We start from the raw sequence: 144179 nt of genomic DNA on the forward strand, positions 1-144179 counted from the left end.
TGAGACTCCACATTTATAATAGTTAATTTTCAGTGCCAGATTAGCAGTAATTAACATTTATCACATCATTAGAAGGGTACATAGACTGGAATGACAAGACTTAACTTTCTGTGGCGAGTTTAGTTCATATCTATCACGCAAATATAGGAATTTCACATGAAGTGTGGACGTGAGGAAAAACTTTTTTTACGCAGCGAGTGATTATGGTCTGGAATGCGCTGCCTGAAAGGGTGGGGGAGGCAGATTCAATCGTGGCTTTCAAAAGGGAATCGGATAAGTACTTGATGGAAAAATATTTAAGGGCTACCGGGAAAGGGCAGGGGAGTGGGACTAGCTGGATTGCTCTTGCAGAGAGCCGGCACGGACTCGACGGGCCAAATGGCCTCCTCCTGTGCTGTAACCACTCTATGATTCTATGATTCACGCCCTTCAATGTGTGTTAATGGTGGGTCAGACAGCGAGATGCCGTTTGTGCGAAGCTAACGGTGGAGCTGCGCATCTCGGACAGCAACTTTTGGATATTTGAGTCTAACCATGCATCCGCCCCTTGCCTTAAGTTGTCGTATCATTTGTGCAGAAATAGCCTCATCGTTACTTTGACAGCAAATTCTGGCCCATTGTTGCAAGGTACTAACAATTGGGTCAATTTGTTGGCCAGCTTTGGACCAGAGTAACACAAAGATAAAGCAGGGAGTCCAAAATTCCTCCTTTAACGAATGCCCCACGGATGATATCGCATGAGCACGTTGTTCTGAAACATACAATTTCTGGGAATGCAATTCCATCAGTGGATCATTAACTGTGGAGCGATTCAGGCATTCTCCCAGTTATCACTTGAAGAGGAATTGCAACAATTCCTTTTGGGGGGAGGGATCTTCTCGATGGCAAAAACAATGGCCTAGAAATTCGGCGGTGCCAATTTTTGGGCGCGGGGGGTGGAGGAGTGGCGGGGAGTGGGGGGTTTGCAGGGAACGATCTCTGAGCCTGAATGGGGAAGCCTGAAGTACCCCCGATATTGGGCCTATCCATTTCCATCAAGACGGCGAGGCGTGAAGAGCCCACCAGTGAAGAGTGGACAACGATCGGGCTAATCCCACTCCTCCCGATTCCACATTCAAAACCTTCCCTTATTGGTAACGGGGAAGCATAGACAGAGACAATGGTGATTTTCCCGTGTATTTATTGTTTTGTTATTTTTTTCCATGGTCTTTTTAATAAAATCTCTTCTCTCATCATGTGCTTTGAATTGGTTGAACCTGTTTTATGTTGTGACTGGCCCGTCATTGGTCAGTCAATGCATTTTGCTCCATTGGTTGAATGTTTGGGCCTTCTGCTTTTCTCCTTTCTAATTGGTGATTTTCTACTTTTGTTATTCACCAATAATATTACACAAATTAGTTGCAGCCAATTTCAATTTTCTCCCCAGTCAAATTCCAACAAAAATCTTCTACCTAATCACGTCTCAACAAATAAAATGTCCCTGAGATTCAGCTACCATGACAGCCTCCCACCTCCCCAATATATCAGTAATGATAAAATATACATCATAAACATATGCTATTCAACTATTCAGAAGAAAAATCATAAACTTACCCATCCAATTGCTCCAACTGCTCCCCCCGCTGTGCATTCATACAGTCTATTAAACTCTGCCAGGCTTCATGAGCATCCACAGCCCCACTTACATCTTCCCCAGGCAGGGGAAGTCAAAGCCAGTCAGCCCAGCCAGAGCCCGATGTTCTGAACCAAATAATGATATTGAAGCCCCTACAAGGCATCGCACGACCAGCTTCCAAAGCAGTACATGTGCAAAGAGGCCAACTGTGCTGTGAGATTGATGCATCGTAACGAAGCAAACATCCTACAACTCCTGGAGCCTATTTAGCAGTCCCATGCTCTAAACCACCCTGACCCATTCCAGGTCCAAACTCTCCCCTGATGCTCCCTCCTAGCCTCAACGTTCTCCATGATTTCCTCTGGCCCATTACCCCAATTTTCAAATTTGCAGGCTCTGCTCCACCTCCTCCTCACTTCCCTTATAGGACCCTTTTCCACTGTTTTCCCATCCAATATGAGTCTCCTTCCCACAGCTGTTTCTCCAGATTTTAGCAATGCTTTTGACAAGGTCCCACATGGCAGACTGGTCAGAAAAGTAAAAGCCCATGGGATCCAAGGGAAAGTGGCTAGTTGGATCCAAAATTGGCTTAGTGGCAGAAAGCAAAGGGTAATGGTTGATGGACGCACAAGTTGCTAATTCCAATGTAATGTTGCACAAGTAAATATATTTTAAAGAAATAGAAGGAATCACAAAAAGAAATAATTACATTCAGTGCAAAGATAAATTGAGAATTTCAAGCCAAATGTTGAAGAGGAAGAAAGAAGAAAAAATTATAACAATAAATTGATTTAGAAAATACAAATAACTGGGGGATAACAAGCAGATTATTTTGTAATATTCTATTTAATATTTTTAAATTACGTTTAGATTTTTCTGTCCATCAGTAATGTCCTGGAAGATCAACTAGTCTTAATTAAAAAGTCTTTGCTATGGAGAAAAATAATTAGTGCCATTGAATTATAGCAATGCTACCAAAGGCTCTGCTTTAATCAATTCAGGACATAATCCCTTTCATAAAAACTCAAATAGCAATTTTGATGCAAGGACCACTTAAGGCATCTCTACCAGAATTAATAAAAAATGCCTTTTTTGTCACTGCAATATTTGACACAAAAAGAAATTATTTCTGCCAGTATCTGATACAAAAAGAAACGAGGAAAAAGAATTAGGATGAGCTTTTTATGAGTTGCTGGGTAAATATGCTGATTGTGCTACTGAGAGCACTGGGATCCTAAATTCCATCTCTGGTATGCATTGTACTGAGTCGGCTGATCTTAGCTGATTTGCACGGATCTGCCATAAGCATCAACATTTAAACTTCCTGTGCTCCGCCAAAAGTTTTGTACCAACTCTGCTGCCGATATCCTAAATCGCTCCAACTCCTGTTCCCCCATCGCCCCTGAGCTCGCTGACCTACATTGGCTCCCGGTCCGGCAACGCCTCGAGTTTAAAATTCTCATCCTTGTTTTCAAATCCCTCCATGGCCTCGCCCTTCCCTATCTCTGTAACCTCCTCCAGCCCTACAACCCTCCGAGATCTCTGCGCTCCTCCAATTCTGGCCTCTTGCGCATCCCTGATTTTCATCACTTCAACGTTTGGCAGTCGTGCCTTCATCTGCCTGGGCCCTAAGCTCTGGGACCTGCCTAAACCTCTGCACCTCTCTACCTCTGTCTCTTCCTTTAAGATGCTCATTAAAACCTACCTCTTTGACCAAGCCTTTGATCACCTGGCCTAATATCTCTTTATGTGACTCGATGTCAGATTTTGTCTGATAACACTCCTGTGGGACATTTTACTACATTAAAGATGCTATATAAATGCAAGTTGTGTTGTTGTACCTTTATAGGACTGGTAGGCAGCAGGTGGCATCTGGGGCTAAACTCGTTGTGCCAGATAGGTGTTTGTTCTAAATTCATTTTGATCTCAAATGCTGGTTGTAATGGTGATGGTGGTGTAGTAGGAGTGCGATATCTTACTCCTGGCAATATTAGGGGTCTCATCCCTGTCGTTCTAGTGACTTTGATTTTGGATCTAGTGAGAGCTGAAGGCCTGGGCTAGCGATGTATGCTGTATTTCTAACATGGCGTGTGCTTACAGCTGCATATAGCTCTAACATCCTGGGTGTAATCTACTGTCTACGCAATGCGCAACTTTTTAGAACTACACATACATAAAAGACATTTACATTCATGATGGAGGCATTGTCCTCCACGTTCTTTTTCCCAATCAATAAATTCATTGTCTAAAATGGATATCATATCACAACCAACCACCACAGAAGATAAAAATGGTACATGGTGATTATTCTTGTTATTCCCTGTCAGGTCATTTCAAAGAAAGCCTTAAATCTTTCCTCAGTGGATCTATACACTGAATCTGTCACTGGGGAGAGGTATGCAAAAAAAAATCAAGCAATCGTCGGAAAATAGTATCAGATCACGGGGGGACGGTGAGGATGGATGGGAGGGAACTTCTGAGGACTTGTGGAGAAAGATGTACTGAAAAATACCTTTACCAGGTATGAAAATATTTCCCTCTCATTCGTATTCTAGCTTCATAAATCCACAAATCATTACATAAAATGAATTTAACAGAGCAGTAATCTCTTGTGGGAAGTAATCTCTTGTGGGGCTAGAAACGTGGTTATTTAATCTACTCCCTGCAGATTGTTACAGTTCTGTGGGAGTCCTGACTGACAACCAAGGCTCGGTTAATGTGTGAGGACAATCTACGGGAGTGGCTTTCATAGGAACGAAGGAATAGGAGTAGGCCATTCAGCCCCTCCAGACTGTTCTGTCATTCAATTAGATCATGACTGATCTGTATCTTAACTCCCATCTACACGCCTTGGCTCCCTAACCCTTAGTACCCTTGCCTAACAAAAACGTATCAATCTCAGTTTTGAAATTTTCAATTGACCCCCAGCCTCAACGGCTTTTTGGGGGAGAGAGTTCCAGATTTCCACTCCCCTTTGTGTGAAGAAGTGCTTCCTGACATCACCTCTGAACGGCCTAGCTCTAATTTTAAGATTATGCCCCCTTGTTCTGGACTCCCCCACCAGTGGAAATAGTTTCTCTCTATCTACCCTATCAACTTCTTTAATTGTCTTAAACACCTCAATTAGATCAGCGCTTAATCAAGGGAATACAATCCTAGACTGTGCAATCTGTCCTCATAATTTAATGCTTTTAGCCCCGGTATCATTCTGGTGAGTCTGCACTGCGACTCCTCGAAGGCCAATATATGCTTCCTGAGGTGCGGTGCCCAGAACTGTGCACAGTAATCCAAATGGGGTCTAACCAGAGCTTTATATAACTGTAACATAACTTCCACCCCTTTGCATTCCAGGCCTGTTGAGATAAAGGATGACCTAGTTAAATTTGCCAATGCCCCACATTGGGCAGCCCATGGTGCTGCTACACCTTGGGTATACTCAGGGATCTCACTGGGCAAAAGTAGGAATGAGATTTATGACCAAAAATATGAGACGGACTGAAAACACATTTAAACAGATGGAGTTGTGTTTCTTTTTCAGCGTCAAGTGCATCAGAATGGATTATATTTTTTAAACCAAATGAGCGAGTCTCACTCCAATTGAATGAGAGTTGACAGGTCTGGGATTTCCCCATTTGCTAGCAGTGGAGTTGGTTTTCCACTAAATAAATAGTTCAATACAATCCCCCCCACCCCCACCCCAGTCCATTTCAAGATTGTGGTATTGGAAGCTCTGCAACTATACCTTTCTTCAGCTTAACCAAGACAAATTACCTTATAATCTTCTAAAAAGGCTGTAACAAACAAATTGTTCCAAGCTCGAGCAAAATCCCCCGGTGAGCAAATCTGTGTCAGAATCGTCCTCAGGGATCACCAATGGCATCATCACTCAGTGAGGAAGCAGTAAAAGACGGCGCCTGCTGTGGAACAGTGCCCATGAGAGGTCAAAACATCACTCAGTTTAGTCCAAAAGTTAAAAATAATCTGCCTAAATATATCCAGCACAAAACAGGACAATCTAGATGAGAAAGAAACATTACAAGGAAACTAAGAAAAAAAATGTGGACTCCCTTTGAGAACAAGTCACAGGTGTGGCTAACCAGACAACCAACCCTCAAGAACAGAAAGCGCATTTAGGTTCCCAGGAGGTTTACAAGGAAATTAACTCGGGAGGGGATTGCCATGAATAACCAGAATTGAGAGCTGAAGTGATGGTATTTACAATGATACAGATGGGAAACTGAAAGAAGTTTGAAGAAATACAGAAGGTGAATTCTCAGGTGGGGAGGTACAGAGGAAAGAATCAGTGCCAGTGATGATTGGATCACTGGAATGGATACCAGAATAACCTACCTAATGAAAGGCATCAGAAAAAATAAATAGTGCTAAATCTTGATAAGGTCACAGACGTAATATCAGGATTTTCAGGTTCCTGGAGGGGATGGCACACAGGGACCTGATTGCCTTTCGTCCAAAAGACACTGCAGAGTTTATTAAATCTCAATCTTAAAAAGAAAGGCTTATTTTGGAGTGGGAGCTTTATGGGGTAGCAATTGATATGCGGCGTGCCTGCTTTTTTGGGTGTAGAATGGGCGTAGAGCATATAATGAAGCAGCGGGGCCTCCCTGTCCCATTCCAGAGACTTCAGCACATAATGTAGGCTGACACTTCTGGGAATACTGCACTGCTGGATGAGCTGTCTTTCGGATGAGATGTTAAACTGATCTCCTAGGTGGAAACAAAAGATCCTGTGGCATTATTTCGATGAAGAGCAATGGAGTTCTCCCGGTGTCCTGTTCAATATTTATCCCCCAACCAACATCACTAAAAAACGGATGATGTGGTCATTTATCTCATTGCTGTTTGTGGAATCTCACTGTGTGCTAATTGGCTGCCAAAATTCCCGACAGTGACTACACAGCAAAAAAAAAAGTACTTAATTGGCTGTAAAGTGCTTTGGGACATCCTGAGATCATGAAATGTGCCATATAAAAGCACATTCCTTTCTATTATTTTTGCAGGAGAACTGAGCCCAATCTATATGAGGGTACATCTGTTGATTGACGATGATAAATATCAATATTACATTTGGTTCCCTCATCCATATCAATGATTTGGATGAGGGAACCAAATGTAGTATTTCCAAGTTTGCTGACGACACAAAACTAGGTGGGATCGTGAGTTGTGAGGAGGATGCAAAGAGACTTCAAGGCGATTTAGACAAGTTGAGTGAGTGGGCAAATACATGGCAGATGCAGTATAATGTGGATAAATGTGAAGTTATCCACTTCGGAAGGAAAAACAGAAAGGCAGAGTATTATTTAAATGGTGATGTTGGTTGGGGGATAAATATTGAACAGGACACCGGGAGAACTCCATTGCTCTTCATCGAAATAGTGCCACAGGATCTTTTGTATCCACCTAGGAGATCAGTTTAACATCTCATCCGAAAGACAGCTCATCCAGCAGTGCAGTATTCCCAGAAGTGTCAGCCTACATTATGTGCTGAAGTCTCTGGAATGGGACCTTCGCCTCCACAGATTGGGCGCAGGGAGGCCCCGCTGCTACATTATATGCTCTACGCCCATTCTACACCCAAAAAAGATTTCCCAATCTATCACCATTTAAATAATATGCTGCCTTTCTGTTTTTCCTTCTGAAGTGGATAACTTCACATTAAGGGACCTGGGTGTCCTTGTACACCAGTCACTGAAAACAAACATGCAGGTTCAGCAAGCAGTTAGGAAGGCAAATGGTATGTTGGCCTTCACTGCAAGAGGATTTGAGTACAGGAGCAAAGATGTCTTACTGCAGTTATACAGGGCTTTGGTGAGACCACACCTGGAGGATTGTGTGCAGTTTTGGTCTCCTTACCTAAGAAAGGATATACTTGCCATAGAGGGAGTGCAGCGAAGGTTCACCAGACTGACTCCTGGGATGGCAGGACTGTCGTATGAGGAGAGATTGGGTCGACTCAGCCTGTATTCACTCGAGTTTAGAAGAATGAGAGGGGATCTCATTGAAACATATAAAATTCTGACAGGGCTAGACAGATTGGTTGCAGGGAGGGTGTTTCCCCTGGCTGGGGTATCCAGAACGATGGGTCACAGTCTCAGGATATGGGGTAGGACATTTAGGACTGAGATGAGGAGAAATTTCTTCACTCAGAGGGTGGTGAACCTGTGGAATTCTCTATCACAGAAGGCTGTGGAGGCAAAGTCACTGAATATATTTAAGAAGGAGCTAGATAGATTTCTAGACACAAAAGGCATAAGGGGTATGGGGAGAGAGCAGGAATATTGAGATAGAGGATCAGCCATGATCATATCGAATGGCGGAGCAGGCTCGAAGGGCCGAATGGACTACTCCTGCTCCTATTTTCTATGTTTCTATGTTTCTATGTTAGTATGAGTCACAATGCACCAACATCGGCTGAGAATTCAGTTCTCTATTGGCATGTTGAAAAGCCTCTCTTGGAGGTTCCTGCATGTGAAAAATACTATAGATGTGCAAATTGTTTGTTTTTATCTCATGCCTATACACTGTACTTGCTCGCCAGGCACTTGGTTGCTTTACTTATCTCTGTAAGATTTGGGGACAATTTTCAAAGTAGCAGCGAATGCCAAACTTTGCTGGCATTCTTTAATGAAAATATATCTTTTCTGGGTCTAGTCTGACACCTCCCTCATGAGCCATATTCCACATATGTTGCCATTTCTTCTATTTTTGACTTCTTCTCACTTTGTTCCGTTATTGCCATGCTCATCCTGAGTTTTACTATCAATACGAATATCATCTATCTGGCAGAGAACTTCGCGCAGATCCTTAAAAAACTTGTGACATTTTTCTTTGGCAAAGTTCTGGCACAGATGAAATTCTGAATTGAAATGACTTGACCCAATGTTGGCCAATTTGAGTAGTAAAACAAAGCCTTTAGGCAGCTGCAATCATGTCAACTTTGAGACAACGTTGGCACCAAAAAAAAGGTGTCCTATCGTTTGATCAACTTTAGACAGTGGGTGGGTTTCTCAACAAACAGTTTTGGTGACAAATAAAGACTTGTCTGTTTTGCTTATGCACCACCACCATTTTAGTGTAACATTCTGCCTCCTCATCTGCCCGTTCTATTCGCATACAGCTCAGTTCACCCTTTGCGTCAGATGTTAATGATATCTGACTTGAGCTTTTTAATGTTCTCGCATTACATTTTCCCCAGACTTTGAATAGTTTTGGAAATTGCTGTTCGGGTTCCGTCTTTCAGAGTTCATTGTATAGATTGGTTTTGCACAGGGCCGAATCCAATCTTATCCATTAAGGACCCACAGTGCCATCTGCTCCAGTTCAATGTTGAACTCTACTGGATGGCTATTAAGTAACAGGTTCACCGTTCGTGTTCTGTTTTGTTTTCCCGGTATTTGCGACTGCAAAGAAAAAATTTCTTCAAACACATTTCTCGCAACATAACCTTAATTTGCAAACGTTTCTGTATCATCCTTCCTTTGAACATCTCCAACATGTGGCTTGTCTAATTAAGCATTTATCCCTGAGATGGCTAGGCAGTTTGTCATGCTGTGTAAATGCTTTTGGCCCACTTTGTTAAGGAGCTTTTGGTTTTGTTCTTGGCATCATTGATAGGGGATTTGTCTGCTTTCTCTTAGTATGTGTCCACATTCGATCCTGTGGAGTCCGCTAGGGGATCTCTCCTTTGCTTCTTAAATGTTTCTTTTTGTTGTATCTGATTAACAGCTTTCTCAACATTCAATTCAGAACCATTTGGAGCCTTTCACAGAGCAACACCTAGCCGGTTATGGATCATTTCATCATGTGTATCGCTATGTCTCCACAAAGCATACAAGGACGTGATAAATGAATCAACTGGTTAAACTTGGCTCATTTGAATATTATATTTCCATATGCCAGAAAGTGTTTCTCAAATATCTCTTTTTACAACTTTGTATTTTGCCAAAATGAAGGATTGTATGATTTCCTCTGCTTTATCATCCCTTCTGTACTAACTTCTGCCTGAATCTTTTAAAAATATCTTATCCATTTTGTCCTCTGGTTTGGGTGCGTGAAATTGAATTTTTCTGTTCAATTTAATTAAAATGATGCCATTTTTACGTGTGTAGTTTGACAATACACTATCGTACATACTGTAGTTATATGCAGTAATACTATTATGTACAGTTAATTTTTTGTCTGTAAGGGTTAGATTATGAGGAGAGATTACATAAACTGGGCTTGTGTTCCCTGGAATATAGATTGTTAAGGGGTGATTTGGTTGAGGTTTTTAGAATTTTGAAAGGAATTGATAGAGAGGAACTTTTTCCGCTGGTGGGGGAGTCCAGGACAAGGAGTCGTAACCTTAAAATCAGAGCCAGGCCATTCAGGAGCGAAGTTAGGAAACACGTCTTCATGCATTGGGTGGTAGAATTGTGAAAATTTCTCCCACAATAAGCAGTAGATGCTAGCCCAATTAATAATTTTAAATCTGAGTTTGATAGATTTTTGTTAGCCAAGGGTATTAAGGGATATGGAGCTAAGGCAGGTGGATGGAGTTAGGATACAGATCAGCCATGATCTCATTGAATAGCAGTACAGGCTCGAGGGGCTGAATGGCCTACTCCTGTTCCTATGTTCCTATCTCAAAATTCTTCACTTTTTACTGCAGTGTATTTACGAGCTTGCTATTTTGTGTAACTTCTCATACCCTTTCTCTTGCTGAAAGTTTTTTTCTCCTTTTTTCGGGGATGTTACTGTTCTTGCAGTGGGAAACAGTAGCGTTTCTTGCAGTGGCGTTTTTTTTCGCAGATCCATTTCTGACACCAGTACATAAAGCAATCCAGAAATACAAAGTTCAACGAATCGGTCAATAAAGAATGCCAGGACAAGGAAATTAAAAAGGTGGCAGGCATGTTTATAAAGCAATGTTATTGGGTGGCATTATCCGAGAAGAGCAAAGAAAAAGAAAGACTTTGCACTTATATAGCGCCTTTCATGTCCGCAGGTCTCTCCCAAAGCCAATGAAGTGCTTTTGAAGTGTAATCACTGTTATACTGTAGGAAATGTCAATTTGCGTACAGCAAGATCCCACAAACAGCAATAGAGAACTCCAAGTGTCCTGGCCAACATTCTGTCCCCAGTCAACAGCACCAAACAAAAACCTAGATTAACCGATTGCTCATCTCTTGGCTGTCTGTGAGACCTTGCTGATGCATTTGCCAACATAATTCCAAAAGTAATTGGGGGCAATTTTGACTTTGTGTGATAGTGTAAAATGGCTGATGGTGAATTGGCAGCCCGTTTTACATCTCTCCCGATTTCTATTTCCATTGAAGTCCGTTATACTATCGCACAAAGTCAAAATTACCCCCATTGTGTGAGCTTCTTTGAGACGTGTTGATGAAATGATAAGGAATTATATGCATGCAAGTATTTTATTTATGAAATGAATCCCCAACTGAGATCTTCTGAATCAATTAGAAGATAATTCTTGATGGCTCAGTGAGCTTATCCAGCGATTAGATGAACCATAGAATTACGTAGAATTTAAAAGCACAGGAACAGGCCATTCGGTCCAACAGGTCTATACTGGTGTTTATGCTCCACATGAGCCTCTTCCCATCATATATACTAGCAAGTACCTATTCTCAAATATATCCATCGGTCAATATCCAGTGCCATCTACACCCCAAACTTTATGAATCTTTAAACATGGTCCTCTAGTAATTATTATAAATGATTTGTATCAAGGCCCCTATTAGAAAGGATAGAGTGGGGTCCTGTCTTTTTCTTTAGGTGCTTACAAAATTATCTCCTATAAATGGACAGCGATTACACTTGTTAGGATAGTTCTATCAGGAGGATGTCATTCAAAGGGAATGACCCTTATTGGAAGTACACATAAGATAATAGGATCAGAATAGCTTGCTCTACCACCTACATAGGGATACCAACCCTCCAGGATTCTCCTGGAGTCTCCAGTCATTAAAGATTAATCTCCAGGACACTGCTGGGAGCAACCCTGGAGAAAAATCACAGGGGCATTTAAACAAAATAAGTTTCTTTCAACACTTCTGTTCATTAGTTCCAAAAATGTTGGAGATGGGAAAGGAAAGGGTGTTTGACTGACAGTCAGGAATCATCCAATCGGGTAATGAAGAGCCCGTTTGCTTTCCAATTGGCTGTGGAAAGACGATGCACCGCGAGAATGGACGTGTTGGGTGACGAATGGGGGAGGGCGTGGGGGCGGAGCAATTGGAGGGAGGAGGTCGTGTGGTGAAACCTCCAGGAATACATCCTGTCAGAGTTGGCAACCCTATACCTACACTACCCTCTCCCCATTCTCCCCAACACTCACTCTCTGGGCTCATACATGGAGAATGGCCAGTAAGACAAGACCAGTTGGTGACCAATGCCTGCGGAACTGTAGCCCAACATTAGTCCCTGCCTTCAGGAGAACAGGGAAGATTTTTAAATTTGTCCAAATTACACATCCATGAATGTATATATCCTGTGAATAGATTTTCCCTGTCTGAGAATCAGCCTGTCTTTAGCACGGTTGAGCAGGTTAAAATATGGTGGTGTAATTATATAAGGGAGAAGGGAGAGTAAACTATATTGTTGTAATTATATACCACTAACACCACGATGCCTACTGCTGATGTTATTCAGTGGTGAAGTAATGGGAATAAACTCTGCTTACATTGTAACATTTTTCAATATAGATCCACAGATAGCCCAGAAAAGAGGGGACTGCAATCCTAATTGTTTCCCACCAAGTAATAATAGTGAGTGTAACTGCAGTAACACAGCACAGCAGCACTGCGTGCGGGCGATCACCTTGAGTGCTGCTGTTGAAGCAGAATCTATTTGCATTCTGAAGGTAAAAGGCTATTTAGAAGCAGAGCCATGAATCAATTCGATCCTGTTTACTTGTGTGGATGCCAGTGGACACACCGTTTCAGTCTATGAGACAGTTCTTCCATGAGCAGCACTTCTCTAAATGAAAGGGCAGCAGCTTGGGCCATCGTTTAATAATACCATTATCATCGGTTCACTGTTTATGATCTAATCTGTATAAACTATCATTTAAAAAAAAAAGATTGGACAGCATCATTCTGGCTTCTGGAATAATGGCACTTTCATTTTTGTCGTTTTTCTCGTTGGCCAGATGATCCAGGTGTCCTGTCGCCTTTCTTTCGCAGACTCTATTTCAGCCCTTGATTCAGTTTCAAAGGACGGGTGACAGCTAAGTGCTATCTCTGAATCAAGGTTGCAAAAAGCGCGTGTCAATACTGAGGGATCCACAATGGCCCCATTCTGACAACACACGACTTGCGCAAATAAAGCATTTAATTGCTTGAGAGAAGCTAGTGGGATAGACAGGTAAGTGGGCCAGTGGCAGGGAAGTGAGACCAATAATATTATACCGGGGCAAAGAATAAGTCTTGAGACGGAGTGCTTTTCTGTCAGATTGACAGTGTATTGATTCTAACAATATAGAAGTCACTCACAGACCAAAGATAATACATTTAAATCCTTTGAAAAGTTTTGCTCACAAAAGGACAATTTGTGCCATCAATTAAAACTGACAGGAGGAGAAGGAAGCTTTTCAGGCAGTATTTTCCCTTGTCTATTTTAAAAAACATTGAATCGCGAAGGGCACAGATTCAGATGAGCCAGTTAATTCCTACTGACTCGAAAGCAGAAGAGTGCAGCTGTTTTTGCAGGGCTATTTCCTTCGCTGTGTGGCACTTGGCTTTTAAAGTCAGTCGGCTGCCTGCTGGGAGAAGTAAGGAGATGGAGGAGGAAATGTATTCTGTACTCATTCTTTACAACAGATTCAATGGGACCACCAACATGTCTTCTATTCCACAGGCACATTCAAACCACTGACAAATTATATGTATCCAAATACCTATTTTTTTGGCTTTAATACATTCAAATCACAGTTGCACCATTTACAGGAAAAAATATTTATCTGCAATAGAACCAAAAGCTATTTATTTCTTTTCTGCCCAGGGGAAACTGTCACCAGGCACGTTCCTACCTTTATATTGTATCATTTCCAGCTGTTTCTTTGCCTAATGAAACATAGATCTTGTTATTTTTATGAAAGAAATGAACTTCTATTCCTCGTCCTTTCTACTTTGTTCTGGAATGAAATACATTTTTATATGAGTTGCCATTCAAAAAACAACATTGTTTATTCGATCTCGAATTGTCAGCAACGAAATGACTACAACGGTACAGCACCTTTAATGTAGTAAAACGTCCCAAGGCGCTTCACAGGAGCGTTATCAAACAAGATGTGACTAATAGAGAAACAAACTGAAAATTTATGACTACTGACTTTTCTCTGGAAGATACAGATGTTTAATCCTTGCTCATATGAAAAGATAAACAGCTCAGTTATCACCTTGCTGTCCTTTTCATGAGGTAGTTTTCTTATCTCGCTGGAGAACATTAGGTCACCGATTATAGAATCATAAAATGATACATTACAGAAGGAGGCCTTTCAGCCCTTCGTGCCTGTGCCGGCTCTTTGAAAGAGCTATCCAATTAGTCCCATTCCCCTGCTCTTTCCCCATAGCCCTGTAATTTTTTTCCCTTCAAGTATTTATCCAATTCCCTTTTGAAAGTTATTATTGAATCTGTTTCCACCATCCTTTCAGACAGTGTATTCCAGATCATAACAACTCATTGCATAAAAAAAAATATCCTCATGTTGCCTCTGATTCTTTTGCCAATCACCTTAAATCTGTGTCCTCTGGTTACCGACCCTTCTGCCACTGGAAACAGTCTCTCGTTATTTACCCTTCATGATTTTGAGCACCTCCATCAAATCTCCTCTTAACTTTCTCTGCTCTAAGGCGAACAAACCCAGCTTCTCCAGTCTATCCACATAACTGAAGTCCCTCATCCCTGTACAAAAGAAGACATCACTTTATAACGCAGCAGTCTGTTAGCTAAGGTACAGACTTTTGCCTGACTGGCTGAGTGTTTCCAACATTTTCTGTTTTTATTATTTTATAATTTTGCTTTGCTAATGCAGTAGCTAACAATCTTTCAGATGAGACGTTAAACTGAGGCCCCACCTGCCCTGTCAGTTGGGTGTAAAAGATCCCATGGCACTATTTCAAAAACGAGCAGAGGAGTTCTCCCCAGCGTCCTGGCCAATATTTATCCCTCAACCAAGATCACTAAAAAATAGATTATCTGTCACATTGCTGTTAGTGGGAACGTGCTGTGTGCAAATTGGCTGCCACTTTTCCTACATTACAACAGTGACTACACTTCAAAAGTACTTCATTGGCTGTAAATCGCTTTGGGACACCTTGAGGTTGTGAAAGGCGCTATATAAATGCAAGTTCTTTCTTTAACAGTATATGTTCAGGACACAAATCCAGAACATTACAGAATTCAAATTAGACTTTGGTTGAATTGAAGGTGAATTGGATTCAGACAGCCCTAATTCAGTTCAGGAAGGTCCTAAACTGTCAGTAGGGAGAGAAGACTTTCAGCCGCATTGGCCTTGGCCCTATCAGAGTTGAGGGATAATAGGCCAGTTTTTGCTGTGAGAGCTAGCCCTTCGTTAGACTTTCAATGAGCTTTTGCACGGCAAGTTCCCGTTAATTCAAGATCCATTCAGCGCAGCATCCTTTACAGGGCATCTGGGACCTGTGTGAGTAGGACAAGCAACTGTGTGTCTCCTTAACCAATCAGATTAAAGCATCGTTAATGAGCCGCGCAGAGTCTGAACCAGGAAGTGTAAGTTAGAATAGTGAATTCAATGTCAAATCAGAAAGAAAAATAGAGAGAGGGAAAGAAAGATTGGATTTTTTAAAAATTCGTTCATGGGATGTGGGCGTCGCTGGCGAGGCCAGCATTTATTGCCCATCCCTAATTGCCCTTGAGAAGGTGGTGGTGAGCCGCCTTCTTGAACCACTGCAGTCCGTGTGGTGAAGGTTCTCCCGCAGTGCTGTTACGAAGGGAGTTCCAGGATTTTGACCAGCGACGATGAAGGAACGGCGATATATTTCCAAGTCGGGATGGTGTGTGACTTGGAGGGGAATGTGCAGGTGGTGTTGTTCCCATGTGCCTGCTGCTCTTGTCCTTCTAGGTGGTAGAGGTCGCAGGTTTGGGAGGTGCTGTTGAAGAAGACTTGGCGAGTTGCTGCAGTGCATCCTGTGGATGGTACACACTGCAGCTACTGTGTGCCGGTGGTGGAGGGAGTGAATGTTTAGGGTGGTGGATGGGGTGCCAATCAAGCCGGCTGCTTTGTCTGAATGGTGTCTTGAGTGTTGTTGGAGCTGCAATCATCCAGGCAAGTGGAGAGTATTCCATCACACTCCTGACTTGTGCCTTGTAGATGGTGGAAAGGCTTTGGGGAGTCAGGAGGTGAGTCACTCGCCGCAGAATACCCAGCCTCTGACCTGCTCTTGTAGCCACAGTATTTATATGGCTGGTCCAGTTAAAGTTTCTGGTCAATGGTGACCCCCAGGATACTGATGGTGGGGGATTCGGCGATGGTAATGCCGTTCAATGTCAAGGGGAGGTGGTTAGACTCTCTCTTGTTGGAGATGGTCATTGCCTGGCACTTGTCTGGCGCGAATGTTACTTGCCACTTATCAGCCCAAGCCTGCATGTTGTCCAGGTCTTGCTGCATGCGGGCTCGGACTGCTTCATTATTTCAGGGGTTGTGAATAGAACTGAACACTGGGCAATCATCAGCGAACATCCCCATTTCTGACCTTATAATGGAGGGAAGGTCATTGATGAAGCAGCTGAAGATGGTTGGGCCTAGGACACTGCCCTGAGGAACTCCTGCAGCAATGTTCTGGAGCTGAGATGATTGGCCTCCAACAACCACTACTATCTTCCTTTGTGCTAGGTATGACTCCAGCCACTGGAGAGTTTTCCCCCTGATTCCCATTGACTTCAATTTTACTAGGACTCCTTGGTGCTACACTCGGTCAAATGCTGCCTTGATGTCAAGGGCAGTCACTCTCACCTCACCTCTGGAATTCAGCTCTTTTGTCCATGTTTGGACCAAGGCTGTAATGAGGTCTGGAGCCGAGTGGTCCTGGCGGAACCCAAACTGAGCATCAGTGAGCAGGTTATTGGTGAGTAAGTGCCGCTTGATAGCACTGTCGACGACACCTTCCATCACTTTGCTGATGATTGAGTGTAGACTGATGGGGTGGTAATTGGCTGGATTGGATTTGTCCTGCTTTTTGTGGACAGGACATACCTGGGCAATTTTCCACATTGTCGGGTAGATGCCAGTGTAGCTGTACTGGAACAGCTTGGCTAGAGGCGCAACTAGTTCTGGAGCACAAGTCTTCAGCACTACAGCCGGGATGTTGTCAGGGCCCATAGCCTTTGCTGTATCCAGTGCACTCAGCCATTTCTTGATATGTGGAGTGAATCGATTTGGCTGAAGACTGGCTTCTATGATGGTGGGGATATCGGGAGGAGGCCGCAATGGATCATCCACTTGGCACTTCTGGCTAAAGATGGTTGCAAATGCTTCAGCCTTATCTTTTGCACTCAAGTGCTGTAATCCACCATCATTGAGGATGGGGATGTTTACAGAGCCTCCTTTTCCCGTTAGTTGTTTAATTGTCCACCACCATTCACGACTGGATGTGGCAGGACTGCAGAGCTTTGATCTGATCCATTGGTTGTGGAATCGCTTAGCTCTGTCTATAGCATGTTGCTTCCGCTGTTTACCATGCACGTAGTCCTGAGTCGTAGCTTCACCAGGTTGGCAGCTCATTTTTAGGTACGCTGCTCCTGGCATGCTCTTCTACACTCCTCATTGAACCAGGGTTGATCCCCTGGCTTGTTGGTAATTTAGAGTGAGGAATATGCCAGGCCATGAGGTTACAGATTGTGCTGGAATACAAAGGATTGGATTAAGAAAGTGAGATAAAAGGAGCAGAAAGGAAAAGATAAGAAAAAAAATGTTATTTAGCTTTTTAATTAAAGGTCTAACAATAATTAAAAGCTGAAAGTATGAGACTCCACGCTTGTAAAAGTTAATTTTCAGTGCCAGACAGGTTGTTTGGCAGTAATTAAGACTTATCATGCCGTTAATGGGTGCTTACACTGGAATGGTCAAGGCCATGCATTCTGTGGCGAGTTTAGTCCGTATCTATGACATCAGTACAGGAATTTCATGCCATTCAATACATTTGAATGGGGAGCCAGATGGCGAGATACCATTTTTGCGGAGCTTACAGAGGGATGATGCATCTCTGGCAGCAACTTCCCGATTTCTTCGTTTAACTGCGCATGTGCAGTGGCCAGAAGTTAATGTTTGACTTGCAGAAAAATAACGGTAAGCACTGTTAGTGTCACCATTATCTTTACAGCAAAATCCGCCCCATAGTGTAAGAGCTCATTGTGACAAATAGTCCTTCAGTGAAGAAAATCGACAGAAAACTGCTTCAGCTCGTTCATGTTCCCAGATCAAGATGATAGCATGAATAAATCTTATATCAACCTAATGCATATTCCAAACTACATTGCAGCTCATGTTTAATTTCTAATAATGCATTAATTTTGTGTTAATTTGCTTATCAGACGCATATTGATATTTTCTCATTTTCAGCGGTGTTAATATGTGGAGTATTCCATTTCTAGACAGTGAAGTAAAAAGAAAAGCTGCCAGCGAGCTTGGCTCAGAGCCTGGAAGAGTCCAGCTCCAACTTGTGCCAAGGCTTGGCGCAGACCATGGAGACCATTCTGTCCAACATGGCCCGAGCGGTCAGCTCTGTGAATACTACAGTGGCACCCACCATGATGGAGCCTCTGCTGACAGCTTGCATGGCAGTTCACACTGCTGCCACGGAAACTCAGGCAACTGCCATCTTCGATCTGGGAACCAATGTTGACAGAGGCTTCCAGGGCATCGCATCGCTCCTGCACTCTATTCTCACGCAGAGCCCGTAGGAGTGCGGGTGCTCAGTCCCAGGAGAATGGCCTTGGCTCCATGGGAGAGGCACCTGCTGTCCACTGTCAGGACGATAGCATGCCTGCTCCCCCGCAACCCACTCTGCCAGTGCCCTTGTTAGTGCCATACTACCAGCTGGCCCAGACTCCTGAGAGGCTGCAGTTTACATGGCCGGTTTCCCTTATAAATGTGGACTTTAAAATGGAGAATGAATTATGTCTGCATGCCCTGATCTAATTATTCCTTGCCCTCTAACTCTGCTTCAACTGAATACCATACTTCCTCTGGACACCCTGGGGGTAATTTTGACTTTGGGTGATAATGTAAAATGGGTGATAGCGATTCAATGGGAATGAAAATCAGGAGAGATGTATGACGGGCGGCTGAATCAATATCGACCGTTTTACACTCTAGCCCAAAGTCATAATTACCCTCGCATATTGACTAGTAGTTGAATAAAATTGTGTACAAACAGAGATTTCTCTTCCTATGTTTAGTATCTCACTTAGCGGCTAACATAAAAGGGAACCCAAAAGTCCTTTATAAATATATAAACTATAATGTATACTTTAGGTCACTAAATCATGGGAAGGAGATAGAGGAGCAAATTCGCAGGCGAATTACAGAAAGGTGCAAGAACTATAGAATAGTGATAATGGGGGGCTTCAATTATTCCAAAATAGACTGGGATGGTAATAGTGTAAAGGACAAAGAGGGGGAGGAATTCCTGAAATGTATACAAGAGAACTTTCTTGATCAGTGTGTTCCCTGACCAATGAGGAAGGTAGCAGTGCGGGATCTAGTTCTGGAAGTGGGGCAAGTGGAGCATGTTTCAGTGGGGGGAGCATTTGGGGAACAGTGATCATAATATCATTAGGTTTAGAATAGTTATGGAAAAGGACAAGGAACAATCAAGCGTAAAAATGCTTAAATGGAGGAGGGCTAATTTCAGTGAGTTAAAAAGGGATCTTGTTCTGGTGGATTGGAATCAAAAATTGTTAGGCAAAACAGTAATTTAACATTGGGAGGCCTTCAAGAAGGAGATGGTTTCGGGTACAGAGTAGACACAGTCCCATGAGGGGGAAAGGAAGGGCATCCAAAGCTAGAGCTCCCTGGATGACTAAAGATATAGAGATTAAAATGAAACAAAAAAAGGAGGCTTATGACAAGTGTAAGGTTCAAAATACATTAGAGAACCAGGCTGAATACAGAAAGTATAGAGGAAATCTAAAAAAGGGAATAAGAGGGGCAACGAGAGAATATAAGAATAGATTAGCGGCTAACATAAAAGGGAACGCAAAAGTCTTTTATAAACATAGAAATAGTAAACGGATAGTCAAAGGAAGGGTTTGGCTGATTAGCGACAGGCAAGGAGATCTTCTTGTGGAGGCAGAGTTCATGGCTAAATGAATACTTTGCATCGATCTTCACCAGAGAAGAAGATGCTACCAATGTAGCAGTAAAGGAGGAGAGGGAGTGATATTGGATAGGATAAAAATAGATAAAGAGGAGGTACTTTAAAGATTGGCAGTACTCAAAGTAGAAAACTCACCTGGTCCAGGTGGGATGCATCCTAGGTTACTGAGGGAAGTAAGGGTGGAAATTGCGGAGACTCTGGCCACAATCTTCCAATCCTCCTTAGATATGGGGATGGTGCCAGAGGACTGGAGGATTGGAAATGTTATTGTCCTGTTCAAAAAAGGGGAGAGGGATAAACCCGACCATTACAGGCCAGTCAGTCAGTGGTGGGGAAACTTTTAGAGACAATAATCCAGGACAAAATTGATTGTCACTTAGATAATTAATGAAAATCAGCATGAATTTGTTAATGGAAAATCATGTTTGACTAACTTGATTGAGTTCTTTGATGAAGTAACGGAGAGGGTTGATGAGGGTAGTACGGTTGATGTGTAAATGGACTTTCGAAAGGTATTCGATAAAGTACCACATAATAGACTTGTTGGCAAAATTAAAGCCCATGGGATTAAAGGGACAATGGCAGCGTGGAAACAAAAGTGGCAAAGGGACAGAAAGCAGAGAGTAGTGGTGAACGGTTGTTTTTCAGACTGGAGGGAAGTATACAGTGGTGTTCCCCAGGGGTCAGTATTAGGACCACTGCTCTTTTTGATCTTTATTAACGACCTGGATTTGGGTATACAGAGAATAATTTCAAAGTTTGCAGATGAAAATAACTTGGAAATGTAATAAGCAGTCAGGAGGCTAGTAACAGACTTCATGAGGACACAGACAGACTAGTGAAATGGGCAGACACATGGCAGATGAAAATTAACACAGAGAAATGTGAAGTGATATTTTGGTAGGAAGAACGAGGAGAGGCAATATAAACTAAATGGTACAATTTTAAAGTGGGTGCAGGAACAGAGAGACCTGGGGGTATATGTGCACAAATCTTTGAAGGTGGCAGGACTGGTTGAGAAGGCTGTTAAAAAAGCATATGGGATCCTGGGCTTTATGAATAGAGGCATAGAGTACAAAAGCAAGGATGCTATGCTAAACCTTTATAAATCACTGGTTAGGACTCACCTGGAGTATTGTGTTCAATTCTGGGCACCACACTTTAGGAAGGATGTGAAGGCCTTAGAGAGGGTGCAGAAGAGATTTACTGGAATGGTACCAGGGATGAGGGACTTCAGTTATTCGGAGAGGCTGGAGAAGCTGGGGTTGTTCTCCTTACAGCAGAGAAGGTTAAGGGGAGATTTGATAGAGGTGTTCAAAATCATGAAGGGTTTTGATAGAGTAAATAAGGAGAAACTGTTTCCAGTGGCAGAAGGGTCGGTAACCAGAGGACACAGATTTAAGGTGATTGGCAAAGGAACCAGAGGCGACATGAGGAAACATTTTTTTACGCAGCGAGTTGTAATGATTTGGAACGCACTGCCTGAAAGGGTGGTGGAAGCAGATTCAATAATAACTTTCAAAAGGAAATTGGATAAATACTTGAAGGGAAAAGATTTACAGGGCTATGGGGAAAGAGCAGAGGGAGTGGGACTAATTGGATAACTCTTTCAAAAAGCTGGTACAGGCATGATGGGCCGAATGGCCTCCTTCTGTGCTGCAACATTCTATAATTCTATGATATGGCAATAATAAGTGCAGCTGAAAGTAATACCCCTGTTCTTTACTTCCAGGAATATGAAGAGTTGAACCGATTTTTATGCTTCATCTCCAAAAGGAGAAAATTATTCCTGAGCCTCCAAATTATTCAGTACTTTATCAGTGTTTTGTACATTGCCATTTGGAAAATAGCCCCTTTCCCTCAAGAAATCTACCCTGATAACTCAATTTGCCAGAATACTCCCTGATCACCAAGAATGTTAACCTGTTACAAATGGTGGTCCACCCTGATGGGATTTGTTATGGCAGAATATTGCCTGATGACACCGGTTCACTCAGAGCAGAACCAAGTGGAAAAACAATCTCACTCTCATCATCGCGTCAAACGGAAGTGGGTGTGGAACCAGTTCTTTGTATTAGAAGAACACCTCGGACCAGAACCGCTCTACATTGGCAAGGTAGGCCACTGGCTTCGAGATGCAATGTGCCTACCAGTGTGTTAACATCTATTACAGTCAGCAATATGTCCCAGGTTGGTTGTGATGAATCCCTGTACCACCTAATGTACATGCTATCACCTGGGAACCTCACTCCCACTGTGCGCAGTCAAACATCTTGATTTTAGATCACATCATTATTTTAGAGCATTATTTCTCTGCCTAAACCTCTCTACCTCTCTCTCTCCTCCTTTTAAGATGCGGCTTAAAACCTACCTCTTTGACCAACCTGTCCTAACATCTCCTTATGTGGCTCGGTGTCAAATTTTGTCTGATAATGCTTTGGGACGTTTTACTACGTTAAAGGCGCTATATAAATGCAAGTTGTTGTTGTTGTAGAGCTGATAAAGCATTGAATTTTATTCTACTTTGTTGTGGTTTGAACTCCTGTTCTGAGTATAATACGGTTTCGTCTTGAACCAGGAAGAAATTCGTCAGAACATGCGCGGTTATATCGTGCCAGTTTATACTCCTGGGCAAAGCTCTGTGCCAGGAATGGAAATTCATAACATATGTCCTCTCGTGTGTGAAATAACTTGGGGCTGATTTTCAAATCCTGTCGTAATATTACACTTTGCAATATAAGAGTACGTACCTACCTGAGCACTGTCACTAGGGAGGGGCGGGGGGGTTCTTTGTGAAGCTGACAGATTGCCAACACCGCATGTTGGAGATCTAAAGGAAGAAGTTTTGCAGCAACTCGCCAAGGCTTCTTCGACAGCACCTCTCAAACCCGTGACCTCTACCACCTAGAAGGACAAGAGCAGCAGGCACATGGGAACAACACCACCTGCACGTTCCCCTCCAAGTCACACACCATCCCGACTTGGAAATATATCGCCGTTCCTTCATCGTCGCTGGGTCAAAATCCTGGAACTCCCTTCCTAACAGCACGGTGGGAGAACCGTCACCACACGGACTGCACCACCACCTTCTCAAGGGCAATTAGGGATGGGTAATAAATGCCAGCCTCGCCAGCGACGCCCACATCCCATGAACAAATTATTTACCCCTGCGGGTTGGTGACTGCACACTCAGTGGGACCACCGTACGGTGCAGCTCAAGGAAACGCACTGGGAATTGGTAGGAAGAAATGGAGAGAAAAAAAAAATCACACACATCCTCCTTCCGGAAAGGTTCCCGCGGCTCGAGGGGAATTACTGGAAATATTACCGCAAGATCAGAAAGAATGTAGAAACATTTGGCGTTACCCTGGGTTCTTATCGAGGTGGTTGGCAAAAGAGCCAGAGGTGAAATGAGGAGAAATGTGCAGGAGGGTCGGTAACCAGAGGACACAGATCTAAGATAACTGGCAAAAAATCCAGGGGGGAAATGAGAATTTTTTTACGCAGCGAGTTGTTACGATCTGGAAAGCACTGCCTGAAAAGGAGACGGAAGCAGATTCAATAGTAACTTCCAAAAGGGAATTGGATAAATACTTGAAAAGAAGAAACTTGCTGGTCTATGGGGAAACAGTAGGAGAGTGGGACTAATTGGATAGCTCTTTCTAAGAGCTGGCACAGGTTCGATGGGCCTAATGGCCTCATTCTGCGCTGTAAGGTTCTACGATTCTATATAACGCAAGGAAAAGGGAAGCAGTTTTTTGTAGTTAAGCAATGGGGTAAAATTCATTTGGCGGGGGCACAAAACAGGTGGTAGTGAATCAGCCGCCCATTATACATACCCTGCCCAATTCTTCTTTCCATTGACCCCCTCCCCCCCACCCAAATCTCTCTTATGTAAATTTCCCATAGTTTGTTACATAGAATGAACAGACAGGAGGGGCCGAATGGCCTCCTTCTGCGTCGTAAATTTCAATGATTCTATGAATTACATAGAATTTAAAGCACAGAAACAGGCCAGTTGGCTCAACTGGTCTAATCCGGTGTTTATGCTCCACACAAGCCTCCTCCCACCCATACCATATCTAACACTATCAGCATAACCTTCTTGTTATACCAAGGTTTGATTGTACATCCTGGAGTTCACAACATAATAAAAAGAACGATTGAAGTCAATGGAAATGAAATCGCGAGAGATGTACAACGGGCAGTGGATCGGATATCGTCTGTTTACCACTATCGCCCAAAGTCAAGATAACCCCTGTAGACTCTTAACATCCTGAGGGCAACGAGCAATGGGCAATAAATTCTGCCACATCCCAAGAACAAGTAGAAAAAGGTTTTCTTTTTTTTTTCATTTTTGGTGAAGTGAAGCTATTACAATGAAGATAGTAAATGTTTCAGAAAATGACCCCCAGCAAAAGTTCCCTGGAGCCAGAGGACGGCTGCACCAGCTTTACTAACTGACAATATGACACAATAGAGAAGGTAGAACATTCAACTTGAGTTGCAGTAAAGTATCAGCTCAACCTGAAACTGGTGAACCCCGTCACTGATTCAAACTCGGAACGTCCCACGTCGAGGTGACAGCCTGACTTGAAACACACCCCACATCGAGGGACAAGGGTGATCTTAAGAGTGATTATTTCCCGTCACTGAACTGGAATAAATGTGTTTCAGAAACATACTTAATAATCTATTAAGGGTGCAGTTATACTGCACTTTCACACTGATGTAAAGTGATTTTGACTTTACATCGACCAATTATGTACCACACATCAAAATCAACTCCAAAATACACAAAACTAAGCGTCGAGCTACATCGAGTCTACAGCACAGAAACAGGCCTTTCAGCCCAACTGGTCTATGCCAGCATTTATGCTCCACATGAGCCTCCTCCCTCCCCTCTTCACCTACACCTATCAGCATACCCTTCTATTTCTTTCGCCTTCATGTGTTTATCTAGCTTCCCCTTAAATCCATCTGTGCTAGTCGCCTCAACTACTCCTTGTGATGGCAAGTTCCACATTTTTATCACTCTTTGGGTAAAGAAGTTTCTCCTGAATTCCCCATTGGATTTATTAGTGACGATCTTATATTTATGACCCCTAGTTTTGGACTCCCCCATCAGTGGAAACATTTTCTCTACGTCTACCCTATCAAACCCTGTCATTATCTTAAAGACCTCTATTAGGTCACCCCTCAGTCTTCTCTTTTCTAGAGAAAAGAGCCCCAGCCTATCTTTCCTGATAGGTATAACCTCTCAGTTCTGCTATCATCCTAATAAATCTTTTTTGCACCCTCTCCAATGCCTCTATATCCCTTCTATAATATGGAGACCAGAACTGTTCACAGTACTGCAAGTGTGGTCTAACCAAGGTTCTATACAAGTTTAACAGAACTTCTCTGCTTTTCAATTCTATCCCTCTAGAAATGAACTCCAGTACTTGGTTTGCTTTTTTTATCGCCTTGTTAACCTGTGTTGCTACATTTAGTGATTTGTGTATCTGTACCCCTGGATCCCTTTGCTCCTCTGCCCCATTTAGACTCTTATTATTAAAGCAGTATGTGGCCTCCTTATTCTTCCTACCAAAATGCACCACCTCACACTTATCTATATTGAAATTCATTTGCCAATTACACACCTATTCTGGAAGTTTATTAATGTCGTCTTGCATTTTAATGCATTCTTCCATTGTATTAACTATACCCCCCCAATTTTTTGTCGTCTGCAAATTTTGAAATTGTGCTTCCGATTCCCGAGACCAAATCGTTGATGTAAATTGTGAACAACAATGGCCCCAGCACGATCCCTGTGAACAGCACTTCCCACAGTGTTAGACCCCCCCAGAGAAAGCCATCACACACCACCTGGGCTTGGCACATGTGGAGTATGATTAGGGTTGCCAACCCTCCAGGATTGACCTGGAGTCTCCAGGAATTGAAGATTAATCTCCAGGATGCTGCTGCGAGCAACACCCCGGAGAAAAATCATAGGGGCATTTAAAAAATGTGATTTTTCTTTCCATTTTCTTTGAACGCTTCTATTTATTAGTTATAAAAATATTGGAGATGGGAAAAAAGGCTGTTTGACTGATAGTCAAGAATCATCCAATTGGGTAATGAAGAGTCTTTTTATTTTCCAATTGGCTTGGGAAGGCAATGTGCTGTGAGGATGGACGTGTCGGGCAACCATTGGGGGAGGGGGGGGGGAACGTGGGGGCGGGATAGTTGGTGGCAGGAGGTCATGTGATGAAACCTCCAGGAATACATTCAACCAGAGTTGGCAACCCTGAGCATAATTCCAGTGCAGCGTCCTTTGGACATCTTCATTCTACTGCGGAGTCCTTTTTTAATGTCTTGGGAAAACACACACTTCCGCCTTCACTTTTGAAACAATTCAAAATTCACCAGCTGGAGAGTGGAGGTGGGCACATATTTGCAAGTATCTATGCGCACAGCTCTTCTGGCAGGCACAGCCCATAATATAACATGGCTGCACTGAGCAATGTAGGCCTGAGACCAGCTGTGTAGTTTAGGATCGAAATAGGAAGCAAAAAACAACAAAAATGCGATTCTCCTGAAGACCCTCAGCTCCCAAGATTCCTCTCAGTTAAGGAAAACCATGAGAAGAAGCTTCAGAACTCAGCGAATGTAGAGAGACCATAGGCTGATACTATGGCCAACATTTCAGTGCCACATCAACACAGGTCAATACCTCAGTGTACACTCCCTGGTCGTAACTTGCTTACCCATCCCATGACTTACCTGAGGTACTGTGTCTGCTCCCTCCATTCTAAATTATAAACAAGGTTAAATGAATAAATGACAAATGCAACATACAGATTTGCTAATTACCAAGACAGAGGGTCTGAAAGACTGGTAAGAAGACACAGGCCTAGAAGTTCGATGGCACCCGTTCATTTTTCAAGTGCTAAATGGGAGCCTAATCCTCCAACATGGCGGGCAGGAAGCGCTTGCTCATTACGAGCCAGAGGAGCGCCACCCGCCATATTGGCTTCGGCAAAAAAAATAGGTGTCCAGGTCCCGTGCCTGAAACAGGCCTTAGTCCATTTGCATATATAAATAAGGGGCCTTCCGCCTATTTAAGGACTCCCTCTGCAATACTGGTTTGTCCCAAGGCGGCCAGAGGCGGTTGCATTCAGGAAAACATGGTCTACATGTGGTCTAACGGGCGGACCTTAAAGGGACCACTGCAGGCCACCACCAAAAAGATAACTTTGTTCAAAATACTTACCTGAATGTGGAGCCAGGCTGCATCTTCAAACCACTGGCTGCCACAAGCCACTAATTGCCCCCATTCCGACCATGACCTCGACTCACCCCCTCATGATTGTCGCCGCTACCCTTCTCTATTCCAGCCACCGGTACCCTTCCTGATCGCCCCCCCTCCTGATCACTCCCTTCCTGATCGCCCGCCTTCCGATCGCCCCCTCTCCTGGTCACACCCCCTCCCGATCGCCTCCTCTCCTGGTCACAGCCCCTCCCGATCGCCCCCTCTCCTGGTCACACCCCCTCCCGATCGCCCCCTCTCCTGGTCACACTCCCTCCCGATCGCCCCATCTCCTGGTCACACCCCCTCCCGATCGCCCCCGCTCCTGGTCACACCCCCTCCCGATCGCCCCCTCTCCTGGTCACACCCCCTCCCGATCGTCCCCGCTCCTGGTCACAGCCCCTCCCGATCGCCCCCTCTCCTGGTCACACCCACTCCCGATCGCCCCCTCTCCTGGTCACACCCCCTCCCAATCGCCCCCTCTCCTGGTCACACCCCCTCCCGATCGCCCCCTCTCCTGGTCACACCCCCTCCCGATCGCCCCCTCTCCTGGTCACACCCCCTCCCGATCACCCCCTCTCCTGGTCACACCCCCTCCCGATCGCCCCCTCTCCTGGTCACAGCCCCTCCCGATCGCCCCCTCTCCTGGTCACACCCCCTCCCGATCGCCCCCTCTCCTGGTCACACTCCCTCCCGATCGCCCCATCTCCTGGTCACACCCCCTCCCGATTGCCCCCTCTCCTGGTCACACTCCCTCTCCCGATCGCCCCCTCTCCTGGTCACACCCCCTCCTGATTGCCCCCTCTCCTGGTCACACCCCCTCCCGATCACCCCCTCTCCTGGTCACACCCCCTCCCGATCGCCCCCTCTCCTGGTCACACCCCCTCCCGATCGCCCCCTCTCCTGGTCACACTCCCTCTCCCAGTCCCCTTTAAGCACTTACCTGAGGGCCACTGCCCCTGACCCAACAACCCGATCTTCGAGGCCTCTTCTACAGCGAGTTGCCTGGGGGACACCCATCAGGTGTCGCCAGCTCGCCGGTTCGAAGATGATGAGGCGCGAGGCCCAATATTAGGTGTGTCCCGGGCCTATCCATTCAGCTGCAGGGAGCGAACCCTGCGTAACCTGCTCGCCTGATTTTAGCCGCGTCTGAATTTTTGCCCCCTAGTTCCTAACGTAGTTCAGAATATCATTCCCTTAAAGTGACATTTCACCGGCTAAGGTGAAATTATTGCTACATTAATGATGTGACTGCTTCTGATGCTGTGGTTTCCTTACATTATCAGACACCTTCTGACTATTTTAAATAGTATTCGTTTAACTTCATGCATGAATTTATATCCATAGCTCCACTCTGATTCGGACAATGGCAATGGTTCTTTGAGGTACAACCTAACAGGTGATGGGGCTGGCACTATATTTACCATCGATGAGGATAAAGGTGACATTTATCTGATAAAGAAGTTGGACCGAGAGGAAAAGTCCTACTACACCCTGCGGGCACAAGTGGTGGACAGGGCAACCAACCAACACGTGGAGCCAGAGTCAGAGTTCAATATTAAAGTCCAGGACATCAATGATAATGAACCCCAGTTTCTGGATGAGCCATATGTTGCCACCGTTCCTGAAATGTCACCTGATGGTAAGCAAGAGAATTTGTCACCTCGTGAAGGGACGTTCACTCTCGCAGGTGGGGGAAGGGATGCAGGGAGGATGTTTCCCCCCGCCTGGGGCGTCTAGAACCAGGGGGGTCACAGTCTCAGGGTAAAGGGGTAGGCCATTTAGGATGAGGAGAAATTTCTTCACTCAGAGGGTGGAGAATCTTTGGAATCCTCTACCCCAGAGGGCTGTGGAGGCTCAGTCATTGAGTACATTCAAAACAGAGATCGATAGATTTCTAGATATTAAAGGCTCAACGGATATGGGGATGGTGCAGGAAAATGGCGTTGAGGTAGAAGATCAGCCATGGTCTTGTTGAATGGCAGAGCAGGCTCGAGGGGCCGGATGGCCTACTCCTGCTCCTATTTCTATGTTCTTATCAATGGCCATCAACTAGCCAAGCCTCCATTGTATATATTCAAAGAGGCCTCATAAAAATTTGTATCCTAAATTCGGGATGCGCAACAGGCCAAAATTGGAGGAGCGCAGAGATCTCGGAGGGGCTTGTAGGGCTGGAGGAGGTTACACAGATAGGAAGGGGTGAGACCATGGAGAGATTTGAACACGAGGATGAGAATTTTAAAATGGAGGCATTGCTGGACTGGGAGCCAATGTAGGTTAGTGAGCACAGGGGTGATGGGTGAACGGGACTTGGTGCGAGTTAGGATACGGACAGCAGAGCTTTGGATGAGCTCAAGTTTACGGAGGCTGGCCAGGAGAGCATTGGAATAGTCAACTATCTCAATTCTCCATTTTTGTTCCAACCTTGACTTTGGAGGTAACCTTTAAAATTTAAAAAAACCTTTGGGGTGAATTATGGTCTGGCCTGCTTTCTGATATAAAAAATAATCTACCTTTTTGGTGGCGGACTCTTGCTAGGCCGCATCCACGCCTGAAAGACCCGACACCTGCTCTGCTCAGGACGGCACAATTTCCCTGAGGGGTCCTGAAACAGTCATTAGGCCCCTTAATAATCACATGCAAGGAGCTGAACATCTTTAGGCGGCCGCTCCAGACACCTGGAAAATAGCCTGACCCAATATTGGGTTCGACGTCTTTCAGGCATCCTTGGAGTGCAAGACTTTGGTCCCTGAAACTAGCCCTCATTGCGCCTGTAAAACAGGAACAATGATGTCCAATTTATACCTCTTCATTCCTCTGACTTCGGGCCTTTCCTTCTCCCCACCCCTGGCAGCTGTGCCTTCAGCTGCCGAGGCCCCATATTCTATAATTCCCTTCCTAAACCCCTCTACTTCTCCATCTCCCTCTCCTCTTTTAAGATGCTCCTTAAAACCCGTATCTTTGACCAGCGCTCCTAATATCTCCTTCTTTAGCTCGGTGTTCATTTTTTTGATTGTGCCTCTGTGAAGCACCACGAGATGTCCCTTTCACGCCGAAGAACTATATGAATGCAAGTGGTTGTTGCTGTTCTGCGTTCACCCTGTTTACACCCCTTGTCGGAGCACCAACAAGAGCACCAGAACATAAGTGTGCGTGCACCAGATTTGTACATGTGCGACTGCTCAAAAGTTGCAAGTGTGAGGCAACTGCGTACTAGTGCAATTGCTCGATCATTACATTCGTGCTTGTCTGTTGCTGGCCGTGTACTGTTCCCAGTGGAGCAGAGTGATGGGTTTGGTGCCCATTCCCACCGACGGTTTAAACAACATCACCTGTAATATACAGTCTTCAGAGGCAGCGGGCAAAAAATTCCCATGAGATGGAACTCTGTTCCTCTGGAAGTCTGTGCACCATTTCATTGTGTTATAGTGGCCGGGAATTTTCACGGAGCTCTGTTGCCATATTTGCGAGAAAGCCGGTTTATACGTGCTACCTCCAAAGTCAAGGTTGGAACAAAAATGGGCATTTGAGATAGTAAACTATTCCAATGCTCTCCTGGCCGGCCTCCCATCTCCCACCCTCTGTAAACTTGAGCTCATCCAAAGCTCTTCTGCACGTATCCCAACTCGCACCAAGTCCCATTCACCCATCACCCCTCGCTGACCTACATTGGCTCCCGGTCCGGCAACGCTTTGATTTTAAAATTGTCATCCTCGTGTTCAAATTCCTCCATGGCCTCGCCCCTCCCTATCTGTGTAACCTCCTACAACCCTCGGAGATCTCTGCCCTCCTCCAATTCTGGCCTCTTGTGCATCCCCGATTTTAATCGCTCCACCATTGTCGGCCGTGCCTTCAGCGGCCTAGGCCCTAAGCTCTGTAATTCCCTCCCTAAACCTCTCCACTTCTCTATCTCTTTCTCATTCTTTAAGACGCTCCTTAAAACCTACTTCTTTGGCCAAGCTTTTGGTCACCTATCCTAATATCTCTTTGTGTGGCTTGATGTCAAATATCTATTTGATAATCGCTCCCGTGAAGCGCCTTGGAACGCTTTACTATGTAAAAGGTGCTGTATAAGTGCGAGTTGTTGTTGTTGTTGTTGTTGTTGTTGTTGTTGTAGTAGTAGTAGTAGTAGTAGTAGTAGTAGTGGTAGTAGTAGTAGTAAGTGTTTGATGGTGTATTTTACCGTTCTGCCTATTTAGACTGGTTCCCTCTTTCTGGTATAAAATTCTCTGCAACGTGCATCTTTGTGAAGACGCACACATTCAGTTTAATAGAACGGAAAAAAGTTAAACACTTTCTGGCGAATCAAAAAAACAAAGTTTAATGAGCGAATTACTTCTTCTCTGTACAGGAACCTCAGTAACCCAAGTGACAGCTACAGACGCTGATGATCCTTCCTACGGGAGCCACGCCAGGATAGTGTACCGCATCGTTCAGGGTCAACCGTATTTTTTGGTGGAGCCAACGACGGGTAAGACAACTGTCTTGGAGCTCGCAATAAAGGAAGACACGATAGGCTAGTCAGAGCAATAATTGGCACCGAACACTGAAGGTGTGCGGGAGGCGGACACAGATGAACGTAAGAACGTAAGAAATAGGAGCAGGAGAAGGCCGTCTGGCCCCTCGAGCCTGCTCCGCCGTTCAACAAGATCATGGCTGATCTTCCACCTCAACGCCATTTTCCTGCACTATCCCCATATCCCTTGATGACTTTAATGTCTAGAAATCTATCGATCTCTGTTTTGAATGTACTCAATGACTGAGCCTCCACAGCCCTCTGGGGTAGAGAATTCCAAAGATTCACCACCCTCTGAGTGAAGAAATTTCTCCTCATCTCAGTCCTGAATGGCCGACACTTTATTCTGAGACTGTGACCCCTGGTTCTAGACTCCCCAGCCAGGGGAAACATCCTCTTTGCATCTACCCTATCGAGCCCTGTAAGAATTTTGTATGTTTCAATGAGATCACCTCTCATTCTTCTAAACTCTAGAGAATATCGGCCTAGTCTACTCAATCTCTCCTCATATGACAATCCCGCCATCCCAGGAATCAGTCTGGTGAACCTTCGTTGCACTCCCTCTATGGCAAGTATATCCTTTCTTATGTAAGGAGACCAAAATTGTACACAATACTCCAGGTGCGGTCTCACCGAGGCCCTGTAAATAAAGGCCAACATACCATTTGCCTTCTGAATTGCTTGCTGCACCTGCATGTTAGCTCTCAGTGACTCATGTACAAGGACACCCAGGTCCCTTTGAACATCAACATTTCCCAATCTATCACCATTTAAAAAACACTCTGCATTTCTGCTTTTCCTACCAAAGTGGATAACTTCACATTTTTCCACATTATATTCCATCTAACCCACAGATTAGCATCAAACTGAAATTGGATGTCATTATTGGTGACAGCTCACAGAACCAGAAGCAGGGTAAAGAGAGGAGAAAGAATGAGAGTAAATCAGTGCTTTTTATGCTTTGATTTGTAAGATCTACCCCATGCTTTGAAACATCTTTGTTAAAATCAAATTTATTAATATTAATAAGTCAAGGTTTCTCCAATGTTAATTTCAAATTTATAACCTGAAAAAAAATTAAAATTCTGAAATAAGAATAGTAGGTTGTACCTGAAAGAGAAAGAAAAGATCATGTTTCAGGTACAATTCAAGCTTTCAGCCCAAATTCTTTATTTCTGGTCACTTTCAGTGACATCCTGCACTTCCAATGAACCCAAAGTTAATCTTATGTGTGAAGTGAATGGAATAGCTTCCTCCAAGGGTATCAATCTACAGGTTTTGCAATGCAGGGTTTCACGCCATTTACTCCTGACCCCTACAATATGAAAAATATACTCCACCCACAGACCATAAACATCAGGCTAAGCTACAAACTGTATTTATTGTAAGATAATTCAATTCACTCCACGTGATATCAAGAAACGGCTGAGTGCACTGGATACAGCAAAGGCTATGGGCCCCGACAACATCTCAGCTGTAGTGCTGAAGACTTGTGCTCCAGAACTAGCTGTGCCTCTAGCCAAGCTGTTCCAGTACAGCTACAACACTGGCATCTGCCCGACAATGTGGAAAATTGCCCAGGTATGTCCTGTCCACAAAAAGCAGGACAAATCCAATCTGGCCAATTACCGCCCCATCAGTCTACTCTCAATCATCAGCAAAGTGATGGAAGGTGTCGTCGACAGTGCTATCAAGTGGCACTTACTCACCAATAACCTGCTCACCGATGCTCAGTTTGGGTTCCGCCAGGACCATTCTGCTCCAGACCTCATTACAGCCTTGGTCCAAACATGGACAAAAGAGCTGAATTCCAGAGGTGAGGTGAGAGTGACTGCCCTTGACATCAAGGCAGCATTTGACTGAGTGTAGCACCAAGGAGCCACAGTAAAATTGAAGTCAATGGGAATCAGGGGGAAAACTCTCCAGTGGCTGGAGTCATACCTAGCGCAAAGGAAGATGGTAGTGGTTGTTGGAGGCCAATCATCTCAACCCCAGGACATTGCTGCAGGAGTTCCTCAAGGCAGTGTCCTAGGCCCAACCATCTTCAGCTGCTTCATCAATGACCTTCCCTCCATCATAAGGTCAGAAATGGGGATGTTCGCTGATGATTGCACAGTGTTCAGTTCCATTCACAACCCCTCAAATAATGAAGCAGTCCGAGCCCGCATGCAGCAAGACCTGGACAACATCCAGGCTCGGGCTGATAAGTGCCAAGCAATGACCATCTCCAACAAGAGAGAGTCTATCCACCTCCCCTTGACATTCAACGGCATTACCATCGCCGAATCCCCCACCATCAACATCCTGGGGGTCACCATTGACCAGAAACTTAACTGGACCAGCCATATAAATACTATGGCTACGAGAGCAGGTCAGAGGCCTACTCCTGCTCCTATTTCTTATGTTCTTATGTTCTTATGTTCAAAAGCAAAGTAAATCATCCAATAAAGAACAAGTACACTAATACCTTAAACTTGTTTCTGAAGCTTAAAATAACAAAGTATTCATAGAAACATATAGCACAGAAGGAGGCCATTCAGGCCATCATGTCTATGCTGACTCTTTGAAAGAGCTATCCAATTCATCCCACTCCCCCTCTTTCCCCATAGATCTGCAAATTTCTCCTTTTCAAGTATATATTCAGTTCCCCTTTGAAAGTTATAATTGAATCTGCTTCCACCACCCTTTCAGGCACTGCATTCCAGATCATAATAACTTGCTGCATAAAAAAATCTCTTCATTTCCCCCCCTGGATTTTTTTGCCAATACTCTTAAATCTGTATCCTCTGGTTACCGACCCTCCTACCAGTAGAAACAGTTTCTCCTTACTTACTTTGTCAAATCCCCTAATAATTTTGAACACCTCTATTAAATCACCCCCTAACCTTCTCTGCTCTAAGGAGAACAATCCCAGCTTCTCTAGTCTCTCCACATAACTGAAGTCCTTCATCCTTGGTACCATTCTAGTAAATCTCCTCTGCACCCTCTCCAAGGTCCCAGAATTGGACACAATAATCCAGCTGAGATATAACCAGTCAATTAATAAAGGTTTACAATAACTTCCTTGCTTTTGTACTTTTTGCCTCTATTTATAAAGCCCAGGATCTCCAGTTCTGGTCTCCCCCACAAGTGGAAACATCTTCTCTCCATCTACCCTATCAAACTCTTTCATAAACTTAAAGACCACTGTCAGGTCACCCCTCAGTCATCTGTTTTCTAGAGAAAAGAGCCCCAGCCTGCTCTTAAGAGTCTTTTAACTTATTTGATAATTCTCATGTGAGTCACACCTTGTCATCCACGAAGTTCTGTCTCAGTGATGTGGAAATATACTGGTACTGAATCCCACCAAGGGGGTTCCGCTGGACTCCAACTGAAAATCTGTCCGAGTCTGAGATGATTCCAGGAACCTCCAACCCTCCCACCCCCTTCCCCCATCCGCGCCCTCTCCCCCACAAAGTCCATGACACAAAGAGGGTGGAGCCAGGGCACAGATGAATTGATGATACCGAATGCTGGGAATTCCCACATTCTTGGTTCAGTAGGGACTCAACTTATTACTGGAGGCCAAGAAATAGAGAGACGAGGTGTGTTGGGCTCTAGATGGGCACAAGTGGGCACCACCGAGCCTGGGGTGGGCAGTGGGCTCAATCCAGGAGAGTGGCCTGGGCTGACAGAGGTAGGGCCATTTAAAATAAAACTGGATCGGATCTCCCTTGCATCGGATATTGATGGGGGAATGATTGGATATCAGGGAGGGGGAGGGGTCCAGACAACCTATCCCCCGGCGGTGGGCAATGCCCTATTTTCCAACCGCAAGGAGCAAGCGAGCTGTGGCTGCAGTGGTGCGGATGCCCGCTGGCCCCATGCAAATTAGGTGCCCTCTTGCTGACCCCGCAAATTCCAGTGGGCTCAGCGCTGGAGAGACATCCGTGGGCACGGTCACTTTTGTTATGGAAGGGCATTGAGGGTTACGAAACCAAGGCAGGTAGATGGAGTTAAGAAACAGATCAGCCTTGATCTAATTGAATGGTGTAAGGAATCTTACAACACCAGGTTATAGTCCAACTGTTTTATTTGAAAATCACAAGCTTTCGGAGGCTTTCTCCTTCGTCAGGTGAGTCACGTCAGGTGAGTGACACTCACATGACGAAGGAGAAAGCCTCCGAAAGCTTGTGATTTTCAAATAAAACAGTTGGACTATAACCTGGTGTTGTAAGATTCCTTACATTTGTCAACCCCAGTCCATCACCGGCATCTCCACATCATAATTGAATGGTGGAACAGACTCGAGGGGCTGAATGGCCTACTCCTGTTCCTAATGTTGCCATGGATTTCCAGGCCTAATGAAACAAGGGAACAAAAACATGGTTAAAGGCTGCAGTCAATATATTTGGTCTAGCCAGCTTCCTACACCTCAAAGCAAATAAAGCATGTCCTGCACAATAGAACAATCTTTCCGTGGAAATCCTCAGTCCCTTCTCCACAGCCCTGAGGTCAATATTAATACTTAAAGTGTCATTTCTCCCTCTGAATCAGAAGGTTGTGGGTACAAGCCCCACTCCAGAGATGTGAGCACAAAACCTAGGCTGACATTTCTGTGCAGTACTGAGGTAGTGCTGCACTGTCGGAGGTGCCGTCTTTTAAACTGAGGCCCTGTAAAAGATCCCACAGCACAGATTCAAGGAAGAGCAGCAGAATTCTCCCGGTGTCCTGCCTAATATTTATCCCTCAATCAACACCACTAAAACAGAATATCTCATCATTTATCTCTTTGCTGCTTGTGGGACCTTGTTGTACACAAATTAGCTGCTCCATTTGTCTACAGTGATTACACTTCAAAAATACTTCTTTGACTGTGAAGCGCTTTGGGACATCCCAAGATTGTGAAAGGCACTATCTAAATGAAAGTTCTTTCTTTCTTTAACTATTATCTGTTACCTGGGAGGATGGGAAGTGGAAGCTGACTGATGAGTCGTCTACAGTCCAGAACTGAAGCAAATCCTATTTGTCTGGCGTGACATCCCCTTTACTGGCCATGGAGCTGACAAGCAGCGAGTCACATCAGTATTATATCCTTAATCTACTGAAAGGCTCTCAACACAAAAGACAGAGGGAATCCTAGCAGCCATATCTCCAAATTCGTAACCACAGTGCATTGGCCAGCTAAAATTCCTTTGAAAAGATGCAAATATTTTACAATATGCTGCAGAACTGAGCCTGCACCCGTAACACAGTCCTGATAGAAGGTCCTACCCAATATCCTATCCCTAATTCTTACTTGCTGTCCTGTCCTCATGGTCTCCCAGCCCCACTTTAATGCTTTTGTTACACTAAAAGGAATTAGCACCTCTGATGGCTTGCTGGCTAATAGTACTCGATGGTGGAGAGCGTTAAGTTCAAGGGTCAATTTCCGGGTCGTCCTGAGTTAGCTGATCTCAGCTGGGACTGCAGTTCGAGTACAACAATTGTCCTCAGTGACCACCCCCTTGGCTTTGTATTGTTCGAGTTCCTGATCACTGACAAATGACCCCTGCTGTAAAGTGTCTGTACGAGGGCGTTGGAAGAGAAAAAGGGATTGGGTTCAGCTTTGTTGCTCTCCACAGCCCAATAACCTGCCGACACTTAGGGGTTAATTTAATATTTTGCACAAACTCGTCAAATTGCCCCTTTACTGTCCATTCTCAGAAATGAAATAAAGAGCTCGTATTTACAAAGCACCTTATCACATCTCTCAGGATGTCCCAAAGTGTTTTGCACGTGATAAAGTTGCGTTTGCGATGCAGTAACTATTAAATAGAATTTACAGCACAGAAACAGGCCATTCGGCCCAACTAGTCTATGCCAGCGTTTATGCTCCACAAGCGCCTCCTGCCTCCCACTCCAGAGACTTGAACACATAATCAGATTCAATCATGGCTTTCAAAAAGGAATTGGATAAATATTTGAAGGGAAAAACTTTGCAGGGCTATGGGGAAAGAGCGGGGGAATGGGACTAATTGGATTGCTCTTACAATGAGCTGGCATGGGCACGATGGGCCGAATGGCCTCCTCCTGTGCTGTCACCATTCTATGATTCTATGATACTCCAGACTGGCACTGTAGTACAGTACTGATGGAGTGCTGCACTGTCAGAGGTGCCATCTTTCGGATGAAATGTTAAACCAAGGCCCCGTCTGCCCTCTCAAGTGGACGTAAAAGATCCCACGGCCACTATTTTGAAGAATAAAAATTTGCAGGTCTATGGGGAAAGGGCAGCAGGTAGTGGGACTAATTAGATAACACTTTCTAAAGAGCCAGCACAGGCACAACGGGCCAAATGGCCTCCTTCTGTGCTTTATGACTCGGTGATTTTAAGAGACGAAAGCTGGCAAGAGACTAGAAACAACTTGAGAGCCGGCTGCTTGTTCTGTTGGAGACTGAGTTGTGAAGGTGTTCGTCTTTCCCCATTGGCAGGGACCATGACACCAGCTGTCTGTAGCCCTCCTGATGCTAGTCCCAACTGTGTTCCAAGTGCATCAAATCCAGACTTAATCACATCTTGTACTTTGGATTCCCTAAAACCTCATCGGGGGGGGGGGGGCATTTCCTGAAAGATGATTCAATCACATTTGCTGCCCTCCACTGGCAGATTTCCCTGGCCAGATACCACTGATGTTACTTACTGCCCAATGGCAGCCTGCAGAGCAGACAACTGTTACTCTACGACCACGGACAACTGGTTGGTAGAATTGGCAATACTACTCAGACCAGTTTGCTTCAAATTCTGCGAAGAGACAGGTGACTGGTTCACTCATTCATGCTCATTAAATACCCTCCAATTCATGGCTGACCCTGATTTGTTAGGGTCGCAGCGAGTTGTTATGGTCTGGAACGCACTGCCTGAAAGGGAAGCAGGTTCAAGGGTAACTTTCAAAAGGTAATTGGATAAATACTAAGGCGGAAGGGTTATGGGGAAAGAGCAGGGGAGTGGGACTAATTGGGTGGCTCTTTCAAGGATCCATCACAGGCATGATGGGCCGAATGGCCTCCTTCTGTGCTGTATCATTCGATGATTCTATAACCCCCATGAGGTCAGAAGCAAGAAGTGGATCGACTGATTTTCTGTCAAGGCACAGTTTGCGAACCTCTAAGTCTGTCCTTTCCTCAACTATAATCAACAGTTCACCCTCTGTGCCCCTCTCAAACTAACTAACATCCTCAGGAGTGTTTATCTCTGAGCTGGTGCTGGTTTGGCGTGTGCAGGTATTGCAGAGAGCAAAGTTGAATACTGCGGGCGCGAGGGAACTGATTCCTCTCCTTTGGTTAGTGACTTCTATGTGAAATGCGAAGATGGCACGCGATAAGCAGATGGGCATTTTTGTGCGTATTGCCATTGCAGTGAGAGTACCGGGGTACTTTTACACGTTGCTGGCGTGCAGCCTTACTTGCTGGCAGTGCCAATCAGAGATTTGGGCCCACGTTGCCCACAATCTTTCGCCGATTAATTTTAATGGTTGGAAGACCGTGGGCAATGCATTCCCGGTATGTGCTGCCGACCGGCGTGGCCATCTATTGACACGACAGATTTGCAAAGTTACTGCTGGCCTGCTGTGTTCCTGGCGGAGTTGGATCGCAAGTGCACTTAAAAAGGGCACAAAAATTGCACTCTTATTTATTGCACTCTCGGGGGTAGATCTTGACTTCGTGCGATAGCGTAAAACGGGTGTTAGTGAGTCGGGAAAGATGTAAAACAGGCTGCCGACTGGTTATCACCCATATTACACGAAGACTAGATCAAGCCCTCAGTGCACTAAGAGGGAGTTAGCTTCCTAAAGTTTCCTGTGTGAACCACCTACCTGCATGGGTAAAACAACGGAGAGGGGAATCGGGCACAGTTTGCCCACAAGGCATCCTCTTACCTTTGCAATATGATGGGGCAAAAAGTGGCCCGATGCAAACATGCCTACTCACTGGGACAAACATTTTCACCACACTATGCGACAGAGGTAATTATTTTGCGCATTACTTTGAGGAAGAATGGAGTCAAAATATTTCACTGCTCTCTGTTCCCTCAAGAAAAGACAAAGGAGGTTTCTTTAAACTGTTTCTTTCCATTTCCAAAAACAAGCACCAAAAGATATTGCAGGGAAGTACGAAACCGTTACAGTGCCTTTGAAGGAATGTGACGAACAGTAATGATAGCAGCGTCTGCACATATACGGAAAGCTGAGTTAAACTGACGTAAACTTGAGATAGTGTTGCAGCTTTGGCAAACTTTTACAAATTGAGATCAAAATTTAGCTCTCTGAATCAATAATATTTTAATTCGCAGCACGGACACATCAACAACAAAGTAGTCATCGAACAAGCGGGTAGTAACAGTAATGGTCACAATCTTCCAGCCAGGCAGCTTTCCCCCCTTCCTGACAAATGAGGCGATAGAGGAGGTAACAGAGGCAGGGAATACATAGCCCCCTACTTCCTCGTGGCACCCCACTGGGCCCTGGCATCTAAATGAGCCCTTCAGTCGGTCTCTCCCTTCAGCAGTCTCTGAGTAAACCCAGGGCCGGAGAGGTGGGACTTGGTGGAAAGATGGCGGGCTGATGGTGGGTCCACACTAAGGGCCGTGTGCTCCTGGACCAGGGCTGCTGCTGTCTGCGTCTCAGGAGGGAGATCCTGAGCTGCCTCGTGCATCCTGCCATATGCCGGCGGCACTGTGGAAGCCCGGAGAGGTGGCAGCAGCTGGCCCTCGGACCGAACCAATTGCCCTTCCGCCCGTCAGATCCCACAAGGCCTCAGTAAGAGAGTGGAAGCCACGACTCATCGCGCCCTTCAAGAGCAGAAGCCTGAGCTTCCATCAAGGTGGAAGTCCCAAATGCTCCCTCACCGTCCCCTGCCGACGGGGGGACCTGCTGGGTGTCTCGGTGCAGCAGCCACCCGAGCATTGGTTGTCACGGCTCTAACATCACCTGTTGGTGCTGAGCATTATAGCAGACACGGAGGCCATGCCCGCAAGAAGCTCTGTGTTACTGCTGATGGAGCCCAGAGTCCTCATGCCCCACTGATGCCCCACCATCAGGAGCCTCTTCAGGCCTGTAGCCATCAAGTCAAACTCCAGTGACTCACCAGTCCGTGGCTGCCCACTAGTCGCGAGAGGTGATGGCAATCTCCACCGCCTCAGAGTCTCTCCGTTCCCCGAATCTGGATTGTGTCTCTGAGTGAGCTCACCAGGCATAGCGGCGCTTACTCGCACCTGTTGAGGAGAGCTGGATGATTCTGACTCTGCTTGGGGGTGTCGTGAAGTTGGAGGGGTGGGTTCAGGATGCACTCCCAGGGAAGGGCGGAGGTGTGCTGCCCTGGCTTAGCTTCGACCCCTCATCTGGCAGCTCAATGGGCACAGGTTGTGCGGATACACAGTGTGAACTGAGTTAGGTGAGTGTGGGAGCTTGAGGGTTAATCTCTTGTGGGAGTTTAAGGGTTAATCTCTTTAAAATCTAGTGCCTATTGCTTCCAACTGTTTAAGTTCAATTGCTATTAACTGTTTAAGTTCAATTTTAAAGTTTAAATTTTTAAGTTTCTGTCAGGCTTCAGCAGAGAGAGCTGATGTAGCAAGTTAATTGGTTAGCTAGATTCAACTGGTACTTGAAGGTGGGGCAGGCCTGATTCATCTGAGTCTCAACTGTAGAAATACAGGGGCCTGTCAGTGCGAACAGCACAGTGTGCGGATACACAGTGTGAACTGAGTTTGGTGAGTGTGGGAGTTCGGTGAAGTGGGGGAAGGAGGTGCTGCTTTTCCTTGCTTTTCCTAACTTTTGCCCCAGAGCGGCAGTGAACCTGAGAGTAGAAGTCTGAGATTGGGGAATAAAAAGCAGCAGCAGACCTGCAACAAGAGACAACTACTGTGCGACGTCACAGGTGAGGCAGGAGAGTCCGAGAGGTGAGCACAGTATAAAAGGAGAGACCTAGAGTGGGAGGAGAGTCGGACAGTCTAAGGGCAAGTCATGGCAGCAGACCTCGCACCCGTGATATGCTCCTCCTGCACTATGTGGGAAGTCATGGACACTACCAGTGTCCCTGGCGACCATGTGTGCAGGAAGTGTGTCCAGCTGCAGCTACTGGCTAACCGTCTTTCGGAGCTGGAGCTGCGGGTGGACTCACTGTGGAGCATCCGCGATGCTGAGATTATCGTGAATAGCACGTTCAGTGAGGTGGTCACGCCGCAGGTAAAGATTACGCAGGAAGAAAGGAAATGGATGACCGCCAGGCAGAGTAAAAGGACCAGGCAGGTAGAGCAGGAGTTCCCTGGGGCCATCTCCCTCTCAAACAGATATTCTGTTTTGGATACTGTTGGGGGAGATGGCTTATCAGGGGAATGCAGCAAGAGCCAGGTTCGGGGCACCACGGGTGGCTCTGCTGCACAGGAGGGGAGGAAGAAGAGTGGCAGGGCGATAGTGATAGGGGATTCAATTGTAAGGGGAACAGATAGGCGTATCTGTGGCCGCAAACGTGACTCCAGGATGGTATGTTGCCTCCCTGGTGCTTGGGTCAAGGATGTCACGGAGCGGCTGCAGGGCATTCTGGAGGGGGAGGGTGAACAGCCAGTAGTCGTGGTCCATATTGGTACCAACGACATATGTAAGAAAAGGGATGAGGTCCTGCAAGGTGAATTTAAGGAGTTAGGAGATAAATTAAAAAGCAGGACTTCAAAGGTAGTGATCTCAGGATTACTATCGGTGCCACGTGCTAGTGAGTATAGGAACAGGAGAATAGACAGGATGAATGCGTGGCTGCAGGGATGGTGTAGGAGGGAGGGATTTAGATTCCTGGGACATTGGGACCGGTTCTGGGGAAGGTGGGACCTGTACAAGCGTGACGGGTTACACCCGAGCAGGACCGGGACCAATGTCCTCGCGGGGGTGTTTGCTAGTGCTGTTGGGGAAGGTTTAAACTAGAGTGGCAGGGGGATGGGAACCTGAGCGGGGAGTCAGAAGGGAATAAAATTGAGAGCAGCAAGAGAGGGGAAGACCCAGGGGAAATCTACAATACAAATAGTACAAACAGTTGTTCAAGAACAAGTGAAAGGGAAAAGCGTAGAGCAGCGGAAAGAAAGTGTACTTTAGGCACGACAGAAAAAATAAAAACTAGAAGGCGTAAGGCGATTAACCCAGCATCAAAGCTGTGGCAGGGGGTTGGGAACCTGAGCAGGGAGACAGAGGAAAGCGTGTCAGGAAGGGACAGAAGGTATGGAGTAAAAGGTAAAGTGTGAAAAAAGGAAAAAGCAGGAACTAAGTGTCACAAAACATATTTGAAAGTTCTTTATCTGAATGCACGTAGCATTCGTAACAAAATGGACGAGTTAACGGCACAAATAACTCGTATGGGTATGATCTTGTGGCCATTACAGAAACATGGCTGCAGGGTGACAACGACTGGGAATTAAATATGCCAGGGTATTTAATAATCAGGAAGGACAGGCAGGAAGGAAGGGGAGGTGGGGTGGCTATGTTAGTAAAGGAAGGAATCACTTTAATACAGAGAAATTATATTGGGACAAAGGATCAGGATAATGAAACAGTTTGGGTAGAGATAAGGAATAATAAGGGGAAAAAAACTAGTGGGTGTAGTATATAGGCCTCCTAATAGTTGCAACTCTTCTGGAAGAAGTATTAATCAGGAAATAGTCAGGGCATGTAATAAGGGAACAGCTATAATTATGGGGGATTTTAACTATCATATTAACTGGACAAATCAAATTGGGCAGGGCAGCCTTGAGGAAGAGTTTATTGAGTGTATTAGGGATGGATTTCTTGAGCAGTATGTAATTGAACCTACAAGGGGGAAAGCAACCTTGGAATGAGCCAGGATTAATTAATAATGTCCTAGTTAAGGATCCCCTTGGAATGAGTGACCATAACATGGTTACATTCCATATCCAATTAGAGGGTGAGAAGGTTGGTTCTCAAACAAGCGTACTGAGCTTGAATAAAGGAGACTATGATGGTATGAGAGCGGAATTGATTAAAGTGGACTGGGAAAATAGATTAAAGGGTAAGACGGTACATGAGCAGCGGTGTTCATTTAAGGAGTTATTTTACAACTTTCAAAAAATATATATTCCACTGAGGAAAAAAGGATGTAAAAGAAATGACAGCCATCCATGGCGAAGTAAAGAAATTAAGGACAGTATCCGACTAAAAACAAGGACATATAAGGTAGCCAAAGTTAGTGGGAGGATAGAAGATTGGGAAGTCTTCAAAAGACAGCAAAAAGTAACGAAAGGATTGATTAAGAAAGGGAAGATAGATTCTGAAAAGAAATTAGCAAAAAATATAAAAACAGATAGCAAGAGTTTCTATAGTTATATAAAAAGAAAAAGGGTGGCTAAGGCAAACGTAGGTCCCTTAGAGGATGAGACCGGGAAATTAATGGTGGGAAACATGGAAATGGCAAAAATGCTGAACAAATATTTTATTTCAGTCTTTACGGTAGTGGAGACTAAGAATATCCCAACACTGGACAAACAGGGGGCTCGAGGGGGGGGAGGAGCTAAATACGATTAAAATCACTAAGGAATTGGTACTCAGTAAAATAATGGGACTCAAGGCGGATAAATCCCCTGGACCTGATGGCTTACATCCCAGGGTCTAAAGGGAAGTGGCAGTCGGGATTGTGGATGCTTTGGTAATAATTTTCCAAAATTCTCTTGACTCGGCAAAGGTCCCGGCAGATTGGAAAACTGCTAATGTAACACCCTTATTTAAAAAGGGTAGTAGGCAAAAGGCTGGAAATTATAGACCAGTTAGCCTAACAACTGTGGTGCGTAAAATTTTGGAATCTATTATCAAGGAGACAGTAGCGGAACATTTGGATAAACATAATTTAATAGGACAAAGTCAGCATGGCTTTACGAAGGGGAAGTCATGTCTGACAAATTTGCTTGAGTTCTTTGAGGACATAACGTGCAGGGTGGATAAAGGGGAACCAGTGGACGTAGTGTATTTAGACTTCCAGAAGGCATTCGACAAGGTGCCACATAAACGATTATTGCTCAAGATAAAGAATCACTGGAATGGGGGTAATATTCTGGCATGGGTGGAGGATTGGTTATCTAACAGGAAGCAGAGAGTTGGGATAAACGGTTCATTCTCGGACTGGCAACCAGTAGCCAGTGGTGTTCCGCAGTGCTGGGTCCCCAACTCTTTACAATCTATATTAACGATTTGGAGGATGGGACCAAGTGTAACATATCAAAGTTTGCAGATGATACAAAGATGGGAGGGAAAGTGGAGAGTGAGGAGGACATAAAAAACCTGCAGGGGGATATAGACAGGCTGGGTGAGTGGGCGGAGATTTGGCAGATACAATACAATATTGGAAAATGTGAGGTTATGCACTTTGGCAGGAAAAATCAGAGAGCAAGTTATTATCTTAAAGGCGAGAAACTGGAAAGTACTGCAGTACAAAGGGATCTGGGGGTCCTATTGCAAGAAGATCAAAAAGTTAGGATGCAGGTGCAGCAGGTGATCAAGAAGGCCAACGGAATGTTGGCTTTTATTGCTCGGGGGATAGAATATAAAAACAAGGAAGTATAGCTGCAGTTATATAAGGTATTGGTGAGACCGCACCTGGAATACTGCATACAGTTTTGGTCTCCATACTTAAGAAAAGACATACTTGTTCTCGAGGCAGTACAAAGAAGGTTCACTCGGTTAATCCCGGGGATGAGGGGGCAGACATATGAGGAGAGGTTGAGTAGATTGGGACTCTACTCATTGGAGTTCAGAAGAATGAGAGGCGATCTTATTGAAACATATAAGATTGTGAAGGGGCTTGATCGGGTGGATGCAGTAAGGATGTTCCCAAGGATGGGTGAAACTAGAACTAGGGGGCATAATCTTAGAATAAGGGGCTGCTCTTTCAAAACTGAGATGAGGAGAAACTTCTTCACTCAGAGGGTAGTAGGTCTGTGGAATTTGCTGCCCCATGAAGCTGTGGAAGCTACATCATTAAATAAATTTAAAACAGAAATCGACAGTTTCCTAGAAGTAAAGGGAATTAGGGGTTACAGGGAGCGGGCAGGAAATTGGACATGAATTTAGATTTGTGGTTAGGATCAGATCAGCCATGATCTTATTGAATGGCGGAGCAGGCTTGAGGGGCCGATTGGCCTACTCCTGCTCCTATTTCTTATGTTCTTATGTAGGTTGCACGACCAAACCAGAGTTTGTGTTCTCCAGCTTCTCCGAAAGCTGCTTCCCCTACACTTGACCCTTCCTCTACCTCCTCTTCCACCTCCTCCTTATCCCATTCCTCCTCTGCAGCGACTGCCTTCCGACGTCCTGGATGACCTGCGAGATGTTAAAACAAAGGGTTCGAATGGCTGCCCTTGCCAGTGCTGAGATGCCCCATGGAGGTAGTGAGGGGGGGCTATGGTTAGGGGTAACCTAGGCCCCAGCCCTGGAGAATTGGGAGTTAGCAAGCGGACAGGTACTCACATGGCTCTGGACTCTTCCCCACCACCCCCCCACCCCTTCACCCTCCAGAGGAGAAGGTGTGGTAGCCCTGCGACTCCATCACCTTCTCCTCGTGGGGGTCAGAGAACGGAGGTTTGGGAGCCCCCTTTGCTCTCTCCCAGCCACTGAGCACCATCCTGCCCTGCAAAGACAAAAATAGAGAAAAATTAATTTTGTCTGTAAGGTCATCGATCAACTAATTCTGCCTCTGAGACTGGAGTGTGGTGCCCACAGTGAACGAGGAAGAAAGGGAGATAATGGTGAGTGTCTTACCTTCCCTGCTCTGGTCAGGTCATTGAATTTTTTTTTCACCACTGCTCCGCCATTCCGGGCACTATGGATGCAGCACTCAGTGCCTCTGCCACCTCTGACCGTGCCTGCCTCCTGACCGCACGTGAGGTCTGGGGACGCCCCGATGAGTGGAGGAGCCGATCCCACCTTCCTTTTACCTCGCCCAGGAGGTCCTGCAGGTTGCCCTCCGTGAAGTCGAAAGCCCTCTTCCTGGCAGCCTTCTCCTCCGAATCAGTCATCTGGGAGAAGGAAAAGATTTGAGACAATGGAGATTTTCCACGGAGCAATTTAAATGGATGAATTAAAACACCTTTATGACAGGGAGCTGTGTGCTGAGTACCTTGCACTCCCCACCCTCACTCTGAAGGAGATTTTCCCCCTCACCCCCACTATTATATTCCTACACAATAGCACCTTGAAGCCCCATTAGTTCTGTTACACTTACCATCAAACCACGCTGGACAATTACGAAGGTTTACGACCAATGTACGTCCGGGCGTATATGAATGAGATTGGCACAAACTTGACCGTAACTCGACCTCGGAAGAATGGAAGTTGGAATTGGGGGCAGCTTTTGTGCCTACCGTTCGTTTTGCGCCCATTCGGTTTATTCCAGGCCAAGGTTTTTAATTGTTCCCTCTCGCAGCCATTCCGTTTTACTGAGTGAACTTAACCATGCGAGAGATAATCGGAGATTATCTAACTTTTGATCTCATTAAAAAGACCCGAAGCTGACACATACCTCAGCTGTAAACAATTTTACAACACCAAGTTATAGTCCAGCAATTTTATTTTAAATTCACAAGCTTTCGGAGCTTGTACTCACCAAGCATTGTTCTGTGAATTATAAATGCGATTTCATCTCGAGGATTTCATTTTCACATCGTTCACCTGAGGAAGGAGGAAGCCTCCGAAAGCTTGTGAATTTAAAATAAAATTGCTGGACTATAACTTGGTGTTGTAAAATTGTTTACAATTGTCAACCCCAGTCCATCACCGGCATCTCCACATCCTGACATACCTCAGCGTAAAAGGAAATACTCAGCTTATGAAACAAAAAAAAGGATACTAATATTCCAGCTACAACTGACACAGATTCTCTCCACTCTTTAAGTGTCCTAGATAGAAGTATTCAATGAAATAGGTCTGACCTGATTTAGATAGCTGAAATGTCATTTCATGGAAAAGAATGAACTTTAAATTACTTACACCAGCAGAAATTGCCTTTTAGCCATTCTCACATTATTATCCTATGGGGAAATCCTTTGGAATTATGACTATGGTTTATATGACATAATAGAACGGACTGGAATTTATTTTTTTGTCAAGTGCGTTCTTATGTGTGTTTTTTTTTTAACCAAGTGGGAAATATATTCCACAGGAATTATTCGCGTCGCTTTGCCTAATATGGACAGGGAAGCCAAAGAGCAGCATGTGATTATTATAGAGGCTAAGGACATGGCTGGGCTAAAGGGAGGCCTCTCAGGAACAACAACTGTCACCATCACCTTGTCTGATGTTAATGACAACGGACCGAAATTCCAGCACAGTAAGTAACTTCCAGCTCCACGGGAATTCTCATTATCATAATAGTTATAAATATTGAAGAAAGGGCATAATGGCTTCCTGTAACCATTAGCATACACTTGTAACCACAACTACTTTCTCAAACATACAGTGAAGCTTGTCCTCAAAGGCTGCCTGGAGTGGCAATCTGCCGACCTAAAAATAAAAGAGATAAATAATTCAGGATTTCAGGACCACCCCTGAGTCCCTTCAGTCTTGACTATTGTACACTGATCCGATCGTTTCCCTATAACGCTCGAGTTCAGGGTTCTGGTTTTATTGTTCAATCAGCACCGAGTATCGATCGTCCTTTTTAGATGTCCCGCTGGGTTGGTTGATTGATTCTCACTGTGCCACTGAGGCGCGCAGACCCAGGAGACCCCTGGTGCAATCTCTGTTCTGCGTTGGGTTAGCTGGGACTTGGGGCTGTTACAATTAGCCCGGGTGAACTTGGACGAAAATAAAAATCAACCAGTGTTCCCTCCGTTGATCACTATCCAGCGGCTCGTGTAGGATGTTGGGTCAGGATTCCGGTTGACTGTTATGCCTTGCATGATGGAATAGGTTGTCAACTCTTACTCTTTAAGCTGACACATGATGGAATAATCAATTAAAAATGATAGCAGGGGGCACTGAGCGCTCATGCACGGGTGCAGTGGTGTGGTGGTTATGTTACTGGACTAATAATTCAGAAGCCTGGACTAATAATCCAGAGAACGTGGGTTCACATTGCACAGTGGCAGTTTGAGAATTTGAATTCAGTTTGAAAAAAAAATTAGAAATAAAAAGACTGGTATCTGTAAAAGTGACCACAAAGCTGTCAGATTGTTGTAAAAGCCCAACTGCTTTAATAATGTCCTTGAGGGAAGGAAACCTGCCGTCCTTACCCGGTCTGGTACACCAATGCGGTTGACGCTGAACTGTCCTCTGAAGTGGCCTAGCAAGCCACTCTGTTGTGTCAAACCGATTCAAAGGATAATTGTCAGCATAGTCAGCAAAAGTATTCAATAATCAGCTGATTCAAAGTGTGCCAGGAAGAGTTCTTCTCCCAAATCCATTATGAAGATTACAAATTGTTACCAGTTTTCTAAAATGTGCTGGACACGAGCATGGAGTGTTGGGAGATTAAAGGGTGATCTAATTGAGGTGTTTAAGATGATTAAAGGATTGATAGGTAAGATAGAGAGAAAATAATCTCCGGATTACTCCCACTGCCACGTGCTAGTGAGTATAGAAATAGGAGGATAGAGCAGATGAATGCGTGGCTGGAGAGATGGTGCAGGAGGGAGGGCTTTAGATTCCTGGGGCATTGGGACCAGTTCTGGGTGAGGTGCGACCTGTACGGTTTGCACCTCAACAGGGCCGGGACCAATATCCTCGTGGGGAGGTTTGCTAGTGCTCTTGGGGGGGGGGGGGCGGGGTTTAAACTAGCTTGGCAGGGGGATGGGAACCTGAGTGTAGATTCAGATTTAGCAAAAGTGGACTGGAAACAGCTATTTGAAGGTAAATTAGTGTCAGAGCAGCAGGAGGCACTTAAGGAAGAGACAGTAAGGGTTCAGAACAAACATGTTCCCACAAAGAAAAAGGGTGGGACTGCTAAATTAAAAGCCCCTGAATGACAAGGAGCATACAGGGTATAATACAGGGAGAGAAGCAGAACTGGAAATGGAAGATAAAAAATTAGTAAGCGAGTTTGGAAGGCAGAGGAAACAAAAGTTAGAAAATGGACAACAAAAGAGTTCAGCAGTGCTTAATGGTATATACCTCAATGCAATGACTCTAGTGAATAAGGCAGATGAGCTAAGGGCACAGATAGACACGTGGGAGCATGATATCTTAGCTAACACTAAAACATGGTTTAAAAAGGGGCAGGAATGGCAGCTCAATGTTCCTGGATACAGGGTTTTCAGTCAAGATAGAGAGGGGGGTGGAAAAGGAGGGGGGTGGCAATATTGGTTAAAGAAACAATTACAGCTGTGAGGAGGGATGAAATGTTAGAAGGGTCATCAAATGAGGTCATATGGGTTGAGCTAAAGAACCAAAAAGGGGCAATCACACAACTGGGAATGTACAATAGACCCCCAAACTGTCAGAGGTAGATAGAACAGCAAATATGTCGGCAAATTTCGGAGAAGTGCGATAACAATAGGGCAAAATAGTAGGGGATTTCAATTACCCTAATATTAACTGGGATGCAATCAGTGTAAAAGGTATAGAGAGCGCAGAATTCTTAAATTGCATTCAGGAGAACTTTCTTAGCCAGTACGTAGCAAGCCCAACAAGAGAGGGGGCAGTTCTGGATTTAGTTTTAGGGAATGAAGCTGGGCAGGTGGAAGGAGTATCAGTGGGAGAGCATTTTGCTGGTAGATTTAGCATAGTTATGGAAAAGGACAAAGATAGAACAGGAGTAAAAGTTCTCAACTGGGGAAAGGCTAATTTTACTACGCTAAGAAGTGATTTAGCAAAAGTGGACCCGAAACAGCTACTTGAAGGTAAATGTATCAGAGCAGTGGGAGGCATTCAAGGGGGAGATAGTGAGGGTTCAGAGTAAACATGTACCCACAAAGAAAAAGGGTGGGACTGCCAAATCTAGAGCCCCCTGAATGACAAGGAGCATACAGGGTAAGAAAAGGCAAAAAAGAGAAGCTTATTTCAGACACCAAGAGCTCAATACTGCGGAAAGCCTAGAGGAGTATAGAAAGTGCAGGGGTGAAATTAAAAAGGAAATTAGGAAAACAAAGAGAGGGCATGAAAAAATATTGGCAAGTAAAATTAAGGAAAACTCAAAAATGTTTTATAAATACATAAAGAGCAAGAGGATAACTAGGGATAGAGTAGGGCCCATTAAAAACCAAAAAGGTAACCTATGTGTGGAGGCGGAAGATGTGGATATGGTTCTTAATGAATACTTTGCAAAAGAGGGGGACGATGCAGAGATTGTAGTTAAGGAGGAGGAGTGTGAAATATTGGATGGGATAAACATAGTGAGAGAGGAAGTATTAAAGGGTTTAGCATCTTTGAAAGTAGATAAATTGCCAGGCCTGGATGAAATGTATCTCAGGCTGCTCAGAGAAGCAAAAGAGGAAATAGCAGAGGCTCTGACCATCATTCTCCAATCCTCCCTAGCTACAGACATGGTGCCGGAGGATTGGAGGACTGCGAACGTTGTACCGTTGTTTAAAAAGGGAGAAAGGGATAGACCGAGTAATTATTGGCCAGTCAGTCTCACCTCGCTGGTGGGCAAATTATTGGAATCAATTCTGAGAGACAGCATAAATCATCATTTAGAAAGATACGGGTTAATCAAGGACAGTCAGCATGGATTTGTTAAGGGAAGGTCGTGTCTGACTAATTTGAGTGAATGTTTTGCGGAGGTAATAAGGAGAGTAGATGAGGGTAACGCATTTGATGTAGCGTATGTGGATTTTAGCTAGGCTTTTGACAAGGTCCCACATGGCAGACTGATCAAAAAAATAAATGTCCACGGGATCCAAGGGCAATTGGCAAGTTGGATCCGAAATTGGCTCAGTGTCAGGAAGCAATGGTCGACGGGTGTTTTTGTGACTGGAAGGCTGTTTCCAGTGGGGTTCCGCAGTACTCAGTAGTAGCTCCCTTGCTTTTTGTGATATATATCAATGATATGGACTTGAATGTAGGGGGCATGATTAAGAAGTTTGCAGATGATACAAAAATTGGTTGTGTGGTTGATAGTGAGGAGGAAAGCTGTAGACTCAAGGAAGATATCAATGGACTAGTCAGGTGGACAGATAAGTGGCAAATGGAATTCAATCCGGAGAAATGTGAAGTGATGCAATTGGGGAGGGCAAACAAGACAAGGGAATATACAATAAATGGGAGGATACTGAGAGATGTAGAGGAACAAAGGGACCTTGGAATGTATGTCCACAGATCCCTAAAGGTAGAGGGACAGGTAGAAAAGGTGGTTAAGAAGGCATATGGAATACTTTCCTTTATTAGCTGAGGCATAGAATATAAGAGCTGGGAGGATATGCTGGAACTGTATAAAACACTAGTTAGGCCACAGCTTGAGTATGTGTACAGTTCTGGTCATCACATTACAGGAAAGATGTGATTGCACTAGAGAGGGTACAGAGGAGATTTACAAGGATGTTGCCAGGGCTGGAGAATTTTAGCTATGAAGAAAGATTGGATAGGCTGGGGTTGTTTTCTTTGGGGCAAAGGAGGCTGAGGGGAGATTTAATTGATGTGTAAAAAATTATGAGGGGTCTAGATAGTGTGGATAGGGAGGACCTAGTTCCCTGAGCAGAGGGGTCAGTGACCAGGGGGCATAGATTTAAAGTAATTGGTAGAAGGATTAGAGAGAAGCTGAGGAGAATTTTTTTCACCCAGAGGGCGGTGGGGGTTTGGAACTCACTGCCTGAAAGGGTGGTAGAGGCAGAAACCCTCAATACATTTAAAAATTACCTGGATGTTCCCTGGAAGTGCCGTAATCTACAGGGCTACGGACCAAGTGCTAGAAAGTGGGATTAAGCTGGATAGCTCTTTTCGACCGGCACGGACACGATGGGCCGAATGGCCTGTAACTTCCTATGATTCTATGAAACTATTTCTTCTGGTGGGGGAGTCCAGAATAAGAGGGCATAACCTTAAAACTAGAGCTCGGCCGTTCAAGGGTGATGTCAGGAAGCACTTCTTCACACAAAATGTATTGGAAATCTAGAACTTTCTCACCTGGGGGTCAATTGAAAATTTCAAAATTGAGATTGATAGATTTTTGTTAGGCAAGGGTATTAAGGGTTACGAAACCAAGGTGGGTAGGTGGAGTTAAGATACAGATCAGCCATGATCTAACTGAATGGTAGAACAGGCTCAAGGGGTTGAATGACCTTCTCCTGTTCCTATGTTTCTATGTTCTTCCTTTGAGCACTAATATTTCTTTAAAGGAACATAGGAACAGGAGTAGGCCGTTTAGCCCCTCCAGCCTGTTCCGCAGAGCTTTGTACACTCATTTAATCACGCAAGTTGCCCGAGAGCAAAAGGGATTAATAAATAAAATGAATAATATACACCTGTAATGGGTTGAGTGAAACAGAGTGACAATCAGGGTGAGGCACAGGTAACACCGGAAACCTGTCACGTAGAGAGAATATAAACACTAGTAAATTCGTTAAATATTCAGTACACTGAACAAATGCCCAGTTGTTTAGTGGGGTATTTTTGCATCAACGTGACACCAAACGTACATTATAACTGGGGATGTGGGAGAATATTTTACTCGGACAAAGGGGGTGAAACCACTTCAAGCCCCAGTACTTCAGCTTCACCCTGGCTTCAGTATTATTGCGACTCTAAATTAAAAAAACATCCTGTTGGACCATCGTTACATTGTTAGAGGTGACAGGACAGTTACACAGAATTTACAGCACAGAAACAGGCCATTCGGCCCAACAGGTCCATGCCGGTGTTTATGCTCCACACGAGTCTCCTCCCTCCCCTCTTCATCTAACCCTATCAACTTTCATTCTATTCCTTTCTCCTTCATATGTTTATCTAGCTTCCCCTTAAATGCATCTATGCTATTATCATAGAATGTTTACAGCACGATAGGGGTCCATTCGGCCCATCGAGTCCGTGCCGGACTCAACTACTCCTTGTGGTAGTGAGTTCCACATTGTAACCACTGTCTGGGTAAAGAAGCTTCTCCTGAAATCCCTATTGGATTTATTAGTGACTATCTTATATTTATAGCCCCTTGTTTTGCATTCCTCCACAAGCAGAATATTTTCTCTTCCTCTACCCAATCAAACCCTTTCACAATCTTAAAGGCCTCTGTCAGGTCACCCCTCAGCCTTCTCTTTTCTAGAGAAAAGAGCCTCAGCCTGTTCAATCTTTCTGGATAGTTATAACCTCTCGGTTCTGGTATTATCCTTATAAATCTTTTTTGCACTGTCTCCAGTGCTTCTATATCTTTTTTATAATATGGAGACCAGAGCAGTACTCCATGTGTTGGTTAGTTGCCTCTTCACTAATTTGAAACCATTTCGCAAAAGCAACGTGAGCAGAGCTTTGTACACTCATTTAATCACGCAAGTTGCCCGAGAGCAGAATGATGCAGCGCTGGCACTGTTGGCGATGACTTGCAATGACTCTGAAGCAGCCATTAGTCACAACCCAGTACCTGCATATTAGAGGGCCATAAGATTCCTTAATCAATCAAAGTGTAATATTTTCCCAGCTTGGTGCTTCTTCACCCACTCCTAAAAGTTATAGAATCATAGAATCTTACAGCACAGACAGAAGCCATTCGGCTCATTGCACCTGTGCTGGCTCTTTGAAAGAGCTATCCAATCCTCTGCTCTTTCCCCATTGCTGTGCAAATTTCTCTGTTTCAGGTATTTATCCAATTCCCTTTTGAAAGTTACTATTGAATCTGCTTCCACCACCCTTTCGGGCAGTGCATTCCAGATCATAACAACTCGCTGCGTAAAAAGGTTTCTCCTCATCTCCCCCTTTGGCTCTTTAGCCAATTGTTTTAACTCTGTGTCCTCTGGTTACTGACCCTCCTGCCAGTAGAAACAGTTTCTCCCTATCTACTCTGTCAAAATCCCTCATAATTATCTATATTACGTTTCTGCTAATGATTCATTTCATAGGTTTATTATCTCGGTGAAGCGTCCTGCAGAGCAGCTCAACTAAAAATTGGTCAGATTTGGTACATTTGTGGCCAATTGAATCAATTATCAACCATTGCTGGCACATGAATCCTTGATCACAGAATAAGACAAACTGAATATATCTCCATCTCACTGGAACTAATCAAGGAAGTAACTTACAGAAGGTCTTAAAAAAACATCCAATTGATAGAGTACCATTTAAAGCTCGCGGTGATGACTGCTGCAGTTCAACAATTGGCCTCAGGCGGCTGGAGGAGGGAATGGGAAGAAAACAAGAACGCTCGTGTTCCCACCCTGTGGTGTTGCTGGAAAGTGTATGTGCTTGAGTGTTAGACGAGCAAAGGATTGGTTCATCTGTAATGGCCCACATGATCAAATAGGCTGTCAGCACTCCCTGGCAAGGCTCACACATGAAGATTTTTAAAAAAATTTGTTCATGGGATGTGGACGACGCTGGCGAGGCCGGCATTTATTGGGTAAGGTACCTGTGGACCTGTATCTCCAGCATCAGCCAGCACTTCCAAGATTGAAGGGTAGAAAAAAGGACAGTAAAAGCAAACCAAAGAAAGTGTATTTTTTGCTCAGCCTCAGAACGATTTACTGTTTTTTTTTGCACCAAAGTTCTGTTACAGTGAATTCAGGGAAAGTCATGGAGAAAGATGGTAAAAGGTACTCAATAATTAAACATCACGGAGGTAGAGGCTCCGCTCATTTCCGCCAGAAATATCAGTGCAACCTGGCCGGAATCGGCCGAACCAGTGCAAAAGATCGGGGAATTTCAAATGTAAGTGAGTCACGTTCGAATCCACTTCCATTCGTGTGTCCTGTGATCTTTTACGCTGGTTCAAGATTCAATTCGCCCGGATCAGGCCCCGCCCACAAAACTGGCCACGCCCCCAATTGCAAGATTGTGCTGGTTCGGGAAGGCTCTTCAAAATTGGGCTCATATTCTTAGGCACCCAGGCACCAGAAGGCACGTTTTAAAAGTCTTTTCATATCAAAAAATATTTAATTTACTAAGAAACTGACTAGTGTACACCAGTGAAACTATTAAATGGTTCAATATAGTTTTTTAAAGTCATTTTCAGTGATTTTAAATCTGGTTATTCACAGGTGGAGGACCGGACACCCTTATTAAAAATGCTTATTTTTGGTGATAAACCCGTTTTCAGCTGTATTAATAAAACTGCGGCAGGTTACCGCTCCAAAATACATCAAGGAATACTTTTTAATGGAAAGAAAAAAAAGAAATGATTCCATTCTATTACGCTGCCCGATTGTACTGGTTCGGGGAAGATTTTACGTTTGTGATCATGCAAATGAATTTTAGAGGACACTTGAACTGTAACCTAACCAACAATTTCAAGCGCACTGTGGCCACAATTTCTCGATTGTACCCAAAGCAGGAACTCCACCTCCTATTGTCAAACGGAATGCTGACCTGTGTTTTTATTTGTGCCAGGAGCTATTTGCTTTGCCTTGCACCACGGCTATCATTTGTGCCCTGAAAGTGATTCCAAATCTATTATTTACCTACCTTCTTTCTTATTGCCTAATTAGTGCATGCTAAGAACCTAATTAAATTTAATTTGCTTGTGTTTGCTTATTTATTTGATACATAATACATTCCTAGTAGCGTGCACTGTGGAATATGGATCAGAGGCTGATGGAGACACACTTTCCTTAATCGCCTTCCTTTATTTTCAGAGCTGTACCATTTGGCTGTGCCAGAATCGGCCAGTATTGACTCTACTGTTGGGAGGATAATGGCTACAGATGTTGATACTGGACAAAATGCAGAAATGAACTACGCAGTCGAAGCTGGGGATGGTTCTGATTCGTTTGCCGTATTTACAGACAGTGAGACCCAGGAAGGTGTCATCATATTGAAGAAGGTTCAGTTTAACAGGCGTTTTTTTCTTTTTCTGAATCTACACTTTTGGAACTAAGAATTTCACGAATTCAGCTTCGCCGTTGCTCTTTGAACAAATGCATGTCTCTGGCCTAATGTCATAATTTGTTGTATGTAGAATCATAGAATGGTTACGGCACAGAAGGAGGCCATTCAGCCTGTCGAGCCCATGCCGGCTCTCTGCAAGGGCAATCCAGCTGGTCCCAATCCCCCGCCCTATCCCCATAGCCCTGCAAATTTTTTTCCTTCAAGTACTTATCCAATTCCCTTTTGAAAGCCATGATTGAATCTGCTTCCTCCACCCTTCCAGGCGGTGCATTCCAGCATTCCTGCATAAAAAAGTTTTTCCTCATGTCGCCTTTGGTTCTTTTGCCAATTACCTTAAATCTATGTCCTCTGGTTCTTGACCCTTCTTCCAGTGGGAACAGTTTCTCTCTGTCTACTCTGTCTGGACCCCTCATGATTTTGAACACCTCTATCAAATCTCCTCTCAACCTTCTCTGCTCTAAGGCGAACAACTCTAGCTTCTCCAGTCTATCCATGTAACTATAAGATAAATGCTCAGAACCAAAACTTACCACAGAGAAAACCAAAGCAGCCTAATAGCTCAAGCATTGATTAGTTGATTTCTGACCAGTCGGCTTGAGTTCTTGTCAAGGCTTTAGGTCACTTAAAATAAATATAAAATAACGTATGGTGCAAGATAAAACTAACACAGGCCAAGTACAGTTTGGCCAGCCAGGGACTTCCCCTCACTGATTCATATATTTCTGATGCATTATATATTTCCATGATCCCAGTGATTCCAGAACCATTGTGTTATCATAGAAATTGTACAATTGAGTGCAATTAAATTGAGGGCATATGTAAGTGGGGAAAGATAAGATTTTATTGTATATTTGAGTGTTCACTGGGCATGGACGCAGCAAGAAACTGATATCATCTAACTCCCCCACTGCAAAGGCACTTCTTACCTGGTATTCATTAAGAGGAAAATGATGCTAGTTGTGGATATCCTTCTTATTAAAACCTGAGAGAGCATGGGATAAGAAAATGAACACGATTCAGTCTAGTAGTCCAGCAATTATATGCCTGGCTTCCTAGGCAGGTAATAGCCTTGGAGTATGTGGTGTCCATCGTTCAAATCTGCGGGCACTGTTGTGATGAATTTTATTAATTTTCAACTGCATCACGTGGTGGAAGAGCTCTGGAATTTGAATTCAGTTTATAAAAAAAATTGAAAGTGGAAAGGTGGTATCAGTAAATGTGACCATGAAGCTGTCAGATTGTCATAAAAAAAACAACTAGTTCATTAATGCCTTTTAGGGAAGGAAACCTGCCATTCTTACCCGATGTGGTCTACATGTGACTCCAGGCCCACACTAATGTGGTTGGCTCATAACTGCCCTCTGAAATGGCCTAGCGAGCCACTCAGCTCTATCAAGCTCAGGGCAGCTCGGGATGATCAATAAATGCCGGCCTTACCAGCGACGCCCACACCCCGAGAATGAATTTTTAAAAAAAGGCCAGAACTAGTTAAAAGTCCAAATATGCACCAAGTGATTAATCAGGTAGCGCGATTATTGGCAAGTGATCTGTCTTTGAGTATAAGGCTGATCGATAACCTAATGATTTTAAACCAGTGATGAATAATGTATAGCGGACTTTGTCTGTGCTTTTCTGCAGCCATTGGACTATGAGAGCAAAAGGAGATTTAGCATCAGAGTGGAGGCAATCAACAGATACATTGATCCCCAACTTCTCAGCCTCGGACCATTTAAAGATCGCACAAATGTCAAAATCAACGTGCACGATGTTGATGAGCCACCGATCTTTATCTCTCCTGAATACATTTTCGAGGTTCAAGAAAATAGAGAAACTGGTGCCTTTGTTGGAGCAGTTATTGCAAGGGACCCAGACATAGCAAACAATCCAATCAGGTACGTGGCGTTTACATGACAGAGTTGATTCCGTTAAACAGTGCAGAGACTTCTCCTCCACCCAGTACTGATTACTATACCTGCCGTGGTTCTGACAACTGAAGAAATTGCATACTTAAGCCATGCTATTATATATTAGGTTCCTTTAAACAATATAAAAAATTCAAAGCCGGTGAAAATGGTTGGTAAGAACAGGTAGATGGTTAAAGTGGCCGACCATTCTGAGTTTCATTACGTTTTCACGTTGTGTTTAATGGGCTTTCAAGTTTTCGCTAAAAATGATTGACTTTCAAGTGCCTCATTACTTATTCATTACTGGTTTGATTGCACTGCTGTTACTCTTCATAGTTCACTTCTGCTGACATTATCTGCTGCTTCTGTGGGCATATTCAGATGTAATGTGTCAAACATATCTCTCCAAATCAATAGAATTCTGGTGCCAATATGACAGCAAACAAGACAGAAATATTAGAAGTTGTTTTCCCGAGTGTTAAACAGCTTTCTGGTGATTACTGTGCACACACATCTCGAGCCGAGCCAAATGTACGCCATTTTCAGTTCCACCCAGTGTTAATTTACCGCTGATGGAAATTTAAGCAAGCAGTAATACCACAGGCAGAATTGATTGTAAAATGGACCATGTGACTCAAAAATAAACACTAAGCAGGAAGTGGATTTGATGGCTCGAAGTAAAGAGTATTTAGTGCTAAATAAGTCCATCAAGCCCACACGTCAGCAGGGAGGCACAGGCCTGAGAGACATCTGCCAAAATAAAAGAACTTGTCACAAAGGGCATGAATGGTTCATCAATGATCTGTAACACCAAGGAAAAGACGATGTGCAAGAGCCAACTGAGGAGTGATTGACGAGACCCAGTTACAGTGAAGCGTCTGAACTGAAGGTAACTGAATTGTTCAGTCTTAACAGCCCAGACAGTGTAAATGCAAACATGGGAGACATTGCTAATGTCACTGATAAGTTTCATCTAAGTATATGGCATCTTTACGCACACATGTTTCTGACATTATAGATTAAATACATTAAACCCTACAAATGCACACACCATTCCCTACTTGATGGAGTAACCTTGATTGAGCACTTCTTCACACAAAGCGTAGTGGAAATCTGGAACTCTCTTCCCCAAAAAGCTGTTGAGGCTGGGGGTCAATTGGAAATTTCAAAACTGAGATTGATGGGTTTTTGTTAGGCAAGAATATTAAGGGTTATGGAACCAACGCGTGTAGACGGAGTTAAGATACAGATCACCCATGATCTAATTGAATGGCGGAAAAGGCTCGAGGGGCTGAATGGCCTACTCCTGTTCCTATGTTGCGAGGATGGATTAATCATACTCCTCATTTTATTATAGATCAAAAGTCAACAATGTGCCATGAGTCAGCTGGGCTGGGGAACGTTTGTAAAGGGGGGGTCATCTCAAGACAAGCCAGAAATTCAAACTGTTCCAGGAGCAAATCCACACGTTCTTGCAACTCAGTGGACTGTTACAGAACAACTTACATTGAATTACATACGGGGTGAAATTGGTCTATAGTAGTAGTGATAGGAGATAGTGAATCGATGGGCTGGTTTACACCCTGCCTGATTTCCTTCACCCCACCAGATTTTCTTTTCCATTGACTTCAATGGAAAAGGGCAATTGGGTGGAGTTTAAAACAGGCTGCCGATTTGATAGAAAGAAAGAACTTGCATTTATATCGCGCCTTTCATGACCGCAGGACATCCCAAAGTGTTTACAGCCAATGAAGTACTTTTGAAGTGTAGTCACTGTTGTCGTGTTTTTTTTAGTAATATTGGTTGAGGAATAAATATTGGCCAGGACGCCATGAGAACTCCGCTACTCTTCTAAATAGTGCCATGGGATCCTTTATGTCCACCTGAGAGGGAAGACAAGGTCTTGCTTTAACGTTTCATCCAAAAGACATCACCTCCAACAGTGCAGTACTCCCTCAGCACTGCACCATGGTTCCAGCCTAAATTATGTGCCCAAGTCTCTGGAGTGGGACTTGAACCCACAACCTTCTGACTCAATAGGCAAGAGTACCACCTCTGAGCCACAGTTGACACCATGCTATTGCCAGTTTTGAACTACTGCCCAATTTTGCCACCATAGAATCTACAGCACAGAAACAGGCAATTCGGCCCAACTGGTCTGTGCCGGTGTTTATACTCCACATGAGCCTCCTCCCACCCTAATTACTTGTTTCCACCCTGTCCCCATATCCCTTTATTCCCTTCTCCCTTCTGCCATTTATCTCTCTGTTAATGCCTTCCTGTATTTTGGCGCAGTCCTCCATGCCTCAATTTAACATCATCTGCAAATTTCAACATGGTATTGTTTGCAAACTTCCAAGATGGTGCTCAGTTTTTGAATTTCTCAGAGCTTCATCAGTCAGTAAGCCAACAAATCTCACTCTGTGGCCAAAGATTACAAATGTGGGAAATTGTATCATTAACAAAGTACAAAAGCTCCGGGAAAAGGATTACGGGGTTGGATTAGTGCACTTCAATTTATTAACAATTTGGTCAAAAGCATACATTGCACCTAGGAATGTACAGGGGTTGATTCAGTCGGAAACCCTGTCCATTGACCAAAATCCTAAGATGGAAGGATAGGTGAGAGGTCACCAGATGAATTCAACAATCCACAGTAGAATGTAGGAGAAAGTAAAAGCAAAGTACTTTTGCTTCTACTTGCCAAAAAGTGGGTATTGGTGCATGACTTAGACTAGAATACCCTCCTTCATGCTCTATCAGAAAGCTGTAGTCAAAACTGTCTTTGAAGCACATAGGCATCCAACGAAAACGATATTGATATATTTATTGGGGGTTGTTGGGTTTATTGTAGGCAGCTAAAGCTCCACAGTGTTTACGTGGAATGATTCTGTCATTTTTCTTTAATTTTTCTTGATCATATTAAGATTCACAGGCACAAAGGTTGCATAACTATCAGTGCAGCGGGGTGGACTGAATAAACCTGTGTCAGATTGCCAAAGTCACAGAACTCATACGCATGTGGAGAAAGAAAGAAAGAACTTGCATTTATATAGCGCCTTTCACAACCTCAGGACATCCCAAAGCGCTTTACAGCCAATGAAGTACTTTTGAAGTGTAGTCATTGTTGTAATGTAGGAAATGCAGCAGCCAATTTGCGCACAGCAAGATTCCACAGACAGCAATGTGATAATGACAAGATAATCTGTTTTATTCATAGAAACGTAGAAACATAGAAAATAGGAGCAAGATTAGGCCATTCGGCCCTTCGGGCCTGCTCCGCCATTCAAAATGATCATGGCTGATTGTCTAACTCAGTACCCTGTTCCCGCTTTTTTCCCATATCCCTCGATCCCTTAACCATTAAGAAATATATCTATCTCCTTCTTGAATATATCTAATGACTTGGCCTCCACTGCCATCTGCGGTAAAGAATTCCACAGGTTCACCGCCCTCTGAGTGAAGAAATTTCTCCTCATCTCTGTTCTAAATGGCATACCCCGTATCCTGAGACTGTGACCCCTGGTTCTGGACTCCCCAGCCATTGGGAACATCCTCCCTGCATCTAGTCTGTCTAGTCCTGTTAGAATTTTATATGTTTCGATGAGATCACTTCGCATTCTTCTAAACTCTAGTGAATATAGGCCCAGTTGACCCAATCTCTCCTCATACGTCAGTCCTGCCATCCCAGGAATCAGTCTGGTAAACCTTCGTTGCACTCTCTCCATGGCAAGGACATCCTTCCTCAGGTAAGGAGACCAAAACTGCACACATTACTCCAGATGTGGTCTCACCAAGGCCCTGTATAACTGCAGTAAGACATCCCTGTTCCTGTACTCAAATCCTCTTGCAATGAACGCCAACATACCATTCACCTTCCTAAATGCTTGCTGAACCTGAATGCTCGCTTTCAGCGACTGGTGTACAAGGACACCCAGGTCTCGTTGCACCTCCCCTTTTCCCAATCTATCACCATTCAGATAATAATCTGCCTTTCAATTTTTACAACCAAAGTGGATAACCTCACATTTATCCACGTTATACTGCATCTGCCATGTTCTTGCCCACTCACCCAACTTGTCTAAATCACATTGGAGCCTCTTTGCATCCTCCTCACAGCTCACATTCCACCCCAGCTTTGTGTTGGCTGAAGGATAGAGATTGGTCAGGACATCAAGGAGAACTCCCCTGCTCTTCTTCGAAATAGTGCCATGGGATCTTTTACATCCATCTGAGAGGGCAGGCGGGGCCTCGGTTTAACGTCTCATCTGAAAGGCAGCACCTCCGACAGTGCAGTGCTCCCTCAGTACTGCACTGTGAGAGCCAGCCTAGATCATGTGCTCAAGTCTCTGGAGTGGGACTTGAACCCACGATCGTCTGACTCAGAGGCGAGAGCGCTACCATTCTGAGCCACGGCTGACGAGAGAAGAAGAAGATGTAGAAATCAGTGAGCATATCTTGAGGGCATTTGAGCAGCACAACATGTATAATGCAAAGATCCATTTTCACTGCAGAAGAGGTCAGGAACTTGGACGTTCTCCAAGACTCAACCTCTTGAAATGTATATTGAGCTAAACAACAGGTTGCAGTAGTGCACAGCACAGGTACTGCTGTCCAACATAGCAGCAGCAATAATGATTTGCTGATTCGGTGACACAAGGGCAGAGTTGCATTTTGCCCTAACTGAACCTATATCAGATGTAAGGTTATCCCTCCAAGCATCTTTAAGAGCAGAGATAGCTGATATTGGAGAAAGACTGCAGTCATTACTAAATTTGAACAGAGGTGAGGTATATAATTTAGTCTGGTTCCAAACAAATGAATTCTGGCTTCCAGTTTCTGAAAAACATTATGTTATAACTCTACCAGCATAACACACAGAACATTGACTATTTTTTAATTCATTCTCGGGATGTGGGCGTCACTGGCTAGGCCAGCATTTATTGCCCATCTCTAGTTGCCCTTGAGAAGGTGGTGGCGAGCCCTCTTCTTGAACCGCTGCAGTCCGTGTGGTGAAGGTTCTCCTAAAATGCTTTTAGGTAGGGAGTTCCAAGACTTTGACCCAGTGATGATGAAGGAATGGCCAATATAGGTCCAAGTCAGGATGGTGTATGTGACTTGGAGGGGATCTTGGAGGTGATGGAGTTCCCATGCACCTGCTTCCGTTGTGGGGGAGGTCACGGATTTTGGGGATGGGGCTGCTATCGAAGGAGGTATCTCCAATATTTTTATAACTAATCAACAAAAGTGTTTAAAAAATTTTATTTTAAAAAGCAACATTTTTTTAATGCTCCTATGATTTTTTTTTGCTCCCGGGTTTCACTCGCAGTGTTGTCCAAGTGATTAACCTTTCATCCCTGGGGACTCCAGGACAATCCTGGAGGGTTTGGCAAACCCTAGCTGCAGCGGGGGGGGGAGTTACCCATTTATCGCCCGCAGCCTGTCGGTCGTTCGGTGGTGAGGCCTGGTCATCATAATGGACCTGACCTCCCTTTGGCACTATACACAGAATTACATACAATGTACAGCACAGAAACAGGCCGTTCGGCCCAAATGGTCCATGCCGGTGTTTATGCTCCACACGAGCCTCCTCCCACCCTTCTTCATCTATTCCCATGAACATATCCTTCTATTCCTTTCTCCCTCATGTGTTTATCTAGGTTTCATTACTGGGTGTAGTCTACAGGCCGCCAACTAGTGGGAAGGATGTCGAGGAACAAATTTGCAGGGAAATTACAGAGAGGTGCAAGAACTATAGAGTAGTGATAATGGGGGACTTCAACTATCCTAATATAGACTGGGATAGTAATAGTGTAAAGGTCAAAGAGGGGGAGGAATTTCTGAAGTGTGTTCAGGAGAATTTTCTTGATCAGAATGCTTTCGGCTCAACGAGGAAGGAGGCATTGCTGGATCTTGTTCTGGGGAATGAAGTGGGTCAAGTGGAGCAAGTGTCAGTGGGAGAATATTTAGGGAACAGTGATCATAGTATCATAAGATTTAGATTAGTTGTGGAAAAGGACAAGGAGCAATCTAGAGTAAAAATACTTAATTGGGAGAGCTCCAATTTCAGTGGTTTGAGAACGGATCTGGCCCGGGTAAATTAGAATCAAAGATTGGCAGGCAAAACTGTAATCGGACAATGGGTGGTCTTCAAAGAGGATATGGGTGGTCTTTAAAGAAGTTCGTGAACAGTCTAGGTACATTCCCATGAGGGGGAAAGGTAGGGCAACCAAAGTCAGAGCTCCCTGGATGACAAAAGAGATAGAGAGTAAGATGAAGCAGAAAAAGGGGGTGTATGACAGATGTCAGATTGATAATACAAGTGAGAACCAGGCCAAATATAGAAAGTACAGAGGAGAAGTGAAAAAGGAAATAAAAGGGGCAAAGAGAGAGTACGAGAATAGCTCTGACTTTGGTTGCCCCTACCATTCCCCCTCATGGGAATGTACCTAGACTGTTCACGAACTTCTTTAAAGACCACCCATATCCTCTTTAAAGACCACCCATTGTCCGGGTAACATAAAAGGGAATCCAAAAATCTTCTATTGGCATATAAATAGTAAACAGGTAGTAAGAGGAGGGGTGGGGCCAATTGGGGACAAAAAAGGAGATCTACACATGGAGGAAGAGGGTGTGGCTGAGGTACTAAATGAGTACTTTGCATCTGTCTTTACCAAGGAAGAAGTTGCTGCCAAAACCACCATAGAAGAGGTAGTTGAGATACTGGATGGGCTAAAAATTGATAAAGAAACGATAATCCGAGACAAAATTAATAGTCACGTGGACAAGTGTAGATTAATAAAGGAAACCCAGCATGGATTCGTTAAAGGCAAATCATGCTTAACTAAATTGATTGAGTTTTTTGATGAGGTAACAGAGAGGGTTGATGAGGGCAATACGGTTGATGTGTATATGGACTTTCAAAAGGCATTTGATAAAGTGCCACATAATAGGTTTGTCAGCAAAATTGAAGCCCCTTGAATAAAAGGGGCAGTGGTAGCATGGATACAAAATTTACTAAGTGACAGTAAACACAGAGTAGTGGTGAACGGTTGTTTTTCAGACTGGAGGAAGGTATACAGTGGTGTTCCCCAGGGGTCAGTGCTGGGACCACTGCTTTTTTTGATATATATTAATGACTTGGACTTGGGCGCAATTTCAAAATTTGCAGATGACATACAACATGGAAGTGTAGTAAACAGTGAGGAGGATAGTGATAGACTTCAAGAGGACATAGACAGGCTGGTGGAATGAAATTTAACGCAGATGAAATTTAACGCAGAGAAGTGCGAAGTGATACATTTTGGCAGGAAGAATGAGAAGAGGCAATATAAACTAAACGGTGCAAATCTAAAGGGGGTGCAGGAACAGAGAGATATGGAGGGTATATGTGCATAAATCTTAGCAGGACAGGTTGAGAAAGCAGTTAAAAAAGCATGCAGGATCCTGGGCTTTATAAATAGAGGCATAGAGTTCAAAAGCAAGGAAGTTAATATGACCCTTTATAAAATACTGGTTCAGCCACAACTGGAGTATTGTGTCCAATTCTGAGCACCGCACTTTAGGAAGGATGTGAAGGCCTTAAAGAGGGTGCAGAAAAGATTTACTAGTGTGGTTCCAGGGATGAGGGACTTCAGTTACGTGGATAGACTGGAGAATCTGGGATTGTTCTCCTATGAGCAGAGAAAGTTGAGAGGAGATTTGATAGAAGTGTTCAAAATCATTAATGGTTTAAATAAAGTAAATAAGGAGAAACTGTTCCCATTGACGGAAGGGTCAAGAACCAGAGGGCACAGATTTCAGGTGATTGGCAAAAGAACCAAAGGCGACACGTGGAAAAACGTTTTTACACAGCGAGTAGTTATGATCTGGAATGCGCTGCCTGAAAGGGTGGTGGAAGCAGATTCAGTCGTGGCTTTCAAAAAGGAATTGGGTAAATACTTGAAGGGAAAAAATTTGCAGGGCTATGGGGAAAGAGCAGAGGAATGGGACAAACTGGATTGCTCTTACAAAGAGCCGGCACAGTCTCAATGGGCTGAATGGCCTCCTTCTGAGCTATAACCATTCTATGATTCCATGAATCTATTCCCCTTAAAGGCATCTATGCTATTCGCCTCAACTACTCCTTGTGGTAGCGAGTTCCACATTCTAACCACTCTCTGGGTAGAGAAGTTTCTCCTGAATTCCCTACTGGATTTAGTGGTGACTATCTTATATTTATGGCCCCTAGTTCTGTTCTCCCCTGCATCTCTTGTGATGAAAAAAGTAGGAATTGGAAATGCCAGATTCAGAAAAGCAGCCTGAAGGATAATTAGGAGGAATGCCCCATCTATCTTGCTAAAATTAGCACAGACTTTGAATTGCTTATAATGTAGGCCACCTATAGCTTATTACCCAACACATGGAAAATTACAGCAGTGACTACACTACAAGAGTACTTCATTGGCTGTAAAGTGCTTTGGGACATCCTGAGGTCATGAAGGGCACTGCAAGTTCTTTCTTTTCTTTCTGTACTGTGATTTAGGTGGGATGAAATGTTCTGTGCAATGGATCACTGTAATGTAATAAATTTACAGCTTTAAGATAACAAAGCTGCAGAAAGCCAAATTCCGTTTATTTAAACTTTGTGCTAAAGGTTGAAACTGTATCTGCAGTAAGTCCGGCCATTTTTCAAATAAACTTTTTCATATTCATTTGAACGTGAAAATTGCAGAATGTATTTGACAGTGAAAACTTCGGGTAAATCTTCACACGGTATGGGGTACAAATTCAACCTTGGGAGGTAGCACAGAACGAACGGTAATGTATTGGCCTCCTGTTATACACCCAGCTCACTATTCAGCTTCATGGCCATCAATGTGTCAGCCGTGGCTCACTGCACAGCACTCTTGCGTCCGAATCAGTGGGTTTGAGCTGTGGGTTTCAAAACCCCTTTAACAAAAGACATTTAAAGGAAAGGGTTAACTGTACCTCTTTTAAGCAAAGATATTTGAAAACCTGCAAACACAAAAATGGAGTAAACTGTGTTTTTGCAAATCCTGTTTTTCCCTCAATGACGCTGATGGCATTGGAAAAGTCTGAGTTTCGGCATCGAAGACACTGTACTGCGGATAGATATCTAGATTATTAAATAAATTAGCTAGATACATCGGGCTTTTGGAAACACAAGCTTTTCAACACAGCAGGGGGTAATGTAAGAGAAGGCAATAAGGGCATACGTCAAAGGCTTCGGATCGGGAAAGCAATGATAGGTGTGAAAAGGCACGGGCCTCTCATTCCTATCTGGTAATCTGTTCAAAGAACTGGGATTTGTAAAACATCAATTAATGTTGCATCCAGCATATGATCAAATAGTTTAAGGAGTGGATTTGAAACCACTGAAGCAATTAAAATTGAAGACATCAGGACCGTTAGGAATGTCTGTGTATAGAAATGAAAGGGGCTATTTCTACATGAAAGGCCATAAACAGAGATAGTAAAGGGGCCTTTTACATGGTTCGAGCACATGGTCTTTTCTACATCAATGGGTCTCCAGTCACATGATGAAAGCCTAAACTGTCAATCATTGGGGCGTGTGAATGATTTGAGGCATAGCAACAGGGAGCAATTGGACAAAAAAGAATGACACTCCCCAATCCTATGTCCTGTTGGTAAAAACAATATAAAAGAAGACTTTGAGAGAAGAACAGTCTCTTCACCACACAACAGTCACAAGGAACGCACACTGCAGTCGAACATCACGCAAGAAGAAGAGGACCTCATGGACTGAAGAGTTGATCACTTTCAGGCCTCGATGAGCAAAATCATTGGTTTAAAGGTTGTATATGTATTAATGATTTGCCTGATGTGTGTATGAATTGGTAAGTCATTACATAATAATGTTGCAAATTATTAGGTATATAGAATCGTAGGATCGTTACAGCACAGAAGGAGGCTATTCGGCCCATTAAGCCTGTGCTGGCTCTTTGTAAGAGCAATCCAGTTAGTCTCATTCCCCTGCTCTTTACTGGTAGCCCTGCAAATTTTTTCCCTTCAAAAAATATTTATCCAATTCCATTTGAAAGCCATGATTGAATCTACCTCCACCACCCTTTCAGGCAGCACATTCCAGATCATAACTACTCGCTGCGTAAAAAAGTTTTTCCTCATGTCGCCTTTGGTTCTTTTGCCAATCACCTTAAATCTGTGTCCCATGGTTCTCGACCCTTCCGCCGTTGCAACATTATTACGTAATGACTTACCAATTCATACACACATCAGGCAAATCATTAATACATATACAACCTTTAAACCAATGATTTTGCTCATCGAGGCCTGAAAGTGATCAATTTGCTTTATCTAGACCCCTCATGATTTTGAACACCTCTATTACCAATTCATACAGATTCTATCAAATCTCCTCTCGACCTTCTCTGCTGTAAGGAGAACAATCCCAACTTCTCCAGTCTATCCACATAACTAAAATAGAACTGAAGTGTAATGGGATTTTATAGAGGAAAGTCATACGTGTGTGGTTTGATTTTGTTTCATGAATGCTTATATGAATTATAACATCATTAAGTAATTACTTTTGATTAACAAAACTACCGTGAGTGAGGGTGACTTTCTTTGTTTGACTATTTGTCCAGTTCCAAGAATTACAGGAATTAGGAAATACCCTAAATAATCCCACTCCACAGACTTGAGCACATAATCTAGATTGACACTCACAATGCAGTACTGAGGGAGTGCTGCACTGTTGGAGGTGCCGCCTTTCAGATGAGACATTAAACCGAGGCTCCATCTGCCCTCTCAGGTGGACGTAAAAGATCTCACGGCACTTTGTCGAAGAAGAGCAGGGGAGTTGGTCCTGGCCAATGTTTATCCCTAAACTAACATCACTAAAAACAGATTATCTGGTCATTATCACATTGCTGCTTGTGGGACCTTGTTGTGCATAAATTGGCTGCCGTATGTCCTATATTACAACAGTGACTACACTTCTAAAGTACTTCAATGGCTGTAAAGCGCTTTGAGATATCCTGAGGTCGTGACAGGTACTATATAAATGCAAGTCTTTTTTTTCTCTCTTTCTTTTCATTGGAGCTGAATACTGGGCAGGCATATAACAGGTGGCCAATGCCACACTGCCCATGGCAAATTTCTACCTTTGAATTCAAGTTGAAACTTGTGCCCTCGGCTGTTCACACTAATGCTATTGCAGAGAGCTGTTGGTTTTGGAGCTACAGAAGGCAATTGATTTGTCATCACTTAGTTCGCCTCAGAAAACAGCATTTCATTGCCAGTGGGCATTTTTATGCGAACTCACGCTATCTACAGTAAGTGGGAAAATTCACAGAATTTGTTGCGGGATGTCGGGCAGCAACATATCACTTGCCCCTGTTGGTGATGTGTAATTGCTTGTGAAAGAGCATGTCCATCTTTTCAGATGAACTCTCTGTATTAATGGGGACAGGTCACTTGAATACCACCTCGAATCTTCTAAACCTTGGGTTTCCGCGCTCTTGAAAGTAGACGCAAAATGCAGAGCTAACGTTATGTGAAATATCGGGGGATTCTGCTGAGGAAGTGTCAAAATTGTAACGTTTGAAAATAGCTTCTGCTGCTGAAAAGTTCATCCATAGGAAGACATTTGATGGACTCGTGTGAAACAAATGTGTCTCGGCAAATTGATTTTACAGGAGATTTCTGGTACGCTGGAACGGCACTAAATATTCTTTGCACCGGTATTTATCCATTTGCAGTACATGTGGCATTTTTCTGGATTCATATTATGGAGATCAAGGTTTTGCGTAATAAAAATCAAACGATACGCTTCTGTTGTGCAGATATTCCATTGACCGTCAAACTGATTTGGACAGAATTTTCGACATTGATGCAAATAATGGAACCATAACCACTTCCCATTCCCTTGACCGAGAGGAAGTTCCTTGGTACAATTTTTCAGTCTCAGCTTCAGAAGCAAGTAAGTCCTTCTTAATCTTGAAGTCTTTGTGATTCTTGACACAAATGCTGGACAATGTCTATGCATCCAGCTGAGGTTCATCAACTAACTTTTTTTCCCCGTTTTCCTAGTAACCTATTAAATATTTTTATAATAATATTTCTTGTGTATGTCAGGTACTTCTAGCCCATTGTCCACGTTATCACCATTAAGCCTGTCATCTATGTTGAGCAGCTGATCGATTCTCTTCTTCCTGATTTTTATTAGGCAAGGGTATTAAGGGTTATGGAACCACGGCAGGTAGATGGAGTTAAGGTACAGATAAGCCATGATCTAATTGAATGGCGGAACAGGCTCAAGGGGCTGAATGGCCTACTCCTGTTGCAATGTTCCTAGGTCAAGCATTTAAGTCTCTGTTTGTTTGCTCTTTTCTGATTGGTGAATAACAGAAGTAGAAAATAAACAATCAATTGAAGAAAAATCTTAATTTTTCCAATTTCAGTTTTTTTCATAACTACATTCTAGCAAAAAAAATTCTCTGGGATCAATCTGTCAGGACAGTTCCATATTCACCCCACTATATAGCTTATGAATAAAATTTATTGCACAATGAACTGATCTATGGCTCCAACCATTACCCCTCCCCAAAACAACACACCCCAACAGGCTATTGAACATGCTGGTCTTTTGGTACACCCTGTGCTCCCCATCTTATGCATTATTAATTCTCATCCAGATAGTTAACTCCTCACATTTCGAAGCCTCCCAATATACTCTGAAGCACATTTCCTAATGAGACGGCAGTCGCCAGGACTGCTATATAGTCAATGCTCCAATGCGTGTGGAAGCTGTCCAGCTGATGTTTGACAGTCAAAGGCTTCCCAACATCTCCAACATATTCTCAAATCAACCAAATGAATTCCTGACTTTATTTATTAAACTTATGAACCACGTGGAAAAATTATTGCAGGGCAGCAACCAGGCCAGAAGGACCATTATACAACTCAACAAGGCAAGTCATAGAATCATAGAATGATGCGGCACAAAAGGAGGCCATTCAGCCCATCATGCCTGTGCTGGCTCTTTGGTAGAGCTATCCAATTAGTCCCACTCCCTTGCTCTTTTCCTATAACCCTGGAAATTTTTCCTTTTCAAGTATTGATCCAATTCCCTTTTGAAAGTTATTATTGAATCTGCTTCCACCACCCTTTTAGGCAGCGCATTCCAGATCATAACAACTCACTGCATAAAAAAAATTCTCCTCACCTCCCCCCTAGCTTTTTGGCTGATTATCTTAAATCTGTGTCCTCCTGCCAGTGGAAACAGTTTCTCCCTATCTACTCTATCGAAACCCCTCATAATTTGGAACACCTCTACTAAATCTCCTCTTAACCTTCTTTGCTCTAAGGAAGACAACCCCAGCTTCACAATCCCGGCTTTGACTTGGTTGAAGCAAACTGGTCTGAGTAGTATTGCCAATTCTACCAACCAGTTGTCCTTGGTCGTAGAGTAACAGTTGTCTGCTCTGCAGGCTGCCATTGAGCAGTAAGTAACATCAGTGGTATCTGGCCAGGGAAATCTGCCAGTGGAGGGCAGCAAATGTGATTGAATCATCTTTCAGGAAATGCCCCCCCCCGATGAGATTTTAGGGAAGCCAAAGTACAAGATGTGATTAAGTCTGGATTTGATGCACTTGGAACAGAGTTGGGACTAGCATCAGGAGGGCTACAGACAGCTGGTGTCATGGTCCCTGCTAATGGGGAAAGATGAACACCTTCACAACTCAGTCTCCAACAGCAGCACACTTGCAAAAGCACAGAACAAGCAGTCGGCTCTCAAGTTGTTTCTGGTCCCTTGCCAGCTTTTGCTTCTTAGAATCATCATACAGCACAGAAGGAGACCATTCAGCCCATCATGCCTGTGCTGGCTCTTTTGAAAGAGCTATCTAATTTGCCCTAATTTGTGATCAAGAAGGCCAACGGAATGTTGGCTTTTATTGCTAGGGGGATTGAATATAAAAACAGGGAGGTATTGCTGCAGTTATATAAGGTATTGGTGAGACCGCACCTGGAATACTGCATACAGTTTTGGTCTCCGTACTTAAGAAAAGACATACTTGCTCTCGAGGCAGTACAAAGAAGGTTCACTCGGTTAATCCCGGGGATGAGGGGGCGGACATATGAGGAGAGGTTGAGTAGATTGGGACTCTACTCATTGGAGTTCAGAAGAATGAGAGGCGATCTTATTGAAACATATAAGACTGTGAAGGGGCTTGATCGGGTGGATGCGGTAAGGATGTTCCCAAGGATGGGTGAAACTAGAACGAGGGGGCATAATCTTAGAATAAGGGGCTGCTCTTTCAAAACTGAGATGAGGAGAAACTTCTTCACTCAGAGGGTAGTAGGTCTGTGGAATTTGCTGCCCCAGGAAGCTGTGGAAGCTACATCATTAAATAAATTTAAAACAGAAATCGACAGTTTCCTAGAAGTAAAGGGAATTAGGGGTTACGGGGAGCGGGCAGGAAATTGGACATGAATTTAGATTTTGGGTTAGGATCAGATCAGCCATGACCTTATTGAATGGCGGAGCAGGCTCGAGGGGCCGATTGGCCTACTCCTGCTCCTATTTCTTATGTTCTTATGTTATGCCCCACTCCCCCCCTGCTCTTTTCCCATAGACCTGTAAATTTTATTCTTTGAAATAGTGCCGTGGGATCTTTTACGTCCACCTGAGGTGGCAGGCGGGGCCTTGGTATAATATCTCATCCAAAAGACAGCACGTTTGACAGTGTAACACTCCCTCAGTACTGCACTGGAGCGTCAGTCTAGATTATGTGCTCAAGTCTCTGGAGTGGGTGGGAGGAGGTTCGTGTGGAGCATAAACACTGGCATAGACCAGTTGGGCCGAATGGCCTGTTTCTGTGCTGTAAATTCTATTTAATAGTTACTGCATCTCAAAGGCAACATATCACATGCAAAACACTTTGGGACACCCTGAGAGATGTGATAAGGTGCTTTGTAAATATGAGCTCTTTATTTCATTTCTGAGAATGGACAGTAAAGGGGCAATTTGATGAGTTTGTGCAAACTATTAAATTAACCCCTAAGTGTCGGCAGGTTATTGGGCTGTGGAGAGCAACAAAGCTGAACCCAATCCCTTTTCTTCATCCAATGCCCTCGTACAGACACTTTACAGCAGGGGTCATTTGTCAGTGATCAGGAACTCGAACAATACAAAGCCAAGGGGGTGGTCACTGATGACAATTGTTGTACTCGAACTGCAGTCCCAGCTGAGATCAGCTAACTCAGGACGACCCGGAAATTGACCCTTGAACTTAACGCCCTCTACTGTCTAGTACTATTACCCAGCAAGCCATCAGAGGTGCTAATTCCTTTTAGTGTAACAAAAGCATTCAAGTGGGGCTGGGAGACCATGAGGACAGGACAGCAAGCAAGAATTAGGGATAGGATATTGGGTAGGACCTTCTATCAGGACTGTGTTACGGGTGCAGGCTCAGTTCTGCAGCATGTTATAAAATAATTGTATCTTTTCAAAGGAATTTTAGCTGGCCCTTGCACTGTGGTTACGAATTTGGAGATATGGCTGCTAGGATTCCCTCTGTCTTTTGTGTTGAGAGCCGCTCGGTAGATTAAAGATAGAATAGAGTTGTGACTTGTTGCTTGTCAGCTCCATGGCCATTAAAGGGGATGTCATGCCAGACGAATTGGATTTGCTTCAATTCTGGACTGTAGAGATCTCAACATAGGAACAGCAGTGGGCCATTTAGCCACTTGAGCCTGTTCCACCATTCAATGAGATCATGGCTGATCTGTGACCTAACTCCATGTTGGGGCTTTAGCCCATTATCCCTTAATACCTTTGGTTAACAAAAATCTATCAATCTCAGATTTAAAATTCACAATTGAGCTAGCATCAACTGCCGTTTGGGGAAGAGAGTTCCAAACTTCTACCATTCTTTGCGTGTAGAAGTGTTTCCTAACTTCACTCCTGAAAGTCCTGGCTCTAATTTTTAGGCTGTGTTCCCTAGTCCTAGACTCCTCAACCAGTGGAAATAGTTTCTCTCTATCTAACCTACCAGTTCCCCTTAATACCTGGAAATGGAAGGCAGAAACTTATTAAGTGAGTTTGGAAGGCAGAGGAAACAAAGGTTAGAAACTGGACAACAAAGGAGTTTGGCAGTGCTTAACGGTATATACCTCATGCAAGAAGTATAGTGAATAAGGCAGATGAGCTAAGGGCACAGATAGACACGTGGAAGTACGATATCTTAGCTATTACAGAAACACGGCTTAAACAGAGGCAGGAATGACAGCTCAATGTTCCTGGTTACAGGGTTTTCAGACGAGATAGAGAGGGGGATAATAAAGGAGGGGGGGTGGCAATATTGGTTAAAGAAACAATTATGGCTGTGAGGAGGGCTGATATGTTAGAAGGATCATCAAATGAGGCCATATGGGTTGAGCTAAAGAACAAAAAAGGGGCAGCCACAATACTGTGAGTGTACAATAGACCCCCAAACAGTCAGAGGGAGATAGAAGAGCAAATATGTTGGCAAATTTCTGAGAAGTGCAAAAACAATAGGGCAGTAATAGTAGGGGATTTCAACTACCCTAATATTAACTGAGATAGAATCAGTGCAAAAGGTATAGAGGGCTCAGAATTCTTAAATTGCATTCAGGAGAACTTTTTTAGCCAGTGTCTAGCAAGCCCAACAAGAGTGGGGGCAGTTCTGGATTTAGTTTTTGGGAATGAAGCTGGGCAGGTGGAAGGCGTATCAGTGGGGGAGCATTTTGGTGGCAGTGATCATAATTCAGTTAGATTTAGCATAGTTATGGAAAAGGACAAAGATAGAATAGGAGTCAAATTTCTAAATTGGGGAAAAGCCAATTTTACTAAGCTGAGAAGTGACTTAGCAGAAGTGGACTGAAAACAACTACTTGAAGGTAAATCAGTGTCAGAGCAGTGGGAGGCATTCAAGGGGGAGATTCAAGGGGTTCAGAATAAACATGTTCCCACAAAAAAAAGGGAGGGACTGCCAAATCTAGAGCCCCCTGGATGACAAGGAGCATACAGGGTAAAATAAGGCAAAAAAGGGAAGCTTATGTCAGACACCAAGAGCTCAATACTGCAGAAAGCCTAGAGGACTATCGAAAGTGCAGGGTTGAAATTAAAAAAGAAATTAGGAAAGCAAAGAGAGGGCATGAAAAAATACTGGCAAGTAAAATTAAGGAAAACCCAAAAATGTTTTATGAATACATAATGACCAAGAGGATAACTAAGGAAAGAGTTGGGCCTATTAGAGACCAAAACGGTAACCTATGTGTGGAGGCTGAAGATGTGGGTATGGTTCTTAATAAATATTTTGCATCTGTCTTCACAAAAGAGAGGGACGATGCAGAGATTAAGGAGGAGTGTGAAATATTGGATGGGATAACCTAGTGAGAGAGGAAGTATTAAGGGATTTAGCATCTTTGAAAGTAGATAAATTGCCAGGCCCGGATGAAATGTATCCCAGGCTACTAAGAGAAGCAAGGGAGGAAATAACAGAGGTTCTGATCATCATTTTCAAATCCTCTCTGGTTACCGGCATGGTGCCAGAGGATTGGAGGACTGCTAATGTTGTACCGTTGTTTAAGAAGGGAGAAAGAGATAGACCGAGTAATTATAGGCCAGTCAGTCTAACCTCGATGGTAAATTATTGGAATCAATTCTGAGGGACAGCATAAATCGTCATTTAGAAAGGCACGGGTTAATCAAGGACAGGCAGCACGGATTTGTTAAGGGAAGGTCGTGTCTGACTAAATTGATTGAATTTTTTGAGGAAGTAACAAGGAGGGTTGATGAGGGTAACACGTTTGGTGTAATGTACATGGATTTTAGCAATGCTTTTGACAAGGTCCCACATGGCAGACAGGTCAAAAAAGTAAAAGCCCATGGGATCCAAGGGAAAGTTGCTAGTTGGATCCAAAATTGGTTGAGTGATGAAAGCAAAAAGTAATGGTTGACGGGTGTTTTTGCAACTAGATGGCTGTTTCCAGCGGGGTCCTGCAAGACTCAGTACTAGATCCCTTTCTTTTTGTGATATATATTAATGATTTGGACTTGAATGTGGTGGGCTTTATCAAAAAGTTTGCAGATGATCCAATAATTGGCCGTGTGGTTGATAGAGAGGAGGAAAGCTGTAGACTGTAGGAAGATATCAGTGGACTGGTCAGTTGGGCAGAAAAGTGGCAAATGGAACTCAGTCCAGAGAACTGTGAGGTAATGCATTTGGGGAGGGCAAACAAGGCAAGAGAGTACATAATAAATGGGAGGACACTGAGAGGTGTAGAGGAACAAAGGTGGTTAAAAAGGCATACAGGATACTTTCCTTTATTAGCCGAGGCATAGAATATAAGAGCAGGGAGGTTATGTTAGAACTGTATAAAACATTGGTTAGGCAACAACTTGAGTACTGTGTACAGTTCTGGTCACCACATTACAGGAAAAATGTGATTGCACTAGAGAGGGTACAGAGGAGATTTACGAGGATGTTAACAGGACGAAAGAATTTTAGCTATGAGAAAAGATTGGATAGGCTGGGGTTGTTTTCTTTGGAACAAAGAAGGCTGAGGGGAGATTTAATTGAGGTATATAAAATTATGACGGGACTAGATAGAGTGGATAGGGAGGACCTATTTCCCTTAGCAGAGGGGTCAGAGACCAGGGGATGTAGATTTAGAGTAATTAGTAGAAGGATTAGAGGGGAGCTGAGGAGAAATGTTTTCACCCAGAGGGTGGTGGGTGGTCTGGAACTCACTGCCTGAAAGGGTGGTAGAGGCAGAAACCCTCAGCTTATTTAACAATTACTTGGATGTGCACTTGAAGTGCCGTTACATATAGGGCTGCGGACCAAGTATTGGAAAGTGGGATTAAGCTGGATAGCTCTTTCTCGGCCGGCACGAACATGAGTGGCCGGATGGCCTCCTTCAGTGCTGTAACCTTCTATGATTCTATGAACTTTGATCAAAATCATCCTTTAATCTTCTAAATTCCAGGGACTACAATCCTTTGTTGTGTAGTCTCGCCTCGTAATTTAACCCTTGGAGTCCAGGTAACATTCTAGTAAATCTACGCTGCACTCCCTCCAAGGCCAATATATCCCTCCTAAGGTGTGGTGCACAGAGCTCAACACAGTACTCCAGATGTAGTCTAACCAGAGCTTTGTGTAGCTGTAGCATAACTTCTACCCCCTTGTATTCTAATCCTCTAGATATAAAGGCCAGCATTCCATTAGCCTTTTTGATTATTGTCTGTACCTGTCCATGACATTTTAATGATCTATTTCATGGATTCCTAAGTCTCTTTGGACCCCCACTGTTTCGAGCTTTTCACCATTTAGAAAGTGCTCTGATCTATCCTTTTTAGATCCAAAGTGGATGAGCTCACACTTGCCTACATTGAAATCCATTTGCCACAGTTTTGCCCATTCACTTAATCTATTATCTCTCTGTAATTTTATGCTTCCATCTACACTGCTTACAATGCTGCCTATTGACAAACTTGGATATGTGGCTCTCTATCCCATCATCTAAGTTATTAATAAATACAGTGAATAGTTGAGGCCCCAACACAGATCCCTGTGGGACACCACTAGTTACATCCTGACAATTTGAGTACCTGCCCATTATCCCTACTCTCTGTCTCCTGCTGCTCAGCTGATTTCCTAACCTGGTCAATAATTTGCCCTCAATACCATGAGCTTTGACTTTAGCTTAAAGTCTCTTTTCAGGGACTTTATCAAATGTCTCCTGGAAGTCCATATAAACAACATCCATAGACATTCCCCTGTCCACTACTTTAGTCACCTCTTCAAAAAATTCAATCAGGTTCGTCAGGCATGACCTACCCTTTACAAATCCATGCTGGCTCTCTCTGATTAGCTGAAAATTTTCAAGGTGTTCAGTCACTCTGTCCTTAATTATATACTCTAGTGATTTCCCAACAACAGATGTTAGGCTAACTGGTCTATAAATTCCTTGATTTTCCTCTCTCACCTTTCTTAAATAGCGGAGTCACATGTGCAATTTTCCAATCCAAAGGAATGATTCCTGAATCAAGAGAACTTTGGAAGATTACAGTTAGGGCATCTGCAATGTTCTCACTTACTTCATCAGTTAGCTTCCACTCCCCATCCTCCCAGGTGACAGATAATAGTTAAAGAAAGAAAGAACTTTCATTTAGATAGCGCCTTTCACAATCTTAGGATGTCCCAAAGCGCTTCACAGTCAAAGAAGTATTTTTGAAGTGTAATCATCGTAGCTAATTTGTGTACAACAAGGTCTCACAAGCAGCAAAGAGATAAATGATGAGATATTCTGTTTTAGTGGTGTTGATTGAGGGATAAATATTGGGCAGGACATTGGAAGAATTCTGCTGCTCTTCCTAGAATCTGTGCTGTGGGATCTTTTACAGGGCCTCAGTTTAGTGTCCGATCCAAAAGACGGCACCTCCGACAGTGCAGCACTACCTCAGTACTGCACAGAAATGTCAACCTAGGTTTTGTGCTCACATCTCTGGAGTGGGGCTTGTACCCACAACCTTCTGATTCAGAGGCGAGATATGCTACTGTGGCAAAGGCTGACACTTTAAGTGTTAATATTGATCTCAGGGCTGTGGAGAAGGGACTGAGGATTTCCATGGAAGGATTGCTCTATTGAGCAAGATATGCTTTATTTGCTTTGAGGTGTAGGAAGCTGGCTAGACCAAATATATTGACTGCAGCCTCTAACCATATTTTAGCTCACTTGTTTCATTGGGCCTGGAAATCCATGGCAACGTTAGGAACAGGAGTAGGCCATTCAGCCCCTCAAGTCTGTTCCGCCATTCAATTAGATCAAGGCTGATCTGTTTCTTAACTCCATCTACCTGCCTTGGTTCCATAACCCTCAATGCCCTTCCATAACCAAAGTGACCGTGCCCACGGATGTCTCTCCAGCGCTGAGCCCACTGGACTTTGCAGGGTCAGCAAGAGGGCACCTAATTTGCATGGGGCCAGCGGGCATCCGCACCACTGCAGCCACAGCTCGCTTGCTCCTTGCGGCTGGAAAATAGCGCATTGCCCACCGCCGGGGGAAAGGTTGTCTGGACCCCTCCCCCTCCCTGAGATCCAATCACGCCCCCATCAATACCCGATGCAAAGGAGAGCCAATCCAATTTTATTTTAAATGACTCCGTCAGCCCAGGCCACTCTCCTGGATTAAGCCCACGTCCCACCCCAGGCTCGGTGGTGCCCACTTGTGCCATCTAGAGCCCAATGCAACTCATCTCTCTATCTATCGCTTGGCCTCCAATAATAAGCTGAGTCCCTACTGAACCGAGATTGTGGGAATTCCCAGCATTCGGTATCTCTAATCCATCTCTGCCCTGGCTCCACCCTCTTCGTGCCTTAGACCTTATGGGGGTGTGGGTGGCGGCGGAAGGTGGGTGTGGGGAGGGGGGGAGGTTGGAGGTTCCTGGAATCATCAGGTACTTGGCATAACCTGCTTCCTGCCTCAACTCATGGCATGGCCACACGTGCCTCATTAACACACAGCAGGATCTGGCCCAATGTCAATAAGCAAGAGTTTTCAGCAAACAATGCCAGCAAATAACAAAGATTGCGTAAGGCCATAAAATTAAATGAATGGTTTCACTTTAAAAAGAAACATGCAGACATAAGTAAACAAAGTGCTGTTCATCTTCTTGACGATCCCACTGTTCCATCCAGGTGATCCTAAGAAAGTTACTTCAATGTCGGTGCATATTCGAGTTCTCGATAACAATGACCACGCTCCTGTATTCCCAATTCCGTACGAAACATTTGTGTGTGAAAACGCAAAGCACGGACAGGTAATAACTTTCGGGAAATATTGGACTGTCTCAATTCCAATTTCTTCATATTTACTACAGAGTGGAAATGTGTATTGGCTTGTGTGCCTGCCAGGAGTTTGGTTATTGCTTTGATCAGGTGACGCACGCTCCTGCTGAAACAATCGTTATTTAAAATGAAAACATCGGTGTTTTTACCAATAGCAGATCTAATACTGAAAGTGCGATTCAAGTTTGCTCTATTGCTTTATATTGTCTCATGTGGGATTATTGAAAAGAAACCACAGAGAGACATTAGGCCATATAAACCCATCAACTGAAATGCTGCGTCGGAAGTAAAATTCCAATTTCTAGCTTGAGATGACATATGTATTTGTAAAACTTTTGCATCTGGTCTGTCTCTGTTACACTTCAGATGTCACACTTTCTATCTTTTAAAAAAGCATTTCAAAAAATGTTTCAGAATAATTGGCAAAATAGCCAGAGGGGAAATGAGGAGAATATTTTTTTTTACTCAGCGAGTTGTTATGATCTGGAATGGTGGCGGCGGCAGAATCAATAGTAACTTTCAAAAGGGAACTGGATATATACTAAAAATGGAAAAATTTGCAGGGCTATGAGGAAAGAGCAGGGGAGTGGGACTAATTGGTAGCTCTTTCTTAGAGCCTGCACAGGCACGATGGGCTGAACGGCCTCCTTCTGTGCTGTATGATTCTATGATTCTAAAGCCCGTCATTTCCTGTGGGTTTTTTTCTGACCTTGATAACCTACCCTCCTCCAGGGCATGAGCCGGTGTTTTACAAGCAGCTGCCAACATCCCAAAACTTTCCCCAGCAACCAGAGCCTCGAATTGACCTCAGGGTGTGCTTATTTAAACCATTCCTCCGAGGGAGTATCTGAGCAGTGGCCTTGAAAGAGACGAGTTAAAGCGCAGTTCCATCTTAGCAGCTAAACATCATGGGGCTCGATTTTAGGGTCGGGTTTCCGGCGGGTTTCCAGCGGGGGGGCCCCGAAAATCCCGATCTCCGATCACGTGACCGGATTCGGACGAAATCCCGGCCACTTCCGGGTACCGCGCTGACGTGCGGGGCTGCGCGCGCAAGCCCCGCTGGTGGGAATCCCGCAGGCAATTAAAGCCAGCGGGGTTCCACTTGAGAGCACTTAACTTGCTCGTTGTGGTCAGTTAATGAGCTGAAGCAGCTGTCAAAAGAGGAAGTGTGGGATTTTACGGTCAAAGCAGTCAGTTTCCCACACTGGGGGAAACAGGACCCTTCAAACCAGGCGTGTTGCAGCCAGCAGCCTGTGCCAGGTGCCAAGGTGCGCTCCACGGGGGAGCGCCCTCACCCACGCAGGAGGCCACCGCGTCACATAGGGCAACCCCTGCCCTCCACCAACCCCCGCCAAGCCAGAGGACAGACCGACACGAAACCGCAGCCCCAGTCCGAGGACCCACCCACCTACCCTGCACAACCCCTCACACCAACACCTGCCAGATGGGTGGTGCGTTGACATCGTCGGAGGACGAACAGGATGACCAGCCCCAGCAGCCTCGCAGTCCACGCCGTCCGCCTCGGAGAGGTGGGGCCCCCCAACACGGTGCTGCGGCACACCCACCTGCACAGCAGGAGGGAGGGCAACCGCAGAGAGAGATGCGTCGCAGGAGGCACTACCCTCCGCACAGGGTGTACAGAGCGAGGCTCAGCTTCATGGACCTCTCCGAGGAGCAGTGCATACGGAGGCTCAGAGTCAATCGCCAGGTAGTCGCCGACATCTGCAGCCTCCTTAACGACGAGCTGCTCCCTGATGGACCAAGCAGCATCTTCTTACCTGTCGCCGTCAAAGTCACCACTGCCCTCAACTTCTTCGCATCTGGTTCCTTCCAGGGTGCCACCGGGGACATCACCGGGGTCTGTCAGTCCTCTGCACACAAGTGCATAAGGCAGGTCACCGATGGGTTGTTCCGCAGGGCCTCCCACTACATCAACTTCGCCATGGACGAGCGCAGCCAGATGGAGAGGGCGGTTGGATTCCATGCCATGGCTGGCTTCCCACGGGTGCAGGGTGTAATCGACTGCACCCACATCGCAATACGGGCACCTCCGCATGAGCCAGGGCTGTTCATCAACAGGAAGGGGTATCACTCCATGAACGCCCAGCTCATCTGTGACCACCGCCAGAGATTCCTACACGTGTGCGCCAGATACCCCGGCAGCTGCCACGATGCCTTCGTCCTCAGGGAGTCCGCCGTCCCGCCCATCCTGCAGGCACCCAACGCCGGCAACGGCTGGCTCCTCGGCGACAAGGGGTATCCCCTCCACACGTGGCTCATGACACCTCTGAGGAACCCCATCACCGAGCCGGAGCGTCGGTACAATGACAGCCACACTGCTACCAGGTCTACAATTGAGCAGACCATAGGGCTTCTCAAGATGCGCTTCAGGTGCCTTGATCGTTCTGGGGGAGCGCTCCAATACACACCATTCAGAGTGGGACGAATCATAGTTGTCTGCTGTGCCCTGCACAACATGGCCCAACAGAGAGGGGTGCCGCTGGAGGAGGCCCCATCCACACCCGCCACCCACATTGAGGAAGGCGAGGGCGAGGAGGAGGAGGAGGAGGAGGAGGAGGAGGAGGAGGCGGAGGAGGAGGAGGGGGACGCGCCCGAGGATGTTGGACGACCCATGCGCCGAGCCGCGACTCACCGGGATGGTCGCCGGGCCAGGGACGCACTCATACGTCAACGGTTCTCCTAGAGTCAGACACTGCGAGGCGCTCGCATCTCCTCACCTGCACATGCGAGCGGCCATACCAGCCCCCTCCACTGAAGAGTGCTGCCAGTAATCCTGCACCCACAGCAGTGTGCCCAATGGGTGGCAGCAGGTGTTCGCCGTCATGATGGCCTCCACGGAACGCAACTACTGCACAAGCCGCGGAAGAATGGACGAGAGGTGGCAGGAGTGGTGAGAATAGACTATTTAATATGTGGAATGTGACATCATTTAAGAAACAAAGTACAAAATAATAAACACCCTGGTGTATTCCCTTTGTGATTATAAGGCCTTTGGAATTCTTCTCCGGGAACCCCTACGTGGTGCTACCCCTGTGGCTCCAGCAGAGGTAGTGGCAGGTTGCTCGTCTTCTTGCCTTGACCGGGTAGATGCTTTTGGCGGACGGCCCCTGGGTTTCGGTGCCCGTGAGGGCACCTCCACAGACTGCTCCTCCTGCACCGGGGCAGGGGCAGACTCGGCCACCTGGAGAGGAGGCACCATTGCGGGTGCTGGTTGAGAGGTGGGCGACGGGTGGGACGTGGGGACGCCTTGAGAGGCGTCCCCGCTTCCATGTCCCCGGTCACCATCATCCCTCTCTTGGCCTCGGCCCACATCACCCCTTCCACCCTGCTGGACGGCAGTTTGGATGGCATGTGTGAGGCCTTGCAAGGCCACCCCTAGTGTATCCCTCAGCCTGTTGGTGGCGTCGGAATGTTGCTCACCCTGAATCCGTACAGACGTTGTGAGGGCCTGCAAGGACTCGAAGTGGAGCTGTGCGTGACGCTCGAGGGAGGCCAGCCTGTCCTCCACCGCAGACAGTCCCGCACCTACCCGCGACACTGTGTCGCCGGTACCCTCCTGTGCCTGCGCCACCAATGCCCACATGCAGGAGGTGGACTCCTCCATCGCCTGCGCTATTGTGGACAATGCGCGCGGCACCTCTGCCAGCACCTCAGCAATTAGCTGGTGGCCCTCGACGACTCTCCTTTTCTCTGGTGGCCCCCTGGGTTCAGCATCTGGGTCCGGCTGAGCAGAGCCTGGAGATGAGTGCTCCCTCCGTCGCGGACCCTCCGCGGCTGCCCCTGCCACCAGGGTCTGCTCATGCTCACTCGTGCGCAGTGACTCACCAAGTGCTACCCCAACTAGTTGGCGAGGGGGACCCACCGAGGTGCGTGTCTCTGCGCTGGTGGATGGTTGGCTCTGATGTGACGATGCACCCTCAGAGACCGCCATGTCCTCTGAGGAATCGCCCTCCATGCTCGCTTGATCCAAAGACGCACCTGCAAGAGAACAGAGGGCACTTTGAGGCATGTGGACCAACTTGACAGTGCGCCTGATGGCAGGTGATGATACGGTCACTCGCGATCATGGGTGTTGAGTGTCAGCTTTCCCTTACCGCCCATTTCGGCAGCGACACACTCGCCATCGGCCACCGACAGGCAATGTCGCGTGCGGGCGAGGTCGAGCGCCTCCACCTCTGCGTCGGTGAGCTCCACCACTTGCGGCGGCCCACCTCCGGTGCGTGCCCTTTCGCGGTTGTTCTTGCTCCTCTTCTCCTGTGAAGGCAAAACACAGATGTGTGAGTGGGTGCGTCTTGCATCGTGAGACGCATCGAGCATCGGTGTGGTTGGGTTGAGCGTGGCGCGGAACGGATGGGAGGAAGTGTGGGCCACGTGCCCATCCCATTGCATGGGGATTGGGGTGTGTGGTAGTGTTCGGGTGGGGTCAGGGACGGTGGGTACTTGCGTGCACGGCGAGGATGGTGAATGAGTGGCTGTGAGGATTGCTGATGGAGCGCAGTGGTGGCTGTGCAGGAGGGGGTTGTGATCTGCTTGGCGTGATGGTGGGGACGGGATGTGGGAGGGTGCGTTGGTGTACTCACCTTGCCAGACCTAGTCAGGTCATTGAAGCGCTTGCGGCACTGCTCCCAAGTCCTTGGGGTGTTGCCCCTGCTGCTCACCTCCGCCGCCACCTCTGCCCATGCCTTCCTGGTTGCGGCGGCAGGGAACTTGCGCCCATCCTCAGGGAAGAGTGTTTCCCTCCTCCTCCTCACGCCCTCCAGCATCAGCTGCAGTGCCAGATCTGAAAAACGGGGCGCAGCCTTTCCCCTTGGTTGAGCCATTCTCCCAGACCTCTTGCTTGCAGCAGGAGGGGCTTTGGGAGACTGCCCCTTTAACTGGAGCTCCTACATCGCGTCGACGGTACTGCGCATGCGCAGCCGGCCGGCACGCAGCTGGGGAGCGCAGAACCCGGAAGCAGGCCTTAATGGGTCCAATTATCCCGCGATCGCGTGGGGGACGCGAACAATTACCCGTCCGCGTTTTCGACGCTCCCGGAGGACCACCCGCTGGGAACCCGCAGGCCTGCTAAATTCGAGCCCCATAACCGTGCTCCAGACACCAGCCTGCCAATCAACTAGTGTGCAATAAAGGACAAGGTGAGATCTCTGAGTTAATTGACTGATTTCAAATCTTTCCCACCTCAGCTCGTTCAAACCATCAGCGCAGTGGACAAGGATGAGCCATCGGAGGGACATCGCTTTTACTTTACTCTGGCCTCAGATGCTGCCAGTAATCCCAATTTTACTGTTAGAGATAATCAAGGTAGGACACTGAGGGTGTGCTGTAACGAATGAGTTTGCTTACGTGTCAGGCGTTCTGTGATGATCCCTGCTGTGTGCGAGATTGAACTGCAAAATGCTAACTGGATTTTTCACATTATCGACACGCATTCTGGTGTGCGATAGACAATAATTGTGAAGAGTGAAACAACCACAGCAGCAAAAGGTGATCATTACAGCAGAAGAAGCAATTGGATTTCCAGTTACATCTGTTGTCTGTTCACCTGTCAAAAAGAATGAACTATTTCCGGCCCCTAGAATATTATAAATCACCAGAGTGCTGGCGGTTCCAGAGAAATTCCTGTCTCTCTTTTTGCTATAACGGCCTTTTGAGTTTTCTTCTTTAAATGTGGCCGATCCATCCAAATGTCAGTTAGGACAAATTTTAATTTGCTGTACACATGTGATGTAAAACTCCTCTGAAGAATTCCAGTGCTCACTCTCAATTGATCAGTTGAAGTTAATTTATGAGTACTCTTATTTCTTTCTTTCTTTATGCCTTTTTTTCTTTTTGTCTTCCTTCCTCTCCTTTCTCTCTTTCTTTCTTTCTGTCCTTTTTCATTTCCTCTCCTTCTTTCTTTCTCTCTCTCACCTGCTCTCTGGATAAGTAGATATAGGGTGAGTGAGTGAATTCCACTGCCTAGTCATTGAAAGGCCTACAAATGAATTTCGTTCCTTGTACAGTTGTTTTCAGAATGAAACTAAATATATTCAAAATAAGTTTGTGCTACACCCTGGAACCCTCTAATGATGAAATTATCCACCCAATCATTGTCAATAGGCAAAAAAATCTTGCCCTCCAACGTTTCATGTAAATACACCAGATGTGCTCCTTTTTGTATTTTTTTTAAATTACTCACGAACTCTCTTATCCTTACTTACCAAGCAAAGTATCAGAGTCCACAATAAATGACATATTTATATACATAACACAGTAAAAACATAATCAGCCACAGAAGCAGAAAAGACCAGTGGTTTCTTTGTGGGAAGAATAAGGAGGCCACATACGACTTATATAATAAGAGTCTAAATGAGATCTAGGGCTACAGATAAACAAATCACTAAAAGTAACAACGTAGGTTATTAATGCCATAGAAAAGGGGAAATCAAGCACTGGGGTTCATTTCTAGGGGGATAGAATTGAAAAGCAGAGAAATTATGTTAAACTTGTATAGAACCTTGGTTAGACCACCCTTGGACTACTGTGCATAGTTCTGGTCTCCATTTTATAGAAAGGATATTGATGCATTGGAGAGGTTGCAAAAAATATACACAAGGATGATACCAGAACTGAGAGGATATCCTTATCAGGAACGGCTGAACAGGCTAGAAAAGAGAATTGTAAACAATTTTACAACACCAAGTAAGATGGGTATAGAGGTATAGAGGGATATGGGCCAAGTGCAGGCAATTGGGACTAGCTTAGTGGTATAAACTGGGCGACATGGACATGTTGGGCCGAAGGGCCTGTTTCCATGTTGTAACTTCTATGATTCTATATGATTCTATGATTTGAAATTCACAAGCTTTCGGAGGCTTCCTCCTTCCTCAGGTGAATGTTGTGGAAATGAAATCCTCGAACCCTTCGCATTTATAAATCACAGAACAATACCTGGTGATTACAGATAGTCTTTCCAACTGCCCGTTGCCACGGCAATCACAGTGTGCAGACAGAGAGGTGTTACCTAAAAGGCCACCGAATATACAAACCACCAAAAAAAAACAGAGAGAGAGAGGCAGAAACATAGAAAAGACAGCAAATGACCCGTTATATTAAAAACAGATCACATTTGTTTGCTGGTGGGGTTATCTGTTTTTAATATAACGGGTAATATGCCGGCATCTCCACATCATAGAAAAGAGAAGGCTGAGGGGTGACCTGATTGAGGTCTTTAAGATAATGAAAGGGTTTGATAGGGTCGATGTAGAGAAAATGTATCCACTAATGGGGGAGCCCAAAACTCATAAAGGGGTCATAAATATAAAATAGCCAGTAATAAATAGAGAATTCAGGAGAAACATCTTTACCCAGAGAGTGGTAAGAATGTGGAATGCGCTACCACAAGGAGTAGTTGAGGCAAATATTATAGATACATTCAAGGGGAAACTAACTAAGCACATGAGGGAAAAAGGAATAGAAGGGAATGCTGATAGGATTAGATGAAGTAGGGAGGGAGGTGGCTCATTTGGAGCTTAAACGCCGGCATAGACCAGTTGAGCAGAATGGCCTGTGCTGTAGTTTTGATGTAACTCAATGTAACCCTTAACTCTGTTCCTTTCTTAGATCACAGGGAAATTCCGATTCAGCGCTAAGGGAACTGTTTCTGTAATACAAGTAGATAGATAGATAATTTGACACATTGGGCTCAATTTTAAAATGTCCGTGCAGGTGCGTTGGTGGTGGGGAGGCTCTGAAAACCGTGGAGGTGAGGAGCGGGAGAGGAACCCGGCTCTAACATGCCGACTTCCGCGTCACACAAAGACGCATCCGTGTGCACGCGCCGTTCCTGAACCCGAAAGTCCCGCCGGCAATTAAAGCCGGCGGGTTGATAGTTAAAGAACCAAATGTACCACATTGAGGTACTTTACGTACTTTATTTCTGACCAATTCTGCACTTACCTGGGCGGCTTTCCCACGGCTTCTGAGTCACACCTGGTGAAACCATAGCCAGATCAGGCAAAAATAAAGTAAAGAAATTAAATAAAGAAACATTTCACAAGTTAAAAGACAAAATAAACCTGCCTTTCAAATGATGTCACCTGCACCACCCCTGTTACAATGTCCGATGTCTCCTCTCTGATGTCTCAGCCCCTGATGTTTTAGCCCCCGATGTCTCCCCCCTGACGATGTCCGATGTCCCCCCCAATCTTTGTTCCCCCCCCCAATCTTTGCCCCCCCCCGTTCTACCGCCTGATGAGGTCTCTCTCTTTTTCTTTCACCCTGCCCCCCCCACTGGCATTGCAGCTCCTGTCGGCAACCAGCCTGTCAATCATGCTGGCTGCCGGGCGCGAAACCCGGAAACAACACTAATCATCATCAATTACCTCGCGATCGCGTGGGAAAAGGTAAGTTTTTTATATTCGGGTTTGCCACGCGCACCTTGACCTCCCCACTGCTGCCAACCTGCCACCATTTCAAAATTAAGCCCATTGAGATTCATAAAAGACCCTATCAGAAGATGACTATATATCTGCCAATTGATTGGAATGTATAAAATATAAAATCTATCTACTGATGTAAATGAAATTACTTCCCTGGAGGAAACGATAGCCACATTAATTAGTCCTCTTATGTGCATGATACATCAGGAATAATCAAAAATGTAATTAAAATCCTTTTTTACCTTTCCCTCAGTGTCCTTCCTCATGGGTCAGCCCCACAGAGACCACATTTAATTTTGATTTATTTAGCCAGAATAGCTCTTCCTCGCCTCTCTCTCTCTCTCTCTCGTCTACTCTCCCTTCCAAATATCAATTGATGCATTGAAAGTAATTGAATTACCTACTGGAACCATCAAGGAATTTACATCATGGAGCATAATTTCCACGTGCTTCACTAATCTCTCTCTCTAAATTTTGGCAGAAACCCCCCAGAAACAGCTTTTACACTGACTTTTATGGCGAGAGATTGGAGAATCACCTCGGAAATGCTGGGCGTGTATGTTTGTCTTAGTCCCAGAAATTCTGCATATCCTGCCCTAACAAACCCGGCATCGCACTACTGATGAAGGAAAGGTTCTGATGAAAGGCCTCCCGCCCGAAACGTTGACTCTGTCTCTCTCTCCGCACATGCTGCCTGACCTGCTGAGTGTTTTCCAGCATTTTCTGTTATTATCACAGAGCTAAAGTTCCTGCTGAAGCTGTTTACGTATGTAACTGAGCTCGGCAGTGGCTTCAGATCTGTTTCTTGCACAAGGTCAAAGTATCAGCATACCTCTATTAGATCAAATGCAGCTCGTGATAGTTCCATGGGGACAGAGTACCTCGTTCAAGTGATCAGTCTTCGTGTGTGAGACTAGATTATGAGTGCTGACTGAATCTTTGATTGATCTTGGCCTAATTCGTCATTCACTTTGTAGCACGAGTCATTTGGTACCAGTCACCAGAGGGAACACTGGCTGCTTACCACCCCCCCCCCCCCCCCCACCTTCCTCCCTAGCCCAGGGACACTAAGGGGCAATTGTAACATCCCTATCAACAACTTGGCTATGCTTAGCAGACTCAGTACACATCAGAGATTGAATCTAGCACCTTGCTGGATCCTTATGACTCAGTTCCACCTTTGCCTCTGTACTTTTCAACTAAGCTCTTGGCTGTTGTTTTTATTTGATAGATAACACAGCTGTGATTCTGACTCGGAGAGCTGGTTTTAGTCGACGGGAACAGGCCGTTTACCTCCTGCCCATCCTGATAGTGGACAATGGGACTCCATCCATGAGCAGCACCAACACCCTCACTATCCGAGTGTGCAACTGCAATAACAATGGCATTGGCCAATTATGCAATGCTGATGCCTTCTTTCTGCCTGCAGGCCTTAGCACTGGAGCTCTCATAGCCATCCTAGTCTGTGTTCTGATGATATTGGGTGAGTAATCGCTCAGAGTGTCTATTGACATCACTATGTCAGCCAATGAGTTGGAGGCAGGGCGGGACTTACGGCAGGACTCGCAGCAAATAGTCTATTTTACAGCAACCAAAGTTTATTTACTCAGCAAACAGTCTATTTAAACAGCGCACTACAGCAAAGAGTCTTTCGAGTTTATTTAATAAGAGTCTCTATGAACTACAGCGAACAGAACTCATGACCGAAATTGCAGCAACATCTCCCATAAGGGATAGGAGCAGGAGTAGGCCATTTGGCCCTTCGAGCCAGCTCCGCCATTTAATGAGATCATGGCTGATCTGATTTTTACCTCAACTCCACTTTCCCACCTTTTCCCCATATCCTTTGACTCCCTTGCTGATTAAAAATTTGTCTAACTCAGCCTTGAATGTATTCAATGACTCAGCCTCCACAGCTTTTTGGGGTAAAGAATTCCAAAGATTCACGACCTTCTGGGAGAAGAAATTCCTCCTCATTTCTGTCTTAAACAGGCGACCCCTTATTCTGAGACTATGCCCCATGGTTTTAGATTCCCCCATGAGGGGTAACATCCTCTCAGAATCTACCCTATCGAGTCCCCTCAGAATCTTATATGTTTCAATAAGATCTCCTCTCATTCTGGTCGCCACACTACAGGAAGGATGTGATCGCTTTGGAGAGGGTGCAGAGGAGATTCACCAGGATGTTACCAGGGCTGGAGCGCTTCAGCTATGAAGAGAGACTGGGAAAATTGGGTTTGTTTTCCTTGGAGCAGAGGAGGCTGAGGGGGGACATGATTGAGGTGTACAAAATTATGAGGGGCACAGTAGGATGGATACTAAGGAGCTTTTTCCCTTCGTTGAGGGTTCTATAACAAGGGGGCATAGATTCAAGGTAAAAGGCGGGAGGTTTAGAGGGGATTTGAGAAAGAACTTTTTCACCCAGAGGGTGGTTGGAGTCTGGAACTCACTGCCTGAAAGGGTTGTGGAGGCAGGAACCCTCGCAACATTCAAGAAGCATTTGGATGAGCACTTGAAATGCCATAGCATACAAGGCTACGGACCAAATGCTGGAATATGGGATTAGATTAGACAGGGCTGATGGCCGGCGCGGACACGATGGGCCGAAGGGCCTCTATCCGTGCTGTATAACTCTATGACTCTATGACTCTTCTAAGCTCCAATGATTATAGACCCAACCTGTTCAATCTTTCCTCATAAGACAACCCTTCCATACCCGGAATCAACCTAGTGAACCTTCTCTGAACTGCCTCCAATGCAAGTACACAGTACTCCAAGTGTGGTCTCACCTGCACCCTGTACAGTTGTAGCATGACTTCCCTGCTTTTATACTCCATCCCCCTAGAAATAAAGGCCAATATTCCGTTTGCCTTCTGGATTACCTGCTGCACCTGTATGTTGACATTTTGTGTTTCATGTACAAGGACACCCAGACCCCTCTGTACCGCAGCATTTTGTAGTATTTCTCCATTCAAATAATATTTTGCTTTTTTATTTTTCCTCCCAAAGAGGATGACTTCACATTTTCCCACGTTATATTCCATCTGCCAAATTTTTGCCCATCCATTTAACTTGTCAGTATGCTTTTTCACCTATCTTTGTATCATCAGCATATTTGACTACAAGACATTTGGTCCTTCATCCGAGTCACTGAAATATATTGTAAATAGTTGAGGCCCCAGCACTGATCCCTGCAGCGCTCCACTAGTTACAGATTGCCATTTTGAAAATGACCCTTTTATCCCGACTCTTTGTTTTCTGTTAGTTAGCCAGTCCTTTATCCATGCCAGTATATTACCCCCACCACCATAAGCTCTTATCTTGTACAGTAATCTTTTATGTGGCACCTCATCAAATGCCTTTTGGAAATCCAAATGTACTGCATCCATTGGTTCCCCTTTATCCACCCTGCCCGTTACTTCCTCAAAGAACTCTTAATAAATTTATCAGACACTATTTCCCCTTCATAAAAACATGTTGACTCTCCTTGATTGTATTATGAGTCTCCAAATGTCCTGCTACTACTTCCTTAATAATGGATTCTAGCATTTTCCCAATGACAGATGTTAGATTAACTGGTCTATAGTTACCTGCTTTCTGTCTCCCTCCTTTCTTGAATAGGGGCGTTAGGTTTGTGGTTTTCCAATCCACTGGGACCTTTCCAGAATCTAGTGAATTCTGGAAGATTACAACCAATGCATCCACTATCTCTGTAGCCACTTCCTTTAAGACCCTCGGATGCAAGCCATCAGGTCCAGGGGACTTGTCAGCCTTTAGACCCATTAGTTTACCTAGTACTTTTTCTCTAGTGATAGTGATTGTTTTTACTTCCTCCCTCCCCTTTGCCCCTTAATTTTCTACTATTATTGGTATGTTATTAGTGTCTTCTACTGTGAAGACAGATACAAAATATCTGTTCAATTCCTCTGCCATTTCCTTGTTTTCCATTATTATTTCCCCAGTCTCATCCTCTAAGGGACCAATGTTTACTTTAGGTACCCTCTTCCTTTTTATATACTTGTAGAAGCTTTTACTGTCAGTTTTTATATTTCTTGCTAGTTTACTCTCATAGTTTACTTTCTCCCTCTTTATTATTCTTTTAATCATCCTTTGCTGGTTTTTAAAGTTTTCCCAATCTTGGGGCTTACCAGTAATCTTTGCCATGTTGTATGCTTTTTCTTTTAACCTGATACCATTCTTGACTTCCTCAGTTAGCCATTGTTGATTCACCCTTTTGTGAAGTCTTTCCTCCTCACAGGGATATATTTTTGTTGCGAGTCATAAAATATCTTAATATATAAATATATAAACTATCTGATAAAAGCAGGGTGATTTCTCCAGCAAAATGCAGTGAGTGGAGGATAGTTACATAATACAAAATTCATTATTTCTCCAGCAAAGTACAGTGAGTGGAGAACAGTTATATAATACGAATTGATTATTTCTCCAGCAAAGTACAGTGAGTGGAGAACAGTTATATAATATGAATTGATTATTTCTCCAGCAAAATGCAGTGAGTGGAGGATAGTTACATAATACAAAATGATGTGCGTAAAATCAATCCCAGTCACTTACAGCAGCGCGGTCACCAGGCGTGATTGACGGGGGAATTAGCCAATCATCTCCATTCTGGCCAGGAATAGTGGTGTCACTGTATGTAGCCATAATCTCGTGCAGTGTGCAGCAGGTTAATACACTACATTCTCGTTTGGCTCTTTCATTTTGCTGGTTAAAAACAGCTGCCATAGCACAGAGTAATATCAAGATTTTACTCCAATATGATAGGTCCAAAAATCACCTGTTCCTTCCAAGCGTGCTACACTTACCATAGGTCAAGTCTCAAATTACTCATATACTGTATCCCAAAATATTATTCTCAGAAATAAATACATCTAACATAGCTTGTGCCAATTGCAACAAATGAAATGCAAAGTGTTGTTTTTATTTGTCCTTGAGGATGTGGGCCGTCCTGGAAAGGCGAAACTTATTGCTCATCCCTAGTTGTTCTGAAAAGGTGGCGGTGGACCTTATTCTTTATCTGCTGCAGTTCTTGTGGTGATGGTTCTCCCATGATGATGTTAGGTAGAGACTTTCAGGAAAATGAACCAGAAGGAAAGACGAAACATGTCCAAGTGTGTGACTTAGTGGTGAACTTGGAGGTGATGGTTTTCACACAACAATGCTGCTCTTTCCCATCTTGATGGTAGAAGTCACAGGGGAGAGAGACACTGCTGAGGTAAGCTCGGTGGGTTCGTCCTGGAGTGCATCCTGTAGATACAATGAAGCCACCGTGCACCAGTGATGGAGAAGGTGTATATTGTGTCAGTGGCATGGGGTGGGGGTGGGAATGATCTAGTGAATGTTCTGTTTTGGATGGTGTCACCCATCGAGGCAAGTGGTGAGTATTCCATCACACTTCTGACTTGAACCTTGTAGGTGGTGGAGAGTCTTTGAGGGGGTCACAAGGTGAGCCACTCATCACAGAGTAGCCAGTTCTTGTCGCCGTGGTATTAAAATGGCTGGTGGTGACCCACAAGATGTTTAGACTGGGAGACTCTGTAATGCTGGTGCCATTGATGGTTGGGGAGGTAGTTAGGCTTTTCGTAGAATGGAGGTGCTGATCTAGTGAAGCTACTAGAAGCAAGAGTCATGGTCCCCACCATCATTAATGTTGGTGTCCAGCCAATTTGGTTCACACCATGTAATAGTAGAAGTGGCTGAATCTAGTGGACACAGTAAAGGTTATGGGTCCCAACAACATCCCGACTGCAGTTATTGCCTGATGCTTATGAGGCGCAATTGTTATTTGCCACTTGTCAACCCAAGCCTTGAAATTATCCATGTCTCACAATTTGCTGGCATGAGCTGCTTCATCATAGGAAAAGTTGTGAATAGAACTCAACCATGTGAAATCACCAGCGCACAGCCCCACTCCTGATAATAGAAGTCATTGATGAAGCAGCTGAAGGTAGTTGGGTCGAGGATGGTGCCCTGAGGAGCTCCAGCAGTGATGCCTTGAGGCTGCAATGATTGACGTCCAACACCCATAGCCACCTTAGTGTCAGGTATCACTTCAGCCACAGTAACGGTTTCCTTTTCATTTTGCTCTGTGGTACTGTACTCGGTCAAATGCTCCCTTGATGTGGAGGGCAGCAACTCTCACCTCCCTTCTGGCATTCAGATCTGACATCCATGTCTGAGCAGGTTATTGGTGAGTAGATGCTTATTGATGGCACTATTGATGATTCCATACATCTCTTTGCTGATGATTTGGAGGAGTTGAGAGGGTGGTAATTGGCTGGGTTAGATTTAACTTGTTTTTGTGGATAGGGCATACTTGGGCAACCTTCCACATTGTTGGGTGGACGTTAGTGCCATAGCTGCACTGGGACAACTTTGGAGCCAATTACTTCTGGAGCACAAGCCTTCACTTGCAGTCGGGATGTTGTTGGGACCCATGGCCTTTACTGTGTCCACTAGATTCAGCCGCTTCTAATATCACACAGTGTGAACCAAGTTGGCTGACATTGCTGATGGAGGGGACCTTGTCTCTTACACTCGTTTGCCAGGCTTCGCCTTGGCTGAGGATGGAGGTGTTTATGAGCCTCCTCCTCCTGTTAGTTGCCTGGTTGTCCACCATCATTCCCAATTGGATGGGATAGGGCTAGACAGCTTTGTTGTGGGATCCATTAGTTGTGGGACACCGTAGCCCTATCTCTAACCTGTTGCTGTAAGTGTTAAGTGTGCAGGTAGCCCTGTGTAATAGCTTTACTAGATCAGTACCTCCATTCTGAAGTGTATTTGGCATTGCTGCTGACACATCCAGCTACACTCTGGATTGCACCAGGCTTGGGCCATGAGGTTACAGATTGTGGTGCTATACAATTCTCCAGCTGTCGATGACCCACAATATCTCATGGATACCCAACTTTGGATTACTGAATCGGTCCTTAGTCTGTCCCACATGCAAGGCGGTAGCGCCACGCTACACAATGGAGGATAACCTCGCTGTTCAGATGAGATTTTGTCTGCACAAGGGCAGTGCTGTGATCACTCTTACCTTTGCTATTGTGGTAGGTAAGTTGGTGAGGACGAAATCAAGTAAGTTACTCGGTCCATGTTGATTCCCTCACCACTTTATGCAGGCCCAGTCCAATAATTATGTCCTTCAAAACTTGGCCAGCGAGGCCACTGGTGGTACGACTGAGCTACTTTTGGGGTGGATATTGAAACCCCCCCACACGGAGCACATTTTGTGCCCTTGTTCCCATCAGTGCTTCCTCCTGGAGATGTTCAGCGTGCAGGAGCACTGATTCATCCATTGAAGGGAGGCAGAAGGTGGTGATCAGCAGGAGGCTTCCTTGGCCTTGTTTCACCTGATGCCATGAAACTTCATGGGGTGTGTAGCCTACTGGGACAACTCCCAGGGCCACTGTCACCTGACTGTATAGCATTGTACTCTTGTGTCTATTCCACTGATGGTGATTACCAGGATATATTGTTGAATATTATGACCTTGATGGGTTTTTTTTTTAAGTGCAAATGAAACTCTCTCAATCCATAGATTCAGAAACATATCTGAAATCAGTATGGCAGCTGAGGGAGAACATCTTGAATTAATATAAAGCTGCAATGACTTTGAAGATTCTGAGCAAAGAAAGTCAAGTGGCTCACGCTAAATCCTGGCTCCTCATAATTACACAGAATTTGTTGTAGAGATCTCCATGTATTATATACTACTTGCATATTTCTCTGCTTAAGTCTACAGTGCAATGATATTACAGGTTATCTACTGGTAATACCATATACCTTGTATGAAGATAGTCTCTATATAATCTCTTTCGTCTTTACAAACCATAGAACAAGAGGGAGTGCGACAGATTCTTGGGGCACTGGGACCAGTTTTGGGGCAGGAGGGACGTGGTCAAGACAGACAGGTTGCACCTCAACAGAGTTGGGACCAATGTCCTCGCAGGGAGGTTCACTAGTGCTGTGAGGGAGGGTTTAAACTGATGTGGCAGGGGGATGGACACCGGGATGTAGCATTAGAAAGGAGAAACAAGATGCACAAAGGATTGGGAGAGACAGATAGCACTAGAGTAAGAAATAGTACAGTATTGAATGGGTTCAGACTGAGAAATAATATGAGAAGGTCTAAGATAGGTTTAGAGTGCATGTGTGTAAACGCACAAAGCATGGTAAATAAATTTGATGAGCTGTAGGTGCAAATCGCCATATGTGAATGTGATGTCATGGCGATAATGGCGTGCTGATTCAAAAAGGTCAGGATTGGGTACTAAATATTCCTGCATACAAGGTGTTCAGGAAAGATAGGGAAGGGAAAAAAGGAGGGGGGTGGCAGTATTGATTATGGAGAATATTGCAGTGCTGAAGAGAGAGGATGTACTTGAGGGGTCAAGGACAGAATCTATTTGGTTAGAGTTAAGAAACAATAGAGGTGCCATTACATTACTGGGTGTATTGTATAGGCCACCAACTAGTGGGAAGGATGTAGAGGAGCAAATTTGCAGGGAAATTACAGAGAGGAGCAAGAACTATAGAGTAGTGATAATGGGGACTTCAACTATCCTAATATAGACTGAGATAGTAATAGTGTAAAGGGCAAAGAGGGGGAGGAATTTCTGAAGTGTGTTCAGGAGAACTTTCTTGATCAGGATGTTTCCGGCCCAATGAGGAAGGAGGCATTACTGGATCTTGTTCTGGGGAATGAAGTGGGTCAAGTGGAGCAAGTGTCAGTGGGGAACATTTAGGGAACAGTGATCATAGTATCATAAGGTTTAGATTAGTTATGGAAAAGAACAAAGAGCAATCTAGAGTAAAAATACTTAATTGGAGGAGGGCCAATTTCAGTGGGTTGGGAATGGTTCTGGCCCGGGTAAATTGGAATCAAAGATTGGCAGGCAAAACTGTAATCGAACAATTGGTAGCCTTTAAAGAAGAGATGGTCTGGGTACAGTCTAGGTACATTCCCATCAGAGGGAAAGGTAGGGCCGGATAGGATGCATCCTCGGTTGCTGAGAGAAGTAAGAGTGGAAATTGTAGAGGTGCTGGCCATAATTTTCCAATCCTCCTTAGATATGGGGGTGGTGCCAAGGGACTGGAGAATTTCAAATGTTACACCCTTGTTCAAAAGAGGGAGTAAGGATAAACCCAGCAACTACAGGCCAGTCAGTTTAACCTCAGTGGTGTGGAAGATGTTAAAAACGATAATCTGGGACAAAATTAAGAGTCACTTGGACAAATGTGGATTGTTAAATGAAAGCCAGCACGGATTTGTTGAAGACAAATCGTGTTTAACTAACTTGATTGAGTTTTTTGATGAGATAACAGAGAGGGTAATACAATTGATGTTGTGTATATGGACTTTCAAAAGGCGTTTGATAAAGTGCCACATAATAGGCTTGTCAGCAAAATTGAAGCCCATGGAATAGAAGCGGCAGTGGCAGCATGAATACAAAATTGACTAAGTGACAGGAAACAGAGAGTAGGGTGAACGGTTGTTTTTCTGACTGGAGGGAGGTGTACAGTGGTGTTCCCCAGGGGTCGGTACTAGGACCACTGCTTTTTTTGATATATATTAATGACTTGGACTTGGGTGTACAGGGTACAATTTCAAAACTTGCAGTTGACACAAAAGTTGGAAGTGTAGTAATCAGTGCTGAGGATATTAATAGGTTTCAAGAGGGCATAGACAGGCTGGTGGAATGGGCGGACACATTTAACCCAGAAAAGTGCGAAGTGATACATTTTGGCAGGAAGTACGAGGAGAGGCAATATAAACTAAATGGTACAAATCTAAAGGGGGTGCAGGAACAGAGAGACCTGGGGGTATATGTGCACAAATCTTTGAAGGTGGCAGGACAGGTTGAGAAAGCGGTTAAAAAAGCAAATGGGATCCTGGGCTTTATAAATAGAGGCATAGAGTACAAAAGTCAGGAAGTTATATTGAACCTTTATAAAACACTGGTTTGGCCACAACTGGAGTATTGTGTCCAATTCTGGGCACCGCACTTTAGGAAGGATGTGAAGGCTTTAGAGAGGGTGCAGAAAAGATTTACTAGAATGGTTCCAGGGATGAAGGACTTCAGTTGCATGGATAGACTGGAGAAGCTGGGGTTGTTATCCTTAGAGCAGAGAAGTTTCAGAGGAGATTTGAAAGAAATGTTCCAAATCCTGAAGAGTTTAGATAAAGTAAATAAGGAGAAACTGTTCCCATTGGTGGAGGGGTCAAGAGCCAGAGGACACAGATTTAAGGTGACTGGCAAAAGAACCAAAGGTGACATGAGGAAAAACTTTTTTAAAGAGCGAGTAGTTATGATCTGGAATGCGCTGCCTGAAAGGGTGGTGGAAGCAGATTCAATTATAGCTTTCAAAAAGGAACTGGATAAATACTTGAAGGGAAAAAATTTGCAGGGCTGCGGGTAAAGAGCGGGGGAATGGGACTAACTGGATTGCTCTTACAAAGAGCCAGCATGGGCTCAATGGGCCGAATGGTCTCCTTCTGTGCTGTAGAATTCTATGATCCTAACATGGATTTTTTAGTAAGCAGTGTCTAGTGCTTAATTCCTGAACCAGCCTTGTAGGAAAACTCTGTTGCAGTATCAGAGATGATCAAACCTTACATAATGGATATAGCGACGATAATTGGGCTTCTAAGTTGCTTTTTTAAACCTTGTGGAAGCTTCAGAAACAGTGGGGGGGAATTTTCATCTTCATCGTTTGGGCGATAAACCGGCAGAGTTAATTAAAAATGAAAATCGGGCGGGTTCTATAACAGGCGGGTGATCCACTGTGCTAGTTTATTGACAAGCGATTAAAAGTGAAAATTAACCTCTAGCTCTTTTAAAAGTAGTGGGAACCCATGGAAGCACACGTGTTGTTATAGTGCTATTGGGTCAGGCCCCTGCATAGCACTTCATAGTAATGTCTTCCTGTATTAAAACTTGATTGATTGCATCTGGAGCTGCCAGTGGCATGTAAAAGGTCAGAAGAGTGTTAAATAGATAATTATTGTGCCATAATTTGCTGTCAAAATAACGGTGAGGCTAATGGCTCGCGCCGTTATGCGCAAATGCTAGAGCAACTTCAGGCGAGGGCGGATGTGCAGTTAACAGCGGAAATCTAAAAGTTGCTGTCTGAGATGTGCGCTCCACTGTTGGCTTCACGAAAACGGAATCTCGCTGTCTGCCTCACCACTGAAATGCATTGAAAGGCATGAAGTTGCACGATAGATACAAACCAAACTCGCCACAGAAAGTTAAGTCTTGTCCATTTCAGTCTAAGCATCCTTTTAACGACATGATTCGTGTTAATTATTGCCAGTGAACTTCTCTGACACTGAAAATTAACTATTACAAATGTGGAGTCTCATTCCTTCAGGTTTTAATTGTTGTAGATTTTAAAAATGTCAAATTTTAAATTAAGTTTTTTTTTATTTTTCCTTTCTGTCTCTTTTCTTTCTCTCTTAATCCAATCTTTCTTTATCTTCCCTCTCTTTATTTCTCTTTCTGTGCCTGATTTGACATTGAATTTACCCACTCTAACTCACTCTTACTTCTCAGTCCTTGTGCTGTTAATTTCACAATCCTTCGATCTGATTGATACCCTGTTGCTTGCCCTGTTCACTCAGGTCCCAGATGCCCTGTTTCCCTTGCTGCAACGTTATCAGCTCACACTTTCAGCAACTTGCCACGCAAAAAAATGCAGAAACCTGAACGTGCAAGAACAAGTCTAATTAATGGCAGATGCTGTTGGATGTCCTGCTACAGAAAATTATGGCCCATTATGTTTTCAGGAGCCTTCTCAAAAATATAATGTGTTAACTAAAAGTTAAGGCCAGTGATGAAAAAAAAGGTTCAGTTTTGTTACTTTCAAACCACAATTAGTCACAGGGTGGAATAATGTGTTTGGACTCATTTACACTCCATCCAAGAGGAGTGTTGTATCGGGTTATTATTATACTGTGACAGGCCTCCTGAACAATTTCTTTTCTTCCTCCTCAGCACTTGTCTTGCTTCTTCTAACGCTCAGACGACACAGGAAAGACCCTCAGTTTGTTAATGAAGATGACGACATCCGGGAAAACATAGTCAGGTACGATGACGAAGGGGGTGGCGAAGAGGACACAGAGGCTTTCAACATGGCTACCTTGAGGAACTCCCGGGTTGTGCGGGAAGCCAAGACTCGAAAAGATGTAACGCCCGAAATTCAGTCTCTGTACAGACAGTCGTTCAGAATGAGTCCAGATAATGTCATTTTTAGAGAGTTTATCAGGGATAGACTGAAAGAGGCCGACACCGATCCCTCCGCTCCCCCATTTGATTCCTTGCAGACGTATGCGTTTGAGGGGAGCGGCTCCATTGCGGAGTCCTTGAGCTCCTCAGCTTCAGTCGCCTCAGACTCAGACCAGCACTACGATTACCTCAGTGACTGGGGGCCTCTGTTCACAAAGTTGTCGGACATGTACGGGAATGGTGGAAGCGACCCGGCTTTATGAGGCGAGAGAAGGAGATGGACATTTAAATATCACAGCCAAGGATACTTTTCTGACCTTCTGCTTCTGACGGCGATTTTCACTCGCCCGCAGTGCGTGTTGGAAACACAGGCACGCACTGCATGTGATTTACTGACTATTTCATTTAAAGGCCAGAAAATCATTTGCAGCACACCTGAGTTTCCAACACACACATCCAGCAGGGAGCCCCGCCCGTGGGAACTTTGAAGTCAAAATACGACCTCGACTCAGATGTTTTGCATCATTGACAAAGTTAGAATGTTTATCCATATCTTTAGAAGATGGTGGGAAACTTCTCAAAAGCAATCAGAATAACAAATGGCTTTCAACACGAATCTGTTGGGAAAAAACTTGTGTTGTATTCCCACTTCAATTCAAATTCCAATATCTGACACAGACTTGAGGCCTCTGAGACTAAAGCACAATGAAGTGAAACAGTTGTCTTACTAACCAAAATGATCATGCAATTGATGAACGTGAAGTCACGAGTACAAATGAAATCTGTATCACAGCTGTCACCAAAAGTAATCTGTTTCTACAAGCTTTAGATTTAGGTGTCAGCTATGGTTTAGTGGGTAGCACTCTTACCTCTGAGTCAGAAGGTTGTGGGTTCTATGCCCAACTCCAGAGACTTGAGCGTAAACACTAAGCTGATACTCAGTGCGGTACTGAGGGAATGCAGCACTGTCAGAAGTGCCGTCTTTTGGATGAGACTTTAAACCGAGGCCCCGTCTGCACTCTCAGGTGGACGTAAAAGATCCCACAGCACTATGTCGAAGAAGACCAGGGGAGTTCTCCCTGGTGTCCTGGCCAACATTTATCCCTAGGAGCATAGGAACAGGAGTAGGCAGTTCAGCCCCTCGAGTCCGCTCCGCCATTAGATAAGATCATGGCTGATCTGTGATCCAACTCCATATACCTGCCTTTGGCCCATATCCCTTAATGCCTTTAGGTGTAAAAAGCAAAAAGCTATCTATCTCAGATTTAAATTTAGCAATTGAGCTAGTATCAATTGCCATTTGTAGAAGAGAGTTCCAAACTTCTACCAGCCTTTTTGTGTAGAAGTGTTTTCTAATCTCACTCCTGAAAGGTCTGGCTCTAATTTTTAGACTGTGCCCCCTACTCCGAGAATTCCTAACCAGCGGAAATAGTTTCTCTCTATCCACCCTATCTGTTCCCCTTAATATCTTATAAACTTCGATCAGATCACCCCTTAACCTTCTAAACTCGAGAGAATACAACCCCAATTTGTGTAATCTCTCCACGTAACTTAACCCTTGAAGTCTGGGTATCATTCTAGTAAACCCATGCTGCACTCTCTCCAAGGCCAATATGTCCTTCCGAAGGTGCGGTGCCCACAACTGCTCACAGTACTCCAGGTGCGGTCTAACCAGGGTTTTGTATAGCTGCAGCATAACTTCAGCCCCCTTGTACTCTAGTCCTCTAGATATAAAGGCCAGCATTCCATTAGCCTTATTGATTATTTTCTGCACCTGTTCATGACACTTCAATGATCTATGTACCTGAACCCCTAAGTCCCTTTGGACATCCACTGTTTTAAACTTTTCACCATTTAGAAAGTACTCTGTTCTATCCTTTTTTGGTCCAAAGTGAATAATTGAGGCCCCAAGACAGATCCCTGTGGAACTCCACTAGTCACATCCTGCCAATGTGAGTACCTACCCATTATCCCTACTCTCTGTCGCCTTTCGCTCAGTCAACTTCCTAACAAAGTCCATACGTTTCCCTCGATTCCATGGGCTTCTATCTTAGCTAACAATCTCTTATGTGGGACTTTATCAAATGCCTTTTGGAAGTCCATATAAATAACATCCATTGACATTCCCCTGTCCACTACTTTAGTCACCTCTTCAAAAAATTTAATCAGGTTTGTCAGGCACGACCTACCTTTCACAAATCTATGCTGGCTCTCCCTGATTAACTGAAGATTTTCGAGGTGTTCAGTCACCCTATCCTTAATTATTGACTCCAGCATTTTCCCCACAATAGATGTTAGGCTAACTGGTCTATAATTCCCTGGTTTTCCTCTCTCTCCTTTCTTAAAAAGCGGAGTGACATGTGCAATTTTCCAATCTAGAGGAATGGTTCCTGAATCTAGAGAACTTTGAAAGATTGTAGTTAGGGCATCTGCAATGTGCTCACCTACTTCCTTTAAAACCCTGGGATGGAAACCATCTGGTCCTGGGGATTTGTCACTCTTTAGTGCTATTATTTTCTTCATTACTGTTGTTTTACTTATGTTAATTTTATCGAGTCCCTGTCCCCAAGTCAATATTAGTTTTCTTGGGATTCTGGCATGCTATCCTCTTTTTTTCTCTTGTAAATACTGACGCAAAGTAATTGTTCAACATGTCCGCCATTTCCCCATTGTCAATGACAATATCCCCACTTTCAGTTTTTAAGGGGCCAACACTGCTCCTGACCACCCTCTTTTTCCTAATATAACTATCAAAGTTCTTCATATTGGTTTTGATATCCCTTGCGAGTTTCTTTTCATACTCTCTTTTTGTAGTTCTTACTATCTGTTTTGTGACCCTTTGTTGATCTTTGTATCTTTCCCATTCGCCAGGATCTGTGCCATTTTTTGCCTTTTTATATGCCCTTTCCTTATGTCTTATACTGTCCCTTACCTCTTTAGTTGTCTGTGGCTGGTTTTTTTGGCAAGTAGAGTTCTTGCCCCTCAGGGGTATAAACCAGTTCTGTATCACATTAAATGTTTCGTTAAACATTTCCCACTGATCATCAGTCATTTTACCCATTAACAGATTTGCCCAGTTTACTGTGGACAGTCTCTCTCTCATCCCAATGAAGTCGGCCTTACCCAAGTCTAGAATCTTAGCAGCTGATTAACTTTTTTCCCTTTCAAACACTACATTGAACTCGATCATGTTATGATCACTATTGGATAGATGTTCTCGCACAGTGAAGCTGTTAACTAAATCTGGTTCATTACTCATTACTAAATCTAGTATGGCTTGCCCCCTTGTTGCCTCTAGGACATACTGCTGTAGAAAACTATCCTGGACAAGAAATTCACTGCCTTTCTGACAGTTGCTAGTCTGCTTTTCCCAATCTATGTGAAGGTTAAAGTCCCCCATTAAGACCACTAAGCCTTTGTTACACGCTTGTCTAATCTCTGCATTTATACAATCTAGCACTTCAGAGCTGCTGCCAGGGGTCCTATACACAACTCCCACTATAGTCTTAGATCCTTTCCTATTTCTCAATTCAACCCATAAGGTCTCTTTTGACTGCTTACCTCTCGTTATATCCTCCTTTATCATTGAAGTGATTTCAACTCTAATCACTAAGGCTACTCCTCCCCCTCTTCAATTTTCCATATCTCTCCTTTAGACCTTATAACCTGGTATATTTAGTTCCCAATCCTGACCATCCTGCAGCCATGTCTCAGTTATAGCTATCATGTCATACCCTTCAATTTGAATTTGTGCCTGTAGTTCATTTAATTTATTCCTTATACTCCGTGCGTTTGTATATAGAACTCTTAGTTGGGCCACATACCCTAGCCTGACCTTCAGCTTTGATGCTGGGTTAATTGCTTTACACCTTCTAGTTTTCACTTTATCTGTAGTGCCTAAAGTACACTTTCTTTCTGCTGCTCTACGCTTTTCCCTTTCACTTGTTCTTGAACAACTGTTTGTACTATTTGTATTGTAAATTTCCCCTGGGTCTTCCCCTCTCTTGCTACTTTCAACTTTACTCTCTTCTGACTCCCCGCTCAGGTTCCCATCCCCCTTCCACGCTAGTTTAAACCCTCCCTCGAACCAACATCACTAAAAACAGACTGTCTGGTCATTACCACATTGCTGTTTGTGCGACCTTGCTGTGTGCAATTTAGCTGCCACGTTTCCTACATTACAACAATGACTACACTTCAAAAAGCACTTCATTGGCTGTAAAGCACTTTGGGATATCCTGAGGTCATGAAAGACGATATATAGATGAAAGATCTTTCTTTCTTAGAATCTGGAAGTTACTATCAGCGATGTTCTGGTACAAACAATCATCACACTCATATCAGATTCCTTTCTGAGCTATTTTACTATAAATGGGTTAATGCCTTTACTATAATAGCACAGGGAGGAATTTGATAGGAGCATGTTAGAGTCACCCAACAACAGTAAATTCTAGCCTTTGATATAGGTTTCCTTTTAAAATAAGCTAATGTTTTTTCCTTGTTGGGAATCTAGAATGGAACATTTGTAGATGGTAATCTCTCATTGTAATGTTCACTGGGATTTTTGGGCCATGTGACTGTAAGTACAGGATACCCGATGGAAGTTTATTAATTTCTTTTCTTTCTCAACATTTTTTTTTTGTTTTTCACATCATTAGTGAACTTTTGTGCTTATTCAGCTGAGGGACGTCAGTGCAGGAGAACTGAACACTTTCTATTTCTGTCAGCCAGCTTCTGTATCAAGTATTCCCAGGTTTGCTCTGCACGGTCCAAAACAAAACTTCCTCTACTTTAACCCAGTCTCAGAAGAGCATCCCTTACTGCACCACTGTAACATTACCAATTTAGTGTTAATTAGTACCAAAATTAGGAATGGCTATGTGATTTATCAATGACTGCGTGGGAAATAGCATTGATATTGCAATAGGTCATTTTACATACGACCCCTACACATGACACGGAAAGATTGTTCATCCCATTGACCTGAGCTTGAGTCATCAGAATCCCCTTTAATTCTTTTGGTGACTATTTTAATTCGGCCTAACAGGTCCATGCCGGTATTTATGCTCCACATGAGCCTCCTTCCTTCCTACTTCATCTCACCCTATCAGCATAGCCTCCTAGTCTTCTTGTTGCAGTCTCGCCAACCAATGGAAACAATCGATCAATATTTATCCTTCTTCATAATTTTGATGATCTCTGTCAATTTACCCCTTAACCTTCTCAGCTATAGTGCAAAAAAGCCCTAACTTATCAGATCTCCCTTCATAGGATCACAGAATCTTACAGCACAGAAGGAGTCCATGCAGCCCATTGTGCCTTTGCAGTGTCTTTGAAAGTGTAAGGGGTTTCTTTTTTACTGTTTCTCGGGCTTATAATAGGTCAGCCAGTTATGTTTTCCTGAGCTGCCCTGCCCGCAGTGCGGTTGCGAATCGCTTACCCCTTCCTGATTCTGAGCTGAGGACTTATCGAGTGGTAACAAAGACAGACAAACAGACCAGTGGATTGGTACAAGGAAAACCAATGTTTATTAATAAGAAAACTAAAACTACAAGGTAAACAGTATAATACAGAAGATAAAGAAGTCGCTATGGATGTAATACAGTCTTACACTTATCGGGTTGAAAGAAACGGACACATCGAGGGAAAATTCTAAAATCACAAGTTTAGCAATATCCCTTAACCCCCAACCTTACACTTATGCTAGGTTGTCTTGTGGCGGCCAGAAAATTAATGCTCACCGGTGAAACAGATGAAAAAGGCCTGGCCTCCTGCTGCGTTTGCGAGGTTTTTCTGGATGGCCTTCCTTCTCAAGTCTGAGCTAGTGAGCAGCAGGACCCCGGCCACCAGGCGAAGAGAGCAGCTAGAGAGAGATACTGGGCAGCCCCAGTTATACCCTCTTGGTAACAGGTTTTTATTTCATACATTATCAGCTTGCTTCATTGTTTGATTTAAGCACGAAACGTAAGACAAAGGACCCCATCTCTGGCCCATTTACATTAATGGCCATTTCCTGTATCGATCTGTTCGCTAACTGCTTTACCATTGTTCCGAATGTACCTTGATGGTTCACCTTTTGTCCTGCGATCACTTCCTGCTCGAATTTTGATGTGTTGGCCGGCCATGTTGATAGTTTGCCTCAGGGCTAGAATGCAGCTGCATTGTTTAAAGAAACCTGTCTGAGACACGAAGCCTGCCGAGTTGTTGAGAATGCAATTTCAAATCTGCCGGTCCTCGGCCATGTGTCTGACTGCAGCCATTTTGAGAGACCTTGGATTTTTTAAAACAGTCACACCAGGGTTTCTTTAATAACTCCAATAAATCTTCGGGGTGGGGGGAACATGTGAAATTTTGCAAATCCCTTCAAAAGAGCTGTCCAATTAGTCCCACTCCCCTGCTCTTTCCTCATAAGCCCTGCAATTTTTTCCTTTTCAAGTATTTATCCAATTCCCTTTTGAAAGTTATTATTGAATCTACTTCCACCATAGAATCATAGAATCACAAAAAGGTAACAGCACGGAAGGAGGCCATTCGACCTGTCGAGTCCGTGCTGGCTCTATGCAAGAGCAATTCAGCTAGTCCCACTCCCCCCGCCCTATCCCCATAGCCCTGCAATTCCTTTCAAGTACTTATCCAGTTCCCTTTTGAAAGCCATGATTGAATCTGCCTCCACCACCCCCTCGGGCAGTGCATTCCAGATCCTAACCACTCGCTGTGTAAAAAAGTTTTTCCTCATGTCACCTTTTGTTCTTTTGCCAATCACCTTAAATCTATGTCTTCTGGTTCTTGACTCTTCCGCCAATGGGAACAGTTTCTCTCTATCTACTCTGTCTAGACCCTTCATGATTTTGAATACCTCTATAATTCTCCTCGCAACCTTCTCTATTCCGTGGAGAACAACCCCAGCTTCTCCAGTCTATCCACGTAACTAAAGTCCCTCCTCCATGGAATCATTCTAGTAAATCGTTTCTGCACCCTGTCTAAGGCCTTCACATCTTTCCTAAAGTGCGGTGCCCAGAATTGGACACAGTAGTCCAGTTGTGGTCAAACCAGTGTTTTATAAAGATTCATCATGACTTCCTTGCTTTTGTACTCTGTGCCCCTATTTATAAAGCCCAGGACCCCGTATGCTTTTTTAACCACTTTCTCAACCTGCCCTGCCACTTTCGATGATTTGTGCACATATACCCCCAGATCTCTCTGTTCCTGCACCCCTTCCTGTACATTTCCAAGTTTTATATCATCTGCAAATTTGAAAATTGTACCCTGTACTCCTAAGTCCAAGTCATTAATATATATCAAGAAAAGCAGTGGTCCTAGTACCGACCCCTGGGGAACACCACTGTACACCTCCCTCCAATCCGAAAAACAACGGTTCACCACTACAGTCTGCTTCCTGTTACTTAGCCAATTTTGTATCCATGCTGCTAATGCCCCCTTTATTCCATGGGCTTTAATCTTGATCAAGGAAAACCCAAAGATGTTTTATAAATACATTAAGAGCAAGAGGATAACTAAGGAAAGAGTATTAGAGGCCAAAAAGGTAACCTATGTGTGGAGGCGGAAGATGTTGGTTACGTTCTTAATGAATACTTTGCGTCTGTCTTCACAAAAAAGGGGGATGATGCAGACATTGTAGTTAAGGAGGAGGAGTATGAAATATTGGATGGGATAAACTTAGTGAAAGAGGAAGTATTAAGGGGATTAGCATCTTTGAAAGTCGATAATCACCAGGGCTGGATGAAATGTATCCCAGGCAGTTAAAAGAAGCAAGGGAGGAAATAGCGGAGGCCCTGAGTATCATTTTCCAATCCTCACTGGATACAGGTGCAGTGCCGAAGGATTGGAGAACTGCTAACGTTGTACTGTTGTTTAAAAAGGGAGCGAGGGATAGATCGAGTAAATACAGGCCAGTCAGTCCAACATCGGTGGTGGGCAAATTATTGGAATCAATTCTGAGGAACAGGATAAACTGTCACGTAGAAAGGCATGGAGTAATCAAGGACAGTCAGCATGGATTTGTTAAGGGAAGGTCGTGTCTGACTAACTTGATGGAATCTTTTGAGGAAATAACAAGGAGGGTAGATGAGGGTAGTGCATTTGATGTAGTGTACATGGATTTTAGCAAGGCTTTTGACAAGGTCCCACATGGCAGACTGGTCAAAAAAGTACAAGCCCATGGGATCCAAGGGAAAGTGGGAAGCTGGATCCAAAATTGGCTCAGTGGCAGGAAGCAAAGGGTAATCGTCAACGGGTGTTTTTGTGACTGGATGGATGTTTCTAGTGGGGTCCCGCAAGGCTCAGTACTGGGTCCCTTGCTTTTTGTGGTATATACTAATGACTTGGACTTAAAGAAGGGGGCATGATTAAGAAGTTGGCAGATGATACAAAAATTGGCCATGTGGTTAATAGTGAGGAGGAAAGCTGTAGACTGCAGGAAGATATCAATGGACTGGTCAGGTGGGCAGAAAAGTGGCAAATGGAATTCATTCCAGAGAAATGTGAAGTAATGCATTTGGGGAGGTCAAACAAGGCAAAGGAATACACAATAAATGGGAGGATACTGAGAGATGTAGAGGAACAAAGGGACCTTGGAGTGCATGTCTACAGATCCCTGAAGGTAGTAGGACAGGTAGATAAGGTGATTAAGAGGCATATGGAATACTTTCTTTTATTAGTCAAGGCATAGAATATAAGAGCAGGGAGGTTATACTGGAACTGTATAAAACACTAGTTAGACCACAGCTTGAGTACTGCATACAGTTCTGGTCACCGCATTACAAGAAAGATGTGATTGCACTAGAGAGGGTACAGAGGAGATTTACGAAGATGTTGCCAGGACCGGAGAATTTTAGCTATGAGGAAAGATTGGATAGGCTGGGGTTGTTTTCCTTGGAACATAGGATGCTGAGGGGAGATTTAATTGAGGTGTACAAAATTATGAGGGACCTAGATAGAATAGATAGGAAGGACCTATTTCCCTTAGCAAAGGGGCCAGTGACCAGGGGGCATAGATTTAAAGTGATTGGTAGAAGGATTAGAAGGGAGCTGAGGCAAAAGTTTTTCACCCAGAGGGTGGTGGGGGTCTGGGACCCAAATGGCTACGGACCAAGTGCTGGAAAGTGGGATTAGGCAGGGTGGCTCATTTTTGGTTGGCGCGGACACGATGGGCTGAATGGCCTCCTTGTGTGCCTTAAATTTTCTATGATTCTATGATGACAAGCCTATTATGCAGCACATTATCAAATGCCTTTTGAAAGTCCATACACACCACATCAACCGTATTGCTCTCATCGACCCTCTCTGTTACCTCATCAAAAAACTCTATCAAGTTAGTTAAACACGATTTGCATCTTCCCTCTGGTTGTTTTGCCAATTATCTTCAATTTGTGTCCTCTGGTTACCGACCCTCCTGCCAGTGGAAACAGTTTCTTCCTATTTACTCTTATCAAAACCCTTTATTACTCTTCTGTAACCCCTCATCTGGTAACACCCTAGTGAAGCTATGCTGCTCCTTTTCCATTCATTTGTCAAAATAATTTTACTCTACTTCTGTTGGACTTGACCAGATTCCTGTCATGGGGCTGGGGTAGGGAGAGTGGAGGGAGTGTTAGAACTCCAGTCCTGGTTTAAAACTGACTTCTGTCGAGCCAGGGACAAAGGTTTTTCAAAGTATGAAAACCGCTCCCACTCAATGCTCAACCAACCATTCCAACCTCTGTACACTACTGGTGGCAACCAGGAAAAATGTTTGTTGCAAGTCCTAAAGTTGACTGGTTAGACGTTCAAATTCTCAGCTATGACAGTTACTGGCAGTATTGACGAAGAGCTGAACAGGGGGAGGACGCGGAGGAGTACACTGATAGCTCAGTTCAGAACTATCCCAAAGTGACCCTGATGCTGTGACTACATTGCAGACAGCATTCACAACCGAAGGCAAAAGTCATATCACGGGTGAAGTATTCTGTTCATAAAACTCAAAATATTTATTGCATTAAAATTAAAAAAGAAACGTTTTAATCTGAAATGTGTAGGAATGTTATTGTTCCCCTCTAACTATAAGCCTATAAATTCCATTTTTTAAAAATTATGTTCTCTGAATGTGAGCAGAGCTAGCAAGGCCACATTTATTGCCCATCCCAAGTTGCCCTGAGAAAGAGGTGGCTAGTGATACTCGCAGACAAACATTCAGTGTACGACAAATACTTCTCGCTCTTATTTTAATGGAGACATTAACCCATTTAAAATAATGGATTGATGTCGCTGTTTAAATAGAGCTAGAGCAATTTCAATGAAGGTGTTCAGCGTCTGTATGCTAATATTACAAAGAGTCATTTCTAGGCTATATTTCTTTCCCGCAACACCGGGGCTTAATAGTGTTCTAATAAATCACTCCCTGTCAGTACAAGAAGGATATCTAAATGTAAACAAAATGTTGAATCTACATCTCCGTGTCCGAATCACAGATCATTATTGCCGTGAATCGGTGTGAATTTACACATACCCACATTAAGCCTACAGTTCCTGATTTTATTAAGCTGTCACTTTAAAGCAGTCATATTCAGTGAGAGTCCCTCTGGGCAAAGCAATTCCTAAACCTACATTTACAAAGGCTGTCAGTAGAAGTATTTGCAACAATCGTTTTAATATCTGCAGGAATGGAACTAGTGGATGAAAAGAACAAAAAAAATGTCGCTATTTCTGTATCTCTTTACATGGGTGTGAAGAGTAATTTATATACAGCGGGATTCTGTTATAAGCAGTACATTAGGATGATGGACAAAAGCTACAGATACCAGACTTGTACATAGCATGTCCGCCTATAGCATTATCAAGGACCACATTTTGTTACCAATATGTTGAGATATTTATCAGGAATTTGCTTATAACTATTTACATTTCTGTGCATTTAACTATATCTTGACATTACATTTGGATTGCACTGGATTGAAAGAACATAATCCAGGATAATATTACTGTTTAACCATTTTGCTGAAAAAAAATTATTCTCCTTCATCTTTGCATTATATTGTTTCAACACATGTCAGTAAATTGGCAGAATGCCAACTGCAAAAGCAGACACGGATATGCATTTTTTACAGTAACCTTAAATGTTGACTATGTGATGAGGAATTGTTGCAGCCCTGGTAGATATATTCAATATCTTTAATAAAAACACCTACTTCTCCATCTCTCCCACCTATTTTTGATTAGATGTTTAACATGCTTGGCCAGGCAGGTGAGGCACTCTTTTCCTGTCATCGAACTCTCAAGATAAGAATTCCATCAGTGACTGAAACTTAAGTTTGCCAGTTGCACATGTAGTGAGATTACATTATATAGAATGTACAGCACAGAAACAGGCCATTCAGCCCAACTGGTCCATGCCAGTGTTTATGCTCCACACCAGCTTCCTCCCACCCCTTTTCATCCAACTCTATCAGCACAACTTTCTATTCCTTTCTCCTTGATGTGTTTATCTAGCTTCATCTTAAATGCATCTACGCTATTCACCTCAACTACTCCTTGTGGTAACGAGTTCCACATTCTAACCACTCTCTGGGTAAAGAAGTTTCTCCTGAGTTCCCAATTGGATTTATTACTGACTATCATATATTAATGGCCCCTATTCCTGGTCTTCCCCCACCATCTTCTCTACGTCTAAGCTATCAAGTCTTTTGTAATCATAAAGACCTCTATCACTTCACCCCTCAGCCTTCTTTTTTCTAGAGAAAAGAGCCCCAGCCTGTTCAATCTTCCCTGATAGGTATAACAACTCAGTACTGGTATCATCCTTGCAAATTCAAAGGATCTCAGCTGTGCCGTGAAAAGGGAAAAATCACAAGCAAGGAACAAATGTCACCTTTGGAGCAAGTTTCCTGCTTCAACAGATCGATGTGTATAGGGATTGATACTATTTGGCTGGAGTAAGGTGTGTAATGTATAGAGTTGCTGTTTAAATATTTGCTATTGTCTCATATGATGGGAAGTGCATTAAGATAAAGATTTTTTAAAACTAATTTATGTACTAATCAAACATTTTATAAATTAGTATCCGGTTCTGCATTTATTGGGACTATATAGATAGGCCAGTAAAACTTCCAATTGAAACTTGACCTGCAAATCTGGTAGAAAATGGAATTGATTTGAACATCTATTCAGGACTCGGGGACTGTACGGTCACTGCTCAGACCAAGATGTTTCAGTTCTTTGAACCCGTTTCTCTGACGATTTGTAGCACAGGGCGTAAAACTGGGCGTAGCGGGTTGTCCGCCGGTTATCCAAACCGCCCGGTTTTCATTCCAACCCGCAATGCCCCAGTTTTTAACGCTCAGGGGAAGTCGAAAACCTATTCCGTTATTTTGCACATTCCATATCAATTCTTCGGAATGCGTACATTTGTGTTTTGAACTCTGTTCACTCTGCAGAATGCTTGGTTGCCTACGAGACATTTTATTGCCTGTAAATTTGAAATGTATATTATCAATTTTCTATTATACATATATATATAAAAATAAAATATTTTGCCTGCGTTGATGGGGGTCAGGATATTGTACGCCTCACAAGAGAATAATAGGCTGATAGAGTGTATGAGAGTAAGGATGATTTAGTACTGCCAGTGGGGAGTTGCATTCACTGGAAGGCATCTCAGAAATTCGTGGGCACACTGCCCATGATTTTCCATCCGGTGATGTGCTTGTATTGAGTGCCGCTCCTCTCTGGCAATACTGTATCGTGGAGTCACTCTGAGTGTGTGTCAGCAGAATAACCCAATGATTAAGTGGTTATGGACAGTCACAGCTGGGTAAATCCAGTTCTCAGTATTTATTGTTTTTTTAGATAATCCTGATTAAATGGGATTTTTGCAACTTCATAGAATCATGCGGCACAGGAGGAGGCCATTCGGCCCATCATGCCTGTGCGGGGAAAATTTGAAACTGCTAAGGTAGGATTTGAATTCATGCTCTTCTGGATTATTGGTTTCGGCTTTTGGATTACTAGTCCAGTAACATAACCACTACACTACAACACCTGAAGCTTCAATGTTTAATTTTAAAGACATTTTTATTCCTTGCTGAGGTATAATTCTACAAGTATTGGCAGCCCTCCATTAACTCAATCAACTCTTTACGTGCGAGCTAGACAATGAGGGTCAGTCGGATATTCCACCATGGGAATCAATCCCACTTCCACCGTCATCTAACATCCACACACCCACTCAAACTTTCAGTGGAAGTCACAGGATTATGATTTGGACCAGGAATACTGGCTGAATCTTCCTCTCCATTCAGAGGGATTTGGGGGTCTTTGTATATGAAACACAGAAAGTTAACATGCATGTACAACAAGCAATTAGGAAGGCAAATGGTATGTTAGCTTTTATTGCAAGGGGGTTGGAGCACAAGAGTAAGGAAGTCTTGCTATAATTGTACAGGGCTTTGGTGAGACCACTTCTGGAGTACTGTGTGCAGTTTTGGTCTCCTTATCTAAGGAGGGATATACTTGCCTTAGAGGCGGTGCAACGAAGGTTCACTGGATTGATTCCTGGGATGAGGGGGTTGTCCTATGATGAAAGGTTGAGTAGAATGGGCCAATACTCTGGAGTTTAGAAGAACGAGAGGTGATCTCATTGAAACATTTAAGATTCTAAGAGGGCTTGACAGAGCAAATGCTGAGAGGATGTTTCCCCTGGCTGGAGAGTCTAGAACTAGGGGACACAGTCTCAGGATAAAGGGTTAGACATTTAGGGCTGAGATTAGGAGGAATTTCTTCACTCAGACGGTCGGGAATATTTGGAATTCTCCACTCCAGAGGGCTGTGGATGCTCAGATTTACCCACCAGCTTAACACCTGCATTCAAAACGTGTACCGAGGAATTTAATGTGAGCCTATTAAACGTTCATGCAGTAACAATGTAACAGATTCGGACGTGACGCCAAATGGTAATCAATTTCTCATTTATTAGTACTCAAATCAAACATGTAAAAGTACCCAATATCAGAAGACAGTAATAATACAGAGATGTAATATTACCCCATTTGATCTCTGGGCAGAGTTCGTAATTAAGTTGGCGATGTGGTTGTTTTGAGTTTTCTGACAGCTGGGTAGATCTCTGACAGCTAGGGTGGTTATCTCTGGATCCTCTGCCCTGAGCTCAGGAGACTTTGGGTTTTTAAAGTGACCTGGCCGGTCCCTCACACCATATACGGAGTCGTTATTTACAGCACCCTTACAGATTTTCCAGCTTGTTTTTCAAAGAACTCCAGGTGGCCAGTTTGTTTAACCGTACTCATCTAGCTGTCTTGCCATTGTCCCCTTCCTATCGCTAACTTTGGAATATTGCTCCGCTTTTTGTCATTGTTCCTTGTTCGATCACATAGTCTCACAATACGGGGGAGGGGGGGGTGCCTGACAAGGTTCAGTCATTGGTCAATATTTTACAATTCAGCAAAATAAGCAGCACATCCTGCACAGCATGATGGTTAATAGTGTTAAGAAAATGACGTCAATTTGTTCCTATTCCCAATATTCTTACTACAGGAGCAGTCAGAAAATATCCACTTTAATGACAAGAGAGTGCAGTCCATTGCTCCCAGGTCTCATTATCTAGCTACCAGGAGATGTGCTGGGAGTTGGATATCATTTCCTCTCCCTGTAGCAACTGCCTGTAGTAATATCCAGTAAATATACTGTCAAATAGATGCTCTATCTGCCTTGATTTGCCTCCCCACCCCCCTGCCTTTCTTTGTGTTAAGCATTGTACCATCCCTATAGCTGTTGAACATGCAGTTAACCAAAATTGCTCTCATGCTGTGCTACACTGCTACATGTAAAATTGTAAACAACACCAAGTTGTAGTCCAACAAATTTATTTTAAATTCCACAAGCTTTCGGAGGCGTCCTCCTTCGTCAGGTGAACGGTGTGGAAAATGACACAACATGTAAAATAGGCATATAAAGGGGAAAACAGTACCTTAATTGGCCAACAAGCAAATTAAACAGTAAGCCTACAGATCGATGATTGTAAATCGCAGTAGTATATCAGTAGTTATCTGCAGAGAATAATCTGCTGATAAACATTTTCAGAATTGAATGTTATTTTTTTTTAGGGTACCACCAGATTTTGCTCTTGTTGCTCAGAGGCAACGATCACTTCATAAGCTCACTGAATTGATAGGAACCTCCTCATGTTCTCCGAGTGTTGAGATGTCGGAAGAGTAAACGGGACGTTCAGTGTGTGGAAAAAAACACACAAGCAAAAGCTGGCTTCTCATTGCTAGTCGCACAAGACTATGGGTGGCAGGTCAGAAATGATCAAACTGCTGACACCACCAGAAAAAGCAGTTGTTCTCAAACATTTTCAGGCTGGACTCGACCATTTCAATTTTTTTTTTTACAGCTAAAGTTTTCACAACCTACATCCCTCTTGAAAAGCACATTGGTATTGTGCTTTGTACAGGGTGGATATAACGGCCCAGAAATTGCTGGATAACATAATGGAGAGTTGACGGCGCCCAGTCATTGTTAGTACGGAAAGAAACCCCCAGCAATTTGCAGCGAAGAAGAGATACTCCACAAATTCGCCACAAATTGCTGGACGATTTGTGCCGTTAGCCTCGCAAAAACTGAAAAAATTACCATCTCGCCGTGAGCCTCCCCACTCCGTGCCATGAAATCGCTGGATTTACTCCATTAATACGAATTCATCTCGCCGCATTTAGGGCTGGTAATTCATGTCATAAGGACCCTGTTGATGATGTGATTTACCGTCCTGACATGCCACTCAACCTTGGAGGCCCACAAAGGGAACAATGAAACTGACTAGCCTCACTCCCACAGGTAGCAAATTGTTCCTCGAGGTTTTTTAAAATTTTTTATTTTTTTCCTTACTTTTCCTTTCTGTCCCTTTTTTTTTCTCTCTCTCTCTCTTAATCCCCTTTCTTTCCTTCTCTCTATTTACTTCTCTTTCTGTATTTAATTTGATTCGAATACATCCTATTTCTGTCTCACGTCATTTGCTCTGTTTCTTTCTCTATCCTTAAATTTCAGTGGTTAAGGAGATAAACCATTGGACCCGAGTTCATGAGATCCCAGATACCCCGTTGCCCTCGCTGTGCCGTTACAGGAACATAGGAACAGGAGTAGGCCATTCAGCCCCTCGTGCCTGCTCCGCCATTTGATAAGATCATGGCTGATCTGTGATCTAACTCCATGTACCTGCCTTTGGCCCATATCCCTTAATACCTTTGGTTGCCAATAAGCTATCTATTTCAGATTTAAATTTAGCAATTGAGCTAATATCAATTGCCGTTTGCGGAAGAGAGTTCCAAACTTCGACCACCCTTTGTGTGTAGAAATGTTTTCTAATTATCAGTTCGCACTTCCAGCAATTTGCACCGTAAATATAATACTATCAGAAGGGTGAGGTTAAAAATCCAATTCATGGCGCTCGCCGCGAGATGCCCCATTCCAGCGATTTCTGGGCCAATATTCTCTATATGGCACAGTTGCCCTGTCACCTACAGGCCGATTTCTCCGTCTGTTTCGGGCCTCTGCTGTAGGAGATCGGTGACCCTTCATTATACTCTTATTGATTATTAATGTCAATTCCTAACATTAATCTGTGGATGTTGACTTACCTTTACTATGGCCAGCATCAGTTCTCTCCCTGGTTAGTGCTGAAGGGACCTCCACAATATAGGTGTAAATAATTGAAAGCAGCTTTCACAGTTAGAAAGAACAAAGCAGGCGGAACAAATCACACGGAAATAAGCATCACTCAATTAGGGTTGCGAACTCTGGTTTGGCTTATTCCTGGAGGTTTCATCACATGACCTCCCGTCTCCAACCGCCCCACTTGGTTAAACAGCCTTTTCATTTCCCATCTCCAATACTTTTATAACTAAAAAACAAAAGTGTTCAAAGAAAATGAAAATGACACACAATCTCTTTTAAATGCTCCTATGATTTTTGTTCTCCAGGATTGCTTCCAACAGTGTCCTGGAATTTGATCTTTTATTCCTGGAGACTCCAGGACACTCCTGGAGGGTTGGCGACCCTATACACAGGTAGTGGTATCCTAAAGATGGGAATCTCAATGTGCGTTTTTAAATGAACCGATGTCTAGAATTTCCTGGGAGCTGCTCCCTGCTCCCTGCCGACGAAACTTGGCTGGAATCGGGATTTCCTGCCTCACTTCCAGCAAATTTTCCAGCGGCAGATCACGAGCAGCTCTTAAGGACATTGTGGGCCTAAAAGCCTTCACCTCCTCCAACCCTACCTCCTAATTTATTTCCAGATCGTGATAATTCCATAAGTACAGAGTCAGGAAGGCTCAAATGAGGTCATTTATCACTTTCGCACCAGGGAAATTCGTTCTTATCCCAAAACAATTGCTGCAACTAATGTGAAGAGAACAATACCTTCACAGAGCTGAGCACGTCCAGGAAAGTTCTTTGTCGAAAATGAAAAGTTTTTGAAGCTGAATTTTTTTTTAGCTTATTTCTTAACTCTTAACTATTTCAGGAGCAGGCAGGAAATGAAAATCCCCTGTATCGACCACTCTCAGAAACAATCAGCTTATCTTAAAACATAAAGCCACCAGTCCCACCCTCCAACCAATCTAATTGCTTCTGACAGCCTCCCAATCACACCTTGAACTGATTAGGTTGGTCAGTGTTGCCAACCTCCAATCCCAGTGAAGAAAGCTGAATTTTCGTGTGAAGCCCGGACAAGCAGATATCATCGTAACAGCAATTGATGTGAAAATGTGGTAGCCATTTTGTACATAGCAAGGTTCCACAAACTGCAAAGAAATGAATCACCGACTGATAAATTTTACTGTTGGATGAGGGAGGGATGTTGGCCACGGTAACAGGAGAACTCCCTGCTCATCCACAGCTCCACACAGCTTCTCAGGTTCATTTGTGTCAGTCACTCCCATAAGTGGTTTGAGTCTCTTACTTTTACAGGAATTGTCTTCGACCTGGCGGAGGGGAGGAAGTGGCCTCCTTCTGCCACCAAGAAGGCCTGGTTCGAGGTGGCAGAGGAGGTCACCAGCAGCAGCAACATCTCCCGCACCTGGATCCAGTGCAGGAGGTGCTTCAATGACCTAACTAGGTCAGCCAAAGTGAGTACACTTACTCATTCTCCTACACTCCATCTTCCACATCACCGCCCCCACCCCCCCAACTCATTCTGCACTGCCAGCACTACTCTATCACATCACTCCTCACACCCACTGAAAGCTCATCCTCAACTTACCTGCACTTCCTCACCTCCCCAGTACTCACCCCACTACTACCACTCAACCCAATCCTCATACAATGTCATGGCTCACTCTCATACTCGCCCTCTGATGCATCTCTTTCACGGTCAGCCTCACCCAAACCAATGCATTCGTCGGTTGGCCACGTTACCATCATTCACTGACACGTCTGTACTTTCTCCCCTTATAGGAGAGGAGAGCCCAGAATGCACGGGAGAGGGCGTGGACCGGAGGGGGGGCCGCAACAGATAGTCGCCCTCACAGACACGGAGCAGGAGGCGCTGGAGCTGAGCTGCACCCTCGAGTGCCTGTCCGTCGGGGACGCCGAGACTGGCACCCGACAAACGTCTGGTGACAGAACTTTAACATTCAGCACACACAATATGAATTGATGTTAACATGCCTTGCCATCTTCAGCACCTCAGTATGCTCATCGCAACATGACACATCTGTGATGATGCTTAATATTGCCTTCCGTTCTCTTACAGGGCCTTCAGCGACCACTGTGACGACAGAGGGCGATTCCTCAGAGGATCTGTTGGCCTCTGAGGGGGCACCGTCGCGTCTGAGCGAGCCATCCACCAGTGCAGATACACATACCTGGGTGGGTCCCAGTCCACAGTTAGTTGGGGTCGCACATGGTGAGTCACCACACACGTGAGCACGAGCAGACAATGGCAGCAGGGGAAGCTGTGCAGAGTCCGCGTCGGTGGGCGCACTCTTCTCCAGGCTCTGCTCAGCTGGACACAGATGCTGAACCCTGGGGGCCATTCTTTAAAAGGAGAATGATCGAGGGGCAGCAGTACATTTGCGAGGTGCTGGAACAGGTGCCATGCGCACTCTCCACAATCGCGCAGAGGATGGAGGAGTCCAACTCCTGCATGAGTGGAATGGTGGCACAGGTACAGGAGGGAATCTCTGAGATAGTGTCACAGGGACGTGAGCAACTCTCTGAGATAGTGTCAAAGGGATGTGAGGGCATCTCTGAGATAGTGTCATGAGTAAGTGCCTTAAACAGGCAGGCAGATACTCTGGCACTGGCCTTACAACGCTTTAAACATGTCCTCCAAACTGTTGTCCAGCAGAGTGGTAGGAGTGGTGTGGGCCTGGCCCAGGGGAAGGATGATGGCAAAAGGGGAGATGGAAGTGGGGACGCCACTCAAAGCATCTCCACATCTCACCCGTTGCCTCCCTCTCAACCAGTACCCGCAATGCTGCCTCCTCTCCGGGTGGCCAAGTTTGCCCCTGCACAGGTGCAGGAGGAGCAGTCTTTGGAGGGGCCCTCACAGGCATCAAAACCCAGAAGGCATAGGCCCAAAGCATCTAATCGGTCAGGGCATGAACAAGAGCAAAATGCCACTACCTCTGCTGCAGCCACAGGGGATGCACCAGGTGGAAGTAGTCGGAAGCGAAAGGCGAAGGTTTTGTGAGCACAATGGGGATGCACAAGGGTGTTGATGGTTGGTCATGTTTTTTTATTTATATTTGCTTTTTGTTGAACTCACATTAAATATTATTATTGTCACCACTACTGCCATGTCTTGGCCATTCTTGACTGGCTTCTGTAATAGTGCCCTTTCATGAGGTTCACCATGAACGGCGACACTTGATGCCACCCATTGGGTCACTACAGTGGGTGTATGTGTAGTTGCAGGACTGTTTTGTGCAGGGAGGGTTGGGCTGGTGTGGGTGCTGCTCTATCCAGGTGGTGTGAGGACTGGACTCTTCTCACTGTCTGAGGTTAGGAGAATCGTTCACATATCAGTGACTCCCTGGCCTCATGAGCAGCCAGGTGAACCGCTGTTCTGCTCATGGGTTGCTCCTCCTCCTCCTCAATGTGGGTGGCAGATGTGGATGGGGCCTCCTCAAGCGGTACCCCTCTCTGTTGTGCCCTGTTGTGCAGGGCACAAAACATGACTATAATGCGCCCCACTCTGTCTGGTGCGTATTGAAGCGCTCCCCCAGAACGATCAAGGCACCCGAAGCGCATCTTGAGCAGCCCTATAGCATGCTCAATTGTAGATCTGGTAGCGAAGTGGCTGTCATTATATCTCTTGTCCCCGAGGAGCCAGCCCCTGCGGGTGTTCGGTGCGTGGAAGAGGGGCGGGATGTTGGTCTCCCGGAGGATGAAGGAATCGTGGCAGCTGCCAGGGTATCTGGCGCACACGTGAAGGAATCTCTTGTGTTGGTCACAAATGAGCTGAGAGTTGATGGAGTGATATCCCTTCCTGTTGATGAACAGTCCTGGCTCGTGTTGAAGTGCTCGTATTGCTATATGGGTGCAATCGATTACACCCTGCACCCGTGGGAAGCCAGCCACAGCGTGGAATCCCACTGCCTTCTCCGTCTGGCTGAGATCGTCCATGGGGAAGTTGACGTAGTGTGAGGTCCTGCAAAACAAGCTGTCGGTGACCTGCCTTATGCACTTGTGTGCAGACGACTGAGAGACCCCGGCGATGTCCCCAGTGGCACCCTGGAATGATCCAGAGGCAAAGAAGTTGAGGGCAGTGGTGACTTTGACAGCAACAGGTAAGGAGATGCTGCTCGGCCCAGCCGGGAGCAGCTCGGCATGAAGGAGGCTGCAGATGTCTGCGACTACCTGGTGACTGACTCTGAGCCTCCGTATGCACTGCTCCTCAGAGAGGTCCAGGAAGCTGAGCCTCGTTCTATAGACCCTGTGGCGAGGGTAGTGCCTCCTGTGACGCCACTCTCTCTGTTGTTGCCCTCTGTGCTCTTATGCAGGTGCCTGTGGCGCAGCTCTGTTATGGAGCTCCACGTGGCGGAGGTGGACACCGTGCTTGGAGAGGGTGGTGATGTTGCTCGTCCTCGGATGTAGTGGTGAATGCAGTCATGGCGCCCCCCCATCCTGACGGTGTGAATTTGAGGGGGTCCGCAAAGTAGGCAAATATGTTTGCAAGCAGAGTTTTGGGTGGAATGTAAGAATTTTGAGTGAAAACACAAAGGTGTTGCAGCCAAAACTTTGTCTGAAGTGACAGAGTGCCCTGCTGCAATAAATGAGGTTTTCTCCCCACCTGTCAAATAATCCTTTACATCTCCCACTGGCTGCTGGCTGAAACACGTCTGTTGCAACAGGGAGTGTTTCCCACAGCACGGGAAACACGTTGAGGATCCTTCAAAATCGCACCCCTGCCAAAATCTCCACTCAATCAAGTATTTCAAGTACCTCAACTATCGGAGAAACTATGTAAATTATCATCCCGCCGGCTTTAATTGCCGTTAGGACTCCCGCATTCGGGAGGTGCGCGTGCACCCGGACGCGTCACTGAGGAACCCGGAGGTCGGCGGGTTGGAGCCGGGCTCCGAACCCGCTCGGCATTTCAGCAATTTTCGGAGTCCCCCTCCCCCAACGCACCCGCACCGTCACCCGAAGATCGGCCCCAGTGTCTCCCTTGTGTATTTCACAATCGTGCCCCTTGTGTATTTCACAATAGTGCCCTGTGTGTATTTCACAATAGTATTTACCTTGTGTATTTCACAATAGTGCCCCATGTGTATTTCACAGTAGTATTTACCTTGTGTATTTCACAATAGTGCCCCATGTGTATTTCACAGTAGTATTTACCTTGTGTATTTCACAATAGTGCCCCATGTGTATTTCACAGTAGTATTTACCTTGTGTATTTCACAATAGTGCTCCCTGTGTATTTCACAATAGTGTCTCCCTTGTGTATTTCACAATAGTGCCCTGTGTGTATTTCACAGTAGTATTTACCTTGTGTATTTCACAATAGTGCCCCATGTGTATTTCACAGTAGTATTTACCTTGTGTATTTCACAATAGTGCCCTGTGTGTATTTCACAATAGTGTCTCCCTTGTGTATTTCACAATAGTGCCCCGTGTGTATTTCACAATAGTGCCCCGTGTGTATTTCACAATAGTGCCCCGTGTGTATTTCACAATAGTGCCCCGTGTGTATTTCACAATAGTGCCCTGTGTGTATTTCACAGTAGTGCTCCCTGTGTATTTCACAATAGTGCTCCCTGTGTATTTCACAATAGTGCCCCGTGTGTATTTCACAATAGTGCCCCGTGTGTATTTCACAATAGTGTCTCCCTTGTGTATTTCACAATAGTGCCCCGTGTGTATTTCACAATAGTGCCCCGTGTGTATTTCACAATAGTGCCCCGTGTGTATTTCACAATAGTGCCCCGTGTGTATTTCACAATAGTGCCCCGTGTGTATTTCACAATAGTGCCCCGTGTGTATTTCACAATAGTGCCCCGTGTGTATTTCACAATAGTGCCCTGTGTGTATTTCACAGTAGTGCTCCCTGTGTATTTCACAATAGTGCTCCCTGTGTATTTCACAATAGTGCCCCGTGTGTATTTCACAATAGTGCCCTGTGTGTATTTCACAATAGTGCCCTGTGTGTATTTCACAATAGTGTCTCCCTTGTGTATTTCACAATAGTGCCCCGTGTGTATTTCACAATAGTGCCCTGTGTGTATTTCACAATAGTGTCTCCCTTGTGTATTTCACAATAGTGCCCCGTGTGTATTTCACAATAGTGCCCCGTGTGTATTTCACAATAGTGCCCTGTGTGTATTTCACAATAGTGCCCCGTGTGTATTTCACAATAGTGCCCCGTGTGTATTTCACAATAGTGCCCTGTGTGTATTTCACAATAGTGCCCCGTGTGTATTTCACAATAGTGCCCCGTGTGTATTTCACAATAGTGCCCCGTGTGTATTTCACAATAGTGCCCTGTGTGTATTTCACAATAGTGCCCTGTGTGTATTTCACAATAGTGCTCCCTGTGTATTTCACAATGGTGTCCTCCTTGTGTATTTCTTTAATCTTCTCGAAGACAGACTGAGGAAACACTTGGTGAGACAAGGCAGATATAAATTATTAAGTCACTTTATTACACAGTTAGGTAAACATATGGGACAGCTGTTATGATTGGATTGACTTAATTAAATCAATATAACTTATCTTCAAACAAAGAACATGCTACACTTCCACGCATCAGTGAGGCATTTTACTTGACTTATACAAAATGAATACTAACTATTCTCCAGCATTTCTAACCTTTTAATCTTGGCAAAACCCCTCATCACTTTCTCTTTAAAAACATTGACTGCCATGCACTTTTCCATATAGGAACAGCAGTAGGCCATTCTGCCCATCAAGCCTATTCCGTCATTCAATTAGAACATTTGTAAACAATTTTACAACACCAAGTTATAGTCCAGCAATTATATTTTAAATTCACAAGCTTTCGGAGGCTACCTCCTTCGTCAGATGAACGATGTGAAAATGAAATCCTCGAGATTAAATCGCATTTATAAATCACAGAACAATGCTTGGTGAGTACAGACAGTTTTTTCAACTGCCCGTTGCCAAGGCAATCAGTGTGCAGACAGACAGGTGTTACCTGCCAGGTCTCACAGAATATACAAATCACCAAAAAAAAAACACAAACAAAAAAAACAGAGATAGAGAGGTAGAAACATAGAAAAGACAGCAACTGACCCGTTATATTAAAATCAGATAACATTTGTTCGCTGGTGGGGTAACGTGTAGCGTGACATGAACCCAAGATCCCGGTTGAGGCCGTCCTCATGGGTGCGGAACTTGGCTATCAATTTCTGCTCGACGATTTTGCGTTGTCGTGTGTCTCGAAGGCCGCCTTGGAGTAGGCTTACCCGAAGGTCGGTGGATGAGTGTCCATGACTGCTGAAGTGTTCCCCGACAGGGAGAGAACCCTCCTGTTTGGCGATTGTTGCGCGGTGTCCTTTCATCCGTTGTCGCAGCGTCTGCATGGTCTCGCCAATGTACCATGCTCTGGGGCATCCTTTCCTGCAACGTATGAGGTAGACAACGTTGGCCGAGTCACAGGAGTATGAACCATGCACCTGGTGGGTGGTGTCCTCTCGTGTGATGGTGGTATCTGTGTCGATGATCTGGCATGTCTTGCAGAGGTTACCGTGGCAGGGTTGTGTGGTGTCGTGGACGCTGTTCTCTTGAAAGCTAGGTAATTTGCTGCGAACGATGGTCTGTTTGAGGTTGGGTGGCTGTTTAAAGGCGAGTAGTGGAGGTGTGGGGATGGCCATAGCGAGGTGTTTGTCCTCATTGATGACATGTTGAAGGCTGCGGAGAACATGGCGTAGTTTCTCCGCTCCAGGGAAGTACTGGACGACAAAGGGTACTCTGTTGGTTGCGTCCCATGTTAGTCTCCTGAGGAGGTCTATGCGATTTTTTGCTGTGGCCCGTCGGAACTGTCGATCGATGAGTCGAGCGTCATATCCCGTTCTTACTAGGGCGTCTTTCAGCGTCTGTAGGTGTCCATCGCGTTCCTCCTCGTCTGAGCAGACCCTGTGTATTCGCAGGGCCTGTCCATAGGGGATGGCCTCTTTGACGTGGTTAGGGTGGAAGCTGGAAAAGTGGAGCATCGTGAGGTTGTCCGTGGGCTTGCGGTAGAGTGAGGTGCTGAGGTGCCCGTCTTTGATGGAGATTCGTGTGTCCAAGAAAGAAACTGATTCTGAGGAGTAGTCCATGGTGAGCTTGATGGTGGGATGGAACTTGTTGATGTTGATGGAACTGCCTCCCAAAGATACACAAAGCCAACACACCCGGACGTCCTATCGTATCCGGCAACGGAACCCTGTGTGAGAACCTCTCTGGATACATCGAGGGCATCCTGAAACCCATCGTACAGGGAACCCCCAGCTTCTGTCGCGACACTACAGACTTCCTACAAAAACTCAGTACCCACGGACCAGTTGAACCAGGAACACTTCTCACCACGATGGACGTCTCGGCACTCTACACCAGTGTCCCCCACGATGACGGCATCGCTGCGACAGCATCAATACTCAACACCAACAACAGCCAATCTCCGGAAGCCATCCTACAACTCATCCGCTTCATCCTGGATCACAATGTCTTCACCTTCGATAACCAGTTCTTTACCCAAACACACGGAACAGCCATGGGGACCAAATTTGCACCCCAATACGCCAACATTTTCATGCACAAGTTCGAGCAGGACTTCTTCACTGCACAAGACCTCCAACCAACACTATACACCAGATACATCGACGACATTTTCTTTCTATGGACCCACGGCAAGGAATCACTAAAGAGACTACACGATAACATCAACAAGTTCCATCCCACCATCAAGCTCACCATGGACTACTCCTCAGAATCAGTTTCTTTCTTGGACACACGAATCTCCATCAAAGACGGGCACCTCAGCACCTCACTCTACCGCAAGCCCACGGACAACCTCACGATGCTCCACTTTTCCAGCTTCCACCCTAACCACGTCAAAGAGGCCATCCCCTATGGACAGGCCCTGCGAATACACAGGGTCTGCTCAGACGAGGAGGAACGCGATGGACACCTACAGATGCTGAAAGACGCCCTAGTAAGAACGGGATATGACGCTCGACTCATCGATCGACAGTTCCGACGGGCCACAGCAAAAAATCGCATAGACCTCCTCAGGAGACTAACACGGGACGCAACCAACAGAGTACCCTTTGTCGTCCAGTACTTCCCTGGAGCGGAGAAACTACGCCATGTTCTCCGCAGCCTTCAACATGTCATCAATGAGGACAAACACCTCGCTATGGCCATCCCCACACCTCCACTACTCGCCTTTAAACAGCCACCCAACCTCAAACAGACCATCGTTCGCAGCAAATTACCTTGCTTTCAAGAGAACAGCGTCCACGACACCACACAACCCTGCCACGGTAACCTCTGCAAGACATGCCAGATCATCGACACAGATACCACCATCACACGAGAGGACACCACCCACCAGGTGCATGGTTCATACTCCTGTGACTCGGCCAACGTTGTCTACCTCATACGTTGCAGGAAAGGATGCCCCAGAGCATGGTACATTGGCGAGACCATGCAGACGCTGCGACAACGGATGAACGGACACCGCGCAACAATCGCCAAACAGTAGGGTTCCCTCCCAGTCGGGGAACACTTCAGCAGTCATGGACACTCATCCACCGACCTTCGGGTAAGCGTACTCCAAGGCGGCCTTCGAGACACACGACAACGCAAAATCGCCGAGCAGAAATTGATAGCCAAGTTCCGCACCCATGAGGACGGCCTCAACCGGGATCTTGGGTTCATGTCACGCTACACGTTACCCCACCAGTGAACAAATGTTATCTGTTTTTAATATAATGGGTCAGTTGCTGTCTTTTCTATGTTTCTACCTCTCTATCTCTGTTTTTTTTGTTTGTGTTTTTTTTTGGTGATTTGTATATTCTGTGAGACCTGGCAGGTAACACCTGTCTGTCTGCACACTGATTGCCTTGGCAACGGGCAGTTGAAAAAACTGTCTGTACTCACCAAGCATTGTTCTGTGAATTATAAATGCGATTTCATCTCGAGGATTTCATTTTCACATCGTTCACCTGACGAAGGAGGTAGCCTCCGAAAGCTTGTGAATTTAAAATAAAATTGCTGGACTATAACTTGGTGTTGTAAAATTGTTTACAATTGTCAACCCCAGTCCATCACCGGCATCTCCACATCACAATTAGAACATGGCTGATCTGTACCTCTCAACTCAATTTACCTGCCTTTGTTCTACATCTCTTGATACATTTATCTAACAAAAATCTATCATAGGAACATAGGAACAGCTGTAGGCCATTCAGCCCCTCGTGCCTGCTCCGCCATTTGATAAGATCATGGCTGATCTGTGATCTAACTCCATATACCTGCCTTTGGCCCATATCCCTTAATACCTTTGGTTGCCATAAAGCTATCTATCTCAGATTTAAATTTATCAATTGAGCTAGTATCAATTGCCATTTGCGGAAGAGAGTTCCAAACTTCGACCACCCTTTGTGTGTAGAAATGTTTTCTAATCTCACTCCTGAAAGGTCTGGCTCTAATTTTTAGACTGTGCCCCCTACTCCTAGAATCCCCAACCAGCGGAAATAGTTTCTCTCTATCCACCCTATCCGTTCCCCTTAATATCTTATAAACTTCGATCAGATCATCCCATAACCTTCGAAACTCCTGAGAATACAATCCCAATTTGTGTAATCTCTCCTCGTAACTTAACCCTTGAAGTCCGGGTATCATTCTAGTAAATCCCAGTCTAGAAAATTTCAATTGATCCAACACCACGGCTTTTTAGGGAGCGAGTTCCAGATTTTCACGACCCTTTGTATGAAAAAGTGCTTCCCGATTTCACACCTAAATGGCTTAGCTCGAATTTTGGGATTATACCCTCTTGTTCTGGATTCCTGCACTCGAGGAAATAGTTTCTCTATACCTACCCTATTACATCCCTTAATCATTTTAAATACCTCGATTAGATCATCCCTCAACCTTCTAAACTCAAGGAAATACAAACCAAGTTGATGCAACCTGGCCTCGTAATTTAACCCTTTAAGCCCTGGTATCATTCTGTTTCAAAAAGCTGACTTAACTGGCTTTTTGACATGTGACACTTTGTTCTCTTGTTTCTTGGCCCACAGGAAGTTGGGGCTTCATTGCTGACCCTACCCCATTTCTGGTGGTTGGATGGCAGAACTGCTAATCAAACCTGGTACTCTGCCCCCACCCCCCCCGGCAACCCCTTGAAACCAACTTCATGCAAAACGCAGCATAAAGGAACATTCCAACCCCCTAAGGTGTGAATTATTTCTGGGAGTTCCTGGGATGAGATATTGACCTGAAATATCCTGAAAGCTTTCACCAAACCAACGGTGTAAATACGGCGTAATGCTGATTTTCAGTGCAAAAGCTCAAGGAAATTTGCGTGTAAGTGACTTGTACCAGTTTTTGAGCTGCTCCTGAGTTTCCTCGAATTTTTGAGCCGAAATCCTCTGTCGCTCATTAACATAGCTCTGCCCCATGCAAAAGAGCAGGGAGTGCGAGTTTCCTGCATTGAATCAGCTGTAAATATACGCCCAGAATTTGGGTTATAGCAGGACCCAAGGTCATAATCCCGGTGCTACACGATGATTAATTTTATTTTGTCGCCCTGAGGCCTGCACTGGTATTTTCTGTATCCTTAAATGCATTTTTATGGCATCAGAATGAGTTACATTAAAAACTGAAAAGCTGTCACATTTTCCTAATCATGCTGGGCCTAATGTGCATCATTGGTGATTTGATGGATCCATGCTTTAATTTTCATACATAATGAGGGATCTAAAGGAGGAATATTGCAGAAATTCTGCGCTTTCCTCGGGCCCTGATTGTTCCCGCTTGTTTAGGTGATTTTTACATTCCAGCACAATGCTAATCAGATTGTCAAGAAATTTCGGCGAAAGTACCAGTTGGCAAGATCGGGGTAGAAACCGGCATAAATTTTGACGTGACTTCTTGGTTACGCCGTTCGAGGAAATTCGGGGCCAACAACTCTCCTATTGTGCTTGACGATTGTGGTTAACCGTTTCCATGTCTGGCTTCAATACATGTGCTCCAAATGCTTACCGCCAGTGACCTTTCTTTTTAAACCTTCTGCGAATCCACAATTAAACATAACTCAATCGCAAAATCCTTTCCGTGGAGGAAATAAAATGATCCAATATCCTGAGACTTGATGTATCTCCCTCCCCCCAGGATAAGGTCCCTCTTATGTGAGCCTCAGCTCCCCGTCTCACTGCTATGTGTGGCACCATAGCTGCTGGTTCTTCGGGATTGCAGGAGCCCAGCAGGTGCGTGTAAACCGTCCCAAGATTTGTACAATCCTCCGCGCCCAGTACCTCTGGCCTTTTGAAACCTACGTGAATTCACAGGATGTGGATTTTCTAGTTTCCACCCGGACTTAAACCATTGTATTGATCGTTGAATGTCAGAATAACACATTACATATCAAAGTCTTTTAATCTTCAAAAGTCCCGTGCCTCACAAGCCCTGTTTCCGAAACAATTCAACAATAGCCTTCTCAGAAAGAATGGGCTCTTTCACGTCTGAGGTTGTTGCTTGCTGCAAGATGGCTGTATGGTAGTTTTATACACAAAAGCAGCGAGGATTCATGCTGGCTGATTTGACCCATTGAATTCCTTTCTCATTGTACATTTTCTTAGCTGTGGTGGCATGCGTGCACTCATTCAGATTCCATGCTTTTAATTCTTTAATATCTTACTTACGACATGGATATTTCTGCTGGTTTCAGCTGCATGAAGAATGTCAAAGGATTATTACTGCAGATGTGTTGTAAATGGCTGTGTTCCTCTCCCCCAACTCCCATGAACAAAACTGCGTTCTCAGAAGTCACAAGGTTCTGAACTCTCAGTCCCCATGACATTGGTAGCGGGTCTTAAATTTTGAGGACAAATGGTTATTTTTCTCAAACAATATTTGGCCCTGCAACTAATTTGTGGTTTACCATTAAAAATCGACCAAAGGTATTTTCAAAGAGGAAGTTTCACCACTAATATATAATCCATCTTAAAAATTCAAACAATTAAAATGGGATTAGCTTTCACATGCTTTGTATCTGTTGTTTCTATTGAACTGTTGAATATTTTAAGAGGGTTACTGACGTGAAGGCTTCAACTTTATTTAACAGCTAGGAGCGTAGGGGCATAGGAACAGGAGTAGATCATTCAGTCCCTTGAGCCTATTCTGCCATTCAATTAGATTTGGTTGATCTATATCTTAACTCCATCTATCTGCCTTGGTTCCATATCACTTAATAGCCTTGCCTAACAAAAATCTATCTCTCTCAGTTTTAAAATTTCAATTGACCCCCAGCCTCAACAGCTTTTTGGGGGGAGAGAGTTCCAGATTTCCACTCCCCTTTGTGTGAAGAAGTGCTTCCTGACATCACCTCTGAACGGCCCAGCTCTAATATTAAGGTTATGGTCACTTGTTCTGGACTCCCTGACCAGAGGAAATAGTTTCTCCCCTATCAACTCCTTTGATCATCTTAAACACCTCAATTAGATAACCCCTTAACCTTCTATAATCAAGATGTGGAGATGCCGGTGATGGACTGGGGTTGACAATTGTAAACAATTTTACAACACCAAGTTATAGTCCAGCAATTTTATTTTAAATTCACAAGCTTTCGGAGGCTTCCTCCTTCCTCAGGTGAACGATGTGGAAATGAAATCCTCGAAATGAAGTTGCATTTATAATTCACAGAACAATGCTTGGTGATAACAGACAGTTTTTTCAACTGCCCGTTGCCAAGGCAATCAGTGTGCAGACAGACAGGTGTTATCTGCCAGGTCTCAGAATATACAAATCACCAAAAAAAACAACAAACAAAAAAAAACAGAGATAGAGAGGTAGAAACATAGAAAAGACAGCAACTGACCCGTTATATTAAAAACAGATAACATTTGTTCACTGGTGGGGTAACGTGTAGCGTGACATGAACCCAAGATCCCGGTTGAGGCCATCCTCATGGGTGCGGAACTTGGCTATCAATTTCTGCTCGACGATTTTGCGTTGTCGTGTGTCTCGAAGGCCGCCTTGGAGTACGCTTACCCGAAGGTCGGTGGCTGAATGTCCTTGACTGCTGAAGTGTTCCCCGACTGGGAGGGAACCCTCCTGTTTGGCGATCCGCGCAACAATCGCCAGACAGGAGGGTTCCCTCCCAGTCGGGGAACACTTCAGCAGTCAAGGACATTCAGCCACCGACCTTCGGGTAAGCGTAGTCCAAGGCGGCCTTCGAGACACATGACAACGCAAAATCGTCGAGCAGAAATTGATAGCCAAGTTCCGCACCCATGAGGACGGCCTCAACCGGGATCTTGGGTTCATGTCACGCTACACGTTACCCCACCAGCGAACAAATGTTATCTGTTTTTAATATAACGGGTCAGTTGCTGTCTTTTCTATGTTTCTACCTCTCTATCTCTGTTTTTTTTTGTTTGTTGTTTTTTTTTGTGATTTGTATATTCTGAGACCTGGCAGGTAACACCTGTCTGTCTGCACACTGATTGCCTTGGCAACGGGCAGTTGAAAAAACTGTCTGTTATCACCAAGCATTGTTCTGTGAATTATAAATGTGACTTCATTTCGAGGATTTCATTTGCACATCGTTCACCTGAGGAAGGAGGTAGCCTCCGAAAGCTTGTGAATTTAAAATAAAATTGCTGGACTATAACTTGGTGTTGTAAAATTGTTTACAATTCTATAATCAAGAGAATACAAGCCTAGTCTATGCAACCTGTCCTCATAATTTAACCCTTTTAGTCCGGGTATCATTCTGATGAATCTGCACTGCACCCCCTCCAAGGCCAATATATCCTTCCTGAGGTTCGGTGCCCAGAACTGAACGCAGTACTCCAGATGGGGTCTAACCAGAGCTCAGTACATCTGTAATATAACTTCCACCCCTTTGTATTCCATCCCTCTTGAGATAAAGGCCAACATTCCATTAGCCTTTTAAATTATTTTTAGTACCTATCCACCAGCTTTCAGTGATTTCTGCACAATACTTGCAATGGTTTTATGTATAATCTGTGCAAGTCCACACCAAATAAACAACTCTGTACCAAAAAGAAGCTTATAGTCCACAGACACTGTAGGGTACGTATTAATAAATGACTGTAAATTGCACAGCATGTTGTGTTTGCCTGCTGAAGGAGTGGCAGGCCGCTGGGGTCAGCTTCTTAATGATGTTGAGACCCAGATCTTTCAAAGCCCCTCAATACTCGCAAGACTACATAAATTTGTAGGAATTCAAATGGCACAGAATTCCTTATTAGTTTGCTTTCACTTGTCAGCAACAATCACTCCTGGAATGGAGGCCTGCAGCAGAGGTGTACCACACTGGGGAAATAAATCCAATGCACTGCTCAGCTGTGAGGATCGGGCACCAAATTTCTGCTGTGTGGAGCGGAGGCTTTACGTTAATTGTAAAATGCCAGCAGTGTTGACGGAAATTGTGGACCATTAATAAGAAGGAAGCTTTGAAGTTCCGTAGTTAAACTCCAATTAGGTTTGGTAACCTTTTCAGTGGCTGGACCCGACAGTGTTGGCTTTCATTGAACCATCGAATCATACAGCACGGAAGGAGGCCATTCGGCCCATCGTGTCTGTGCTGGTTCTTTGAAAGAGCTATCCAATTAGTCCCACTCCCCTGCTCTTTCTCCATAGCCCTGCAAATTTCTCCTTTTCAACTATTTATCCAATTCCCTTTTGAAAGTTACTATTGAATCTGCTTCCACCGCCCTTTCAGACAGTGCATTCCAGATCATAACAACTCACTGAGTAAAAAAAAATTTGCCTCATCTCCCCCCGGCTTTCTTTGCCAATTATCTTAAATCTGTGTCATCTGGTTGCTGACCCTCCTGCCAATGGAAACAGTTTCTGCCTATCTACTGTAACGAAGCCCCTCATAATTTTGAACACCTCTATTAAATCTCCCTTTAACCTTCTTTAAGGAGAACAATCCCAGCTTCACAATCCCGGCTTTGACTCGATCACTCACCGAGCGATCCACTTTAGATTTTCCACTTTAGTTCAACTTTTTCATACTTGGCACTTAAACCTTTGCAATCAATCACTCCGTTATCTCGTTCATACGCTTATGCGGCCTTTAAATTTTGAATGCCCGCTGTGTAGGGTTGTCAATCTTCCAGGATTGGCCTGGAATCTCCAGGAATTGAAGATTAATCTCCAGGACACTGCTGCGGACAATGCAGGAGAAAAATCATAGGGGGCATTAAAAAAAATTGTGTGTTTTTTTAAATTTTCTTTGAAGACTTCTGTTTATTACTCATCAAAATATTGGCGAAGGGTGTCATCCAATTGGGTAATGAAGACTCTTCTTGCTTTCCAATTGCCCGTGGGAAGGAGGTACGTAGTGAGGATGGGTATGTTGGGCAACCAATGGTGGGAGAGTGGGAGCGGGGCAGTTGGAGGCAGGAAGTCATGTGATGAAACCTCCAGGAACACATTCAACCAGAGTTAGCAAACCCTACCCTTGTGCTGGCCATGGACCTAACGGGTGCCCCTGGCAGCCGGGATTGCTATCAGGCAAATGATGGAATGTGTATTGGATGATGTATCTCTATCATTTGCATCATTTCATATTTCAATATGCAAGTCGACATATGGGCGGGTGTTTTGAGCGCACATGTCATTTCTAGCAGGAAATCCCCCAGAAATGGCAGGGACCACCATAGAGCTGGCAGAACATCCCTGAAGCAATTTGCTGCCCACATCTACTGAGAATGGAGAGATCTAGGGAGGTTATAGGGCTGGAGGAGTCAACAGAGATAGGGAGGGGCAAAATCGCAAAGTGGTTTTGAACACGAGGATGAGAATTTTAAAATTTACGGCGTTAGAGAGAACGCCACTCAGCAAGGATGAGGATGATGGATGATTTGGGGCTTTGTGTGGGGTAAGTTACGGGCAGCAGAGTTTTGGATGAGCTGATGTTTACGGAAGGTGGACAATGGGAGGCCGACTAGGAGAGATGTCCCTGGGGTGGTGGAGGTCTCACACAGTCTTTATCACCCGCTTATGGGGCATCCAACCCTCATGTTAATTGTATCCATGTGATTTATATCAATTAGTATTAATTGTATACTGTTGGTGCGTATCAATTGGGAACTCTCTAGTCTCCATTTATAAGAGAGCTGATCTCGGTTGGGTGTAATGTGGAGCTCTGTGAATAAAGGCTTGGAAGCAACTGAAGATCAGGCTCTGGTATTCTATCCTTCACCACCAGACTATCCAATTTATAACACCTCGGTGCCCAGCAGTCTGTCATTTCTGGCCCTGCCTTCAGCAATCAACATCTCCAAAGTTGCATCTGAGAATCAGAATCCCTTCCAGCTGCTAAGCACCACCTCCCCATCACCCTGCACCCCCTACCCCCCGAGATGCTGCTGTTGTTATTGCTTTGAACATTGCTGCCACTTCTTCCTGCTGCTCAAAAAGTGAAGCTCCAGCTTTTTCAAGGCATCAGCATCACTGGATTTCCCTCCGTCCCTCCCAGTGGCGGTGAACCTATCAGGTGCAGTACCCCTCTGCCAGAGATGAAAATTGCCACTCGTCCTCAGGGGGCAGAAGGCTGAGGAGGAGTTCTACATCCAATTGCAAGGGGCAGGTATACCTGCACCAGAGGTGGCATTGGTGTATCTCATGTCTACCCAAGGAGCTGCATTGATCGAACAAGCCACAGTTACTTACACATGTCCGAGGAGCTGTCTTCACTGCTTAACCTTCACCAGATGAGGCTCCCGGAACGTAAGCATTTTCTGTTTTTATTTCAGATTTCCAGCATTTGCAGTTTCTTTATTTCCCCCTTTTTTATTTTACTCCTTATAAGACAGTCCAGTCGCCAACACATCATTTGCAGGGCCATGGTGAAGAACAGAGGGAGTGGGACTATTTGGACAGTTCTTTCAAAGAGGCCGCCACAGGCACGATGGGCCGAATGACCTCCTTCGGTGCTGTAAGATTCTATGATTCTACATGGCACAATATGATGTTCCTGTGCCAGGTGCGTTGCACACAGGCAGAATGCCTGAGGGTACGACAGACTCCCTGAGCAGCGAGAAAGCTGGACGAGAGCAGATGCAGATTTTGTCTGACTGCGTGCATTCTGCTCTCCAATCGGCTGACACGGAGTGCCAGGCACAAGTGAAGTTCTCCAGGCAGCTTAGGGACTTTGGATCGAAGGCGATCTCTCCAGTCGACAGCCTCTCCCTTCTCTTTTTCCTGCAATCGTGAAGAGATTGGTGAAGTGTTGCCCTCCCTAAGCCTCTCCACCTCTCCACCTGTCTCTCCTCCTTTAAGTCACTCCTTAAAACCTACCTCTTTGACCAAGCTTTTGGTCACCTGTCCTAACATCTCCTTAAGTGCCAAATTTTGTCTGAAAATGCTCTTGTGAAGCGCCATGGAGCACTTTATTACGTTAAAGGCGCTATATAAATGCAAGTTGTTGTTGTTTAATGAGCCCTGCTATTGCAATGCAATTCCTTTCCTCCCGATTTCTCTGGGCACTCGCCCCAAACAGCAGGCCCGAGACCGGCCAGAAATTGGGCCGTATTCAGATTAGTTGGGCGAGCTGCCTGTGTCTGTGGCGCCTCCACAGGCAGTTCACCCAGTTTCCACAGCCTAAAAGTAAGTCCCGGGAGGAAGTCGGGGGGGGGGGTGCACTCCTGCTCCTCCTGGCTCCACAGGAAGGTTTAGTTATTTCTTCATCAAAACTAACCTTCTGGTGGTGGCCGCTGCTTAGACTGCAGTGACCATGAGGAAACCCGAGCGGGGGCCGGCTCCTGCTCCACTGGCCCAGCTCTCCTCCGCTGGCCCAGCTCCTGCTCCACTGGCCCAGCTCCTGCTCCGCTGGCCCAGCTCCTCCTCCGCTGGCCCAGCTCCTCCTCCGCTGGCCCAGCTCCTGCTCCACTGGCCCAGCTCCTGCTCCACTGGCCCAGCTCCTGCTCCACTGGCCCAGCTCCTCCTCCACTGGCCCAGCTCCTGCTCCACTGGCACAGCTCCTGCTCCACTGGCCCAGCTCCTCCTCCACTGGCCCAGCTCCTGCTCCACTGGCCCAGCTCCTGCTCCACTGGCCCAATTCCTGCCCCACAGTGCGATATCCAATTTCCCAGAGGGGGCCTAAAACAGGCATTATTGTCATTTACATATGTAAGGAGCCTAACGCCTGCTTTAGGCGACTACCAGGGACACCTGAAAAATTGCCCGACCCAACATCTTTCAAGCGTCCTTTTGGGGGTGCAGGATGCTGGTGCCCTAAATTGGGCTCGTTGCACCTATTTTACGCCTGTACAATGAGCGTTAGAAGGTCCAATATCTACCCCAATACTGCCAATAATGCAACATTGCCTCAGTACCACACTGAAGTGTTAGCTTAGTTTATGGGTTCAAGTAGGTTCTGAACACCACAATCTTCTCAGAAGCAAGAACGCTGCCAACCGAGACGAGCTGACGAGATGGGCATTATGCGTAGCATTTTTTAAATGTTTTTTTATTCGTTCACGGGATGTGGGCGTTGCTGGCAAGGCCGGCATTTATTGCCCATCCCTAATTGCCCTCGAGAAGGTGGTGGTGAGCCGCCTTCTTGAACCGCTGCAGTCCGTGTGGTGACGGTTCTCCCACAGTGCTGTTAGGAAGGGAGTTCCAGGATTTTGACCCAGCGACAATGAAGGAATGGCGATATATTTCCAAGTCGGGATGGTGTGTGACTTGGAGGGGAACGTGCAGGTGGTGTTGTTCCCATGTGCCTGCTGCTCTTGTCCTTCTAGGTGGTAGAGGTCGCGGGTTTGGGAGGTGCTGTCAAAGAAGCCTTGGCGAGTTGCTGCAGTGCATCCTGTGGATGGTGCACACTGCAGCCACAGTGCGCCGGTGGTGAAGGGAGTGAATATTTAGGGTGGTGGATGGGGTGCCAATCAAGCGGGCTGCTTTATCTTGGATGGTGTCGAGCTTCTTGAGTGTTGTTGGAGCTGCGCTCATCCAGGGCTCATCCATGAGGGGTGGTGCATTGGATTATCACACTACTTACATCTCCAAGATCTAGCTTTCCATAAATCCCAGGCAAAAGGTTCTCTCCCTTCTGACTACATGAAGTACGTTTGAAGAATCTCAATCTCGTTTCTGGGTGTGAATTCACAATTTAAAAAAAAATTCAGCACAATGTTGGCACATCTCAGGAAGGTCGATGATAATGACAGCTAGTGTGGAAACTGTTAAACTACCCACTGGTGCAGTAGTGAGGGTTTATTTCGAAGGTTGGAGCCAAGTCACGTTGTTAAAACAGAGCAGTGGTAGCTTCACTACATATATAGCGGTGATATATTTGATCTATGAGCTATTAAAGCTGACACTGGGTGGCCAGAATATGAGAAACATTCCATTCTCTTGCAATAACATATTTCACTTGAAGGATTAAAAATTTCACCCCATAATATGGAAATTAAGATGTGAGAATTAAAAAATATGGTACCAATCTAAAATTAGTTAATTGACTTGTCAAATAACAAGTAGGAGGTGGTTACAAATCAGTACGAGTTGACTATCATTTAATAGGTTGTGACTGAACAGCAGGAAGTATACTGCTAATTTTATATATCGTTGATGTATGAAGTGCTAAATTAAGATGGAAAGAAAGCAAAAGTTACATTTGAATTTTGAACATGTCCCATTGATTGGAAACGGCTATCTTTCTTACTGAGTTAAGACACAAAAAATTGTGTGGCTTTAAATTAACTCAAATAAAATTATTGCCATGGGCAATATTTGAGTCCGTAATTAATTTTTAAAAATTTAAAAGCTAGATGTTTTAGATAAGATCAGTATAGAAATTACTGATGGTGATATTAGATGGTGAATACTTCATGCTGTAATGTGACTTTCTTCTGCCTTTATTTCAATTTATTTTACTTAAATTAATCTTGTACAGTGGTTCCATTTAACTGTCAAATATCATTATTTGGAACCAAACTGTGAATATTCTATTTGGAAGACCTGTTTTATTTGACCAACCTACAACCTACAACAGAAAACGCTGGAAACACTCAGCAAGTCAGGCAGCATCTGTGGAGAAAGAAACAGAGTTAACGATGACCCTTCGTCTGAACTGGAAGAATTGAAGATTAGACAGTTTTTAAGCAAGCAAGGGAAAGGGGGGGGAGAAAAGAACAAAAGGGACGGTCTCTGATAGGGTGGAGAGGAGGGTTGATTAAATGACAAAAGGGATGATGGTGCAAGGCAAGGAGAGTGGTAATGGGGCAAGTGAAGAAACAAAAGATGGGTCCAGAGGAGCTGTAAATGGCAACATCAGAACCATTACCAGCATCTGCTGTTCGAAAAAATGGTAGCAGCGGTTATGATCTGAAGTTATTAAAATCAATATTGAGTCTGGAAGGTTGTAAAGTGCCTAATCGAATTAGGAAATGCTGTTTCTCGAGCTTCCGTTGAGCGTCAATGAAACAGTGTAAGAGGCCAAGGACAGAGAGGTCAGAGTGGGAATGGGACGGGGAATTAAAATGGCAAGTGACCGGCAGGTCAGGATTACACTTGCAGACTGAGCGAAGGTGTTCAGCAAAGCGATCGCCCAATCTGTGTTTGGTCTCCCCAATGTAGAGGAGACCGCATTGTGAGCAGCAAATACAGTACATTAAATTAAAAGGAGTCCAAGTAAATCGTTATTTCACCTGGAAGGAGTGTTTGGGGCCCTGGACAGTGGGAAGGGAGGAGGTGAAAGGGCAGGTGTTGCATCTCCTGCGCTCGCACGGGAAGGTGCCGTGGGGAGGAGAGCAGGTGTTGGGGGTGATGGAAGAGTGGACCAGGGTGTGGCGGAGGGAGCGGCCCCCCTCAGAATGCTGAAAGGGGAGGGGAGGGGAAGATGTGTTTGGTGGTGGCATCGCGCTGGAGGTGGCGGAAATGGCGGAGGATGATATGTTGAATGTGGAGGCTGGTGGGGTGGAAGGTGAGGACAAAGGAGGGGAAGGGGTGAGGGCAGACGTACAGGAAATGGGATGGACACGGTCGAGGGCTCTGTCAACGACAGAAACTCACTATTATGAGTGAGTAATTAATGTAATGCTTTTTACATCCATCCATTTTGCAGGTATCAATCATTTCTGGGCATTTCTTGACTTGGGTCTGTGTGGTCAGGCACTGCCACTCCATCATGACCAGAGAGTTGGTGCACTAAAATAACATTGAAACGGTGGTCTGGAAATTAGATTGCGCCCGAAAGCGGGCACATTGGGGGTGGGCTGCAGGTCGCACGCTATGCATACGTGGTCCCAGGCACCACGTTAAATTTGTGCTGGGACCTCATTAAAATGATTCAGGTGTGCAGCCAGTGCTGCCTTATTCATTTGTCTGTATGGGGGGTGGGGGAGGGGTTGGTGCAGATATCGGGCGTCTCTAACACCAATTAAAAGCATCTTAAACATACCAACGATTCAACCACGGGAGGCACATCCTCAAAACACCCCACAAGACTGTCACAAACACATTCCCTTCTTTCTTGCAGGAGAAGGTCATGCACAATCTGTGCCAGGAGGCTGCCAGCAGAGGAAGCTAAGTCCACCTGCAAACCCTCCCCCTATGGAAGAAAATGTGTTGGATATCACGGGCAGGGAGCAGAGTCGTGGGTGTGGTGAGTGGCATCGCTGAAGGTGATGTCACTCAGGGTTTCCTCAGACCCTTGTCCTCTTTCCCTTCTTACTTCTATCTCGTCCCCTGCATGCTCTGCATTACAAACATCTGTTCTTTTCACCTGCGACTTCTTCCCCTGCTTTCCCTTCGCACTAAAAGCTTACCCTTGTCTCTCTCTTTCATTTTAGGAGACACCTCCGTCACTTCAGGAGGAGGCCAGCCTTCCTGAAGATGCACCGTCACTTGATCTAATGTTAAGCTAATTGGTCTATAGTTCCCTGGACTTGTTCTATCTCCCTTTTTAAATATAGGAGTCACATTAGCTGTCCACCAGTCCTCTTGGCACTACACCTGTTTCTAATAAATTTTTATATATATATAGAATAGTGCCTCTGCTATCTCTTCCCTAACTTCTTTTAATATGCACGGATGCAATCCATCCGGACCAGGGTTCTTATCCTCTCTAAGCTTGTTTAATTTATCAATTATCTCCCCCCTTTCTATCTTAATTTTCTTTATACCTTTCTTGATCTCCTCTTCTAATGTCATGCCCACCTTATTTGTTTCCCTGGCAAAGTAACTATCCAATATTTCTGCCATTTCGCTGTCATTACCTGCGAGTTTATCTTATGCATCCCTTAGTGGCCCTATCCCTATTTTGTTATCTATGTGTCCGTAGAATACTTTACTATTTCTTTTATATTCCTTGATAATTTAATTTTGTAGTTCCTCTTTGCTTTCCTAATTGTTTTTTTGACATCCTTCCTAACCTCTTCATATTCCCTTTTGTCATCCTCTCCTTTATTGTCTATGCACTTAGAGTATGCCTTTTGTTTAGTTTCAATTTTATTCTTATCACTTTATTCATCCATGGTGTTTCATTATTGACTATTTTGTTCTTGTTGGTTTTAGAGGAATATAATTGTCCTGAACTCCATTTTAAATTTTTCCCACTGCTATTCTTTCCCCTTGTTTGTCAACATTTTTTTTCCAGTTTACCTTCCCTAGTTCCATTCTCATCCCCTCAAAATTAACTTTTTTTCCCCAGTCTATTACTTTGGTCTTTGTCTTACTTATGTCTTTCTCAATCATTATTTTAAACTTTATTATGTTATGATCGCTATTACCTAGATGTTTCCCTATGCTTACTTCCCTTATCTGCTCTGGTTCATTTCCCATTACTAGATACAGCAGTGATTCCTCTCTTGTTGGACTTATATATTGGGTAAGAAGGGAATCATGTACGCATTGTAAAAACTCCATTCCCCTTTCCACTTTTCCTACCTCTTCTTGCCAGTTTATTTGGGGGCAGTTGAAATCGCCCATGATTATTATTCAGTGTTTTTTTCTCATTTCATAGATTTGCCTACATATTTCATCCTCCACTTCCCTTCACTATTAGGTGGTCTGTAAAATATATCTATTGACGTGATCGATCCCTTCTTATCCTTTGTCTCAATCCTTATGGATTCTGTTTCTATCTTAATATTACTTATGTCCCTTTTGTATATTGCCATTATTTGCCGGTTGTCTCTAATTAGTATAACCACTCCACTCCCCTTTTTCCTTCCCTATCCTTTCTAAATACATTGTATCCTGTAACATTTAATTGCCAGTCCTGTCCTTTATGTAGCCACGTTTCAGTTATCCCCACTATATCTGGCTCCTCACTATGAATCACTGCCTCCAGTTCCCCCGTTTCATTTCAAATGCTGTGCACATTGCTGGCAATTTAATTTGTTTTTAATATTTCTTCCTCTCATTTTATTTTTAACAGACATTTTCTACTTATGTTCTATAATTGTATTTGTTCCCTGACCATTTATTCCTGACCTTGGTCTAACCTTTACTCTTATCTCCTATTTCTTTTATCTTCAGACTTATGTCATTTTCATCAGATCTCTCCCCCCGTCTTCATCGAGTTATATCGAAACTACCCAACAGAAACAGCCCAACTGGTCCATGCTGGTGTTTGTGCTCCACACGAGCCTCCTCCCTCCCTACTTCATCTAACCCTATCAGCCTATCCTTCTATTCCTTTCTCCCTCATGTGCTTATCTAGCTTCCCCTTAAATGCATCTATGATATTTGCCTCAACTATTCCTTTTGGTAGCGCATTCCACATTCTTACCACTCTTTGGGTAAAGCAGTTTCTCCTGAATTCCCTATTGGATTTATTAGCAACCATTTTATATTTATGATCTCTAGTTTTAGATTCCCCCACAGGTGGAAAATAATTTAAAGTCCTATCGACAGCCCTATTTATCCTTTCTGCTCGGACACTGGTCCCATTCCAGTTCAGTTGGAGCCCGTCCCATTGGTACAGCTCCTTCCTGGCCCAGTACTGGTGACAGTGTCCCATGAAATAGAACCCCTCCTTCCCACACCAGTCTTTTAGCCACGCATTCACCATCCTGATCTGTCTATCCCTATGCCAATTAGCACATGGCTTGGGTAGTAATCCCGAGATTACCACCCGTGAGGTCCTGCTTTTTAATTTAGTTCCTAACTTCTAATATTCCTTTAGCAGGACCTCCTTCCTTTTCTTCCTTATGTCATTGGTCCCAACATGGACCAAGACAACTGAATCTTCCCCCTCCCTTTCCAAGTTCCTCTCCAGTTGCTCCAAGATATCCTTTACCTTTGCACCAGGTAGGCAACACACCCTCCTGGACTCGCGGTCGCGATTGCAGAGGATGCTATCTATCCCCCAAATGATTGAATCCCCTATGACTACATTCTACTCTGCTCTTCCGCCCTTGGACTGCCTCCTGCTCCATGGTGCCATGGTCAGCGTCTGGCTGTCCTCCCTGCAGCCCGCATCCTTATCCTCACAGGTAGCAAGTATATTGTACCTGTTGGACAGGACAAGTGTCTGTGGGACCTCGTTCTCTATCTCCCCTCGGTTCCCCTTACCCTGCTGACTAACACTCCAGACTCTTCCTTTCCTGTACCTGGCTGAGAGAGCAATTTGTCATGAGCCTGATTGTCAATCATGCATTGGCACCACTCACAGTCATTTCCATACTCCACCCCTTATATCGCTCAATTGCCTCTTCCGCCAAAGGAACGGTGGCCAGCTTCCTCTTGAACTTGCTGACATCATCAACCACCACTGTCTCCGAGGACAGTTTGCCCCCACTGTGTGATGAGGTTTCACTGATCAAAGTCAATTTGTGTGACTTGAATTGCAATGAATGACCCAAACCCCCATCCTTCCACTCCTTCCTCAAGCACAAGCTCCTCCATTTCCTTTTTGAAACTTTTCTACGGATTCATCGATCAATATGCTCGGTGATGTTTATTTCATGTCTTTACACAGAGAATCATAGAATCTTACAGCACAGAAGGAGGCCGTTCAAAGGATAGAAGTTCAGCCTTGCAGTTTCGGTTAAGATTACGCTGCAAACGTTAACTTGCTTTCCTTAAGATACATTTACAGTACAAGTGGGCAAGTCGCTCTAACCAGAGCAAGATTCCTTTTCCCATTTCCGTATCATTAATATTGCACAGTCCTACAATAAGTCCAATGAATCTTAATCTTTTAATGATCACTTCAGTAAAAATGAAATGTTACTTCATGTTGTAATTTCAGTTCCAGGTTAAATACAAATCCTAATTAAACGG

At 44.6% G+C, this 144179-nt stretch overlaps 1 protein-coding gene across 2 annotated transcripts; it reads left to right on the plus strand.

Annotated features, from left to right (window-relative positions):
- The first annotated feature begins 21872 nt into the window (after nucleotides 1-21872).
- Nucleotides 21873-101578, plus strand: LOC137310176 (cadherin-7-like). Of its 2 annotated transcripts, XM_067978134.1 has the most exons (11): nucleotides 21873-22108; nucleotides 28631-28925; nucleotides 31635-31754; nucleotides 47964-48131; nucleotides 56512-56699; nucleotides 58403-58656; nucleotides 70497-70633; nucleotides 80382-80503; nucleotides 85736-85853; nucleotides 90204-90455; nucleotides 100996-101578. In XM_067978134.1, the coding sequence occupies exons 1-11, from the start codon at nucleotides 21908-21910 to the stop codon at nucleotides 101487-101489; spliced, it is 2349 nt and encodes a 782-aa protein (XP_067834235.1). In that variant the 5' UTR covers nucleotides 21873-21907; the 3' UTR covers nucleotides 101490-101578. The 2 variants fall into 2 exon arrangements, with proteins under 2 accessions (XP_067834235.1, XP_067834236.1); XM_067978135.1 differs by lacking the exons at nucleotides 21873-22108; nucleotides 31635-31754 and having other exon boundaries at nucleotides 28635-28925.
- Nucleotides 101579-144179: the final 42601 nt, after the last annotated feature.

This window comes from Heptranchias perlo, chromosome 3, assembly GCF_035084215.1.
Source record: "Heptranchias perlo isolate sHepPer1 chromosome 3, sHepPer1.hap1, whole genome shotgun sequence".
NCBI classification, from domain to species: Eukaryota; Metazoa; Chordata; class Chondrichthyes; order Hexanchiformes; family Hexanchidae; genus Heptranchias; species Heptranchias perlo.

What these genes read in the sequence shown, in the direction of transcription:
- LOC137310176 (XM_067978134.1), top strand. Translation starts at nt 21,908, where the DNA reads ATGTTAACCTGTTACAAATGGTGGTCCACCCTGATGGGATTTGTTATG. An exon ending in TCCTGAAATGTCACCTGATG is followed by an intron (nt 28,926 to 31,634) that starts GTAAGCAAGAGA and finishes TTCTCTGTACAG; the next exon opens with GAACCTCAGTAACCCAAGTG. An exon ending in TACTGTTAGAGATAATCAAG is followed by an intron (nt 85,854 to 90,203) that starts GTAGGACACTGA and finishes TTTATTTGATAG; the next exon opens with ATAACACAGCTGTGATTCTG.